Here is a 137,494-nt window from a genome sequence, read left to right on the forward strand (position 1 = left end):
GATTTACATCCCTCGGTGATTAACGCCGCGCGCGAAATAAAAACAAAAGCGCGTTGGCATTAATTATTCAGGCTTGAAACTCGAAGCTAAAAGTTAAAGCTCGAGAGCATCACCCTTTCGTTGTTGAGTGAGCTGTGGGTTGGGTGAAGTGCAGCTTGCATCCCTCCAATCGCACTCGAACGCACGCGCGTTTAATATTGACTTTTTAAATTTAAACTGATTTGGTTTTAGAAAGTTTTTTTTTTAGTTTTAGGGATTAACATAGCAAAAAATAATTATTGAATTTTTTTCAATTTTTTCATTTAAAACGCAGTTTTCCACGGTTTTTAGATACCAAAATGTTACTTTAGACACGACCGTGACTAAAGTACTTTTATTACAGGTTTTAACTCAAAATAACTAATAATAAACTTTAATATGATTAAATATTAAAATTAATATTTAATCGGACAAAGTAAATATATAATAACTACAAGAAGAGAAAAGTATCCTAGTCCCTTCGTCATAACACTTACTATCCAGCCATCAACTACTCGTAATCGTTCTGTCCCGATGTCGTCCCGTCGTTCAGAGTCTCCTACTCATAGTGTTAATATTAGTAATAGCCTGTAGTGCTTCACTCTTTACGTTTTATCCCTTACGGCGTTCACTCGCTGTAAGTACTTTTTTTTCCTGGTGGCGTGGCATATCAACTTCCGGCCGCTTGGGGTAGGTGAAAAGCTCGGCTGGCCCGAAAGATGTCCGACAAAAACTCATCGCACGCACCAATAAAACCCAAGTGTCGCTCATGGCTTTTTGATGAGCACTAAAGTTTACTCCATCAAATCAACGGAAGTCCTGCGTCCTCACGTCACATGGCAATTTAATCTCGGGATTATATTAAACTAAAATAAATTATTTTTTTTAACATACTGTATATTAAAGCTTCCGGGATTGTCGATTTTCACATTCCTTCTTAATATCTTCGTAAATCCATTACGAATTTCTGCGTCAAATCAAATCCAATTTAAGGGTGCAATATTCAGAATATCCTACAAATTTCATTTTAATTAAATCAAAAATACGAAAAATACCGGAAATACGATATTCTTAGATATTTTGTCATCAATAGGAATTAACTTCGGATGTGAAGCTAATTCCGTTGTATGCATTGGACCATTTAGTAGCCCGAACAAAATATAACTTTCCAGTTGAAAGTTTAATGTTAATTCAACAGTAAATAGTAAATTGTAAGACATTGAGATGCATCTGGCTGTAAATAATTAAAGCTAAACTTATTTACGGGCAGCGGGCTGAAGTGAAAAGAGTGTGCCAGGCGCGTAAAAAGTTAATAAAACCGTCGTAAATCTCTCCACTCCTTCGCTCGTCCTCAAATAAAACTTTAATTCGAATTGAAGTTTAGCGTTCTACAAGTTGCTCGGGCGTAATTTACCACTCGGCCGTTTAAAATCAACAAAACTGCTCGTTATTTTCATTTCAACCCTTATGCGTTGAAACTCTTTTTGCCATCGCGATCGATTTTCGTAAACAGCGTTCGTTAATTTCTCATTAAAAGTGAAATATGAAGTTGATCGCGTTTTATTCCGCGATGTTGGATTTTTTTAATTGACGATCATTACTTGCCAAGTTGATCTCGAGCACCAGACTGTTTCAAGTGGGGATGGGTTTTATTACAATTTCATTTTGGCGTCTGATTAATTATTTGCTAAGGAAATAATCGAATATAATTCTTTGAATTTAAATTTTCAGACTAAAGTACAAGTTGTACGTGTAATCGTGAAAGAATAACTTTCTTGCATGTTATGCCAAGTCAAAAGCTCGGAAAGCTCCATGAAATATGCAATTTTTTGCCATTTATGCGGCCGGAGTCGCGACTAATGCGCCCCGGCCGAAATTTACATGACAGAGAACATCATTTGGAATTCATCGCATTATGTTTGGGTCACTTCGGGCGGTAAAAAGCACAGAAAGCCCAGAAAGCTTCCACAGCGAGCTTTCACGCTCAGCCCAGACGTTTTCGACCAGACAAATTGAGTGACCAATAGACGGTTTCTATAATTCACATAGTCTGACCCCGGCACGCATATCACACAAGCGCTAACCCTCATTTACATTCATGTCAAAAAGTCTGCGAAACCTTAGCAGAGTTTTTTCAAAAACACAATCTCCACATACATCCAATACACTCAACTGTTTATCTTGTTAATTTGCAGAATTTTCATGTGATACATTCGAAATATTCTTTGATGACAAATTCTTTGAGTTGGGCGAGCATGGAAGATCACTGGAAACGGATTTTCCTTCATGCTGCTGCTGGTCGGAGTCCAGTGTGGCACAAATTGAGTGTTGGCCCATTAAAACGCGCCCCCGAGCGTCAAAAAATGTGTGTGGTACGCATACACACGCATTCGGCAAACAAGGCGAGTTTTTCCGATTTTCACCATTACAGTGGCCTCACGATAGCAGTCGTGTCGGGGTAAATGATAAATTATAACGCGTATTTTTCTCTCGGCATCAAAACCCACAAAAAAAGGTTTGGTTGATATACCATACCAACTTCAATGTACAATTAGCAAAGCTATTAATTATTAAAAGTATGGGTACCTAATATAAGTAGTTTATTTTTTTTTTTGAGAAAGCAAAAAATCAAATTTTTGTACAAATGAAATTCCGGTGAAAAAAATCGAATACATTTGTGAATTTAGCAAAATTTTGCATTTTAGTATATTGCGCAGGTGTAAGCTCCGCCCCGTGACTAAAACCCGTGTATAAAGTACTTTACTCACAGTATAAGTAAAAAAATGTATTTTTTACTCCTTAAAATTAATAAAAAGTAAAAAACGTTTTTTAAATGTGTTAAATAAAGCTTCCTTTTAATTCTTTTCTTTAAATTTATTACTTAAACTCTTTGTATAGAAAAATACCTCCCAATTTAGTTTTTTTATTTCAAAGAATCTTATATTATCTTTCAATTAACTCTGGCGAGTTTTTCCCTCTCAAATTAAATTAGATTCAACAATAATCATTATTATTTGCACGTTCCCTTGTACATATCGCTTAATCAAATATTGAAAAATCCCGTTTTCTCTATCTCACTTCTTTCCAATGGCAAAACACAAACCGAAGCCGTAAATAAATTCCCAGCTGCGCCCTGAACACACAAACACGTTGGAAATTTTTCTTCGCTGCCTACATCCTGGATGTTTGAGGTTGAAATGGCGAGCAGTAGCAAACCGAGGGTGTTCACGGGTCAGTGCACACCTCCCTCGCCGAGGACTTCTTCGCCTTCGCCGCGGCGCAGCACAAAAGCCGAAAGTAAATCTCTCCATCGCGGAGTGTTCGACGCTTGGGTCTTGGTCTCTGCAATTTGCAAAAGGTTCGACTTGTTAATTCCGTCACATTTAGAAGTGCATTTTGTTTCCATTTGCATTTTTTCTACTTAATGTTTTTATTTTGTATACTTGGTTGCCTATCTTATACAAAACATAACCTATGTTTATCGTTAACAATTCTATTTGTTGAGCCAGTAAAAGCAGTAAGTAATTATTGTGTCGCCGGCCGCACACGAGCAACCAAACCGCCTGCCGCCACCCCAAAGCAATCCAATAACGCGCTCGCTTCTTGATAGCGAAAGGATCGTTACCAATTCAAAAAGTCAAAGAAACATGAAGTCAACAACTAATTCTCCAAAGTTATTTCACAACCAAATGCATATTAAATGATTTTTTCGTTTAATATTAATTAGAATTAAGTTAACTTCGCCGTCGCTGCATCACACACCGACGCCGGTCCCAAGCCCGGACAAAGAAGGAGGGTTGTAGGGTGAGGCCAGCGACCTACCCTACGTAAAAAACATCAGTGCTCATAGAACCAGACAAGGGCCTCGGTTACGGACAGATCAACGACGACAACCCAAGCAAAGTACACGGACAAAGAGAAGATTACAAAAACATAACCTTAAAATCGCCACATGGAACATAAAATCGCTCAACAGAAGAGACCAAGAAATGGAGCAAGAATTAAGAAACCACCACATTGATATCTGCGCACTTCAAGAAACTAAGAAAAAGGGAAAAGGTCAGGCAGTAGTTGGAGATTATCTACTAGCATACAGCGGTGTAGAGAGGAACGAGCGAGCAAAAAAAAGGAGTCGCAATCATGTTTCACAAAAAGTTAGTAGATCACATTATAGACATCACGTACGTTTCAGCCAGAATAATACACGCAAAACTGCTGCTAGACAGGAAACGCACCAACATTATAAGTATTTACGCTCCAGAAAACTGCAGACCCCAAGACGTAAGAGAAGAATTCTTTAACTCACTGCAACATGTTTTAGACAGCCATAAGAACGAAGCGACTATCATCCTAGGAGACTTTAACTCAAGGATTGGCAACAGAATCATACCCGGAGTTAAGCAGAGATTCAACGAGGAAACAGAAAACGAAAATGGAACGCTGATGACTAACCTATGCACAATCAACGAACTACGAATAAATAACACATATTACGAACACAAACAACAACACAAACACACGTATTGTAACTCAAGGGGACACACATCAACAATCGACTTCATTGTGACAAACCGAGTAATTCCACCAACCAGCATATTAGATGTAAGAAGCTTAACCTCGGCAGACATAGGAAGCGATCATGCCCTCGTGATTGGGAAGCTGAGACTAATATCCCTCCAAAAGAAACAAGCAAAAACATGCGAAGAGCGCACAAAAATAAAAACAGAAGGACTAGCTGACCAAACAACCAGAGAACTATATGCAAACAGACTGAAGGAGAAAGTTACAAACAACAACATACAAGAAGGAGATAACGTTGATACGGCATGGGAAAGGCTGAAAAGCAACATACAACAGGCTGCCGAAGAAGCGCTAGGCAGGAAGATCATCAAGAAACCGAATCCTTTTGCTAAGAGAACTCCATGGTTCACCGAGGAAATCAAAATGAAATGCAAGGAAAAAAAAGCAGGCACACATTCAACACCTCACGCAAAGAACGCAAGAATCATACGAAAGTTACAAACAAATCCGCAGAGAAACGCACGAGTTAGTACGGAAGACGAAATCCGAACACTGGAGGATCTTCTCAAAACAACTAGAACATGACTTCTATGGAACCCAAAAGACAGTATGGAAGACCATAAGAAACCAGAGAAAAGAGCTCACAGAACTGGTACAAGCAAAGGGAATAGACAAAGAGACCTGGATAAACTACATCAAACATCTATACCGGGACACAAACCAGGAGAAACCTAATATCTCAGTCAACATACAACCTGATGAACCAACCATAGTAAGCATATCTGAGGTGGAAACAGAACTCGCTAAACTCAGAAACAGAAAAGCCAGTGGCCCGGACGGAATACCCAATGACCTCCTGAAATACGGCGAAGAAGTGCTCGCGGCCGAAATTACGAAACTTATCAACATCATCCTGAAGCATCAGAGAGTACCAACTGAATGGAAATTGAGCACACTAATAATGATGTTTAAGAAAGGAGATAAGCAAGAACCATCCAACTATCGAGGAATAGCTCTGCTAAACACCACCCTGAAACTAACAACTCGATTACTAGCGAACAAGATATTAGCACACACCACACTATCAGACGAACAACAGGGCTTCAGGAAAGGAAGGTCCTGTAACGACGCAATATTCATAATAAGACAGGTGAAGGAAAAAGCCGTGGAGTGGAACAAACCGGCTTTTCTTTCCTTCGTGGACCTAAGGAAAGCGTTTGACAGAGTGCAGCTCCAAGACATAACCAGCATACTCCGAAAAAGAAACATCGCATCTGATATCATCAATACTATAAGGGACATCTACAACAACAACGAACTGCAACTAGCAATAGCCGAACAACGCACAGACCCCATAAAAGTAGGAACAGGGATAAGACAAGGCGATTCCCTAAGCCCCCTGCTATTCAACTTCATCATGGAAGAGATAATTGCAAGAGTCCGACGCTGTAAAGGATACCAGATGGGGGGGAAAGAGCTGAAAGTTGTGTGCTACGCGGACGATGCCGTGCTAATTTCCGATAGCGAAGACAACCTACAACGCATGATTCACCAGTTTAACATTGCCAGCAAAGCCCTCAACATGGAGATAGCAACAGAAAAAACCAAATGCATGGTCATCGCACCACATCCAATAAGATGCAAACTTGAAGTCGATGGACAAATCGTACAACAAGTGAGCGAGTTCCGATATCTTGGTATAAACATATCCAGCAGTGGAGGAGTGGAAAGAAGTAGCAGAGCAAGTTGAAAAGGGCCTGAGAATAAAGTGTGGGATGCCTAAGGAACACGATTTGGGACAACAAACATCTAAGAACAGACGAAAGTTTCCATCTACAAGGCAGTAGTCAGGCCCATATTTACATATTACCGGCAGAAACGCGTGCAGAGACGACAACCACACAGAGAGATTGCTCACCACCGCGGAAATGAGGACACTAAGAAACATAGATGGCAAACACTGCTCGACCGGATAAAGAACGAAGATACCAGAAGAGCGCAACAACATATAGAAGACATAACACAATGGCGCAAAAGACGCAAAATCGAGTGAACGAACACATAGAACGGATGGACGAAACCAGAATAGTCCGAATAGCCAGGACAAATCGCCAAGGGGAAAGCGATCCCCGGAAGACATCCCGAAAGAGATGCGGTTTACCCAAACCCCAACTGAAGTAGAACAGGCAATATGCCTACAAAAAGAAGAAGAAGAAGAAGAAGAAGAAGCTACCCTTGTATAAAATTAACATACTATATTAGTTATCATCCGACTTGGATTTATCTCCGTGAGGTTTCACATTAACAGAAACTGCCCTTAATCCCAACACGGGATTAAATCAAACAGACGATTAATGGCCGCGCCAGGAAGGTTGTTCATGGAGTGGTGTTGTCTTCAGTAAACACTGATTTGATATCGGGCTGCGTGACGGTTTGCTTGAGCCATTGCGCTGGACGTTGATGGCGCTGCGCAGTCAAATGCCGATGGTGTTGCTAAATACTTCTTTATTTTTTGTTTACAGTCATTTTTTACAAATGTGCAGTTTGCAAATTGTTGGGGACCATTTGCGTAGTTTCGGCGATGACAGCTTGCGGTGAGTGTGGAATACGATTTCGCATTATAATTATCATATTAAGAGTTGAGTTACTATCGAGAATATTCAGCAACATCATTGTATCTGTATACACATGTTATTACACAATTATTTACACTGTGCAATTCGAGTGTAAAATAGTGTGTAGTGGCGCAGTAGTATGCAAAGTGCAATGTTTGCAATGCAACAATTCGAATGTTCTCATTATTGAGTAGTGACTAAACTTTCTATCTTAATAATATGAGTATGAATCCCTACTAATATTATAAATGCGAAAGTCCTGATGTTTGTTAAGCACTTTCTTCACGCAAAACCACTTAACCGATCATCATGAAAATTTACACATATTCTATGGTCCCCTCAATGGTTATAGGCTACTTTTATTTAATAAAAAATATTTCTAAATAAAAATAAAGAAATTGTTTAGCCAATAATACCTTGCATCTGGCTATCTGACTACTTTTGCCATCTAGCATTCCAGCAATGAAGTCAAACCTAAGTACTATAGTACCATCACACTGTATTATCATTAATTGTATTACCGACAGCTACGTCAACATCAAATCCAATTGACTACACTATGGAGACTGTACACTATACCTACAGACAATACTTTCAGCCATTTTAAACATCCCGCCATTTACTTCATTGTTACTTCTTCAGGCTACAGACGCGTACGGAAGCAACTTCATTATTTTAGATATTCGCGAGCGAAGCCGCGGGTTAAAGCTGGTATTACATGAAAAGAAATCCAAACAGAAATTGTTTTAAAATGAATTTAAATTAAAATAGTAAACGGTTAATTTCCTCCCGTGACTAAAATCCGTGATTAAAGTACTTTAGTCACGACTTTGGCCATCCGTGTTTAAAATATCACTTTCTATGTTCAAAAACCGTGAAAAATTGCTTAGAAAATGTTAAACTCTTCTAAAAACTCAAAATATCTTTGAATTTCACGGAAATCCCTCAAAATCAATGATAGAAAGCTCCAAAGCACAAAGCTCTTCTTAAGTATTATATGTACTAACATTTTGCGCATTCTGTTTCTCATACTCACAAGGTAATATTAACATGACTTGAGCGCATCTAAACTTATCCGTCTTCACTCATCAATTAATATTCTCCTAAACAAAGCTCCAAGCTCATTATGACATATGTGAATTGAAATTAATTAATTAACAATAACTGGAATAAACGAACCCAGGCATAGTCGTAAAGTCGTTTCAACTAGATGCGCTCGTTCTGTACTCTCCGCCAACTCGAACCAAACAAGTAAAAGCAATCAAGCGCCCCGATGTCCTTGTATTCCGGAGTGTACTCGTACTCGTAAATTTGTTAAAAGACCGCGTCTAGAGATTCGATTTCCGTTAATTACACGCTTGCGTAATTTTCATATCGGAATTAAACTTCAAATGCACCGACCGCCATTAAAGTTGGAGCCGGCAAGAAGCGTGACCAAGACACGCTGCTCCTGCGGCAACAGCCGAGGATGACGCGTGGCGCTGCTCGTTTTGAGTTTGTGAGTTGAGGCGCGTCATGAGAAGCAAGTGCATATCTGCAGGCCGCTAGCTCAGAGAGAGGAATGAAGCCGGAAGAAGTCGATAGCACGCGTCTCGTCCTTGTTTTCTTATTTTCTTAGTAAAGTTGCCCTCAAGTCGGCTTATAACAGGCAAGAAGTGGATAGTTTAGCACTTTGCACACTTAGTCATTTCCCATACACCGTGCAGATCCATAACACCAAAGAGAAGACGAAAACAACAAAAATAAAAAAAATAAAAAAATAATAAAACTTTTCTTCCACTTGGAATACCAACTTCTACGCTTATGACTTTATCTTTATTAAGTCTAGGGAAGTATCCAACATTGTTCTAACCTCAATTTGCAGAATTATCCGCAATGTTTAGTTTATTATATAAACATAACATCTCAGTAGGTGAATAAATATTATTTCATCATGTTTAGACGTTCATTTGTATTCATACTGCAACATATGCAGTATTTGCAATATGTCGAAGATATTTTCATTTTCACACTTTGTATGTGCAAGTAGCGCACGTAGGTTGAGCTGCAGCGTCGGTTATCCAATTAGAATTTATAACAGAGTGTATTTCAATGCAAAAGCTTCGCAGCTTGCCGTCCTGGCATATGCTACCCGCTAACGTTTTAATGCAGAAATCCTTTAAGCCCCGCCCTAATGTCACATAAGTCTGTTTAAACTTTTTCTTCGGACTTTTGCACTTTAAGCTTTCGCATTTTTTCTTTTTTGCTTGTGGTTCTATTCCGTGACACACAGTCTTTGGCACAGTTTTTGGCGTCGCTCGTTTTGTCTTTATTTCGTTATTTTGGTTTTCTCTCGTTACAGGCGGCTTTAGGCAAAAATGAAAAGGAAGATAAATGAGTCCACGCGCCGCGGAGTAAGTAAAAAGTTACGTAAAACATAAAAATTTCATCTTAAATTTATTTAGAAAGACGTACAAATTGATACCTTTTTTCTACCCAGTTCTGGTTTTTGTTTCTGTTTTGTTCTCAGCGGCGTTTGTCCATTATTTTTACTTTTTTTCAGCTGCACAGACTCGCCGCTCGGTGGATGATTGATTGCGTGGCAAGACAAACAATTACGGCAACTATAAATTTGATGTCGTTCGAGGCGGTTTAAAATGCACGCGACGCTGCAAGAAGTTTCCGAAGAAAAATGAAATGCGCCACGGGTTCTTAGTACTTTTGTCAGCTGCTGTCACAACATGTGGGATGACGATATTTAAATCTAATCGCAAACTAAACAGTTTAAATTTGTTATGAATTTAATGCACTTTTACTTAACTTTTATAAAAACTAAAGTTTTAAATCAACAAAAAGTTTTTATTTTTGTTTTTGCTTTTATTATGCAAATTTATGTAAAAAAAGCAAGGGACAAATTCAAAGCAACAGCTGATTTATTCCCAAAATGTATTTCGTTCTGTTTTAATTCAGCGTGTCGGTTTGGCACACTATTGTTGTTGCGTTTCAGTTGCAAATCGCGCATTGCGGGGCGTTGCGACGCTTGTACTTGGAATAAATTTGAATGCATAAACAAAACCCCGGTTATTATTAATTCGAATGGGTTGAAATGGAAAGCATTCGGTTGCTCTTCGTCTCCGGGAAATTTGCCGCCGCATCGCTTCATCACTACACTTTAAAACATAATACCGACAACACTATAGTATCTAGAACATTCATCTTGAGTAAATTCAGGAATTCTGTATTACTCGTAGAATTTGTGGAGATGGCGATTGGTTAAAGTGAGGTTAGCTTTCGCACGCCTAACCTCTCATTCTGGCTTTCGAACGCGGGTGGATTTGCGTTTTGGTCTTTGGAAACGGGGTTTGTCGCTGTGACTGCTCGTCGCCTATTGCTTATTTGCTTGTTTAGTTTGGAGGTGGTTTTGGGGACGACACAGGGTGAGTGTGATTTGTCCAGTCAAACTGAGTGGAACATTTGAATAAGACAAACAATAATTAAACTCAAACCAACATAACTATTTTCATAAAATATAATTATTAAAATCTTATATTTTACTGAATTTAACATAAATTTAAATGATTATGTTCATTTTTATTTAAAAACAAAATTTTTTGTGTTTTTGTTGTTTTTTGATGCGGTTTTTGAATATTTTAATTTACACTGTATAAAACGTGGTGTTGGCAACATTTACGCAAGGATGCAAGTGCATCGTAGCATCGTTAGCGTCCAGACGGAGTTTGTTTGCTCTTAGCTTTTGGTCAGGATTGAGGTTAGATCGCAGGCGGCGCGCAACCCAGACGTAGTTTACCACTAGTTAGAAGTTGTTTTGCGGCGTTTTCTTCACTGTGATTGCACACGATTTAGTTTGCTTTGTACTGGGAAGCTTATTAACTTGTTTGCGACCAATACTAGAGTGCTATTTAAGCACATCACATAAAATTCAATTCAACGTTTGCAAAATATTTTTTTTTATAAAGCACTAGCTGTTGCCCGCGACTTCGTTCCGACAGTGTTTAATAAAAATGTAATTCGTTTTTACTCTCTTGTTCTAGACATACTCGTAGTAAGAGTCAATTCTATCAATAAGATTAGCAATTTTAATTTAAAGAAATTAATTCTATAACGTTTTGTCAATAATGAACTTCTGCGCGCCATCTCGAATTCAACTATTTAACTATAACTATGATTGAATCTCAATGTCAAATTTATTCTATAGAAAGAGGCTGTTTTGAGGATTTTCCCGGCAATTATTCGGAATTTTCTCGCAGAAGCCTTCACGTTGACCGGTTTCGCTGGTGTATATATATGCTATAGAAAAGATTGACATTACAAATAAATAACTTGTTCAATAAATACTTCAATCGAAGAACATATTAGCACAACCATTCGTTCATTACGTCGACCAGCAGCTGCGCGTCGATGACATAAGCAGCGAAAATCTGTTTATCAATATTTTGACCAAATAACGCAATGAAACACAAATACGGCACATAAACGCGGAATACCTCATATTTTACGCGCTGCTGAAGCGGCATGTTGAACAAGCAAACACTGTTCAGGCGACAAACTATTGGCGGCATTCCACAGAACAGCGAGCAAATAGACCGAAGCATTCCGGCTCGCATGCAAAATATTTCGTCGAAGCTTCAACCAGTAAAATTTCATTTGAAGAACCAGTAAGTGATTGAAATTTGGTAAATATCTTCAGCAGGCCAATTTCGAAGAGACATCTCGAACGTAAAATACTGCCGTGGCATAATTATTTCTTTGCTGCACCATAGCATGCGCGAGCGCTTTCGGCAATGACACTAAGCAGCCGATAAAACATTCTCCATTGCACAAAATCGCCAAAATAAAATATTATTTGGCATAACGAACACAAAAACATATTGTTTAATAATATTTATGCATTTATTAATTTATAAATATTTATATTTATGCATAAACTTTGTCAAACAACAATATTTTAGGCCCAGAAACCAAAATATTTACGACCAGAACTGCTTTTAATGTCGTTAAACGTTTGAAAGCAATATTTAAGCTGCATTTATAACCGTAAACTCAAAATCAGTAATTTGGCTACATTGCACTGGCGCAGCATAACAGCAAAATATGTTGCTGTGACGTGAACGGAAGTACGGCGTTGGCGGCACCGTTGTCGGCGTGGTAAATTTTGACACGCCGAAATCGCGCTCTTTACTGCCGCGACGATGTTTACGCTTCGGCGGTTCATGACGGCGCGCGCTGAAATAAAACTGGGGCTTTCCGTGGCGTCTTCGATATGACCGTCGATATTTCAGCAGAAGACGGTACATTTTCAGAGAAAAATTAAGTGTCTGGCAAAATAAATCGAATTTTTATTCGCGATAACAGTAAAGTTTGGCTGCGCAGCAACAACACTGTTTTAGGCTGCAGATGGCTGATTACCTAACTGGTGGTTGCGCTGTGCGCGGTGACCGGCACGCTTTCGTGGCTTTGAAATCGGCGATGAGCATTGGCACGTGAGCCGCGCCGGTCGCAAACGCTTCGTGTGCGGCTGAAGAACAAGTGGTTATTATTGTACGTTCGGGCGTCGGGCGAAAACAGTACTGAATGTACTGAAATTCGCTGGGATTGGCACAAAATTTTGAGATTACAAAGTTAAGGTAATTGGTTTGATAACTGGACACTAGAATAATAGCAGCCTAATTTTAAACACGTAACCACAGAATTAAACCTACTTTATATACAGTGTTCCTGAAATATTTTATCACGGCCTATAGTTTGCTTTGAGCGTTTTGGGTTTTGGCGGCGGAGATGAAGTAATTCATGAAGTGGCGAGATCTGCGCGTGTTTTGCTGTGCAACGCTGATCTTCGGTTTTGGGTCGAGGATGGAGTGTTGGTTTTATGAAGCGCTTTTGTTGGGTTACGGTTCGGTGGTTGTTTGAAAGGTTTGAGGGTTGCCGAAGTTTGTCTCGGTTTGATGCGTTACGCTGCGAGCTGCACCGGCGCGCGTATTTTGCATTATGTGCTCGGCGACAGTATTGTCGCGGGCGTCACAAAATGGTTGTATCTCGTTCGGCCGGAGGCATCCCACTTTAAATGTCGTTCGTCCACGTCAGTCTTTAGAGTTTACTTTTACTATATGGCTTGCAGCGCTTTTGGACGTACCAAGTTTCAGTGTAAAAACGGACGACACTTGATAGCACATACAATGTGTTCATAGTAAAACAATCAAGAATAAAATAAACAGAAAATTCATCAAATTTCTTTTTAAATAAAATCGTATTTTGTGTTTAAAATGAATATTTTTCAAATAAATCAATAAATATTTGAATCATGCACATCAAAGTGATATAACTATTCTCATGTTACTGTTGATATAATTTTTTTCTTGATATGTTGACACTTTGTATGGACGTTTTGTGAAATAGATATTGTGTCATCTGAAAAATCCGATTTCGTTCACGCTGCCTTTTCCTTTCGCGTGGTATGAGTGGCCGCAATGCGAACCTCTTCCTTCTGCCGGATGGCAGCTGCTGGATGGCGTGTCGCACGTATTGCGACTGAAAGAACACGTCAGGAACAAAAGGACGCTCGTTACGCAGCGCGTGATGTCACTCACACACCCACACACACCAACTCAGTGTTCTATAACAACGCAACAAATTTAAAGTAGGTATAACATTCTAAAATGTCATTAAAATTTAATGCATACGCGCGGCGTATGTTAAAGTGCTTGGTTAAACAGAAATAGAACTGTTGTTTCGACTTGCCAGAAATTAGTCTAATGCAACAATCTGCTTAGCGGACGCATTCAGTCGGCTGCAACATCCTTGAGCAGAAAGCATAGTTACGCGTTGCATGACTTCCTGATGCGCGGCGCGGAGAGTTTGCAAACTGGATGAGCAGTTCGAATTACATTCCAGATCACTTTAAGCCGAGACTATGGCTCACGGTTGGTGTAATGTAATGTTTAGCATTAGGAAATGCGCGAATAAACACAATGCATGGTTTATGCTTGAAACTGCTCAAAGGTGTTCTACATTATCGAGGATATTCTTCAGACATCAATTTGTTGTTTCCATTCACGAATATGAACATTGAGGTTAGGATTATGTGTGCTATATTTAAGTATGAAACCCACAGTGCAGTAAAAGCATTTATTTTGTATTAGCTTTAACCTGCGGCTTCGCTCGAGAATATCGAAAATAATGAAGTTGCTTCCGTAAGCGCCTGTAGTCACAGTAGAAGTAACAATGCAGTAGAATGGCGGGAAGTTTAAAATGGCTGAAAGTATAGTCTATGGAAGTATAGTGTACAGTCTGACTGTAGTCCAGGTGGATTTGATGTTGACGTGACGTGGGTGGTAATACAGTGTGATAATACAGTGTGATGGTACTATAGTACTTAGGTGAGCTTCATTGCTGTAATGCTAGATGGCGTTAAAAGAGTAGTCAAATAACCAGATAGAAGGTATTATTGGCTAAACAATTTCTTTTATTTATTTAAAAAATAATTTTTTTTATTAAATAAAAAGTAGCCTATAACCATTCGGGGACCACTAAGAATATGTGTACAAATTTTCATAATGATCGGTTAAGTAGTTTTTGCGTGAAAGTGTAACAAACATCAGGACTTTTGCATTTATAATATTAGTAGGGATTTTAGTAAAGAAACACAGCTGTAACTTTAAGAAAATCACGAAATAAACTCAGTATGTTTTGAGTTTTAGTCCAAAACTAGGAAAGATCTCCTCTCGATAAAATCATAAGTTCCAACCGACGACTTATCTGTCCTATCCGCTCCCAACTCCTCGCATGGCGTCCGGGAGAATGGATCCCATTGTACCCTTTCAAACTTTGCGGTTTACCGCGTCCGGCTGGCGGTGGCTCGCTGTCAGCCGCCTCGGAACGTGACTCAATTCGGTGGACTAATGCCCGCCGACGCGGATCGATAGACTGCATTGCGCGCACGTATGAAGAGCGCAAATCGTCCTGAAGTGTGCGTGGTGTGTTTTTTTTTGCATACGATCGCCAACAATTGAAACAATAGCGCCATTGTCGAACTTGTCTATAGGGTTGGGGCTGGAAAATTCGGGACTTTTCCATTTTCAACGTTATCGCTTACGCGTTTGATGCGCATTTAGTTTCGCGCGACGAAAATCCAAATTGATACTGAACACCGCTAAATAATAATCCCAAAAGCTGTTTAGCTATTTACCAAATTGAAACAATTGGGCGATTGCATCATAATGCTGGGATATCATGCATCATAAAACCGTGCATCACGGCCTGTAATTTATTTTCATTAATTAAATTCTGTAATTATTTCATTAATCAGGAATTGGGTGAATTACACAGGTAGGAAATATAATTACATTTAATTTTATAACTTTTTTACGGTTTTGAAACACAAAAAGTTGTAAATTCAACATGGACGCCAAAGGCCGTGACTAAAGTACTTTATTCACTAGTTTTAGTCACGAGTTGAAGTTTCCATCAAAAAATTCCTATTTAAATTTATAAATTTTCCTATTTTTATTTAATTAAAAGAAATTGTGTTTCTATACTGAGCAGGAAGCTTACCCACAACTAAATCCCATAATCCTTGAGGAATTAAATGATGAATGACATTGATAAGAGTAATGCGTGTCGTGTTTTGTGTTTTAACAACTAGTACTTAGTATATTTTGTATTATCCATTTGTAAATTTTCGCTGAAGTCTTTGTCCCAAACTTTCCCACACACCTGCTTCGGTTTCCGCTAATGCGATCCGCCTACGCCTAAGTTTTGTGTTAATTCACACCGAACGCACTTGTAACTTTCATTCCATTTATTCCGCTTGCTGATGCGCGTGCCGGAAGTTTGCGGGCGTCACGAGGCGCGCATATTTTGCTAGTGTCTCTATTTCGGCTGTTATTCAATGCCTTCTCTATTTACGAGGTTTTGCTATGAATGAGACAATCATTAAGAGCCTCCACCATTCAAATATGTTCTACATGATGTCATCTTGTTTAATATGAAAGCATAGAATGTGTATTTTTTAATTGTTCTCGTTTTTGCTTTTGTTACTCCAATTTCAAACACATACATCAAAGAATCAGACAGTCAGGGATGATCGTCTGGCTCAGTAGCCTTTGAAACCGGATTGTTTTCGGTCTGACCTGTTTTTTACGGTAAGATTTCTCAAAGCTTTAATTATCTAATATTTAAAACGATTTATTTAGTAAATTACGTTTTTATCCAGTTTATTGACCTTTGGAATCAAATATACCATACTATTATTTTTCTATTGTAATTGATTTATTTTGTTGATTATATATTAATGGCTAATTGCCAAAAATTGATGAAAAATCAATGCTAATGTCGCTGTTCCTAATGTGCTTCAAAACAAGTTAATATACTTTTAAAAATTAACTCAAGTTTGATACAACACATCGAAACTTCTATCACAATCTAAATTTGTTGTGTATTCGCCTGGGTTGTTATTATATTTTCGATTATATTTCGGTCACGTTTCCCGCTTGAACGCAAGTCCAAGTTCGTCCATCTCATGCTGATCGATGGCGGACTACGCAACACGCCGTCTATTGATTTCAACTCGGTAATTCATATTTCATACACTGCGTGATAGTCTGAGATATTTTGATACGCGCAGACTTTGATATCTTGTTTGGGTTGAGCTTTGAACACCAACATCGAAGTTATTTATTATCCGATTTTATTATCCGAACTTTCCTCCTTCTGAAAAATACAATATAAATACATTTGTCTGTTGGTTTCGTTATCCTAACGAATTCAATTAAAAATACTTTGTTACAAGTTGGCAAACTTTAGTTAAGAATTATTTTAAAGTGGAATATAATTGAAAGTCTTAAAACGCTGGGCGAATTTTATCGTTTTATGTCGTTTTATGATAATTTGATATAATTCTCGGCAATAAAAGGCAATAAACCAGGAAGCGTCCTTCCTGGCGACGGGCACGCACAGCGGCTGTCGTCCTTGCGCCTTTTTTACAACTCTTCGACATTTCGATGTGCCACCCGCATTCAGACGCACTTCAAGCCGCCGCCGGTGGAAATTATTATTTCCCCCTCGACGTTTTATGATAATCGTTAACTTCTCAACATCCTCGAGCGCTGGCTGTCTTCGTAGATCATTCTCGAGATTGTTTCGAGTGTTGCAAGTAATTCTCACGCATCGAAAAATAAAACGCAGCAGAAAAAAATATTTTTGAAGAGAAAAATGACAGAAAATCCAAGGGAGAGTGTCTTTTTACACTTCAATCATATTTATTTTTTATACCGGAAGAGGAAGAGAAAAAAAACAAAGAAAAATTGAGGAAAAATATATTTTTGGAGGTTATGTATATGTATTTGTATGAATATGTAACTAAGCCAGTTATAGAAACCTTTTATTACTAAATAATTTTTGAAAAACAAATAAAAACAGAAGATTATTAAATGGTGAGAAAAAGATAACATTTAATAAATTGTCTTTTCTTGTTATATCTTGATAAAATAAGGTTATGTTTATAAGAATGTTTCAGGAAGCAAAAAAAAATTTTACTCCTTCTGTTATCTTTCGACTTTCCTATTTTTGCTTTGAACTGTTTGTATTGTATTCAATGAATGCAGGAAGAAATGCGAAGAATATTGCTTTCTAAGCGCACAAGAAATTAATTCCGAAGTGAAAAACAGGAAGCGATCCGCAGCTGACTTTATTTCCGGTTATACGACTTAGAATAACTTATTTATTTGCGTATAAGAAAACAAAATATTATTTAATATTAATAATATTTATTCAAAATTGAAAATTTGTTGCTGCTAGCATGGGTGTTTATATTTTCTGCGCTTTCCTTGTTTTCTTTTACTCTTATTAAATCACATGTGTCAAGGACAATCATCAATATTAGGCGGTGTGGTACGACGCGAGGAAGGATAATGATTTATAACTCTTTCAACCTTTTATCTTCTATTTTTCTTTTTTCGGGCGTTCGATTGACCTCGCCATCATTTTTCACCGAGTCAATGGTTATTCAATAGCGTTTACTCGACGGCTACGTGGGAGGAAACCTGTACTCGGAAGAGCGTACAACGCACGTTTCAGTAGGTATAGAAAAGCAGCACGAAATGACAATAGGTTACGAAAAAGTCACACATAAAAATAAAAAAGAGGAAAATAAGCGATTGATGAATTAAAAAATGCAAAATAATTAAAAATAACAGATAATAATTTATGAGACGCGGTAAAGGATTATATAAGGGTTTTGTACCCCCTTGGCAACCATAATATTAATTCGAGCATTTACCCTCGTTGCGGTAGTAGTCTTTGAGGAGAACAATCTCGCGCGCGGCTTTCTGGAAACGAATACAAGTGGGCTGTAGAGCGTTCAAGGTTGCGTGCTTGCTCGGCGCCTCCACCATTCCGCTACCGCCGCACTTTGCTCAACGCTTTCCGGCTCACGACCACGCGCCATTCAATTGACGCGCGAGGGCCGCGCGGGATAAACGCTCGGCCAGTCCGCAACAATGGCGCAGATTATATTGGCTTTCCGGCGCGCATATTTATGGGTGGAAATATGGAATTCTGGAATTCGTGAATATCGAAAGGATTCTCAGCCAGGCGCGCACGAGACGCGAATCCTGAATACATATTATCTTTGATTTATTGCCGCGCGCCGCGACGCTCGACGACCCTCGACGACGGCGCTGCCTATAGATTTAAAACGTATATAAAAGCCACGCCGTTGAATATTGGAATGTTCGATTTGCACGGCGTGCTCGCGCGCCGCATTGGTTTTCTTTATGTTTGCAGTTTTCATTGTTTTAATCTCGTTATCGTTGCGCGGGCTTGATGTATGTGTGGGCGCGTTGAAATCGTGGCGATTCGGCGAGCATTATGCCAAAGTGATTGTTGATAATGATTCTTTAATATCGCCGCAGGCTCGCAGTCTAATAAATTCTCACTTTGTTTAATAAATTTCTTCGGGGTGTGATTTAAGAGCGCTAATAAAAGCTCATTTTGCTTTGGAAATTATGATTTTCCAATCAGACGCGTTACAAACGCAATAAATTCCACAAAATTAAATTCATGAAACATTATTTCATGTGTGAGTAAAATAAATTTAAAAATTTTAGAAAAATGTTTGATTAATGATTTTTTTACGTTTTTTTAAAGTTTTATATAATTGTGATTATGAATCATTAAAATAGTTTAATTTTTTTTGTAGTTGCATCAAGTTGATACCGATGCAATCTTGTTCACAGCTTGCAACTTGGAGATTTCGACGTGAAAAGTTTCCTCGTAAAATACTCTAACGCCAACTATAAATCTTCACATTTCTAAAAGTTTTCTTATGCTGCACAAGGCGTCGAAAAAGTGTACAATTTTTAAGGGCCATTATTATTTCGTCTTTTTATCCTCGGTATTTACGAAAAGCGTCTGCAGAGTTTAATTTTTCAATTATGAAGTAAAATGTGCCAGCAAGTTGAGGGGTTGGTGCTCGAGGTGGTTTTGTTGCGCGTGCACATGATGGAGTGGCGCAAGTTTGGCGAGCGCTTAAAATATATATAAATTATCGAGACCCGACGCGAAAAATTTAAGTTTTTTTCCTGCTTTTCTGAATAAAGTTTTCAAAAAGTTTGCATTCAATTTCAGAGTTTCGAAAAAAATAAATTAAAATAATCAGCAAAAACGAGTGCACTTTGGGTGAGAATATTTTATAATCCTAAGTGCATAGTTTTTAATTCAGCTTTAGATAAAGCACAAATAAATCAAGACATATTAAGGAGTAATTGTTGAAAATTTACGTTTTAGTGTGGAAATAGAAAAATATTTAAATATTAATATTACATTCATTTATTTTTATTATTAATGATGATGTGTTGGTAGAGTTGATAAAATATTCATACAGAAATCAATAATTTTTAATTTAATTTTTTTTGTTAGTTAAATAAAAATATTTACCAGTATTACTCGTGCTATATGCTAAAAAATGAGTTATTGAATAAATCATAAAAATTTGTTAATCAAATGAGTGTGTGGTAGTATTGTATTTGTCAAAATTAAATTTAACTACATTTGCTTTATAACAGAAATTGATAAAAATAAAATCTATTGCAATGTAACAGGATGACAGTGTTCTTTGATGCATTGCATTCATATTGCACGCATCACATATCATTTTAAATTGAATTATCGAATTGGAGAATTACCTTTATGCCACAATTCAATAAATAATAATTTATTGAAAAGCCAGACTAATTTATTAATAAAAAATATAGGCCTAGGGATGTTATTTTATTAATACATTACTTTAATTGTGTAATACAAGTGTATCTATGTAAAAAAGTTCTCTTTTGCAAATTTAAACAAAAAGAATTGTAAAAATTATATATTTTATAATATACATATTTATAATTTAAATCTATATATATAAAAATGAATTGCTGTTCGTTAGTCTCGCTAAAACCCGAAAACGGCTGAACGGATATATCTTATCTTGGTCTTGAATTATTCGTGGAGGTCTAGGGAAGGTTTAAAAGGTTAGAAAAATTCGAATAATTGCCGGGAAAATCCCCAAAACAGCTCTTTTCTATAGAATAAAATTTGACATTGAGATTCAATCATAGTTATAGTTAAATAGTTGAATTAGAGATGGCGCGCTGAAGTGCATTATTGACATAACTTTATATAATTAATTTCTTTAAATTAAAATTGCTAATCTTATTGATAGAATTGACTCTTACTACGAGTATGTCTAGAACAAGAGAGTAAAAAACGAATTACATTTTTATTAAACACTGCCGGAACGAAGTCGCGGGCAACAGCTAGTAATTACATAAAAATAAGCTGAAATACTTTACTAGATGAAGTAATTTGTAAAAAAAGAAAAACAACAAAATATGTAAACAAAAATCTGAAAAATTATGATTGTCTCTACTCTAATTTTCTTTATTTTTGAGTGAATGTGGGTTCTGTAGTGTAGTGGTCATCACGTCTGCTTTACACGCAGAAGGTCGCCGGTTCGATCCCGGCCAGAACCATCTTAGAGAGTTCTCAGTGAGAAAAACTCTCTTTAATTTTATTTATTTAAAAATTCTAATAACTCTAAAGAACCTCCGATTTCTAAAAATATTTTTTCTCTTTTGGCACATTCATGACTTTTCCCAAAACAATTTTACTACCATCAGTTTATATTAAGAATATTTATGACCTGTTTCTGATGATATTGACCATGACCATAAAATAATACATTATTCTCTCCTCACTTTCTCATAATTTATGAATATTACCCGTATTATGCTTATGTAATATGAATGTGAGCATAATACTTATATTCTTTGTTCGTGTTGTCCACATTGATGTGCATGTTTAGTGGCGATTTATTCCATCGTTTGCTCTATAATACGCAAATAATACACAAATGGACCTCCGACCACACACCTACATCCACACTACAACGACCGAGGTTATGTTATGAATATAATAAGCTAATGCACGATTTGGTCTCCACGACGCCCCCGCGTACAGTTTAGCAATTTCGTACTGGTGAATACAAGCAAATCCATTCAATAATGACGAAAACGAGCATGAGTGAGCGTAAAAAACCACAGGGTAATTCCATTCGCTGCGCTCCAAAGCGGATTAAGTGCTCGGCTATGACTTCCTGACTTCCTCAATTCCGCTTTGTTTAACTTTCGCTTTTTTTACAGCTAAATACACAAAGGGTGAAGTAAACTAAAAGCTCGGGTAAATAAGGTGTAGTTTGCTTCATTACGATTATGCTTATAATCATGATTAAAACACACTGGCTGTTACACAAATAGAAAATTTAAAATTAATTTTCCAACAAATAGAATTACAAAAGTTAAACATTTTCACATTTGAATATTATGCGAGAAAATTGAATTTGAAATGGTAACACACTTTGTTTCGATAGACGGTTTGTACGAGTTTGGTTAAGTGAAACTCGCGCGCCGTTTACCGTCATCGACATGGGTAACAGCGAACGTTTTGTGTTCAACGTCGTTGGGCAAGCTGGAAAACCGGGAAGTTGTTCCCACCTCGGGTGCGCGCGCCCGCCTGCGATCGTTATCGTTATTATTGTTATTAGACGTTTTCGGTGAGCCGATTCCGGGGCCATTGGCGAGCGCGTTTCGTCGCACTTTGTGCAATAATTGTCATCGTTTCGGGTCGCATTACGACGCCACGCGACGCTAAAACTCAACGAGCACTTATATTTTCCCCTAAGAACTTTGTACAAGCAAATTCAAACTAATGCAAACAAATTTTGCACATAAAACAACAAATGCATGGAATTAAGCAAAATAGACTCCCAAAACTTTTATTAACAAAACAACTATCTTTATCAAATAGATTTCAAATAATTTAAGAAATTAAAATGATCAAAAATCACAAATAATAAAACGTGTTGTGATAGTTTTGAACATTAGTATAATAACAATTTCAGAATTATTGTATTCTGCATATTAATAAATAATTAAAATGCATTAGCACTAATTACACCGAATAGCCCATATAACCAGGTATAGGTATAGTAAGTACTCACGTAATCAACTAAAAACAAAAACAAAATTATAACGCGAATATTGTGCTGAATAATGTATGCGGCGTCTATTTATCATCCGGTGGCAATGTAGAATTTGTTCGCACTTAATTTCGTTAAGCAGCGACGTTTTCGGTACAAATGCGTGGGCGTGAATCCGGTTGTAAACAAATTACTCTTACCGAACGTATAGCCGCGCGCTCGCGCGCTGATTGTAATTTCTATTAGGTGCAATTAAAACTATAAGTTTATTCAGACCGTTCGCCAATCTAGCAATTTGTTCACTTGCTAAATGAGATTCAACCGAGGACGCACAAAACCAGACAAACAAATCGTCCTTTTGGACAAGTTGCAAACTGAAATGATATACAATACAATGATGATACAAATTAGTTTCGAAACAAGTTACGCTGTAAACATGTCCAAATTATCAGCAAACAAAAGATCAAAACCATACAGTCAAAAATAGCTGATATTAAACACTGGTTACTATGAGTATTAACAAAATCGTAAAAAGAAGATTTATACTATAAAGCTTTATGTAATGCGGCAGACAATGAATCTTTCCACAACAGCAAACAGCGCTAATGTTTCAGGTGCAATCCAACACCGGAAGTCTGTGTAGTAACATGATACGCTATAAAAACACTCGGAGCTGACCGCGGCTGACCAAAAAAATATATACACAACGTCTACTGATAAATAACTATCATTTAATACGCAGACGTAATCGATACAATCCCATTAACCTAACCAAATATTGATTTTTGAGGTTATAAGTAGTTTGATTGTTATTCGTTGGATTATTTTTGAATTAAATGTAGATTTAGAATTGTTAGGTTCTCTTGGGCTTTGGTGCGACGTGCGAGAGTAGGTCTCCGATTTAGCGCGACGTTTGCTGGTAGCGGTCTGAGGCAAACGGCTGCGGTGGTGGAGGCGCCGGCGTCGCGCCGACTCGACTCGGGAAACTTTCAGGTGCTCCCGAGAGGTGTACACAACGCTTATAAATCACTCGCTTTTCACCTGCAAAAAACTCGTTCGTTCCACGCCCGTCTCTCATTCTTCATCTCTTTTTGTTCGACCCAATATTACGTTTATAATACCATGATATCTTTACACTAGACTAATACTCAATAATCCTGAATGTAATATAAATATAATTTTAATTTTGTTGTTTTTCTTAGTTAATTAATTGAGTTTCTTTGAGAATTTAAGGTTTCCGGGCGAGTGTGCGTTGACAGTCTTAGATCATTGAGACGCAGCAGTAGAAGCGGCATGAGACGACACAACAAGTGCGAAGAACAATAAAACTCCCCTTTAACCTCTCAACTTTGTCATTGCCTTATTGCCACCGCGGCTCGGCTTCCACTCCAGCTTCAACTTGAACGCTCTCGGGCGAAATTCTCGGTCTTCGTGCGACTTTTCCTATTATTGCTTGAGGGTTGCGTCCTAAGTAAATATACAGGATAATAATAAACATCATTATGAACAGCATGCCGACATGACAACGTAACATGACGTTCATCCAGATGCAAACTTTTTCTGCCGAAAATTTAGCGCAAATTCCATCATACCTACTATTCGGGATATTTATTACTATCAATTGACATGGGACATTATGTGTCGCACGTCTGAATTAATTATGGTGTTCAAATATTAATCGACGTTGTCCGGTCGTAATTGGCGTTTACGAACCGGATGTAAAATGACCGCAAACGGGTCGCAACCGCTGTTTAAGGTTACACAATGATGTGGTCATCATATTGCAATATTCATACAGTGTGTATAGAAATATACAAAATTACAAAACACGTTGTAAGTATTTTTGGACTTATTTGTGAAAAACATGAGTACTTATTACAAATGTAAATTACATTTATTTGTGGTGTAAAAACACTTCAATTTCCCATGCAGGAGAGGAAATTTTTCGTAAAATAAAAGCGTGTTAAACAAGAAAACGCGGAAAACGAGAGAAGAAGCAACCAACACAAAAAGAAATCAGATATCGGGTGAACGTGGGGCGCGTGCATTTGTGTCAAAAGGTTTTCAAACTTTTTTTTTTGTGTGTTGTCGGCCACTGCCGGCAACGCTGCGCGGAAACTGCGTTCGCGAATTTAAAATCTAATTTAAAAACGTTTCGCTTCGGCTTCTTGAATGATGATAAAGCGAGAACTCGCTCGCGTTTCACATTAGAGCGGCGCGCGAAACACAAGCCAGAAGCGAAATTGCTGGAGTGAGTGGTGTGGCGGGTTGTGCGTGTGCGAAGAGGTTGTGAAGAGCGAAAGAAGGTCAAAAGACGTTTCTTTTGATATTTATCACTACACACGGCGAAACGAGGCGGTCGGTGGGTGTCATGCTTCTCTGCATGGTTTTCCTCAAGTTTTATACGAGTTTTCCACGGTTTGCCACTCGGAACGAACGATTCCGATGCTTGTGTCGCGCGTCAAACGCAACTGCGCAGTGCGGTGTCAACTAAATGGAAGTGTCACAGATTGAAGCCGAGGCATTTTATAATATTTCACTTTAAAATATTCTTTGAAATAATCATTTTATTAAACTATTAAGTAAATATAATAGCTTTCAGTCCAGAAAAATTTTTGGAGCAGTATAAAGCAAACATCCAGAAAATTCTCGGTCTTGTTATCATCTTAGTCTTGCTTTTTGTTTGATTTTTTTTTGTTCTAGTCATCGTGGCTGCAAGCTGCTAGCGGGCTTGGAGGAAAACTGGAAATCATATATTATTCCACCGGAATACCAATGATCAGGCCATGAAAACGAGCGTGAGCTTTCAGAATGTAGAAATCTAGAATTCAGCAGCCGGCCAAAATCCAATTTTTGTATTCCGCGCGCGTTGTGATAACGCAACGCAATCTGCAGACGAGTCGAGCGGATCTCCAAAGGAGCGCAATTAAAAATCGGGTTGTGTTATTTATTTCACCCTCGAGGGCCGCCAAAAACGTACAGGAACCGGACGAATATTTAAAGTCGCAGTTTTAAAGCATCGCATGTATCATAATAAATTTTCGGTAAGTTTAATCAATAATAAAATACTCAATCCATCATTATCATTCAATAGACAATAATTTGTTACCAAATTATCTAAATTGTTAGTTAGGATTATTATTAACATTAATATTGATTAATTTCTGTTTGGGAATTTAGGCAATAACAATAATTTATTTGTCATTGCTATGATAAATGAAAAAGAATAACAAACTACGCGTATTGTCAAAAAATGTAAGTTACAAGCATAAATTAATTTTTATTTTATGTTTTTATGTTTAAATTTTACGTAAACTGCCAGTATGAGTTTATAGTTTCTTGTTTTTTAAGAAAAATAAATATTTGTGTAAATAACCAGATAGTTTACGTATAAATATGGCAAATAGTAAAATTTGTTTGTTTAAAAGTTTGAAGTAAAGCACGCCAAGACAAGTTTACTCTGCGGAAATATCACACATTTTGAGTTTAAAGTTTTCCTCAACTCAACGACAAGGTACATTTACAATTAAGTGCAATTATGTGCAAAATGTTGTGTATCTATTTAATATTTACACATAGCAATATTAAAATGAGCAATTCCAACTTTATTTCATCAGATTAATGCAAAAATCAAAATTATAACGCCAAACTTTGAGAATTAAACATAATTGAGTTTTGTTGTTGTTAATTTGCTCAAAATTCTGCCAATTGTGAGCAAAATAAAGTCAGATTTCACATTTATTATTCGACAACACCTTTATCTGATTATTCAACCCTTATTTGCTTAAATAAGGGACTTTATCGAACGGCGCAAAGTTTGCTGATTAGCTGACTTTGCTGAAAGTGGAAAACTGGAACGGTGTAAAATAAACATGCGAATCAGTCTGGCGCAAATAATGAATGAGGAGATATTGACTCCGATGATTCGACGCCAGCGAAAGCTTCACAAAAATATCGTGTTGTTTTGCGAATGTCTGAAAGCGGTAAGTAATGATATTGCTAACGTAACCATGACTAGGTTTACCCATCTGAAAAATTTGTATACTTGTAGTACATGAAGTTAATTTGACTCTAATTGTCTATAATTTTCGACGCTTGTCGACTTGTTGTTGTTGCTAGCAAAGTGTGTGCGCGTAATTCAATAACGCGAAAGCGTCAGGAGTGTTCGTTTCGTGTCGTTGCGCACTTTGCACCGGCGTCAAGTGTGCGCTGATTGGATTTATTAAGGATTGCGCCCGGACTTCCGCAATTCGGTGGTACAAACCTGCCAACCACCGCCACTTAAACTATAACTCCAACTAAACTTCAGAAATTTATCAAAACTATAATTCACGTAAATTTATTCATATTAGCATTTTTTTCAACTTTTATTAACACAGGTAAAATAAAAGTAATCCAATTAGAGCTATAAAGATAATGTTGTGTTTAATCAAGATGCGAGGGTCGTAATTAACCCGATTGGTTATACCCAGGTCCTAAAAATGCTCGCCGAGGTGGAAAAATCGTTTAACGCGCGAGCGACATGGCTAAGGGTAGATTCATAAGCAGAATCTTTTCCAGAATGTAATCACTGATCGGCGCCTCCTGAGTCCCACCAGCCCAACATCTCCAACACCCACTTCCTCTAAGCATAAACGGAAAAACTAATTTACGTTCGTTTTTTTTCCTCGACATTCTTACGCTTTCACTTCCAAAATGAGAAATTCCATTCCGGCCATTTTTCCAATTGTCTTTGCATTGAAACACGGATATAATCTCGGTATACTCCACCTCCCCAACAAAATGAGGATGAAAATAAAATGTGAGGTTTTTCCTCGCTATGCTTGTGTGTGAAAATCGTTTTCTTTTTTATTTTCGCTCCTCTGATGATACTTTATTCGTTTTTCACCCTCGCGTTCAAATTAGAATATCAATTCTCGGTTATTTTATGCCGAGAAACAGCGAGTTCGATTTTAGGCTTTCAGGTAGCGGAGCTTTAGGGGTAAATTTTCGGGTTTTCGTGCGCAAAGTCTGTTAGAGTTTGAGTTGGAGTTTTCGCGGCGATGTCGAACATCAATTCCCATCACGGCAACCTTTGCTTTTCGCTTCCACCTACACTCTCTTAGTGGCGCGCGTTTGTATGGTTTGTTCTCTGGCTTAACGTACGTGTCCTTCTATTCTCAGCAAACGTTGATGTGGAGGTGGTTCGCATCCTGAACGCTTTTATTTTCTCATTCCGGTTCCCGTTTGCCTTTTACACGAATCATTCAATATCTACATCGAATACTAATACTAATACAAGTGGCCTGGATGCGTCTATTGTAAAAGTAGTTGAAAAAAATAGATAGAAACATTTTTTAATAATAAAAAATATAAACAAATACATTTGTTCTTATATAATTTAAGCACCTTTTGTCTTTTATAAGAATAATCAAATAGTGTACTAGGGGCAAATTGCAACCAATGTGAATCAATACAGACACACTTGCTACATCCGACATGCCGTGTCGAGCATTGATGAAAAGTTATGTATGGCTGGTAGGGGTTGTTATGCCGCTTAATTCGGCCGACATGTTGCGTCCGCGTCCTTGCCCGAACGAGAATGAAACCTTCGGGCGATTGTGCACGCGTTAGAGCGCGATTGGAGCGCGAACATTTGTGACTGCTCCCTCACACGACCCACACACCCTTGCGCAACCCTTGTTTGCCGCTGCCAGTGAGTGTCGGTTGCGCTTCTATTTACCTTTTGTTGCATCCATTTGAGTAGCGCACAGTGTACGCGCTGCTTCACGAAATTGAAGACGTACCGACGTGATGATGGCAATATTCATACACGTCAGTGACACGTTCTATTCATTTCAGACCTTTAAAATTTATAATAATGTAGTGTATATTACATTATAGGTAATGGGTGTTATTTTATTTGTAAGTGTATATTTTAATTGAAATTGATAACAAAAATAAGAAATTTATAGCGTTTCCTAATGCATCTCTAATCTTCATGTCCCAGCAGGTTATTTTAATGTTTATTTAGTACTTCTTTCGATCATATTGTAGTTTAAAAGATTCTTTACATAATCCACACCCTTCCAGGGCTTTAAATTCTTTGGAAATGCCCTAAAATGTCCTTCAAAAGTTACCACAATTGATAATACAACAGTTTGAATATATCGTGTGGTAAACGCCCTGTATCTGCTGAACTAATACACTTTCTCAAAGTTTCTTAACGCTATATTATAGCTTAAATGATCCTTTTTACGATTCATTTTATTTCAATCTTCTGAACCATTTGAAACTGCCCTAAAATGCGCTTCAAAAGTGAGCAATTTTATAAAAATTTCAAAACATGGGTTAGAAATCGCCCAGTATCTCCTGAATTAATTTACTTTTTTCAAGTTTCTCAACGTCATGTTATGGTCCAAAAGACCTTCTTTAAGATGCATTTTATTTCAACCCTCTAGACACTTTGGAAGTGCCCTAAAATGCCCTTCAAAAGTTGGCAATTTTTTAAAAAACTTGAAGACATGGGGTGGAAAACGCCCTGTATCTCCTGAACTAACTGGCTTTTTTGAAATTTCTCACCGTAATATTAAAGTTCGAGAGTTTATCTATACGATGCATACCCTTTTTACCCTCTAACCCCTCCAGAAGTGCCCGAAAATGCCCTGCAAAAGTTAGCAATGTTATAAAAATTTGAAAACATGGTGCGGAAAACGCCCTGTATCTCCGGAACTAACTGACTTTCTTGAAGTTTCTCACCGATATATTAAAGTTCGAGAGTTTATCTATACGATGCATGTCTTTCTAATCCTCTAACCCCTTCGGAAGTACCCTAAAATGCGGTTCAAAAATAGCTATTTTTGTCCAATAAATTTCATTTTTTGGTCAAAAAACCATGTCAAAATCGTATCAAAATTATTTTCGGTCGAAACACCGGTCCATATTATATTCTTTAAAAAAATTTTTGGTCGAAAAACAGGGTCGAACTTTTTTCTTAAAATATTTTTCAGTCGAATAACAGGTTGAACTTTCAACTTTTAAATTGTTATTATTTCGACAACACAAAAATTGTCTTTGTATTTTTGCTTCTTGAAAAATTCGCTACAAGCTTGCATAATCTTTGTAAATCGAACAAATTAAAATTGAAGAAATGATTTTGTCATAAAAAAGGCAAAACTTTTCTTCTCTGTTTTATCAAGAAATAAGAACTGAAATTTTTAAATTCTGTATTTACATAAACATTAAACAATATACAATACTGGTGTCCCCACCTAAATGTTAACGTCGGCTGACAATTCTCTTTCCTGCTTAGTCAGCCGTGCGCAGTGGTGCGGTGTGCACGTGTTTTGTTTGAGAGTCTATCTGCGTAGTTATTAATCGCGTTTCTTGAGACGTTAGTATGACTTGCAGTTATTGAATTGTCGCGCGTGGAATCGGAAATTGAGTGACTATATCCTAACATTTGTGGCTGCCGTCGGATACCATCCGCGAGCGAATTGGTATGATCATTTATTTATTCAACGGTTAATTTGTTAAAATAAGTAGCGTTTCTTACTAAAATGAAAAGTATGTTGATAGCAGAAGGACAATTAAGTGAATGACGTCAATACAAATTAGAACTAACGTATTTATTAATTTTAATATTTATTTGTTTTTATTTATTGTAGTGAAACCATCTGTTGTGAATTAAAGTGGGTCTAGCCCACGCTAGGAATTGTAGTTTTTTTATTATAACACTCGAATGCGGTCTTACTTAAAGTTCGGAATAATTTTGTTAGATGCGGAATTGAATTGTGTATCTCCCTGTATCAAAATTTATTGCGAGAAAATTCCGTAACGCGACTTATATTGATAGTTGTGTGTATACGCACTTGTACTGCTGCGCCAGGGAATTGTAGTTTTTATTGGCAACACGCAAACGCGGTCTGGCCTTAAAATGCTGAAAATGTTAGAGATGCGCGTATTACAAGGGAAGTTTTACTTTCAGGAGATTTAAGAGCTGTCTATGATTTTCTATTTTAAATAAATTGCGGCTTCTTTTAATGCTGCCACAAACAGCAATGTAATATTAAGGCTTACTCTTCATATTTCTTTGATTCCCCCGTTGCCGTTTCTTGCAGGATTGTTGTCTTTAAAACATATTCCATCTTAAGTGCGTCGAGCGTGCGGCTAAATATATAGCAGCTGTTGTGTTTGTGATGTGTTGTTGTTCTTAAAAAGAACAAAAGTAGAAACACAAATAGAAGAATCAAAATAACAATGATAAAATCACTTTGCATGAGTGGATACGTGCACCCGCTGGCATGCTAGTAGACACGGATCGAATTCCCAGGGATGGGGAGGTACTTTTTCTCAAATATAAAAAATAACAGGTGAAATTTCAGGCTGTATGTGTAAACTCAAATGAAATTATAAGAGGAATTGAAATACAAATGAAGGCGGCGGTATGAGAAGTAAGAAAGAGTAAGGGGAGAAACGGAGAAGTAGAAGAAGGAATAGCAGAGAAAAGAGTAGAAGAGTAGAAGGAGGAGATAGAAGAAAGAGCAACAGGAGTGGCTCAGATTTTTAAATTTTTTGGCACGTGTCGTTATAAGACAGTCTACGGTCGATCTCGCCGGAGGCGCTCTGGTCGATCGCCCTCTGCTTCGATCCGTCTATTGCCCCCGGCCCATCCTACAGCTACGATGTCTCTGCGCTTCATCCCCGAAATTATCAGGCATATCAACAATTTTTATGGTGGGGGATCACCCCAGAGAGAGGGAACTCCTTATAAGGACAATCCTTATAAGGTCTTGTTCAAATATTTCTAAGTTTTAGGTCGCCTCAAGAGAGGGGACACTTAAAAATATTCTTACAAGTTCTGACCTGTAGCTGAAATGAAAGAAGGAGTACACAAATCATACAGGTTACCTTAACAATTTTTATAGTGGGGATCATCCCCTGAGAGAGGGAACTCTCCTAGAGACCTGTGCCTGTAACGATAGAAGGGATACATACACAAATCATAAGAGGCACAGTCACTTTTAACATTTTTTATTGAAACATGTATACGAGTACAATGAAAACTTAGCATATATAATACTGAACAAAACATACGCCGCCATCTTGGAATCTAGTTGTACGACCAGCTTAGCCCCTCACATGCAGACAATTACCTATAACAAACAAAACATATAATATTAACAAAATTTGTATAATTTTTGCGGTAATCAGGGAAAATTATTATACAGAGTGTTTCAAAAACAATATAGTAACATTTTAAGAGAAAATACAAAGTTCAAGTAAAAAAATATATATCTAAAACGATTATTAATGTATCACACGAAATAAATATACAGGGTGTTGTAATAAGAAAATGAAAATATTTTAAAGGAAAATCCTAAATAAATAATATATATCTTGCCCAATTTTGACAAACTCAGCACGGGAAATGAATATACAGGGCAATACAAAAGGAAAATTCTAAGTTTTAAAAGGAAAACGCCTAATCACTAATAATAATTGTCTATTTTTAACTTCTAGTAGATAATAAAGAAAAGTGATGGGTTGGTTATTACATAAAATACAGTACAAGCATAATTTTATTTTTAGTCATGTGGAACAACACAAGTTCATGTAAGAACGCAGCCGACGGCACGCGACAATCTTATGCTTTTAAATTCGGACACAAACAACAAACTAAACAATGTATCGAATTCGTAATGTAAATCAACGGTAGATATTTAACCAGAGACAAAAATTATGTGTGTTGTTAAAGACCACGAGGTTGAAGTAAAAACAAGTAAAGTCATTAATGGATTTGATTTTCATATGACTGAAGAAATGCGAATACATACTTTGATACAAAATAAATCTTTGCACATTCGGCATATCCAATAAGTTGCAAAAAAATTATGCACATTGTAGGAACAATATAATACGCATATAATACAAAAGAGTATCCGACGGCTGACGGAACATCACTCACGCTTTACGTCTGCGTATGTACAATCCGTGTTTAACGAACACCGCTCATCACTCGCGCACAATCGAAGAAGCATTTAGAAATATTATGTAACTACGCGAAGAAAAATTAAGGAACTTAAGAATAAGGAAGAATAAGTGCGTGCAGCTCACCGGACGACAAAAATGAGACTGACGTGGTATGCAAGCCAACCGCGTGGCGACCTCACAAAAATTGCACGAGATAAAAACTTGTTTCTTTACACACAATGATACACTCATTGTAATAAGGCCGAACATGAATAAAATTGTATTCGTACTATGCGTGGAAACTATAATTTCAAACTTAAATTATAAAATATAAAAAATAATTTTGATACGATTTTGACACTGTTTTTGACCAAAAAATTAAATTTATTGGTCAAAAATAGCTATTTGAACCGCATTTTAGGGCACTTCTGAAGGAGTTCAGAGGGTTAGGAAGACATGCATCGTATAGATAAACTCTCAAACTTTAATTTAACGTGGAGAAACTTAAAAAAAGTCAGTTAGTTCAGGAGATACAGGGCGTTTTCCACACCATGTTTTCAAGTTTTTATAAAATTGCCAACTTTCAAACAGCAATTTAGGGCATTTTCAAAGTGTTAAGCGGATTGAAATAAAATGCATCTTAAAGAAGGTCTCTTGGACTATAACATGACGTTGAGAAACATCGAAAAAGTGAATTAGTGCAGGAGATACAGGGCGTTTTCTAACTCATGTTTGTCTAACTTCACTTTTGATGGGCATTTTAAGGCATTTTCAAAGGGTATAGAAGATTGAAATAAAATGTAACGTAAAAAGGGTAAAAACTATAATATGGCGCTGAGAAACTTGGAGAAAGTAAATTAATTAAGGAGATATAGGGCGATTTACTCACCGTGTATTCAAATTTTACTAAAATTGCAACTATTTGAATACTTTTGTAATACTAATTGATTATGTTTTGTATTTGCTCTCTATTTCGATAAATTTAGACCAAATTGCTTTGATCGTGAGCTTCTTTCCTTGCAGGCGCATCTTGAAGGCAGTTGTAGCCTTGTTGATACGCTAATTACACAACAACGTGGGCGTGACGAGCATACAGCCAACATCTTATCCTTACGTCTTCGTCTTCTTATGTTTACGTAAACTTACGTGTACGTTTTTGAAACAAATATGTGTCAAGTTTGTTTGGCTTATCTTTTTGTTTGTTACCTGATGGGTTCTTTCCCAGGTGTCCTTGTTGAGAATGAACGTGACGCATGCGACGCTACATGTTCGACATTTTATTTTCCAGCGGTGGTAAAAGTTTGTTTTATATCGTGTGTCGCGTTTTATAAAAATTTTAAATTTTCAGGTAAAGTTGATGAAACTATTTAGATATTACTCACCTAGTAATAAAATAAACTTTTCTGTGCTTTGCGACTCTTGGCATTTTGTAGTATTGGTTGGTTTACCATTTCTGTAATATAAAAAATAATAAAGTAAATTTAAATGTATTAGTTTAGTGTATGATAGAAGTGTAAGTGCATAATAAGAGGATAAAAAAGTTTGACAATATTCTGATGATTTTGTTGGAATCTTCAAAGCAAAGCTCAAAATCGGCTTAGACTTTTACGAAAATACAGTGCGTTTTTTTTGTGTACAAAATTAAGGTTTGGTTGACGTAAATTTATGCACGCATCTCAATCTGAACGACCGTAAAACATTCGTCGAGACACTGCGGTCGGATTTTGGGCGCACCGGCGCTTTGCTGCCGCCGCGAGTCCTGTTAGTCCTGCTTGTCTCCCAAGTTGGGAGAGCGGCAGCGCGCGACACGACATCCCGGTCAATCTCGACAAGCACAGCATTATTGTCTTCATTCCCCCGCCGTTGCCGGTTTTTCTTTTTCCTGTACTTCCTTATTTGCTAAACTGGCAGGAACAGATTTTTTCCACTCGCAGGACGTGTTTTATGGGTTTTATGCTCGTCGAAAGAAAAACCCAAAAACCTAATCCGACATGTTGGCCTGGATTGAATGAACCCATAACGTATTATTTAGAAGTTCTGACACACAAAAAAAAATCCGCTACACGAACTCGTCCATCTCATGTACAATGTTTTTTGCGCGTTCGTCAAAGCTTTGTTTGGAGCGAGTTGAGTTCAAATATTTTTTGTTTGCACGCCCGCGTTTTGTTTGTGTGGTTTTGTCGAGTTGTGTTGTGTTTACGCGCGATATGAAAACAGATCATCAGCGATGAGGCGCACGTACGCATCAAAAGTGACGAACAAAAGCAACAGATACGAACGCGCGCGCGCCTCGCAACCAAACTGCGTGAAGCTGATGTGGAGGCGGCGTTCGAAGAAGCTGCCTGAAAGGGTAACAATGCGACTCTGTCGACGTTTCCATAGGTACGTCGCGCAGGAGACGTAATCTAATCGGCTACTCGCTTTCACATAATAGAAAACAAATGGCCTCTGCTTTAGACTTAGTCCACGGAAGAAAAAATTATGTTGTCACAGAATATTGTACAAACAGATTTTGTACGAGCACAATGTGTCTGATTATTTTTTGAGGACGACGTTCAAAAAATAATAATAAAACATAATGAAAGAAGACATAGGTATAAGTGGTTGAAACTCATTATTACTGAAATATTTTAACAAAAGTATTAGGTTACAAGCAAATTAATCAAAATTCAAAATTCTAAATATAATTTATTTTTGTTTGTCATACCTTCCTAATTTTCTACTATACTTTATTGTTGTATGCTTCTAAATAAAACAATTAATTTGATTTTATCACGTTTTATCTCTTTAATTTCCTGGATATAAATAAAATAAAAATAAATATTATTATTATTGCATAAGTACAACAACATATGTTAAATTTCCTGCACAACCTACATTTGTAAATACGTTTTAATGTATATTTATTAACATTTTTGTAAATATCAATATTTATCTATAGGAATAATTATTTCAGCGCACCCTCAGAGCTCAGTTATTAATTAAACTTACAGCTACATATTTGTCCACCGTTGCATGTTAAAAAAACCTATTTTTTGTCCCTTGTTGTTTGTTGTCAATTTACGTCCTAACCAAGAATTATATCTCCCTAGCCATTTTTGCTTGGGGAATAGTCAACCTCGACACACGTCCCCAAAAAATAGTCGCATACCTCAAAGGATCACAAGCACGCAAAGTTTGATTGTTTTTTTTGTACACATCAAATGCAAACTTTTCCATTCACAAATTTAAATTATAAAAACAATTCGATGAGATTCTGCTGAATTTTGTATGAAATCAAATTATGCTTTATCAAAAAAGTTGTATTACAAACATTTTAATGGCAAAGGACTTTATTAAGTCTAAATTACTTCAATACTAAGAATACCTCAATTAAAATAAAAAACGATTCAAATAATATTCAATTCGTCATTTTAAGAATGTTAGCGACAGCAACATGCAAACAAAAAGTACGATATTAATATTTTTTATTTCTTGTAATTAGAATTACGAATCAAGGGTGACGTGGTCCAAAATACAAAAAAAATTATTTTTATCTTAACGAGCAAACAGACTTTAAAAAATAGTCAGAAATAAATACAAATTTTGTAGATGTTTGTATACTTAAAAATAAGTGATACGCCAATTTCTGTAGCACATAAATAATAATTTGTTGATTTTGCAATGCATCTTCGCATCTCAACAACTCAACATCTCAAAAATGAGTAAAAAAGATGAAAAGCTTGCTTGGTGAATGCGCTTTCGAGAGTGTTGCACTGCTTCCATGCTTTATCGCAAGCGATTTTATGCGCAAAATTTACGTCCCGCATGCTCCCGCTGCTGTTGTTGTTCCATACTTACACTCAAACGCAAACCTGTTACAAAGTGTGCGGAAGACAACAAGTGCGGCAAAGTGTACACAACCGCGCGCATAAAAGATGCAGACGCTTCCTTCGAATCCATCCCGCGCATTCAAAACATACAAACATTTCAACGCTGCGCCGCACTTCCTTCTTCCTCGTCCACACGCACACACACACGCACATACTTGTAAATGCCTGTATAATTTTGTATGTTTACGTTGATATGCACGTGCGTGTGTGTGTGTGCGCCTGTGTTTTTGCGTTTTTGCCGGAAACGGTTATAAATTCTTGCGCGAAACATCCTTCCACACTTCCTGCTGCCGCCGCTGTTTTTCTGTTTGTTTTGCGCGCCGGACGAATTTATCTCGAACGTTAACCGAGACGAAAGGAGTGTTCACGTCGTCACTAATAGAATTTTTTACGCGGAATGAAATGTAATATTTTTACGGTGGCGCGAGCAACGCGCCGTGGTTTGTCGCCGACGCTCTGTGCCATAGAGGAAATAAAATTTAATCAACTTGCTTAAAATTCACATTTACACGAGCATATTTAATGTAATATTTTAAAGCATAGTATAAAATATAATATAAAACACGTTGTTAATAACATCTTTATTTTATTACAAATATTTGTTTTTCTCAAAACTGCTGTGCTTGCTAATCCTTATAAAAATAACTTGTTATTTTCATGTAATTATGTTTTCCACAAACACATTTAGTCTTATAAATTTACCTGCAGCAATAAAATGTTTAATTAACTCTGTTTTTGTAAATTTATTTTTGACAAAGTAACCTATTTTGAGCATCTAATAGCTTTTCTAGATTGAATCGTCCATGAAAAATACTTCGACTTCAACGCGCTCGTCCGCAGTGATCCTTTCTAAGCACGCCGACAAATGTATTAACCTCCAAGGATGCGCGCGCAAAAGCGCCGAAAAGAAGTGGAAAGGTTTTAGTGTTAAGCGTAAATTTGCTGTGAAGATAAGCTCGCTGCAAAGCTCGCGTCGAAAGCGCTGGACTAAAGAATCATCCGCATCCGCGAAGAGCGGAAAGGAAGTGTTCGGGTTCTTTCTAAAGCGCCTGATAACCGAAACACCAGATTGACAATCTTGTCAATCACGCTTAAAAAAGAAACATAAATTCAATACTTGAATACAAGTTTAATATTTAAAATATTCCAAAATACATAAAAAATAAAGCAATTAAATTAAAACAACACTATCATATAACTCAGTTGCCTTGTACAATTAGTAAACAAATGTTATAAAAAATTGTTTGCTGAGGGTATATTAATAGTAGTTACCTTGAAACAACTAGTTTCGTGTGTTTGTTTGTTGATAACTCAGGTGTGCGTTGGCGTGCGGCAGTCAGAAATTGTTTTCGCCGCTACCAAACTGTCACTTCGATAATAACCGACGAGGGTTGACGTGCGTACTAGTTTTACCCTCTGCGGCCTAGGGGTGTGAGGCCGTGCGCCAACAGACAATGGCCGCGGGTGGATCGTTTCATACACTTTTCATGTCGTCATTATATGGTAGATTGTACCTGCACAAATCTCTGTCATGTCCGACTTTCTAACTCTGTAACAACTACAATGCTACCCCGCGTCAATTTTGGAGTTAACGAACAATACAGTAGGCTGATTTTGTCATTGCATATATAATTAATATCTACTAAATTTTGTTGGTAGTTTAATAAGCATTCTTTGTACATATTTATCAACTTTTTCTATTTTTGCCTTTAAAACGCCAGTTTTTCAATGGTTTTGAGGCATAAAATACTTTAGTCATGGGCTTTAGTCACGGGGCGGAGCTTGCGCCTGCGCATTTCTCAAATTTATTCATTTTTACACATTTTTAAACGTAAAACACATATTTAGTTCCAAAAAATAATTATTTCATTTGTAACTTTTATTTTCTGTTGCATAAGATGCAATTACAGTTAATTCAGCAAGAAGTGTAACTGGAAACTTAGTTAATGTTCGCCGAAGCTCCAACCTAACGTGCTAGCGGCGCAAATCACACTTTGTTACTATAATTCTTATATCCATTCAATTTGCCCATCCGAGTTCTCGACTTTCCACCCGCATCGTCTTCGTCATAAGCTGCTGGAACTGATGAGACGGCAGAGACTTCGTTAGTAGCTTGAGGTAAAGTAAAAGTAAGCAAAACATTCGCTGCGAACGCGCCACATTGGTCTAAGTATAGCGTCGTCCAGAATTCGTCGAGTTAAGTAGCTATACTAAACCGTGGAGCGATACAATAAAAGTCCAATTAGACGCAAATTTATCTTCTCATTTTCCGAGCAAGGTAGCTACGCTCTGTATTCATTAGACGCACCGCTTCCATTTCATTTTTCGAAAATGCTGAACAAAGCACTGCGACCGAAATTTAAATCTCAAACATTAACAGAAATAATTCTCTGCCTGCGGTCGAAACGAATGCCGAAAATAAATGGACAATTAGCCACCGGCTCAGAAATAATAAAACTCTGCACAAAAAATTACGAAATTTTAATTGAGTCTAATAAATTAATCAATACCAACTGGAGACTAAAAATATCAAAACAATTAGTGATTCAAAACATGACTGTGGTGTCTTGCCAAGTTTCCAACTATCAACAACGTTAGTTCTCATTCTCTAGTAAAGTTACGTTCGACGACAAATTAATGCACTATTCAAAATTAGGTTTACAAATTTTAAGATAGACTACTGGACGTTTGCCAAGCGTAAGTCAAGTCAAGAAGACAATAGTTAATCAGTACATTTTTTCAACAATCTAAAATTTATGTCCGCATTTCACCTGGCTTATTACGTAATATTTCTGAATTCCTGAGTGTGTAAGTCGTCCGCAAATATAATTTCGTACGCTTCTGTTCTGTACGTACGAAATTTTTCTGACGCTTTGACGTCTAGGTCGTTTCGTGCGTAACCTAAAGACTGTTCAGGTACGCGTGTCATTTCGCTCTACGGTGACGGCAGGGGCGGCCTACATTCGACATTTTATGCATACATGAATCTTTAAGTAGGGCCGCCGCACCGCCGTGCACCTTGATTAAGGAACGATATAAATGTTTAATAACCGCGTCCCATTTTATCTCATTGCTTCACGGGAGCGCGCCGTGGAAAATCTACGAAAGTGACGAACGGCGGTGGTGGTGGCGGCGTAAATGAGCAGCATCAAGCTATCAAATGAGCAGGCACGGAATGTTTATTTCCTCGGGGAGATACAGATGAAACAGGGAAGCGATGGGATGGGAGGAATGATGGCATTTTTAGGATGCTTTATTTTTTTTCTGGTTGGAATTTTTTTATTTGCAGAATTTTTTGAATTTTTAAATGCTATTTTAGGACAAGTTACATAGTAAAATAAAAATTCTACATTTCCACTGTTCTGATATTAATAGTGATCTTCAATATTAATGTATATCATAAATTGTATTATTTATTAAATTATTAATTTCTAGTTAACTTTAAGACCTTTGTTTTGAAATTTTTGTGTGTTGCCTTGTACTCAATTATTACCTCCACATCAATAATGCATCCCGCACGCGTTATAATTTACGAGCACATCGCGTGCAGAAATAGTTGTTGTAATAAACGGGCTAGTAATGAATATGTAAGCATGTTTGCGTCGCACCATCCCCAGGAGGTTTCCACCCGGTTGGCGGCTGTCTCCGCGGCGGCGACCCCTTTTCCCAGCCGCTCCCGGTCTCGCCTGGTAGCGGATTGCGCCCGACCGAGCCTAGCGCCGGACTTAATCTAAACGATACCAGTACTAATAGGACGATTTGCACGATACATTTAATCTCCTGGTTTAATTTATACAAAACTTTCGGCGCTCAACGTGCCTGAGCCGTGCTATTCTCTGCTAGGACTAGACCAGGATCCGGCGCAAGGAGGGTGCGCTATATTTACTATTCGCCAACATTTGCCAGGACAATGTCCTCGTCCCCTCGTTGCGAAGTTAAGCATTGTGCAGAAGGACCAAGCGTGTATTGTCGGTGGAAAATGCGCAAATGTTCAAATGTTGAAGTATTCAAAACGTTCGAAATGTTCAACCGGAGACTGCCCAACCTTGTCTCTTGTTAACCGTTGGGAATGGTGATAGTGGAGACAATGTGTTTTTGTGGATATTAAGTGGACGATTGGGAGTTTATTCTCATTTATTTAGTTACTGCCTATTTACAATACCAAGTAAATAAAATATTCGAAAAATAATAGTCATTTAACACTATTAGTTTTAATTGTTTTGAACCGTTTTAAAAAAACATGTTTGTTCATCACGTTTGAAGACGATTGATCGACAAACATACACAAGAAACGCTTAAAAGCATCTTGCCGAGATAAAATTGAAGACCGCTCGAAAACACGATTGACTGGGGATGATTGCAAGTTAAATAAAAAGTGTCGATGTCATTAATTCTCCTTCGCTCTGCACGAATCGTAGAATTCTTCCACATTCGGACACACGATATTTCTTTGGCTTTGGCGCTTTCTTCCGTGATAAGAACAAATGTTTGTGCGATTGAACTCACGCGCGTATAAACCGAATAAAAATAAAAACCATACAAATGATTGCTTTTTGATGGCGCGTGGGGCGTAAAAATGCCAAGCGAATCAAATTAAATTTAGTTTTGCGCGATATTTGATATTTGCTGCAATTTCACTTTAATGCTAATCTATTCAAGCGGGCTTGAGCTATGAGCTTGTGCAAGTATATAAATTAAAACGCATTAATACACCCGACGCCACCGAAAACGCTAAAAACGTGCGCGGTTCCGCAAACGCAAAACGAATTTATTTATCGATTGCGACGCGCGGAGCTCAAAGGCGCGCGTTATAAATGAGGCGCGATAAACAACTCGGGGCTCGTTTGTGATAGCGAGCGCACAATACACCTTTGCATTGCGGCTGCAGGTGGGGTACAAATGGGCTATTTGGTTACTTAAAAGGGTGGCGGCGTTACGGTGTGCCGCAAACGTTGAATTATTGCCAGACACAAACAAAAACATAAAATGAAAAGGAGTGAAATACATCAAGCCGAATAAAATGCGAATTTGAATTTTTTATTGATTTAACAAACGATTCAATCGGAGAGTAAAAAGCAAGTTGGAAAAAACCGTTAAACTAGCCCGTTTCATATAAATCGCTGCGATAGGGCACCCTCGTCACGTCCGCAATGATGGCGGAGGCGCTGGTCATTTTACTACAGCCGCGCCTCCACCAAAAAAGATATAAAACGTAGGTAATAGCGGAATCAGTTTAAAGAAATTGCCTATCATTAAATTACATTTAACATGTTAACCTTAATCTAAACAACAATATAAATAAAAATCAATCAGAACGCAAATGGAATCTAAATAATTGATTAACAATCGGCGGGCGCAGAAAATTGAAGCTTTTCGATTTCATTCGATTCGTTTCCTTTCGTTTCACGCTCATGAACTTGTTACTTATGCATGTGCGCTCGTTGTAAATCCTGATTACGGCCACTAAATTATCACGTGCGCCACATTAGACTGCCGCTCAATGCACGGTTGGTTTACCACCCAACCTCCCGAGTTCGTTCGTTTGTTTTCACTCAACAAGTGAGCGGCCTTGCCTTGCACTCACCCGCCAGATTGATCTAAAATTGATGGGCGGCAACGTGCCGCCACACTATTCACATTCACAACTACAAAATTACACAACACGCGCACGAATCTATCCGTGCGCTCCGGTATCGAAGTGTGAGTGTAAACGATGAAATATTAAATCATCGCGTGGTGGCCGATGCCCGGCGCCTCCACGCTATGCTATGCCAGCGCATGCTACATTATAAACACGTAAATTCATTATCTTATCAACGGCGGCGTATCTAACGTGTCGTTTTATGTTTTGGTTAGGTTGTTATTTTGCGCAATACGAAACGTGGAATAAACTCATTGTGCTTGATGCGACGAGTGGGTTGGTTGAATGTAGGAAAAAAAAACACACGCACACGCTTCAAATTTTAAAATGCTGCGGACGACGTCGATGGACGAAATTACAAGTACGTGTATAGTTTATGGACGCTTTTTATGATGACGGGAAGCGTCGAACGCGACTTCATCATCGACATGCAATTTGCGAGCGTGCTAAATATAAATGCTTTTTAATTTCAAAATCGATTGTGTGTTAAGTATACACATACACGCATATTTTATTATACAAAAACGTTAAAAAATTAAAATTTATAAATATAGGATCAATATTAAAGTTTCACAATATAAAAAAAAAATTTTACAGTTTAAAAATTGAAAAAAATATGTAAAAAAACAATTTTTCATGAATTTTTAAAATATTTTCAAAAATATTTGCCTACAAACAAAAAGAATTGCAAAAAATGAATATTTTACAATTTTTGTAGCTTATGTACAACAATCCTATCAATAATTACAAAACTTTCCCCTCTAGCCTCTCCCAATAATCATCCCCACGTGTAATAGTTTGCTAAACTTGTTTACGAACTGAAATTACGCGTTGAGCGTAATGAAATGTGAAGTGAAGTGAAACTGTATTTATCGAGTAATAAACCTGAACCCTCTCACTTGCGCATCACACCCATAGCGAAACCAACCAAAATAACTTTGTGCCCTTGACTGAAACTATAATTTCTCGCATAGTCTAGATCTACGCGCGCCTACGCAAATAAACGTGTTTATAGCTATGTGTATCAAATGTTTATAATAGAAGGTACGAGAATATAATTGAATATTCAATTGTAAGACTTTGCAGCATCAACACAACCTCTGGCGTCTTGGCGCGCCAAGATTTTGCACTGCGTTTGGTTCGATTGCAGACATGTGTTCGCACGCACGGTGTTTGATTGTTGGGGTTTGCGCCCGTGGGTGAATTATTAAATCTATAACGTGTTGATGTGCCACAGGGTTGGAAAGGTTGTTTATTGCGTTAGCAAGAGGCGAAAACATGTGCGTAATGTGATATTTCATTAAATTAGATTATTTTGTAACGCAATATTACAGAAATGGATTTTATTCTGGAGTTTAATTAGATTTTTAAGAAACAAAATAAATAATTTATAGAAAATAATTCATTTCTGTGGAATAGATGTAGAAATGTTTAAACTATTTTTAATGTGGAGAAATTCAAGGACTTTTTCTTGTTCTTGTTTGTTCGTGTTTTGTTCGGTGTACAGAAAGAAACGCCTAGTAGGTATCGAGGTTATTTGCACGGGCAATATTAGCTCCGGTAGCGTAAACGGCGTCGCTCCATTCAGACCGCTTTGTTATTTTTATTTGCAGCGGCATTGTGCGGACGCACAAAGCGCGCACAATAAATACGCGTTTAGAAATTAATTTACTTCTGTTTGTTGACGCGGTACAGCCAAAACCACAAGAAAGGGGTTGTAAAATTAAAGGTTGAATTGTTAAAATACATTCTTAGGAAATATTACATTATATTATATACATGGATATCATATATCCATTGGGAATGTAATTTTATTTATATTTAAGAAAGAAATTTGGAAAATTTGTGGATTTTTTAAAGAAAAAAAATTATTTAGCACAATTCCAATTTGCATTTTATTACCCCAAGAGCAGAAGATGGTGCCGACGCTGGCTGGCTGTTACAATTACACTTTATTGCAACTAATAATCGTATTTCATAATTATTACCTTACATGTGCGTGCGGTGGAATATAAAAGACGCAACAAATAAGACGCAAAGCTGCTGCCACCATTTTCACCACCTCATACCTCCATACTATTAATGGCTTAACCTTAAAGGATGGAAAACTTTTTACACTAAATTTATCAAAATAAAAACATTTGCCTCAATAAGTTTTAAGATAATGTTATATACGAGTAGGATATATTGAAACTTGTATTTTGTACTTAACCAGCAGACATCCAAAGGAATCTTGCATCAACGAGTATCCAGACATGGTGCTTAAAACTTTTCACCCAACTTTCAACTTTGGCCTTAGTTTACAGCTTGAGTTGTGTCGATAGAAGCTCAAGTATCGACATTTTTTCCAAACTTGTTATCAGATATCCTTTAATTGTATTAATTAAACTACCAGATTAAAATACTTGATCTTTCATTAAAAGATTGATTATTTAAATATAAATCAATTCAATTAAAACGTATTCTATGCAATCGCCAAATTGAATTATTAACTTGTTGATAAATGCGAATATCATTCGATCACAAATTTAATCATAGCCGCAAGCACAAATCAATCAAAATTTAAACAATGCTAATGAAACTCGGCATTACTATACACAGTCACAGACCTCATCAATATGTATAAATATATGCCGCAATAGAAATTTGCACTGAACTCCATATCAAAGTATATTGGTTGGAGAATTGTTAAAGGTTGTTTTCGGCATGTTGAAAACAAAACACGCCGTGCCTATTCCTGTGCGCGATGTGCGCGCAGTTAGTTTGCAACTGCCGTACATAAATTCTTCGGTAATTTAATTTAAAGTTAAAACGAGTTCGAGTACGCCTTTCGGAAAACTGCACATGAACTAAAGTACTTCCAACTAGATATGACACAACACATCTCCGCATAGCACGTCGTCTATTAATAAACACAATTTTCGTATCACAGATATGGGTGTAATGAAACCTTCAGTTTTTTGTTCAAGTTTTATTACATTGTCTAGTCTCATTTAGTTTGGGTTACATTGTGTTAAAATGTAATATAATATAAATGATGCTCTTAATTGCAGGTGAATTTAACGACGGCGCGTTAAACCGTCCTTTAAAAAAGTTTACAGCGCTAAAGTTTAAATATTTTAGTTTTACATTTAACCCGATTCGCATTTACATAATGCGCCAGTTTAGCTGGACGCGGCTGAAGCGCGTCGAAAAATGCACTCGCCGGCTGTGATTTTTATGCGCCATTATAAATGCAAATGGCGGCGGTCTATGACATAAAAGTGTTTGGTCTGAAAATTTTCTCACTGGAGCATAAAAATTGCAAAATCACATTAAAAGCTGCCACGCGCTACTTTAAACGGATTATCTCATCATGCACGCCACGCAGTCATTCGCCTCATCTCGCGCATCGACTTTGATCACGCGCGTAACTTTGTTACATTTTTGGTGGAAATTAATTAAATTAGTCGAGAATTATAAGGCTGATTTACTGCATCATGTAACACATCGGATGAAAGTTTATCATTATAATATTTTAACTAAAAAGTTTTGAATTAAAATGTAATTGTTGTTGAAATAACTTGTTCGATGTTTTGCCGTAGTTTATTTATGTTTTGTGCGATAAGGTTTTGTTGGAAGAGTTGTGGAGTTGTGCAGCAAGTCGCCAATGGTCGCCATTTATGTGATAATGTGTATACGGCGGTCGTTACCGAACGCAATAAATAAAAATATTCCAGCGAGTGGAACAAAAAACGGAAGCGATATATACAGATATGAAACGGAGATCAAAAAGCGCCAAGAAACTAACGGCGCCATTAAAACGCTCCTCGTAATTGACCTCTTTTCGCTGTTTTTGGTGTTCCCTCTCGCGGCTGAACCCGCCCGCCAACACCCCTTTGCAACACATTGCTGTGCGCGCGCCTCCACAATATATTATTCGCGTAAAAGTCGAAAGTTTGCAACTAAAGTCATAGCTTTGGGATTTAGAGATCATGGCGGAAATCCAGAAATAACTCAAAGAGTTGCCGAGAGAAATAACATCGCTTTAATCCAACCAGAAAACAAAAATAAAATTTAGAAATAAAAATAATTATATTTTTTGTCTAACAAAAAAATTATGAAGTTAATGACAGCATCGATTTGTTTACAAATCAAAAATAGAATTTTATGTTTGATTTGATGTCGCGCCATTGCAAATCCTTAAATTTCGATCGAAGAGTTGATGGGCCACTAAGTTTTTATGTAAATCTTCTACGCACCAACTTCCTTTTCCTACTCGCTTTCACGTTATGAGGTTAATACTCTCAAAAGTGAGTGAGACAAAAACGTTACTAAAATGAAGTCATTCTATTGCCATTTCGGTTTTACGACGTTATATTACTGCCAAATAACCGAATAACATGCATGTTTTATTTGCTGGATGCTCGACGAAAATTTCATTATGCTTTAGTATAACTACTATAGAAGAAAATAAAGTCAAGTGTCAACGTTAAAGTATTTCCATTCCTAAAAGGTGTAATATTTTAAAATTACAACTGCAAAACAAGGGGACACCCGGGTTTGAACCGGGGACCTCTCGATCTGCAGTCGAATGCTCTACCACTGAGCTATATCCCCGATGATTATTGTTTATAGATATAGTCATTTGCTATAAACAATAAAACTGTTACTAGGTTCTCAAATGATGTGAATAAATAAAAAATGCAATTTTTATCCAAGCAATTATTGATAATCGCTTTCTAGAATAAATATCGGGGATTATTTAACACTCCAAATTAATCTCTGATATAGATATTTGTGTTTTAATTATCTAAAAATTATTTTATCAATATTAATACCTATATGATAATAAATAAACATTGATAACTTTAAAGTATTTAATAATTTTCTTTAAGAGTAATTTAATTATTGATTTTTTATAGTTTGAATAGCGGAAATTTGTTGTGCAACTTCAAGCTGTACATAATGTACTTAGTACTCAAGTTAAAGTTACATTTTGAAAATTAAAATTTTTACGGGTCTGGTCTGCAGCATTAAAAACGTACATAATGTCACAGAGCACATCAAGTCGGCGCCAGCGCCGCTACCGCCGCCACGCGAAAACATTTCTATTATGTTAAAAGGCTTCTTTATTGCCACCGCCGACGTCGAGGTCGACGTTGCGACCGTGTGGGCGTACGTCGCAGTCACGGCCCGAGTCGTACTTCGTTCTTCGGCAGTAACGGCAAAGAGTTGCTGCAAACAGTTGTAAAATTTCATTTTTATCTTATTGCTTTGAGCAACAATAATAACTGCAAGCTCGTAATGTATGGAAGCGCAGTGTTGGGTATAGAACTGGTGCGTCTTCTTCTGGCGCACAAGGGCAGAACAGACAAGTCATTGGCCATCGAACACTCACCCTAGAAGTGGGTATAGTATATCTACACACATAAAGTGTATGGTGTAGGAAACATAGAAAGTCCATGAATGAATGAAGAAATAAAGGAAATGAAGATGGCCTGCAATGATATTTATGTTGCTTGCGGTTTATACAGTGTAATAAAGTAAAAAATGTTGTAAAATAGTTTGCAGGGGACACCCGGGTTTGAACCGGGGACCTCTCGATCTGCAGTCGAATGCTCTACCACTGAGCTATATCCCCGATGGATATAATCTACTTTAGTCACAGCTTCGGTAATTATAATGTCTCAAAACCGTTTTAAGTGTAGAACTAGAAAAAAATATTTTATCGTCATATTTGATACTTGATCCAGAGAGCAAAATTTTCGTATAAATTGAAATAGATTTCACATAAAACGCGACGGTGAGCGATGAGGGAATATTTCGTTTTAACGTCTCTGGCATCGCTTATAAATACAGTAAATTTACATACCAATAGTCGACTCAAAATCTACGCTATCTATCATTCACGATGTAAAAACTATTTTGTATGAAAATAAATATTGTTACGATAATAAAATTGTGTTATTGTGTTTTTAAATAATACCATTCTTCAATGATCAAACTAAAACAATGAGTAGCGTAGGTTTAGTTCGCTTTGCTGTGTGCAGGTGGCGTTGTAAACCGGATGTGGATATCCCCAAGGCGGGGCTTAGCAGAGTGTTCAGATGAGCGGAACGCCAGCGGCAAGAAAGAAATAATAAGAAGAGTGTTAATTAAGTAGAAAAATAGCCTGTCGCTGTCTCGTTGGCGACGCCAGCGGTTGTAAACCGGATGTGGATATCCCCAAAGGCGGGGCTTAGCAGAGTGTTCAGATGAGCGGAACGCCAGCGGCAAGAAAGAAATAATAAGAAGAGTGTTAATTAAGTAGAAAAATAGCCTGTCGCTGTCTCGTTGGCGACGCCAGCGATACACGCGCCGCCGCTCGACTAATGACTCGGATGGCAAAAAAAGCGCCGCGCAAAAAAAGGACTCGCACAGGCGGATGACACCCAGCGCACAACGGCTGCAACCCCGAAAAAAGCAGATTAATTACGCAGTTTTACTAGTTTTTTACGTTTTATTGGCGTACCAGTGAGTGCACTTTCATTTGCAAATAATTAAAAAACCATAAAAATAAACAATAAAAAATTAAATTATTAAAAACAGAAAATTAATCAACTCCTACCTTTACTCCAGAGGGAATAAAGTTTGATCCTGTTGAATCCTGTCAATTGCGCTAACAAATCTCAGGTAATTAAAAGATTATCTCAAAAACACACTTTCATCTCCACGTATTCTAATTAAATATGTTGTCAAATTATATTAGACAGGCGGTAATATTATGCCGGTAATTTATTCATGTCAAGTCGAGGACAAGGACAAACGGACTACAACATACACGTATATACCTGAAATGTTAAATTTTCAACCTCTAAGTTTTGCGTGGTGGGTTGAGGCGAATGACTGTGCTTTGCCTCCCGTGGCATTGTCTTGACTGATTAAAACCGGCGCGGGAGGATGCGGAACGTGGAATGTATTCAGTAGTACGAGATGGCATTGGATTGAGGCCAAACGATCTGAATGTTTAAATGGAATGAGGCTGTGTGTATGTCTGTGCTGGGGAAGGCGAAAACGCTGCCGGCGCTTGCTCGCCGCCTAGCGCTTATTGGATTTGAGGAACGATTGCGAGTTATGCGCGGAACATAAACGCGCGGCGGAGTGTATGAATGCATGCATGCAGTCTATAAACCACCCTCTTAGTTGCTTACACTGTGCAAGCGCATATTCTGCAGATGTCCACTTCGGCTTTGGTTAAGAAATTATTGGGGTGAAATAACTGTGTTTACATCCGACCAGCGAGCACACAACCGCACTAAACGGAAACGGCGCAGATAACAAATTGATATTACGTACGTATACACAATAATGTTTTTATTTACTATCGTGGAATTTGTTGTACGTAAATATGCTAATTTATTTGCGTGACAAATTAGCATTCTGCGTGTTTTTAGTCGTTCTAGTTGCTAGGTGTTTTGCAATGTTTTATGTTCGTTGCATTGTCGTATTGTGCGATGCAAACGCGACTGTACTAATCGTCGTCTTTGGAATTATAATAGTATGCAACACAATGTGGAGTGCTCGGGAAAATTCTCGCCATTAATTTTCTCGATGGTGCACTTACTAAAGAAGCAAAACAAGTGAAAAAACTGCATTATCAGAGGGCGTTTATGTTAATTTCACTCAAATAAATTTTTCTGAGATTTTTTCAGCCCAAAACAACCTTTTAAAAATAGTTTCAGGTTGATTAACATATGTTAACTTGATTAAAGATGTTTCTTAATCTATATATATAAAAATGAATTGCTGTTCGTTAGTCTCGCTAAAACTCGAAAACGGCTGAACAGATTTATCTTATCTTGGTCTTGAATTATTCGTGGAGGTCTATGGAAGGTTTAAAAGGTGAGAAAAATTCGAATAATTGCCGGGAAAATCCTCAAAACAGCTCTTTTCTATAGAATAAAATTTGACATTGAGATTCAATCATAGTTATAGTTAAATTGTTGAATTCGAGATGGCGCGCTGAAGTGCATTATTGACAAAACTTTATATAATTAATTTCTTTAAATTAAAATTGCTAATCTTATTGATAGAATTGACTCTTATTACGAGTATGTCTAGAACAAGAGAGTAAAAACGAATTACATTTTTATTAAACACTGCCGGAACGAAGAAGCGGGCAACAGCTAGTAATAGCGTGATTATACAATTAAAAGTATTTGAATTGATTTATTATTCCATGTGACTTATTGGCACATTAAATGTTTGTATTGTTTGACTTTCGAAGAGGCCTTGACGCGTATTTCGTAATCTGTGCGTGTAGCTCGCGCATTTTATGGCCGGCGGCGTGTTCGTGCGCATGGAAAATGTGTAAACCGTATTGTATGCAAAAATGCGAAACGAAAATATTAAATATTGTTTGATGTATGTGGATACGTGAAAATATGGGGCGAGGTCGATCAGAAAATGACCGAAAGAACGATGCGATTATCTACCGCCATTGTGTATTGCGTAATGTTGGTGTGTTCAGGGAAAAACTTGAACTTTTTGAGGTCGAACAAGCGGGGTTTCTCTTTGAGCTATTCATACGCAACCAAATACACATGAAATTTAAACTCGCGCATGCGCAGCACGACTAATATAGGTTATATTAATATTTTATATTTTTTTATTGGAATATTGGAAGTAAGAAAGTGAAAGCACTGCATAAATAAATAAAGTTTAATTCCGGGGTATTATTATCACATAAAATCACATAATTAGTTGATGCAAGTGAAGCACGCAAAGTAAGTGTGAGAAATTCAACTAAAGAATATATTTTTTGTTTATAAACTGAAATATATCAATATTTATCCTGTTTAAGACCAAATCTTATCATAAATATACAAAAATTAAATTTGTTTATATTTTTGTTTAACCACAAGATGCAAATCCTCTAAACTTACTCATAAATTTTCTAAATTTTGTGTGAAGCTTGATAATGTGGGATTTTTTCCAGTCTCAAAACACACAAACAGCCAATTTGAACGCGTTACGAAAGCGCAGCCTGCCAACAGCTGAGGTGGCTGAGAGCCGCGAAATAGTTGCAAAATGAAATGCCGCGTATGCGAATCGTGAATGAGAATGAATGTGAATCGCGCACAATAAAACATAATAAATTGTTCGGATCGAAACGCAGCGAAACACTCATAATACGCGATTCATGCGAGATAATAATAAAAACGCAATTATAAGTTTTTAAATTCGTATATACTCATATAAAAAGAAATAAATATCATTGTGTCGAAGATTGGAAATATTAGCGAGAAATTCGTGAAGGTTAGTTTTCATAATTCGATAAAAAATTAAAAAGAAACAATACTTTACTTAAATAAACAATAGGAGCTACAATTTTGATATAATTAATGAATGCATAAAGTAATGCATATTATAATTATTAATTAATTAATTTCTTAGTAAGTCTTTAATTTTTATGACCTTTTCAGTCGGTTTACTAATGAAGCAGAATTAAAAACACAACAAAATGTTACAAAACATTAATTAATTAAATAATTACATATATTTTTATTAAGATAATTAATAAATAGTGCTTATATTATATTTATAAACGTAAAATATTTAAAAATAGGTTAACTTTTGTTGTTTTAGATTTTTTATAATATTTTTTCATTTTTATCATTAAAATGATTGATTTTCCACGGTTTTAAGACACAAAAAGTGGTAATTTATACACGGTCATGACTAAAGTACTTTAGTCACGAGGTGGAGCTTGCTAAACGCCTGTTTAGTCACTTGTTACTTAATATACTATTGATTTTGAAGTATTTAGTTTTTTTCTAATATTTTAAAGTGAATATACGTGCAGATTATTTTAATAGTGAGATTAGTTGATTGATTGATTGATTGATTGCTTGATTGATGAAGACAATAACGAGTTAATCAGTAAATGTCTGAACCATCACTCACCAAAAAATGATTATTAAACTAAAAATTAAATAAAAACAGAAGATTTATGAAAAATATTTCTCAATATTGAAATATTTTGTTTAATTAATCGCTCTGATGGTGATGGACCGCAAAAGAAGTCTAGTGGTGGCTGAGGTCGCTTCTTGCACCGTGATGCGGCGATGGTACCCAACCGCGCCAGTCGCAATCCGCCGGTGTCGGTGATGGTCGCTCTTGTTGTTAACAACAACCAAGTTAACAGTAACTCGCGATGTGCACGCTCCACACCAACGCAAAATAAAACTCAAACAGACATCAATAAATTATTACTATTATACTAATTTAAACTAAAGTGTAAACCAAAACTAAAACCAAAAAACGCAAAATGCAAACAAAGTTGATAAAAATTCCAAGTCTAATTTTGTAATGTTCTAATTATGTCCGTGGTGCAATCTGTTCATCATCATCGTTCACATCACAAAGTATCATCGTTGTTCGGCCACGTGTGCGCGTGTTATCAGCTGCGATGCGGGCGCCATCTAGGTGGCTCACGATAGTCACCGCAATCAGTTTCTATTTCGGCGTTTATACGATTACAGCTGTTGAGGTTGATGATGACACCGGACCTGCGTCGATATTTAAAGAGCAGGTAAATTCGCGTTAATTACTTCTGGTAATTAATAAGCGATTAATTTTTGTTGCCACTGGCGTGTAACGAATAACAATGTTTCGTGTCCTCGAGAGTGTTCAAAGTGTTTTTAATTTGAGAAGATTTATGAACTCGCTTGGATTCTATTTTAGTTTTTATTTTTTATTGTCATCATCGGTGTAGCGGGCATAAAAATGAGCTCGGTTTCTAATTTTTCTGTGCGATACATAACCAGATGCGAACAATACTTGAATTCGCTGCACACACAAATCGTTTCCGTTAATTTTGTAAATTTTATTCTGGTTTTTATTGAGAGATTAATTGATATTTCGATGGAAAATATGCGGAAAATATATTTGTTTGTAAAAAAAGTAAAAATTATGTTTTTTTGCTTAAAAATCAAAGAAAATTCGTTTTAAAAACACGAAAAAAATATTTTTAAGAGAAAAATTTATAAAATTATTGTTTTACTTAATAATTAATTAATAATTCAATGTAATAAAAATGTAATAATTGTTTAAACACGTGAAAAATTGAATTTTTTGGTGGAAAATTAAAGAAAATCTTGTTTTTTACTTAAAAATCAAAGAAAAAACATTTTAAAAACACGAAAAAAATATTTTTGAGAGATAAATTTATAAAATTATTGTTTTACTTAATAATTAATTAATTTTTCAATGAAATAATTGTTTAAACACGTAAAAAATTGAATTTTTTAGTGAAAAATTACCGAAAATTCTGTTTTTTACTTAAAAATCAACGAAAAAACATTTTAAAACGCGAAAAAAATATTTTTATAGAAAAAAATGTATAAAATTATTATTTTTATTTAAAAATCAACTAAAATTTCATCAAAATAACATTTTAAACACTCAAAAAACCTAAAATTTCCTCAAAAAAACAAAAAATATTCCTAAACATCGCACAACTCGCAACTTAAATAAAATTTTTATTTTTTACATTATTACTTACTACAATAAATAAATGTTCCATTAAAATAAACTACAGCTCCCTGAATTGACAATGATTTGGCCATGATGGTCGTCCACGTCCATCCGAGCGTCCGCCGCGCCGGATGATGCTGGAAATAAATGAAATAATAATTTTCGTACCGTGCATTTATCCATTTATCTAATTGCCATTACCGAGCCGAAACGAAGGTTCGCCACCGCAATTAATAACAAATGTGAAAAACGAGATAATTATATCTCGCCAAATCGCTCTTTTGAGATGAAGAACAACATTACGCAATAGCTATGATATTTTAAGAACTTGAGAATTGAATTTCTATTGTTGAACGAATAAAACAAACAATATGCAAAGAAAAAACGAGAATTTTTACGAAACTTGTAATTTTGTGTTATTCGGTTTAATCGAACGTTAAAGGACACACAAAGTATAAGATTATTACGCCATCATCATTTAAATACACGATTATTTTCTATTTTTTAAATTAAAAGAATGTGAAACTTAAAAATTGAAAGTTTTTCCTCAGTCACGCTTTTTTACCAAATTTTTTCGGCAGAAAAAAATGTTTCACAAATTAAGAACAGGCGCGTAATTTGCATGCGCAAAAGCGCGACATCTCATAACTCATTGTTCGTTAGTTAGCGCATTTCCGTGCGGAGCGTGAAGAACTCCACAGCAATTAGTCGCGACCCGGTCGTCGCGGTGCTGTTAAGTTACGGAATTATGGCGCGCACGTGCTCACCATCGACAACAACCACAAGAAGAACACAGCGCGCGCGCGTCCTGTTCTTGTTTCCGAACGAAATTCGTTTCTTAACGCTTCTTTTAATTCCGTTTGCGTGTGTTTTGAGAACTGCATGCGGCTGGGATGGATGTGGTTTGGTTTGGTTCGGTTTGCCTTGCATGGAAGTTGTGTTTCGCAAACTCGTCAAGCCGTTACGGTGTTACACGGTTACAGCATCGCAGGATGCGCAAATCCCAAAGAATCGTCGAGAAAATGAAGATTTAGAGGAGTAGTTGGATAAAAAGGCAGGAAAATCAATTAGGGAACATGAATCACATATAAAAAATTAGGATTGAAGAAGAATTTTGCTTTAAAATATGGAAATAATAGTATATTAAGGATCTAGTGTGCTAAGTGGCACTTTAACCACGGTTACCTACTTAATACTTGCGGTATTTTTTACTTTCACTTTATTTCCACGTTTAATACCGTAGGCAAATACCCAGGCCCATACTCCACCCCGTGACTAAAGTACTTTAGTCACGCCCGTGTCTAAAATGACAATTTTTATGTGGAAAAAAAAATTCCAAACCGTTATGAATACAATTTGTTACCAATTCAAATAAAACTTCTTTTTGTGATGACACCAAATGAGTCTAATTAGTCCAATCAAAATACGTGACCCAACACGCACTCAATCTGTGCTGCTACAGGCCCACAGCGTGTGATGTTCTGGTGTTAATCGGATGGCACGAGTCGAGAGATGCCCGTGATTGAATGATTAACGAGAATGTCGAACGCTGTTCACGAATTTAGTCAGAGTCTGAACGTCGGAGAATTTAAGAGAAAGGAGCGATTTGGGTTAATCTATCACGAAGTTCAAACCATTGAAAATCGAACGCATCAGCTGGCGATGAAATTTTAAAGCGCGCGCGAGCATCGAGCGAGTTCCACACTCATAAATTATTCAATTAGTGATAGTGCACGCTGTTTGCATGCGGGCGCAAATAATTAATTACAAAACGGAGCGTGTTGCAGTTTATTGCTAATTGAGCGGTGTACGTCGGCAATTAAATTGATTTAACTATAATATCATAATCCTATGTTATAATACTCGTATATTATAACTGTGGATGTGTTGTACTCGTATGTATGTTAGTGTCACTGCTACATGAGAACTACTCAAACAATTTTAATAAATTTTGGTGAGGGATGGTTTGGACCTAGGAGAATAACATAGGGTAGTTTTTGTTGTTAAAATTTAACTTGAAGGGTGTGGAAAATAGTTTTGAAGTTTGTGAAAAGAAAAAGTTAAATAACTTCATCAGTTTTGGTTGTACGACTAAAAATAAAACGAAAACACATAGAGAATTTAATTTCCTATAAATAATGTCTTTAAAAATTTCTCTAAGACTAATACTTCGTCCAATATAACCTAAAACCATACTTCTTTAAATTAAAATTGCTAATCTTATTGATAGAATTGACTCTTATTACGAGTATGTCTAGAACAAGAGAGTAAAAACGAATTACATTTTTATTAAACACTGCCGGAACGAAGAAGCGGGCAACAGCTAGTATTTACTAAATTAGATTCACAGTATTTCTGTCAGATACGAGTAAAATAAGCAAAGATACAATTTATAAAAGAAATAAAAACATTTAAAACTTGTGGTATTGAACTGAAAATCATTTATCAAGTTAGTTAAAACTACGTAGATTTGACCAGGAAGATTAAAAAGAATTCAAAAGTAGCGTAATTAATCAACGTTCGTAATTGGAAATTCCGTTTAACATTTTTCACCGCCCGCTCGCAAACAAAACATCCCAATTTCCTCCTCCGAAAATCGGCGCCGATTGCGATCTCGCATCGAAAACTAAAATCAACGTATCATACAAAAACCACCACCGTCACTCACACCCCGATACCTTTGCCAAACATTCAGCTACATTGTTCTCCCTTGTCTATAAAATATCAACTTGATAAACGCCGTCCATAATGGATGTTTAATTAAATGTTTTCGTTTTGGATGCGTCGTGCGTTCGAACTTGAAGCAAAAAAGTATCCGGCCATCCATCATGTCCGTATCATAAAATCATCAAACTTTATTTCGCTACAATCGCTACAAATTTCCCCCCGAAACTCAATCGCATTTATTCTCAATGACATGTTGTGCGAATCCAATTTTGGGGGTGTGCACATCAACAAAGAGTTAGGTTGTGGCTGAAACTTCCTGCAAACTGGTGCGTTTGTCATGCGTTAGAAAATCAGCAAAATGTTACGTCAAACAATCACCGCACAGGTTTCAACATGCGTATTGGACACATCAATACAAACCCCAGCGTGGGGGTTTGTAAATCGGTTGGAATTACGTTTAGCGCGCGCAGCAGATAACTGCATTCAGATAAACTAAATATGCACCTAGGCGCAGTAAACATTGTTACATTGTAATGTAATGTGTAATGTCCCCGGATTACGCGTTAACATCGACCGCCAACCCTTCGACCAGACAAACTGATTTACATATATTACACGCACTACGCTTTTCTATATACTAACCATTGGCAGTTGTTTAAATTTTCACAGAAAAATATTCAAAGTTTTGTTTATGAATAAAAATAAATTTTTGCATTTTTAACTCCATAATTTGTTTTGTTATAGTTTTGACTAGTATAGAATTGTTGGAGCATAAATAGACGATTGAATGCACTCGCGTGTGTGTGTTGAGGGGGTTGCGGAATGGTCATACAGTCGCCGCCGGAAGAAGACAGGAGATGGTGCTGTTTAGTAGCTGACCCAATTTCCGGTGTCAGATAACCGGAACGGGTCACTCTGTTTTCCACTGCGGTCATTGGTCATTCGGTTTACCGAATCTATTACTGCAGCACAAAAACTCCGTCCTTTTGAAAAATAAAATTCAAAAATGTTTTTTTTTTTGTTTGCAATTGATGAAAGTTTAACAAGCAAATTTCAAGAACATCTGTCTACGGCTTGTGGCATTTGGTTCATCTTTGGTTCGGGCAACTTTGCCGCCACCGCCACCGCCCGAAATTTCGGAACGCGCTTCTCCGTTCCAAATCTATTGATTAATTTATGACTTGTTTGTTTGTTTGGGTATCTTCTAGCCGCCAACTTTTGCTCCCACTGCTCCCACGGTCGTCAGCTCTTGTTCGCTTGCTCACATATACACTACTCATAACAGGAAAACAAGTTAAACATTGCTTGAAACTCGCAAATGTTAAATATATTTAAATTGAAAATTTATCCAATTTTACCTCATCCATCAACTGGAAAAACATTTTGGAATAAAATATAAGTCTGTTATAAACATTTTGTCTTTTGAGTAAAAATTAATAGAAAAATGTAAAATTTATTTTAAAAAACGCAGTTTTCTTTTTTTACGTTTAACTAAAAATTACAAGCATACCTAACTGCTTGTTGTCGATGTCCCAACGATAGAATACCCGAAAAAAGCGCAGTATTTTGAGCATTCCGCTAAAAACGACTATTTTTCTGGCATTTCTTGCGTTCGCTGGCGCCTCTTTTCGTAAAGGCAGTAATTATAATTAGAGAATGCCTCTTGATAGACTGTGCGAAATAGAGCAATAATAGCCGCAATGTGAGTGTAGTTTTTAGTAATTTAGATTCTAATGGCGTCTAATGTGCGGTGTGTCGTGGTGTATTTGCTGCAATCGCAGTCACAGTCGGAGATGTGTTCTTCGGAATGTGAGTTTACCACCGATACAACACGTACTAATTGTAAATGCCGACATATTTTCAAATTAAATGAATGCGCCATTATGGCTGAGGAAATACGACTGAATTTATGTTGTTGAAATAATTGTAAGTGATTACTTAATAATTCTATTATGATTTTATGATTTGATAAAAAACACATATTTTTTATTTAATTAAATTTCGTAGCATAAATAAATTAATTTTAAAGTTGAGCTTAGGTTAAGTCAAAGTTGCTTAAGTTGGTTATTGTATATCATAATAAAATATTCATTCCAAGGTAGTAAAATACACCGCCGTAATGCAAAAATAATGCGCAATTATACGGTAATCAAATTGCCGGTGGTATGAGGTAAAATTAATTGAAAACTCTTGCGCGCTGCCCTTCGCTCGCCACCAACCGCCCGACGATAACAACAAAATTATAGCGCGCTGCTAAATTGGCGGCGGCGCGCGGCGCGGTTATCATAAAAATGTAATTTACGACGAGGGCGAATAAAAGCGACTTGCGCAAATATTGCCCAGCATGAGTGCGGGTTGTGGGTGGAACAGAGGGCGCTATAGTGATGCAATACCTTTGCAGGCACGACCACCAGCTGCACGTCAGCAAGGAGCTATACATAAACAAAGTCGACACCGTTTTTATTATCTTGAGGCGGTTAAAGGCACCGCCACTATTCATCGAGCCGACCACAAACTACGTAAGTGCGCACGTTGAGGATATCGTGCACTTGTAAAAACCCTCCGAATGAGGAAAAAGGAAAATTATGTTGGGAAATTGAGAAATTTATCAACGAGATGGTTTAATTTGTAAAGCCAGGATTATTTAAAGTAAATATTTTTTTAAATGTGAATATTTATATCAATATTAAATATTTGTTTATTTGACATATCTTGAAATATGCTCAAAACTTCAATAAAAACTATTTGTTCCACGTTGGAAAATTTAAAATTCATGAAACATGCCAAACTGAATCTACCAGCATGCGATCACAAAAAAAGCTTACAAACTGACTTGAATCTCACAAAACTTTTATACGTTGCAAAAAATAACATAAGTTTTATCCAAGCTAGAGAATTGTATCAAATATTTCACAAACAAATTTTATTTTTTATTTTCAAATCCGTCAGTTTAGATTATTTGTACTTGTATGATAGTTGCGATTATATCGTGTCTTATCAGCCGGCGAGCGTTGCTTCCCTGAGCGGGGGCGGTAAAACGACATAAATCAATTTCAACTTTCCTCTGTGACTCGTGCAGCACTCGTTGCGCACGTTCAATCTTCTAAGCAGCGCAACACAATAAAAAGCCAGCAGACGAAAATCAGATGTAATCATACTTACTGGCTGAAGGGCTGAAGAGCTGCGACTACAAAGCGAAAGATCTTCGACGGTAGATATCTTTTAGATATTTGTTTTCTATTCGCATTCGCGTGTTATAAAAAAGCAATTTTAGTAAGATATTTTGTGAATTGGCGGGGTTTTGCATACTGATTCTTTTATATTTTGCTTTGCGTTCTAAAGCTTTCAACAAATATTATATATTTTGCTAGAGTATACTACAAAATATTATATTCTAGAAATTGTAGGATCAAAAATGCATCTATTTCATGTTTTACTCTTTGATTTTAGTTAACAAATTTTTTTTATTTTATTTTTTGAAGTTTTGAGGTATAAAAAGTGGTATTTCACACACGGATGGCTAAAACCGTGATTAAAGTACTTTAGCCACGGGTTTTAATCACGGGGTGAAGTTTGCGCCTGCGCATTAGCCTCCATAGCAGTAAAATGCCCAAAATAAGACCACAAAACTTTTCCAACATTAAAAAATTAAATACTTAGTTTATATATGAAATAATAACCGAAACTTTCGTCGGAAATACTTTTTAATAACTCTACCGAGAGCTTTTTATATGAGTTAAACAAATGTTCACATTCCTTGCACCTCATCACGCCGACAATAACAGAAAATCGTAAAAATACTACCCGAGAATGTACCTCTCATTACCGCGACTAAGCCCACTAGCAGACTCCCGCTCGTCCTCGAACAAACTTATAAATTCGCTGCTTAGCTGCTTAGCATACGACGACTCGTTACAATGCGTCCATAAACCGTGCGCCGGCGTGCCGGTGGCTCAAACACCCCCTTCGCGTAACACATATATAAACTTTCCACTCACGGGCGCAGCAGTTTCGTGCTTCGCACGTTGCGCTCGTACTTTACGCAAATGTGTCAAACTAACGTCGGCGACATCGTGGCAAAAGCCGGTAAAACTTGCGAACGGAACACGGAAACAGGTGAAAAAACTACGCTCCGCATAATCAAGCCTTTAATTAGCTGCAAAATACCTGGGATACTTTCATTTGTCGTTTTAACTTCATGGGTGTGTTTAAGTAGAAGTAAAAAACTCGACTGTGTAGTAAGAGTTCTTCATGGAAGAACATTTTTGTGAGTTTCCGGGAAAATGTCTCAAATAAATCAAACTGGATTAAAAATTAAAGACTTAGCGTCTGTCTTGCCCGGAAATGGAAATAAAATGTATTTTTTACTGAATAAATAGTGAAACTCCTAAGAATTAAATGAGAATTATTTAAAAAATAAGAAAATGCTGTAATTGCTGTTAGAAATTGTGAAATTATTATTTTTTAAATAAAAACTTTACAATAATTTAATCATTTGTTTAATTATTATTTTGTAAAATTGTATCTTAAATATTTATTAAATATTTTATTATTTAAACATGGCATAGTATGGGGAAAAGTTTGCTTAATAATTTTTGTGTTATAAATTATGCTACAAAAGTTTTAAATTTGTAAAACTTTAGTTAGCCAAAAAAGCCACAGTTATCCGTTATCGTGGAACGTTAGATTCACAAAGTTGGCTACGCTTACAGACCGTGTAATAGCGGTTTAATCTGCGCGCGGCGCGTCATAAATTTATTAAAATGTATTAAATGAAATGATATCTGAGTTATGATCCCCGACGAATTAATGATCCGCCACGTAATTTATTTCGGCAATAGCCTCCATGTTTCGATGTTCACCCTACGTGCTTGCATGCAAAAAAGTTTAATTTTCAATCGATTGAAACAGGTTACGCTTCGTCGAGTGTAAAAGAGTAAAAAATATTTGTGATTTAAAATCAAGGTTTGTAATTAAAATAAAAGTAGCACGTTTTATACTATTTGCTTTTGAGTCAAGGAGGAAAAGATGCAAAAACGTGACTAAAAGTGATTTTTTTATGTTTTATGCCCAATTTTTAAATTACGAATAGCTTGAAAACAAAAAGAAATAGAAATTGGCGAATTATAGATTAAGAAAGACTAGGAAATTCTCTATCAGACATGAGATTAAAATCATTTAATTTCGTAAAGTAAAAGGTCAAAAAACACAACTAAAAGTGCTAAAAAGTGACATTTCACAATTTTTGCCCATTTTATTCCAACGCGAATATCTCGTAAACTAAAAGAGATATTTAAGATCTGATCGCAGCGTCTTAATCTACGGACTATTTTCTATAAGATAGAATAGCTAAAACGGAAATCTAAGAGATGAAATGAATTATTCTCGACCTCTCCTATATTCCCAATTTGAATACCTTATCTTATAAAGAATTTTCCGAAGATTTCGAATCTTCAATCCAAAATAGGGATAGTTAGGGCGGAAATCCGCTGAATTGCATCTTCAAGTACAACTCTTGCGCATTTGTAAGTGAGATTTATCAGTCGAGTACGCGACTATCTTATGTATTTGGAACACGCGGTGGACCGCAATAAATTAAAACAACGTAAATACAAACTAATATAGGACGCAGGAATTAAAACAAAAATATAATTTAATTATAAACTTACCAATGCAGAACTCATGGACTCCAAAGCACAGCAAATACTGTAAATAAAAAGAGAAACACAAGTTAAAACAAAATAATTCATACGATTTAGTAATATTATAATCACACAGCGTAAAAACAAACAATCTGTGCTGTTTACTTAAAAGTTTCTTACACCAGCACGGTGGGTCATTCTCATGATGAATATCAAATCAACATGGGGGCGATACACTTAACCGGCATTTATGGACAAAAGACGCGCAAACAGTAAATAACATTACTATAGTCAATTGATGACCGAATATAATGCGAATTTGGCAAGTAGATGTCCGGACAAACAATGCGAGTCGTGTAAAATACGCCTGGATCTACAAGAGACCGGCACGAAACTGGCTGCAAACTGTGCAAACAACAACGCGACAGTTTATGATAAGAAAGCAATCGATGCGCAAAGCCGGCGGCGCGTCGATGGCACGCGACCTTGTGTGCGAATTGTAATAGACACGTTCTTATAGCAATAAGAACTAAACTGAAATGTGCTGCATGCGACACCGCGACGAGAATCTTACCCGTAGAATCTCGCACGGTAAATGCGATAAGAAAGTTGTTTATACACAAACGCTGATAATAGATTTGTCTTCATAACGAACACAATTCTATTTTATGATATTTAGTTCATGCTAGTGCCATCTCGGAATAGAATTTACGATGCGACAGTTCACGCTAAGGCTCTGCACCAGCCGCAAGAACCCCGCAGGTAAAGCAATAGATGCACAAAGCCGGCACGCGACCTTGTGCGTGAAATGTAATAGATGCGCATAGCAGGCGGCGCGTCGATGGCACGCGATCTTGTACCCTAATTGCATGCAAATAATAAAACGTAGAACTAAACTGAAATTTAGGTAAACTGCAAACTCTTTCACTAATTAATAAAATAATAAAATTATTTGAAATAAATACGAAACAAAACATTATTTTCAACCATGTTGAAATAAATTTTAGCTCCGTCGGAACGCAATCATTGAATTAAAAGTCTCGTTATTCGCATAATAATGATAAGAATTAGAAACGTTTTGCACCGTCAATTAATTATTGGCACGCACAAAATATCGCCGGCCGTCGCCCGACGGCAACGGACTCACAAACACGTGAATAAATGAAACACGCAAAATTTATAATTAAGAAAATTACACACGCGTTAAATAGTTGATAACATATCAAACACGTTTATAAACACTAATTATCACCGACGATCAGGAAATATAACACGATTTAGTTAACTTATATCAAAGAATAACACGAGCCGAAAGTGTGGAATGTGTGCTCGCTGTTATCGCACCGATGCAACAAAACAAAATTCACTCGCTGGAATATTTCGAGATAATCCTGCATCGTCGCGCCATCTGAGGACATATAATGAACCTCACAAAAGTACTAAGTGTTTAGAACAGTATGGCGCGCATGTGTAGCAGTGCGGAATTGTCTATGTAGCAGTGAGCGGTCACGCACATAGTTAGTAACATCCGTGTGACACACGTACGCGAGAGTGTGCATGGATCACCTTGTCTAAAGGAATAGCAGTTTTGTACACAAATGCAATAAGTTAAACCTAGATTAGGTGTGATGAACAAATATATAACTGCGTTTTATAAGGTTGTTTCCAATATTAGAATATAAATGGTATTATATCAGCGTTCTTCTTACAACAATTAAATACAACTCGATAGAGAATTAAATTCTGCATCTTTAGACCCCGTTTTCAAGTTTGTACGGCGCCTCGTTTCAAAATTCTTATGCTAATTTTACTTAATGATTTTACATTAAATATTCGAGAGATATTAACTTAAAGTTAATTTTTACTAAAGTAAAAACCTCCAAAAACGGTTTAAAGAAGAAACTTAATGAGCTGCGACTGCGATTAATCAACAAGAAACTAACTTTAAAACCTGTAAACGTCGCACAACCCCGAGGCACAAAATAAGACCAGAAATAAATAGCAGAGTAAAATATGCATTAAAAACATGACGCGCCATCTATCGACACACGTAATAATGAGTAAACAGCATTTAAATGTCTGGTATTCATACTCAAACAAGGATCTCTAATATTCAGTTAATTCGTTGACAGGTAGTTGACGATTAAATGAAGCCATGAAAGAATAAATTTGACTTACCGGATCCGAATAATGATACTACATTTTCAAAACCGGCGAAGATAAAGTCCAAAGTGTGTGTGCACAATGTTCGTTTCGCGAAATCTTGACAATAACACCTTTTTTGAAATATTGAATATATAAAATGGATAAATCACGGTACAAAACTTTAGTTTAACCGCAAACTAAGTACAAACAGCGTTGTTTATATTACCAGTACACGAAAATATGAATAAAAACAGTGCGGTAATGCAATGTCAAACGAGATTGGAATGTCCGCTGACGCTTTTGGAGGGCATAAGCCGATGACCGAAACGTGCGCCATCGAAGGGCATTAGAAAATACGTACGTATCTGGAAAATCCGAAATTGATTTGACACGGACGTTCCACCTAATGCGAAAATAACCGCTCGGCCCACCTCTCTGCCCGAAGGGCGGCAGAGAGTAGTCGATGCCGTGCAGGCGTCAGGGGAGATTCGCTGTGTCGGTGAAAACGTTTAACCTCCATGGCGACCAGCATCCGCTGTGGATGACCAGCGCCGTGGGTGTAAATGTGTGTGCGTTATGGGTTGGTACGCACCTACATCATCGCACCATCAGGAATGATCATGCACACGCGCGAGCACGGTATTTGCATTTTAATATCAATTAGTGACCGACATGCCAGCATCCGCGCGTTAAACACAAAAAAATACGCTGTTTTACCACAGCAAAGTTTAAAAAACAAAATTCAATAAATTCCGATACATTTTTCGAAAGTTTTCGAGCGACGATCGAAAAAGTACGCAACTGATTAAATATTCACGAGGGGAATTTGGGCAGAAGATGTAAAATAGGGACTGTTACGGAGGTTCGAGTGGTGGCGGTTGCGGTAGGCGAGTGACAAGCTTTATAAATTAAATTAGAACGTCGCATTAACCAATAATATCGGGAATACCTCCTTGAGTGGCTGCTTCTTCTCGGCTCCTCTTGCGGCTTTCAGTTCTCAACTCATACTGACAAAGGCTTAAAAAGTCTTTGGAGAAGAATTAAAATGACAACAAAGCGAACACAAAGCAAAAAACTTTTCAAGATGTGTTTAAACTTTCACTCTGTTTATTTTCTATCAAGCCGGCTACCCTTTATTTTTTCCGTCGAGATAATTACTTTGGTAATTTATGCAAATTTAAACAATTAGTTGGTTCAGCGTAAAAAAGTCATCATTTTTAACTTAAAATAAACGCGAATAAAATTAAATATTAAAATATTTCGGATTGTTGCTGAGTATATTTGAAATTTTGCAGATTCATGCACAACCGCATTATCGCCGAGGAAATATTCCGGAACTCGCTAAAAATAACTACGGTGCTCACACCGCAGATTATCATAAGGGCAGACAAACGCTGTGTGCACTATTCCACCTCTTGTACCCTAAATACTCCTACAGCACGAGCAACGCAAATGAGTTGTACAAATATGATCCTGACCGTAGATAACCGAATGAAACTGCTGCGAGTAGGAATCCCGGCTTGGAGCACTTGTATTTCCAGTGTGCAACTCACCAAGCGAATGATAGCGTGGATGGTGCAAAAAGAATGACGCCGCAAAACAAATACAGCGCATAGTACAACCCTCCTCTGCCACCCCCAACTGCTAAAATGTGTGATTGTGTATATGTGTGAGGCAGAGAGCTGAAATTCAGTTTCGGAGCGAATACGCGAAACTATTTGCCGCATGCCGCATACTCACCGGAAAGCCAAGCGCACATTTTGAATGTTAATTTTTACAACTATTTCATGCAAGTGCCATGCTCCAGTGAAAAATGAAGTGGGGAAAAGTTTTACCACCGGGAGAATCGTTGCAGTTAACAACTCAATTAGTAGATCGCTGCAACTCTTACATGTGATTTATTGTTATGAATTTGAAGGAGCATAAAGGGTTAAATGTTGTAATAGTTAATAAAAATTAACAAAAAAACTAATTTTTCACCTTTTCAGACGGAAATTTTAGTAAATTATAGTGAAAAATACAAAATTTAAATCAAATTTAAAAAAAAAATACTTTTTTATATATAATATATATATAATTTTTATATATAAATGAATTGCTGTTCGTTAGTCTCGCTAAAACTCGAGAACGGCTGAACGGATTTATCTTATCTTAGTCTTGAATTATTCGTGGAGGTCTAGGGGAGGTTTAAAAGGTGAGAAACATTCGAATAATTGCCGGGAAAATCCTCAAAACAGCTCTTTTCTATAGAATAAAATTTGACATTGAGATTCAATCATAGTTATAGTTAAATAGTTGAATTCGAGATGGCGCGCTGAAGTGCATTATTGACAAAACTTTATATAATTAATTTCTTTAAATTAAAATTGCTAATCTTATTGATAGAATTGACTCTTACTACGAGTATGTCTATAACAAGAGAATAAAAACGAATTATATTTTTATTAAACACTGCCGGAACGAAGTCGCGGGCAACAGCTAGTTTCTAATATCTTTCTTTGATTTTGTTTATATTAATATCTAGAACATAGAGTTATTAATTTTTCATGCATTTACAATGAAATTCATCGTTCTTATGGCGAATTTTCCACCGAGAATCGAATTTATGTAAAGTGAAATCATGTTTTCGAACGATAAGCGCTTGCGATAGTGACTACGTTGTTGCTGTTATTATTATAACATCCGCGCGCATATGTAAGGACCACATAATCCCGCATGCCTCCATAACCGAGATGACAACATGAATGGAAACCGTTTTGCGCGATTATTACCTTTGCCTATACCATACGTTCCCATAACAGCTACATCCCATCAAAACACCTCAAAATATTCTCCAAAAAAACAAATTTTACTTTTTTCATCTAAAATATGGGTAATTTGATTACTATTGTTATTACTAATGAATAATAACTCATTATATGCAACATTTTATATTTCAAAGCTGATGTATTATACCAGAGGTTGTTGTTGAGATATTTCCACGATGACAAGCCGCGCTGAATGGAAGAATAGAGTCGTGTGCGTGTGTTAAAATTTTAATTAAAATTTAATATTCGTCGACTTTTGGAACGCCTCGACTGGCGCTGGCGGTATGGGGCATGGCGCACGCAAACATGCAATTTTCCTCGGTGATAACGCATGACATTAGGCGGCGTTTCCACACCAATTACACAAACGCCGGTTAGTGGATCTGCACGTAAATACACAAATACGCGCGTAAAACTCACATTTCGGGGTGCGTCCACGAGAATCAAATGTGGAAATGGGAAAATTGCTTTTATATCTTCCATTGTACATTAGTGCAACGATTCCACCCCCTATAAACTTTATGATATTTGAATATTATTCAGATTGTGATAATATTATTCGACTTAATTTTGAAAAATGTTTCCCCAGCGTGTATTTCTTAATATTTCACTAACGAACCCGTATAGAAAACTTTCGCTTTCGTTTCGCGTGCGTCTTTCATGTCGTTTCCTGTGTCAAAAGTTTTCGAGTTGTATATAGTTCACGCACGAGTTTGAATTCCTCACGCTACCTAGCACCTTCTTTTGAACATTACACTTTCGTAACTCATAAAAAAAGATTTCGACGCGTTAAAGAAAACTCCACAAATAGTTTAGCATAGTTTTGCCAACTTGGAAAAAGCTAAACATTTTCCATAAATGAAAGACTTGCAAAGTGTTCTGTAGTTGGAATTGTAACCATCAAAAGAAGCTATTCACTCATTTGTCTCATTCATTTTGTGAGCATTTCCAAGAAGAGAGGCAACTGTTAGCTAAATGTGGCTCGAATGTTTCTAAACGCGCTGTGAATGTATCCAAATGTTTGGTGGACGCTCGATATTCATTCCGACCACCGACTGAGAATGAGCAAATGAATGAAACAAGCGGGTTTTTGGTATGAGCTGCGGATGATTCAAGAATGAAAGCTTATTCTGAAGCTTCACAGACACAAAGTACTGTCATTTACATTGATGAAAATTCAAAATCATAAAAAAAAACAAATAAAAAAATATTTGCTGTGTTTTTGGACATAAAAGTTAAAGAAAACACTTCTAATACAAAATATAACTTAAAAAAGTAAATAAATTTCATTTTACAGCTGTAAAACCTGAAAAACTTAGAACCTATGTATTTATTTTTGAATGAAATTTATCCGACAAGTTTAAATTAGTTTAACATGTGCAGGACGTGCTCACAACAATGAGATTTTGTGAATTTTCCGCACAAGGCGATTAACGCATGCTCAGTCATCTTGCGCGTAATTAAATGTCCAAATTTTAATTAACTTTGGCGCGCGAGAATGCAGCATAAGCGGCTCAGAATACACCAGGTAGTAGGTATCACCCCGAAACTAACTGAACTAAACTAATCTCATATACAGTATAATTAAAATAGCAAAAAGCAGGGGGTTTAAAAACTAAATTAACGTACGTTGATGCTTCACATTTCCATTAATTTTTGTTGGCGCTTTTTTTCTGTTTGCTTGCGGCTGCTTGAGAGAGACATTGGTTAGTTTGGTGGTAGCACGTACAGGCATGATCGATTTTCACTGTTCTAATTTAATTACAAATGAAATTGAGCCCAAGTGCGCATCGTTGCGTCCCGCTGCATCGTTGCGTTTTGCGTCCGCGGCCTGCAAGCACTTACTTTGTTATGTTCGTGCGAGCACTATCCTGGTCGGGTTGTCGACGCAACACAACAGAGCCAAGGGAAATCGATGCGGCAAATCTCCACTTCCACATATGGGTACGACGTGTAGTCATGTAGTAATTGTGCTTGTAGCGGTACTGAACAACTTTGAAAAAAATATAATACAACACGATAAATAGAATTCTGTGAATTTAATTTATTTAATTTTTATGTGGCATATTATATTGTTATCTGCGGACACAATTAGGAAAATAGACACGTCGAAAAATTCAACGATGGTGACACTTTCCGGGTGGGACAAAAACGCGAATTACGCACGCAGATTTTCCGTTATAATTATGCCATTCATCCGAAAGCCCTTTGCGGGTTTTGCCCTCAAGCCGGAGTAATGTTGCGCGCCGAATTTGCCTTCGCTGTGATGTGGAAAAAAGGTCCGAGATTTTTGAAATAGATTTATTTCGCTTTATCACATTTGCGGAAGCCATTATCCCGAGCACACACGTTTATTTTTAGGGCGCAGCCACAAGTTTTCAAAAATTGCTCAAGTTTTTGCACAAAAATATCAAAAACATTTTTAAATTAAATTTTCAATTTTTTTCCCTTTTTTATCCATATATGCAACTTATAAACATTTTTTCACTAAAAACAATGTTTACAAATTTATTATTATATAATACATCATTGTTCAGCCAAGAAAAACTTTCCAACAAGTTGTAAAAGAAATGCATTCATTCAAAAACTAACCTCAAACATGATACGTAATGAAAATGCCTAACAAAAGCGCGCTTTCACCACGCTATTAAGCATGCGCACAAAATACATAATTGAAATAAATGTAAGCTCGAGTGCGAAGATAAAGCAGAATTCAGGTCGACTACCTTGGTTCCTTGGTCCCCGGCACCCACACCTACGCAATGGCAAATACAATAGGTAAGTAAATTTTACATGCGGCGCGCCAGCGACGGGAATTGTTACTAAATATTTATTAGCGCCTTTTGCGCCGTAATTCCCAGCGCTTAATAGAGATAAATTGCCGGATTGTCATTCGTTTGCGCGATATAAACGCGCGCGCACATACGAAATACCTTCACGGCTTTCACAAACGGCGAACCAGTTTCAGTCAGTTTCAGCGTGTTTCACTCCCAGATATTCCTGTTCACGTTGTGGTGGAGGAACTTCATGTTTACCTACTAAACTGAGTGTTAGCTCCTTAATTATACATTTAAATGTCCATAAACTTAATGTTTGCTCTTAAAATTTTTAATATTAAATATTCCTTAAGTAAAATTTATTTTAAAAAAAGTTTTAAATTTTTTTTTGAATTTTCTGAGTTCTCTCAGTGTTTTAAAACTTAAAACACTATATGTCGAGCTGAAAAAGCGCCCGCAAGCACGTCGCGACATTTATGGTGCATTCGAGGGGTTGGGGGTGTAAGCAAGGCAAAACAAGGAGCCGAAGAACAATTATGGTTAGTTATCGTCCCCTGCACAAAGACGCCGGCAACGCTTTGGTGCTTTTGTGCCTTTTAAAATTGAAATTTAAAGCACACGCGCCTGCGTTGCTTTATGCAACAAAGCGGCGATATATTCTCAACCTAAAACTAACACTACACGAATAATTTAAAAGCCACAATTTTACTTCTCAAATTTTTAAAAATTTTAATTATTGACGAATGTTTGTGGAATTACACAGTATTGGTTGGCTTTCCGTGGACATTTATACCGGCGTTTAATTGTCGATAACAATGATAAACTTATGGCAACCGAATGCTAATTTAATTACGGGAGCATTTACGTTATTGCCGAATCGTGGTTAATATCGGGTGGAATTTAACAGAATCGATAAACATTAACATCGTCGCTCGTGACCAAATCTTACATACCGACGGCAGTGTTGAGCATTGAACATTAAACACATTCGGAGCACGGGCGCGGCTCAATATTCGGTTGTATTAACGCATTCCTGCACCTCGTCTTTCTGCAAACAATGCGCGACTGTTTAAACTGCCGACAATTCGACAATTCGAATATTCCATTTCGGAATCTAAGCCCGCATTATATTTAGTTGTATGTTGTGTCGGATAATGCAAATTCTCGTCGAGCATAAACTTTCATCAAATACGATTCGTGTCTAGCAAGCCATAAATCATAAATTTTGGTCCTTGACAGATATCAAAAATAAATATACCATAGTAGGTATCTTATTTAAAGACATTTTTGCTCTTGACTTTGTGAATGAAGCTAAAATGAACAAAAATGTTTTACAAATGCTTATTGCCGGACAATGCATTTTTAATTGGTAGAGTAGACTTTTCTTTCTTTAATTAAAGTGAAATCAAAGTGTAATTTGCGCCAGGCTTAAATCCGCGTTGAAAAACTATCGAAATAATTAAGTAATTAGCAGAAGGCGAGCGACCATCATTCGCTGCTTTAGTCTCTTTCGACTCGTTTTGGTTCATTTCGTCGTTTTCTGAAGGATTCAATCTCGGAACAAAAAAGCCCTCGGCGCGCAAAATGGCAATCGTCTGAATTCGGCCATTTCGCTCGTCGACGCTCTGCCCCGAAACGCGTGTTTTGTCCTCAACGCTTGTAATTTCAATCAGAACCTAAATCTAAGCCGCGCTATTGTGCGCACTCGAAAGTCGAGCGCCATTTCGCGCCCGTGCAATCGTTAGCGCCGCTTCGACGCGCGTTCCGAAGCGTTTTCGTGTTTTCAATGAGCGCACGCCGAAGCGAGCCATCCACTCACTCCCGAGGCCCTTTAACGCGAAGCCTGTGTACAATCCGCGTGGGCGATAGTTGTCTGCGCCGCTAGCGTGCGCTAATTGCTTCTTTGCACTTTATAATAATGGTGTTTTGTTGTGTGTATGTGTGTGTGTACTTTGAGCATGGTCATAACACCTAGAATAATTAGATGCATTTTAGGCAATGCAAACGCCAACAATGTACATAATTAAATTTTAATTACAAAAGAAGAAAACTGCCAAAAAGTTAAAAATAACTCACAAAAAATGTAACTAAATAATTAGTTGATTTTATATTTGTCATCCGTTTTTGAAAATTGCTGAAAATGCTTCAAAAACAAATTTTTATTTATTTTTTAATTTTCAAGTAGAAAAATAATGTTTTTTCTATTATAGACCAGCATGATGTATTTAATGTTACATATTAATGATTCCCTATGAATATTCAAACCGTTTGGGCATTTAGTGACCCTTCAAAACCTCGTTTGCATTTCATTAACTTGAAATAACATATCCTTTTGCGAGAACCGTTCAAGAAAACGTTCTATCCGCGTCCGCGTTTAGAAATACAGTCACGCAATAGAAAAACCTAAATAAACACTTGACACATACTAGAATATCTGAATATTTCACCAACATAAAATAAATTTCAAATAATTATCCGGCCAGCAATAGAATCACACCAAGTGTAATTTGATTAGATGATTTCGCATACTTTATAGCATCCTCTCAACCATTAAATGAATTATTTGTAATTCCAGAACGGGTTGAGTACACCATTGAAGAGGTTTTCTGCTGGCCATTATGTTACCACGGATTTCCTCTTGCTGCGCCTGCCGGACGGAGGCGGCTGTTGTCGTCGCTTTTAAGGCCCACTTGGTCGTCCTCGGCGCACCCCTATCAAATCGTGCTGTTGGCTGAAATAAAACCAAGCCTCGACTTCGGCGGTGGCGGTGGCGGCGGTGCATAAGGGATGCGGTCTCGTGATTACCATTGAGCGCCTTTTGTGCGTCGCGAGCGCGCGACAAAACTTTCGCCTCGCTTTAGGACAATGGAACGGCGCTGGAATACGTCTTAAAACAGCGCTTCTTAATTGGATTTGCTAAGTATCTACGAGCGGGTAATTTATTTCACCGAATAGCGATTTCTTATGACATAATGCAATATGCAACAATGGATGACAAAGATTTTTAATAAAATATTTAAAATTTAGTAAATTTAAAGTAAAATTTTGTTTTATTTGTTATTAACAGTGCGCAATTTGTTACAAGCAAAGATCGGCTTTTGTTCGCTTCATAAAAGTGATAAAAACACGCATAAATCTTGCGCAATGTCATCAATTAATCTTTGCCCTTTTTCCCGCTATCAATTCTTCCTCAAGTTGCCAAATTTTTTTCCGCTCACCGGCCTCTCCGACGAAGACTGCAAAAAACGCGCTTCGTGCGGTCGCCCCAGCAGCGGGCGCGAGTCAAGTGTGTGGGTGTATAAAAAATCACTTTTCATTAACTTATCGTCGAAATAATCGACGGAAGGCAATGTTTTTCCCATTTCCAGCGCGTGCGGTCATTGAAGCGCGCAAAAACATCGATTTCCATTCAAAAGCCACGACGTTATCTTATCATAAAGTAAAAAATTGTTTAAAAAATGTTGCAATTTAAGAAAATTTACTTCTACGATGAAACAAATATTAAGAAACAGAAAAATTCCCTAAAGAAAATGTTAATGAAATTAACTCGGGTCATATTTTAGCTTGAAGCATATTTTTGCGTTGTGCAGAGACAAATGTTTAATTTTCATCCATAACCAACCTCGGCACCCTCGGGTAAAATTGATATGCCGGTTTGCGGGTATGTTGACTGTAACTAATACACGATATTGTATCATCCTGGTATTGGAAACGTCGGTGACGTCGGCAAGGCGGCGGAGGCGGCTAGCGTCGTCCAACGTCGGCGGCAATTTCCCCGCGGGTTAATATACGGGCGTTCGTCGACTCGTCGCCATCGCCAGCGTGATCTAATTAAATCCTCGTACATCGTCGCATAGTTTAAGCCGCCCACCAGCGTAATAACCCACCCACAACCCGCTTTCCTAACCGATATTTTACACACACACCTAAATACAGCAACTTCAACCCAAAATAAATTTCCTACGCGTGTTTAAATATAAATTTTTAATTTTTTGTAATGAATTCCACTGTAATGCATGCGAATATCTTGATTTATATTAATATTCGCTGCATGGTGGCAGCGCTAGCCCGGCGCCTCCACCAATTCTACGCTTTGCATTGCGCACGTCTCGAAATCGCATCATTTCAGTTCAAAACGCGCGGCAGCCAAGTCATACCGTGTTGCTACTGCTGGTATTTTCCACATGCGGCGGCAATACGTGAAAACCTCCGCGAATATGTTTTAATATTTACAAATAACGCGCGCTGCAGCTGATGCGCTTTGTGCACGCGTTTGTCAGCGATTGTGTTGTGCTTCGGATAACACAATATGTGCCATTTTCCAGCGCGCTCTGTTGCTTTCAGAATCATCAATTTTGCATTACCAGTCGGCAAGAAAGCGCGCACTTTCGACAACAAGCAAACAAGTACCGCACACAATGTTGCAAATAATATACTTATCTCACGGCGAATTTTTTTCTACCCCACACTTTACGGTTACGTTTTTATTCATTTCAGAAGTGTGGAAAATACCAAGAGAAACAAAATTATATAAATGTTTATTTTTGTATATATTTTTACGATTGAATGATAAAAAAATATTTTTAGAAAACGTTTTGGTATTTTTATTTATTTTTTTTCTATTTTTGTATTTCGGTGGTTTAGTGGGAATTTAAATCTCTTGGTATTTCTTAGTATCATCAGGAACGCTCGTTTGTATTGCGCTGAAATGAATTTCTAATGTTCAAAAGAAGCTTTCTTGCGTTACGTTTTTATTACGTACTTATTTCCAAACGTATCGACGCTCAAGGTTCCTACCTACCGCAGCAAGGCAAAAATGAGTAAAATCAATATTATTTTTATCATTCCAACCGAATTGTATCGTCTTAAAGCTTTCACCTCTCAATTCTTTGTCGTCACATCAAGCTTAATGCGAAATAAATGTGCTGATCACTTAATAAAAATGGCACTCACTTTTATATCTCACCGTATGCCATGTTATTTTTTTAATCTGTCCACAGGGTATGTTTATAAAAATGAATTATACTAGTATCTGACAATTCCATCCGAGTTGAGGTGTTGTCAATGCTACGTAAAGTGAAAAGCGTCAAAATGTACGAAAATAAACCACCCACACACAAAAACGTGAAAAGTGGATGAAAAGTGTGAAAACATGGAAACATTTTTTATGCGTAAACGACACTCTTTTCTCACCTCCTCTATGGCGTGCGCGCGTGTCTAAAAAACGAGTTTTTGTCGTGAGCTTTTGTCGCGAGCATCGCATCGGATTTGCAATTTCGACGCGTTTATTTAATTGTGCGTAAACGCTTTGCGAGACTCGATTTTGTATGTGTGTGTTTTTTGCGCCGGAATAATTTGCACCTTTTAGTGCGTCACCATTTGTTTCCATCCGCGTTGAACGACAAAATCGTGTAAAACTTTAATAGATCGCAATTTTTCTATTCCAGCGATTTTTTGCCTTGCTCCCGAATGGAAAGAAATTTTATCGATGCTGGATACCCTGTACGTTCTTGTGAATTTGTTACGCGCACAGAATTCCGGAAGAATTGTGAGAATAAGATGGAAAAAAAACGCGGGGAGAAAAGCGGGTTTTGTCCAAACGCGTCGCGTTTTGTGCGGTTGCTTTTGATTGATGCAAGACGTTTTCTTTTCGCCGTATTTTTTAGTGCTAGCCGCAGAACGACGACAACGGAAGAGAGTGAAAGATTGTTTTTCTTTGAACTTGTACTTTTTCTTCTCATTTCGTATTTGCAATTCTATACTGAAACAATTGAAAACCATTCAATAACAACACAAGTTAATTGTTTGAATATTTTTAGTGTCAAATAAAATATTTAATCAAAAAAAGAAAAATTATTTATATATCTTTGCAATAGAAGAGATTAAAATATTTTTCTGAATGATCCTGTATAATTTGATTTGATTCTGTTGATTTTTTCTGGATAGAATGAAATGAACACAAGAATACGGAGTAACTAAGTAACAAAAACATAATCCCAGGAAATAAAAGATTTTTTCCAAACGTTTTTTACGTTCTTGTTCTTTTCCTCCGTTCATTCTATCGTTTGTTCTCGAAAAAAAAGATTTTGTCGTTTTGGAACATTGAATCGAATCGAGGCGTTTAATAAACAGTCAGATGAAAGGTCTGTCAGCGAGTTCTGCAAAGAGTCTTTCGACAAGAGTCCAAAAGCGAACGCAATTCCCACACGGCCCAACGAATGAGATTAATAATTTGATATTTTCCTTTTGGTTTGCCGTATTTACTTTATCTGGTTCATTTCAAAAAGTTTATCTGGAAATTCCAAAAAGTTTAATCAAAGTTTAATCTGTTTAAATATTGCTGGAAGTGAAATGAAAAACTTGTCAAAGTATCATAATTCTTCAACAAATTGTAAACTAAATATTTGTATACTTAACAGTAAACAAACAGTGACGCTGCAATATAGGTGCATGCAATGGCCTGAGTTTATTTTATGAATCCGCAACCACTTAAAATAAATTACGCCATAACCATGTCCGCATGGCCAGCACGTGCATCGTCATCGTCTTCTTGCACTGCGCACACTATTCTCTTGGCAAGCATTGCAACATTGAATCCAAGGCCAAAATAAAAATTCCATTTTATAAAAAGTCAAATAAATATAAAAATAATTGTTTTGAGTTTTTTATTAAACTTGAATAAATAAATTTTAAAAAATTATGAATTTTGTTGCATTTGCACAAAACCTCTTTCCGCATGAAAATCAGCTTAAAAAAGAAGAGATTTATTTATAGCTGGTGCATGCCAGACGTAAAACTTTCTCGGAGCCGGGTTAGTAATGGAAAAAATTAGGACTCGAGCTTTTGAGCTTCGGACGAAATTTGCTTATGCTGCATGCACACAGTAGTTACTCCCACACACACACAGAGCAAGATAGCCAACGCATTGATCTACCACTGGTAGAGTTGGTTAGAGCTGCATAGCTGGGAGGTTTCGGGGGCATGTGCTCACAAAGAATGCAAGGCATTAGATTGTGCTGAGTTGCGTTGCATCGTATCGTATCACATTACAGCAAAGTATAGCATAAGAAGCGTCTAAAGAGGATCGAGTGAATAAAGGACTTTTCTCAAACATTGCTTTGCTTCTAGTTGAGTAATGCGTCTAGTGTTTCCGTCAATAGTGAATGCATCATGTGTGAAAAGATTTTAGATTTTTATATTGAAAAATATAAATTAAAAACTTGTTGAATGGTGAATCTTGTCGAAAATGACCAAAAATCCACTGACATGTTTTGAATAACTGAATAAATCACCGTTAACTAGTTAAAAGGATCGAATGTTGTTTGCACAACGTAAAATTCCACCCGGGTCTCCAGCGTAACATAGTTATAGTTGCCGCACGTCGGAGGCGGCTGTGTCGGGACGCAGTCGTGCGTTCAATGCTAAGATAGTGCCTTGGAGCGTCGACGGTGGCGGCGCGATGGATGGCGGACGGATATTTGAATGTGGACAATGAAGAGGAAGGAACGACCAAGGCAACGCGCGTGCTCCTTCGCTTTTCTGCTCTTTGAGTCATTGTGAACGCTGCGGGCGCGCCTTCATTAGCCCGCTCTACCGCTACGCGTCACTTAACGCCGAGCTATTAGACATCCTGTCAGTGCTGATGAAAATTGATTTCACCCTTCTGATCCTTCCATAATGTTATCTCAAGCGGCTAGCGCCCGGGAGCGTGAAGCAGCGCTAAACATGTATGAAAGCTTTTTTTTTCCTTTCCACTGCGGCGCATGAATGTTGGGCATAAATATGCGCGAGCATGAATCAAAATCAAAATCAGTGCTTTTCAGGCGTGAACGGGTATTTCATCAAACGTGACAAAACCTTATCCGCAAGTTTCGTGCGTTTAACATATTTAAAAGAAGTAATCATGTTTAAAATACTATAAGTTTTTAATGATAAAATGAACTTCAACTACTCTATATTTATGACTTGTTGACGCATTTACATTTACCATTATGCTTTATCCTCAGCGCAGCGAAATGTTTGTCCTGTGTCCGCATAAAGTAATATCGCATCATTTACATAGCCTTTGTCCCTTTTGCGGCGGCTGGCCGCCGATGTTAGATACATAAAAGCGTCGACGCTTCACACATCGTGTGTGTGCGCAAAGTTTGACCACACAATGGTACAACTTTCTCTTCGAAACAAAAACACTAACAACAACTACCACCGATAACATACTAAAACAGATATTACTAAGTTTTGTTTACTTGTTTTTGCTGTTGTAACATTCGGTGATATTTGACGTTTCAATCATTTTTCATTTGCATCGCAGACAATTAAAAATGCATCACGGCATTCACTGCCGTTCGTTTGTTTATGGAAACAAAGCACATAACAAATTGCCATGCACGAAAAAAGTTGCGACAATAAAAATGCACACGAGAGCAAAAACGCAAACCACCTCTCTCTCCTCCCAAAAAAACGCGCGCGAACAAATCCGGAGAGTTTATGATTTGTCGGTGGTCGTAAATTTATTTTCGACTAATCGCTGCAAAACGCGCGCGCATATAAAAGTTAATTATTCTCATCGAGCGCCACTGATGCAAAGTTGCACTCAACTGATGCTCGCCGTTTTAAAGCCATAAACAATTGCGTTGGTTTATTGCTGCATAAAATAAATGCTGCCTGTAAAACGCTATAAATATTTGTTATAAAAGACACTACAAATTTAAATATATGTTTAATTGCAAGTTTTTCATAATAATTTATTAAAATTTAAAGTTTTTTTCTTAAATAACGCAAAATAGTCTATTTCTGTGTATGATTTAATATGAAAATAATCGCAAAACTCAATTTGAATATCAAAAGATGACGTAAAACGCAAGTACCAACCTATATCTTTCAGTTGGCTGTATCTTTTAGTTGGTTGGTTGTAGGTGTATGATTAAGTTATGTTCCCACAAAGTTTTACTCGCGTAGCGTAAACACGTTTTAATTGCAACCTCGTCGACGTAACTAAACTATGTAAATCAAGTTTCTTCGCAAAAGAAGTTATACATTAATATTTTTGTAGATCGTTGGCTGAATATTGCTTTCATATTTTCATATTTTATGAATTAAACGTTTGCATTCGTATTTTAAGTTTGGATATTTTCGATTTGTTCAGAGAAGGCAGCGAGACGGTTCTGTTAATTAACTACCGGCGCCGGTGTGGGTGATAGAAGCGTCGGTGGCGGCGAAGGCAGTGGTGTTCGTTTCCGCACGTAATTATCTCGCCGCTTTCGAAAACGTCTACGTCTAGGGGTGAAACAAATTCAACCAACTCGATTATCATAATGCAATGCAAGCGCAGCTATAAATCAACAGGATCAAAAATAAAATTAAATGTATCAAAATGTTATAATGGCATAAATATAATAATTATGTTTTTAGTTTTTGAAATTCAAGTATTTAAATGTGTTTTTAATGATTTGTAGTAGAAATAAAAGCATTTTAAAATTTTATTTTTTGTAGAAATGGAAAAATAAATTAAACTGCGCTTTTTTCTAGCAACAATATTTTAATAACTGAATATTAAAAATGTGGTGTTGCTATCTGGCTGCTTGTTGCTGGAAAACTACGTGTCACATTTGGATTTATTAGCGGCTTTTCATGTCCTCGTATAACTCGTGACAAAATGACGTCGTGTTCCGAAGAAAAATTCAACATGTATAAAATATGCAAAAATAGAAATTACCCACATACACCTACGACATATACAGGAATATGTAAAAATTGTTAGAAAAGTAGAAACTAATAAATTAAATTTAAAAAAACCGAGCAAATATAAAATGAATTCAAAAATACAAACATTCAGCCAACAAAAACTATAAAATGCAGTTTAAAATTATAAAAAATTAAAAAATTAAAATATTTAACATAAATTATATCAACACACACTATGTTTTTACTCCTACAACAAAGCCAAACATAAAAATGGTAGAGCAAATGTCGCTTTCAACATTTTTCTGTAACTGACACATGAATTCTATGAATTTACAAATTTTAAAAAGAAAAACAAAATTTTATGATTTTATTTTTAATAGTTTAGGCATTGTTTAGGTATATACACCAAATCAAATAAATTTGATAGCAGTTTGAGGATAGTTTAGTCGAGCGATAGTAATGTGCAAGATAAATGTTTGAACCCAACTGGTATCAACTACGCAAACCACCCTTGAACCTCTGCAATGTGGGTAGAGACATAAACATGCAGAAAACCTTAAACTTTATTACAAAAGCTCCAAAGAGGCAATCGAACAAATAAACAAGTTTGACCCTCGAACCAGCGCTGATATCCACATCACACATTTAAAACAAAACCAGGACTGGACTTGTAAATTAAAAACTAAAATAATTTTTCTAAAATTTAATTTATAACCAAATACTTATATATTTTATTTATGAATTTATATTATATTATTTTATTATATTTTATGATTTTATATTAATTTATTTTAAAGACAGTCTTGGAAGTTAATTTAAATTCCAATGCTGTCGTGTAAATCTGCGGATCGTAGGATCGCAGAAATCGAGTGTCCCTGAAGTACCTAAATTTCCGGGGCGCCAGCATTTTCTACCCTCTGCTTTAGCGCGCGCGCGACTCGCGCATTGTTTAAGGGTTTCTTGGCAATTAGCCGCGGAACGGTTGCCATGCGACGTGAGGCACCGCCACCGCGCCAGAGACACGCTAAACTACGAGAATACATTATGTTACTTTACGCCGACGCACACGCCGCCACGTTTTCCACCCCCTGCACGTACCGCGGACACGAGTATAGTAATTGCTTCCGGAAATATGTTTATGGCGGTGAGGTGTTTATAAACTGTTTTATATCTGCCCAAACTCCAAACGAGATATTTATACAATGCTAACTACAACATATAAACGTAATTTCAAAACCACCCTAACAATAATTCAGATTGTTTTTCTTCCTGCACAAAGTTCAACGCAGATTTAAATAATTTTATGCACGCAAAATTAATTTTGTTATTTTTTGCATAAAATATTAACGAAATTAAAGTAAAATTATGAAAATATATGAATTGGTCTATTTAGCAGGTTATAACCGTATATTCCCATGGTGATTGTTCCGGCCGCGCACCACAGTCAGACCCAAAAACAAATTTTAGTATCATCGCCGGAACGATAAATTACTTAAAGCTCTTATATTCATTCGATTTACGCATCCTTGCATACCCGCTCTGGTCAGTCAGGCCAGCGGCCGATGGTCGTCGGCGGAGAAATAAACGTTTTACGGTTATGATGTGGAGGCGCCGGGCATCCAACGTTAGGCTAGCCACAAAACATGGCAACTTGGACTTTTATCGTCATTACAGACATTATGGGCATGCGTAATCATAATGCCTATTATTTTATCCACTAAATCTCTTAAAACTATTATTATGGCTTTATTCATACGAGTATGATTATAAATTCGATTGAAACGTAAAATCTTAGGGGTTGCAGGGTTGGTTAGTTGGGTTTAGTGTCTTGTTTGTCGCCATGTCTCTGATTACAACCATGACATGGGTTTTAAGTGAAAGGTAAGGGTAGTTAAACTAAAAATACTTTTACGGATTACGCCGAGGCGTAATTATCCTCGACGTAAATTAGGGTGTGTTGTGCGATAACTTAATTAATTAATGCTTGCCCTTATCTATGAGTTATGATTGTGTGTCGGGTAGGTGAACCTCAAATAGGGGAGTGTTACATGACCTTTGTAGTTATTATTTTATAAACTAATAGGTTTTATAATTCGATGCCCGGCGCCTCCACATATATCATAACATCAAAATAAATAAAATATCTAGAATGCAAGATGCAATAAATGGATAGTAATGGTGCAGTTGAGAGTAAAGAGGAAATTCTTTGATGTGTGCACGGATGCACTGATTCCGCTCCGATTCGGCACATTTTTCCAGACAAATCCCACTGGCATCGTGATCGAAAGCCCTGCATCCATCAAACGTCGCCACCGCCGCCTCAACCAGCCCGAACGGAAATATTTCATGATTCATGTGGTTTGTACCAACCCAAGCAACTAAGCATTAAGCATTAACGTTTCAAAAGCAAACACAACAAAAATTACAATTCGAAATAAATTGGCAATAATTTTACGTAATTTTACAAAATGTTTTATTATTATTAATTGTGACGTTTGCATTAAATTAATATTTGTCAGCAATAAAACAAATAGGTAATCATGGTTTAATTTATGTGCGAGTTATAATTAAAGGTATACCCAAACACTGTTTACTGATATAATATGGTAATTATATTTCGCTGAATGTTGACATCGAATTAAATTGCGATAATTAATAATGATTTACATTAATATTAATTTTTAACACATGACATGGAGGTAGCTAATTTAATGGATGCAAATTAAAGCGTAATGTGTATGATAATAATTTAACAGCGGTGCGCGGAGTGACGAAATATTTTAATAAAACCCAACACGCAGCCAAACAAATTCATTGAAAATTATTTATTATTAAATGCTTATAATGGTAGTTTTTATATAGAAACAATTTGATGTTTACATTTTAAAAATTTATTTAATTTTGTGTAGTTTTTAGCAAAAAAGTGGTAAAAACTGGTAAAAAACGCTTTTTAAAGTTGGATATTATCTGTTGTCAGATAAACGACAAGACTTAACTCTGTGACAAGTGACATGGGACAAAGTTTGTAATCTGTGCGGTGAACTCTGGACATTCAATAAAAAGCAGGGAAATAAACGAGAAATAAACTTCTAACGCACAATATTACCCATTTAGAATAAGTCTTAAATCGTATAAACAGGCATATGTCAAAGTTTTGCATACTTAGTGTAAGTGTACGATTAAATATAAGAAAATAAATTTTATATAAAAAAAATTATGCAAGTTTTTATCACTTTTCTCATAATATTTCTTGATCTATCATAATAATTGTAAATTTTATTTTATTTTTAAGTTTTAAGCAGTAATTTAGACTAAAATCAGCAAAAAATTATCAATAGAAAATATTTCTGAATTGCCATATTAAATGAAATATGGCGATTAACGAGATGGAGCAATTACAGCTCTGTTCCACTGGTAATAAATGCTTGCAGCTTCGTGCTCGGTGCTCAGCGCACGATGATGTGCATCAAAGAAGAAAAAAACTGAGTTTCGAAGCCGATGATCGTCGAAATCCGGTACTTCAACCATCCCGGCCACCCCCGTAGTCCACCCACCCCCAGCACCCTTTCCCTCGTAAAGTGTCGCAGTGTCGGCACGAATGGATGCACTCTGTCGCATCGATCAGTGTTCTCTGGCGATGGTGAGCGTTCCAGAAACCGATAATCTTGTTAAGTCTCCTAAGCTCTCGGCTTGTAAAAAGCTGCTCCGCGGCGTATATCAAGTGCTTATCGTGTCAACATACAATATGTCTAGTTACGCAAACTTATGGTTTATATGGTCTATATGATCTATACCCTTAACGCCATCTGGTTGTATATTTAGTTTTTTTCACAATAAATGTTGAATCAAATCTTTATCAAACTTAATAAGCCGGTATAAATTCGTTAACAGCATAAAACTATGCCTCCACAATGTGATATTAATTATGCAAGCGTTTAGCAACGTAATTAACGAGTTTAATTTCCTTCGAGGAAATTAATTCTTCGGGGACTGGGAAACTTTTTCCGCTTCGTTTTCGATACACGCACAAAACTTTCTTCTGAACTTCATTAACGCGCTCATTTCTTATAATACACACAAAAAAGGTTTTAAAATATTTAAATATATATCTTGATGCTGTCTCAATTTATTTATCAACCTGCCAGTTGCAAACCTTCGTCTGCGATAGTATAATTGATTAAATCGCAAAACTGCAACAGCTTTGAATATTCTGCTTGTCGATAGTTGCGTCCGCTGATGGCAAACAAGCGATGATTGTTTGCGCATTCCGCACAAACTATTTTCAATTTGGAGCCGCTTCTGAGCACAGACATCACAATGCTTTCAATTCAAAAACCGACAAATCAATACTATCCAAACACTCCATTCCAAATTTTTTCCTATTTTTTTTAATTTATGTAATTAAACTGGTTTATAGAAGTTGTTGAAAGATGTACTCGTAATTTGGTGTTTATTGCCTTCATAACATCGTGTTTGTATTTATGACACACTTATGTTATTCTTAATGATCTTCACGATGTTGCAGCGCTGCAGCAATCCTCTATATCCGCGAAATGCACTTCGGGCGTTAAGTACTGCACAAACTACTAGATTTAGTCGCAAAATGACCAATAAATTTAAATAAACGTCTTGGCAACACTTTCCTTCCTCACAATTCTTTTGTTTTGTGATGAAAACTGTATGTTAATTTTTGTGTTGTAGTTTTTGGTGTCAAACTTGTTAACAATCATGTTTTTGTTTGTAGTGTCATTATCGCACGTCCAATTAAAATCGATTCGTTAGCGAAACGTTTGTATTTGCTTACAATTCGTACAGCGACGTTGATACAATGACACCATGCATGTGATTTTATGCGATACGTGCTCTGCATATTTGAAAAAATTAATAAAATGTTTTTAAATTGATTTATTTTGAGATTCAAGGGTTTTATCTATAAGTAAATTAAATTTCCTAATCAAATTTAGATTATACGAGCGTCTGGATGTTATAAACACCGGTTTATTATCTCGTTGTTTTTACAACAGCTAAATTATACCATAAAATATTTTTATTTTCCTCTTAGCTATTTTTAAAAATATTTTTAGATATAAATCAAACAGAATAACAAAAATAAATAAAGCAATTATATTTTCGTCTTGAAGGTATCAACAATTCAGTTTATTTTTGTGTTGTTTTTTTAAGAATTTCAACAGGCCATGACCATGAGCATTAAATAAATACCGCGCTTTATTCTTTATTCATTCTTATTCTGTTTCTTATACAACTTCATACAAGTACATTGATCTATTTTTTTCTCCCCGAGCAAAGCAAACGCTTCAAGGTACAAACGGATTTCTTAAGTCTTTTTTTTATCCTGTGCTCCCAACTCCTTCTGCAATTCTTTCTGCTTTATAGCAGTATATAAAATGTACAAAGTTTTTATATTTCAGGCGACATCTAACACGAGCCTGAAATAAAGAAAACGAGACACGAATAAAACTGATATAGAAACCACCTTTACTAACATTAGTAACTAGTCACACATATACAAATTTTTAGTACTCGTAGGCAGAATTATACTTGTAATAATAAAAAAAAGATTTAAAATATGAGCTTTATGGTTTAAAATAAACTTTTTAAGTAGAAATAAAACAAGCTTACGTGGTTTTCAAGCGCAAAAAATAGCAAATAATTCATTATTATTTATTCTAGTACAGAACGTGCAGAGGTACGCTCGAGTCAGAAATAAATTTTCATATGAAAATATGATGAACATTTTCTACCAACGCCCGAGGGCATTTTGTTTAACCGCGCGTCGAAGAACCAGAAAACCCCAGCCGTAGATTATCATTTTCTTTAGTGAAATATATCAACCTACCTAATAAAAAAGTAAAAATAAATATGTTATACTTTTATTTTATATTTTATGAAATATTTCGCCTAAAAATATTTTAAATTTTTTCTAAAAATTTTATGTTTATTACAAAATGACTTATAAAAATCAATTTTATATCCTGAACAGTTCCTAAATGCAACCAGCTTTATCTCAATTTAATCATCCGTCCGCGTCGCACATGAGACACATCCTTGTGTCCCGATTTACAAACAATTTCGCGACTACTCGTCGCGCCACGCGAAAACGTCGAAGGAAAACAATGCGATTCGTAAATTAGGTAACAGTGCCGTCTCCGTCTAGCCGCTCATTTTGAGGGATAGCATAGAAAGGATATCGCCGCCGAGAAGAAAATCTAGCGTGGTGCTGGTAAAAGGATTTTGATGAAAAGACAACGACACGCCTCGTCGCCACGCCATTGCCAGCCAGCTGAACCCCATCCGAAACGGCTGGAACGATTGCGAGATAGATATCAGTGATGGAGGCAAACGGGGGCGGCGCGAGACGTGCGCCATTCAACCTCTATGTACAAGCGCGTTGAATGGGATTAATCTCGCTACACTAAGACGCGTTTTAATTGATTAATCCCTTGTTTAATCCGCGAAAACGGAGCAATCTTTACTGCAAATCTTTCCAATGTTATGTTGAAATCATCTTAAATATTTGATGTTTCAAAAACACTTTGAATTTTTTATTATTTGTAATTTACACGTATGATAAGCGAGAAACAACAAAAAATTCATTCAGTTCATTATCATTAACATTGAAGCCCGGGGTAAAGCGGCAAAGGAAAGTGCAGATCCTGCAGACTGCGGCGCGAAATTTTTGATGAGATGAGTGAGAGATCATAACAAATGGATAGCACGAGTCAGCACTCTAGTTATAATTACGAAGTCGTCAGGACAGCCGCAACCCTCGGGCGTAATCACCTTTTTCGCCCTCCATCTCCTCCCGCACTTCTCTTTGCTACTTGAGCTTTGGACTTTTTTCAACATTTTCTAAAATTATGTATTTTAACCTTCATTGAACACATATTTTATTTTATTTGCACATTTTGATTAAATTTCTATTAAAAAACTGTTTTTCTTAAAAAAATATTTTTGAATCTTTAAAATTGTTCCTTTGGCTTGCAAGTTAGTAAAAAAATTATAAAAGTATATGATTTATGAGCAGGCTTAGATTTCCTACAATATGCCGATAAAATTATGTATTTATGTATCGACTGATATCAATAAAAAAGCTTGGAAAAATGATGCTGCAACCCCTATCATCCCAACTTCCACCCTCTATTCATTTTTTCCGCTACCTAGCACATTATTTAAGCGCTGATAAATGGGGCGGTTTGTTAGGCGTGAAAAATCGCACGGTCTGCCTGAATAAAGTCGCCCCTCATTTCCGCGCAACAAATTCCTAGAACCAACCCTCCAGCTTCACCTCATACTCAAGAGAGGATAGTCGTCGACAACGTGCCGGTCGTGCCCGATCCGATGATTATAGACGACATCTTCGTAATTGAGTGCACTTCTTCGGGGGGCGCTCATCATCGTCGAGAGAGAGGCGCGGAGCGCATAATGCCGGCAATAAGAATGCTGATCTATGCCGAAACTTGAATAGAGCGTCAGACGAGTTCGGTTTGGCGTCGAGTGCGCGGAAGAGCCGTCGGGGGAGTCGAGTGGATGATGATGTCGATGCCCTCCAGCCACCATCGCATCCCACGAATTTAAATATTTAATGTTTATGACTCATATCTGCTGCTGACAGCTAAAAGAAAATTTGCGCAAACAAAATTAAAATTTACGTTGCGCATGCGCAATACGGACTTGTGGACCACGGAAAAACCTATGTTTACTCACAAAAATATGCGATATTTTAAAATATGTTAAAAACAAAGCATTTTACGCTATGCGATACGCAGCGTGAGCTTTTTCGTAATGTGCTTTGGCGCTTTTAGCGCTTATAAATATCTACGTCGGCCAAATAATCCGGATTAAAAACGACCTGGGGAACTTAATTAAAAAAGGCCGAAAAATAGAATTTCACTTTGGGGGTGCCCCGGAGTGAATAATTGCGTACCGCAATGCCGACTTTGGTTTTTTCTGTCCACAGCCGCGGCATGGAGCCGAATCGATAAGAAAAGGAAGAGATCCACACTTTTTTGCACCCTGGTGGAATTAAAGCAACCCCCCTAGGTTGAGTACAAAAGGCCAGCTTAGCTAGAACAATGCGCTCGCGCCGAAATCAAGCCAAACGGGAACAAACGCTCGCCGAATGAGTCAAGAGCTTTTATTTGATCATTTACTACAGGTATATGCGCTGCTAATTAACAAGAATCTCCTCAAAGCGTTAGAATATTTAATTTTTAAGATTTAAACATTTGTAAGCTATTTCCCGGTAGATTGCGTTGGCAGGTTATACATTTGATAATTAATCCACAGCAACGTTTTTAGAAATAATTTTTAATTAAAATTATACCCGGCTACCTTTCATGCAGCAAACACAATCATTCGTTTAACATATGTGCATGAAAAAAGCGTTTTAATTAAAAGCCCTCAAAGTGAAAACAATGTGAAATGTAAAATAAAAATTAAATGCAATTTAAATTTCTGATTTACAGTTATCGCACTGCTGGAATACTCGTACGTGTTATTCATATGAGCAAAGTTTTATTATTGGAGCTTTTCGCCAGCTGCGCTTTTGCAATTCGCTGCATACTGTTAACTGGCGAGAAACGCTAACTGAATCTTGGCCGAGCTTCAGTTTTACTTGCCAAGAATCGCCGTACGCGAAATAAAAACCTATCAGTGAGCTTTTATGCATTAAAAGTCTCCACCGTCTTCAGGCTCGAGTCGAAAGCTTTGAATAAATAGGTATTGCTGGGCGCGTTATTGCTTCGTGTTTCGAGGCACGTTAAGCGACGTTCGGAGAGGTAATGCATGTGGTATCATGCTCGTATTTTATGCCGTATGTCTTTATGAAACTTGAAAGTTTTAAATATTTAATTTTCTTCTTGAAGCCGAGCCAAAGTCGGAAAATGCACACTTGACGCTTCTCAGAATTGGCGACGTCGAGATAAAACTCGCGTAAGTGGTTTAGTTCTTTGAATTTTTAGTTCTAGAATAAATATTCTTATTTAAATTAGTAAAATCGTAATGGCTTAAAATATAAAATAGAGAGCACTTTATATTATAATATTAAACATGATTAAACATCTCATTCTCATAAGAAAAAATGGGCATAATATTTTCGACGATTTTAATTTTTGATATTTGAACTTTTTTCAATTTCGAATATCACGTAAACTAAAAGAGATAGAAAAGAACGAATCGCAGGATCGTAATCTACGGAGAATTCTCTATTGAACAGTGTAGTTAAATTGAGAGAAATGAAATGCAAGAGAGACAAAAAATAATTAAAGAGAAAAATGGGCGAATGGGAGTCAGCTATACATTCATCCACGTACGGTGCCCTGAACACGAGTCACATCTACCGCGGCCCTTGTACGGTGCTCTGAACACGAGTCACTTCTACCGCGGCCCTTGTACGGTGCCTTGAACTCGAGTCACTTCTACCGCTACCTTCGTACGGTACCCTAAACATGAATCACTTCTACCGCTGCCCTTGTAGCGTGGCATAAAATCATAAAAGGTCAGTAATCGTGATTAAAAAGAATCGATTTTTATATTTTACGAGTTTTCATTGATTACGAAAATCTCATATTTTGGAAACTAAAATCGATAATGAAAATTATTAATCTATGAAAAATTCAAACTGTTAAACTAGTGAATGCTGTGCCTCAGCCTAGCAAACAAGGTCACGGCAATTCATGATAAAACAACCTGCTGCCCGAACGCGTTGAGCCAGCGCAAAGATGACACGCGATTAAACTAAACTAGAATACCAGCAGAGCGAGAAGTAAGAGAATGGCAACGGCAAGACACAACAAGTTTGAACGTGTCTATTCGTACGGCAACAAAAAAGTGTAAATCGTGATCAAAACAAACACAATTCTCGTGTCGAATGCCGACGTTTACTGATAAATGTAGAAATAAACAACACAAGTCTATTTTCTGAATTTTAGACATGCTAGTGCCATCTATGCATTATTCAGATAAATTAATGATGAATTTAAATTCGCTTTATGAATTTCAAACTTCTTATGTTAAAAAAATGCCCGATTTTACATAAAATATTTAAGTGATATATAAATTTCACTAAGCTCTCTAGTAAACTTCATAAACAATAATTATTCAACAACTTCCCAGTATATAAATAAATTACAACTCTTTGCAACTTGTGTGCTGGTAGTTCTTTGAGTAGATTTTTCCCGTTAGATATGCTCACCTATTCATTTTTTGCACGCTGCGCTGTCCAAGCCGCTCGAGACGCTCAAGGGCGATTCCTCTTCATTTTCCACGCGGAGAATTACGAGCATTAAAACTTTATTTCTAATTTACCGCTAGAGTTCTTCTTAGTCGGTCGTTACGCGTTTGCGCGAGCGGGGAAACACGCGGGACGCCGCCGCCGCCATCAGCACCGCCCGCATAAACTACCTCTCGCCATGCAGGGATACTGGAGAGTGCTCTCACGTCGCGCGGCCACCGCCGGGTCCTGCGTACGTCCATTTACTCTTTTTAATTAATTAATTTCGTGACATTAGTCACAGTTTTCGTTTTCTTCTACGCGCGCGTCTAAAAGTGGGAAAACGTTCTCTCATCCCGCCAACAAAAAGTATTCTATGTCGGTGCTTTTTTCTGTTCTTAGTCCGCTTTGACTTAGCTACAGAAATTCAACTGCTTCACTCGTTGTTGTTTTTTCGGAGGGCAAACTATAGTTTTCCACCCCCCGGCGGCAGTTAGTTGTGTAGCTGCACGTCTCGTTGGCGCTCGACGACCATTCTTTTCTTCTTTTGTGTTCATTTATAACCGTATTTGCGTTCCAAGCGGAGGCAAAGTTTTCGCTCATTTCGCGGCGCGCACTTGCTTTTTCTTCGTATGGAACTTTGCACAATGACAAGAGACGACATTGAAAAGTGAAAAATTACCAGCGGCTAAAACGGAAAAGGAAAACGAGGAAAAGCAAAACTTTTTGTTAAGAAACTTAAGGAATTAAATATATAATCAAAAGTTTTCTATTTTTTTGATTTATTTTAATACAAAACTGGGTTTAATGTAAAAACTATGAAGTACTGATTAATTTTAATGCCTGTTCGTCAATAATCTGCAATATTCGACAAATCCTATAAATGGCTATCAAATTGCGCGTTGTGTTCCATTTTCGAACGCATTCATGGCATAATCGCATATAAATGTATGTTTAAATTATCACGCAACATGTAACAACCGAAATTATACGTATTTAGGTCCTTGATGATTTTCATTCCAACAAAATCAATATTACATGTCGAAATTAATTAATATTGTCAGTTTAACAGCAGTAAATATTTTTTTTTCCGCCTGTAAACAGACATATTAGTTAAACAAATATTTAACTTTTATTAAGAAAAGCCTAACGTACGAGATGAAAGTGGAAGTTGAGTTTGTGCGAAAGTTAAGCGCCGAAATTGCGTCCGCGACACCAGCGGCGAATCGAAGCGCCGCTCCCCAGCGGCCCAGCAGCTCATCCCTCGCACTTTTCGCTGGCGTCTCGCATGATGTTTTATAAGATTACACACCGTATAAGAATATTTAATATGAGCGCAAAAGTTTCGACGATATGAAAGGCAAGCGGGCGCAAAATGTGTTTGAAGTGTGCATATTACACTGCATAATAATATTTTACTTGCACCAGCGAAAGACGTTGGTTTATTGCATTGCCTTTTTGCGCACAATTTCAACTTTGTTATTATTAAAGATCTAATTACAAGTAAAATCGGATTTCATTGGTTTTTGCTTTGAAATTTATTTTTTTATTGAAAAAAATTAAAATTTAAAACTTTGATATTCTCCATGTAATACTGACCCAGATTAGTATTTATTTAGTGTTTGCCAATTCAAGTTTTTCACACTTTTTCCTGTCCATCCAATGCGATTGTAGAACATTTTTGTCTCCACAAAAACAATCTAGTCCAAGGTGGATATACTGCAGTTAAAACGTCATAAATAAAGACCGTTGGCCATCGTCCAGTTATCAGTTTCATTGCGCGCTCTCATTTGTCGACTTTTTCCAAAGAATTTCATTGCATCGCGTTGAAAATCTTCAAACTCTGCGCGAAACAAAAAGCTCCTCGCGTTCGCGCCGTGAAACGTCCAAACTTTTCGAAATTGTGAAACGCGAAACGCAGTTATATGAAAGTTGGCTCCCTGGTGTGAGCCCGAAGTGTTTGTTGGTAAAAACACGCCAACATGCCGAAAGGAAAAGAGGAAAACGCTGGTTAAAAATACTCCACAAGTGCAGTGGCGTCGAGCAAAAAGGATTTAATTATTGTTTTAGTTACGCGCGTTGTTTGTGGCGCTGCGACGCTCACAAACATGATGCATTACTTCCTTAATCACGCCGCGCTTCCGGTTTAATGCGAGCGCGAGTGGAACGCGCAAAACATGGATTTATACCGGTTATTAAGTCACTAAGTTGTAATCTTCATACAAAAATTAATTAAACGACTTTTGTATTAATAATTTAAGTATTAAATAAGATAAAATAATATTATGTATTTAAAAGTGTTGTGATTCAACAAAAGAAAAGAATCTGTAAGTTTAAGTTAAAAGATTTTAGCTGTAAATTGGCTACACAAGACTTTTTAATTTAACACCGACTTAAATGTCCTCGCTGAGGAATAAAGGCACGACGTAAAAGATAGTGGTTGTCTGAGTTCAGTAAAGAGTCCTTTGTAATGCTTGCAAGGAAGCGGAAACAAGGAATCACGGATTACACCTTGGGGCTTAATTTTATTCATCCCTAGCGTCAAGGCAATAGTGAACAAATAGTTTTCCTTGAACCCCAGCGAAATTATGTCTCTTTACAGGATAATTCCCAGAAGATATGTTTAAACAACTCTTTTACATTTCTTTGTTTCAACATTTTTATTTTTCTGCATTTTTCTTTGTTTGTTTGGGTTATCATTCAGCGTTTTATAACGGATATTCATGCCTAAATGTTTTACGTCCTTTAGGGGTGCTTTCTGACAAAATAAATTTTGTTTGTACTTGCTTTGTTTATACTTGACAGCTGGATCAACAGGATTTAGACTGATTGGAAACGCGTCCCATGTCCGCAAACAACTTATTTACATCCAGACACCTTTTTCTGACCGGGTATTGGGGATGAATACGTGAAGGGTAGCAAGACGGACACTCGTGATCACCGGTATGCGAATACCGCAGGGTTTGTGCAAAAATTTATCGCCTGCGAATATATTTAGCACACAAACCGTTCCTCGAGGTTTACAGGAGGACGAAGACATACCAAGCGTGAGAAAACTCAGCGACAGCTCGGAATTTACGTACTTGGAGTAAATTATAGTTCAAAGAATTCAAAGAAAATAAATTTGAATTTATTTTTGTTTGATTGTGAAAAATATTTGATTTTTAAACTTTTAAAGGCTATAAAAAGACTGTCGTCGTAAAAATATGCTTGTTAGGCGTGCTGACAGATAAATACCACTCAGCGCGCAATGCGGACCACTTGAGGGTGGTTCTCGATGAAATATTAAACTCGGTTGAAACGTCAATGTTTATCTTGAGGGGGCGCGTGTGTCGCGTGTGGGTGTGCGGTAACGCGATTCCGCGTTTATTGCCTTTCGAGCGCATCGTGACACATTTAATGCCGGGCTTCGTGCGATTCCACGATTGTTTCGCTCAAATCGATTCGTCAGCCAGCGTAGAAGAAAAAAATCAAAAAGCAAACATTCCTCAAAATTCCTCAAAAAAAATACACCAAAAAACCCTAAAAATTCAATTTATCATGTTAATCATTTAAACTTTCACCGTGACGATAAATTCTACATACGCAGAATTATCTGCCTCATTTGTGAGAATTTAGCAAATCTCACTTAATGATGTGCTAATTCTGCGTTGGTGAAATTAGCATAATAACGTCGAGAACGGTGCAAACAATCCGCCGCAATAAAACTACAAATTGGTTATTAAATTCGTGTTATCTTTATGCAGCAGACGCACGTTCGGCGGGCGTCTTAAGAGCGCTTTGCCAAGAATGCCGGCATCTTCAAAATGTGAAGACATTTCCAAGTGTTATTGCAAGTTTTACGGGCGTGCGCGCAAAATATTCCAATAACAACTAGCGTCTGAATGAAATTTCAACTATTTTAATTAGAGCTGTGTTAATAAAATAAAATATCCAAACCATTAAATCAACAAACACACATTTGTAAAAAATGCGTTAAAAAGCGTTCCGTTAAATTTTTCTTATTTTCCAGATGTGAGTTATGTAGAACAAGACGATATTTCATGTTCTTGCGAGATGGTGGGCTGTGAAAACAGAAAAATCTATTAAACTTGAACGAGAAAAATAAGACGACGCGGATGGTGGAAAAATAGCTCGCGCACCACCCAAACTCAATAACCAAAGTGAAGACGAGCAAATGAATTTATTGAAAACCAGCGAGCGACGACTTCGACGGCGTGGAGAAGGAGATTGGGGCAAACCGGCAACTTGTGTTTTCCGGTTTTCTTTGTTTGCCGACGATTGCCGGCGCACCGCAGAGTCGCAGTCTTAGTGCGGTCGTCATTCTCTTCGATTACTTTTATTTCGATGGGTTTTAATTGAATTTTCCGTCTCTTCGATTGACTATCCATCTAATCTTGGAACTCGTCGTACAAGCGAGCAAATCATGTGAAAGTTACACAGAAAGAATACTCAAGTGCCAAAACTAAAAAAAAATGTTTTTTTTGTCTTAAAATTAAATATTTTTCCAAATAAATCTTTCGATATACTAAAACCATTTTATGTATTTCTGTATTTATGATGACTCTGACACGTGTTGTTTTCCTTTTGTTCATTTTCTCCGTTATCCCTCCGCAGTGTTGCCTTGTTTTCCGGGTCGAGACGCGCGCCATTCGAACGTTGATAAAACCGAATTTATCATTTCTTGCATTCCGCGCTTTATTATATGCCTCATATTGTTATTAAATGGCCCACCATTTATGATTGTCGTAACTATGCTCGTCGCAGCCCGCAGAACCAAACCAAAAGTCTTTTTCTTTGCAAAACATCGCCGAAATGAGAAAAAAGCATAATATAAATATCGCGTTTTATCGGTGCTGAGGCTTCCGGTTATATCATCGTTGTTAATCAAATCCGGAACCCGATACGCATAAAAGTTAAATTAGTCGGCGTATTATAAGCAATATTAATGATATTACATAATGTGCAGCTAAAATAAAACTACAACAATAAAATATCAACAAAAATTTCTAAAAATTTCGAAAAAAAATTAAATTTATCTTTTTAACTTAAAAATACAATTTAAATTTATATTTGGCACATTTGAGGATGATTTTTGCTTTTTCGCTCGACCCCGTGACTAAAACTCGTGACTAAAGTATATTAATCACGTCTTTGGCCGCCTGTGTTTAAAATATCACTTTTTGTGCTTCAAAATCGTGGAAAACAAACGTTTTCAAGGTAAAAGTAAAAAAATCGTTTTTATGGGTATATAGGTAGGTGTAGTGTGTGAAATAATCCAATATATTTATGCAAATACAAAATTTCCTTTTCCTGTCATATACGCACAGGCTGCAAGCGAGAGAAGCATAGAATCAGCGAAGGAAACTAAGACCGACTAAAACCATATTACGTCGACGGGATGAAGCTGGCTTTGCGCCGCTCGCATCACGCAGGACGAGAGAACGGACATCGCCGAGGCTTCATTGAAAGCAATTAATTACAGGACCGCCGCATGCGTTCCGAGCTTCACTTCAACTGTAACCATACTCCAGCTACAGTGCGCTACGAAAAAATTGAAATTTTCGGAAACACTTGACTTGTAATTGAAAATAAAAATAAATTATTAACAGAACAAATAAATATAATTTTTATTTTTTGTTTTTATTTTCAAATGTGATGTAATCACCTGTAATCACCTGTATATTGTTGTTATTAATATCTTCCGCATGTGCGTAATGTCCACCATCAAGCGTCTAAAAGCGAAACGCCATAAACTCACCTCCAACCGCACATTCGTACGAGTACAACAATTTTCGTCCGCTTCCTGTCTCTTCGTCGCAGTCGGCCGGATGGTCCTGAGCGCGCCGCACTTTATTAAAACTATTTTCGTTATTTATGAAAATTAAGTTGTCGCGAAGGTCGGATTGTCCTTGCCAGAACCCTCGCAGGCAATTTTGTCCTCGCTCAACCACAACGCACACCCAGACAAGACAAAACACGAAGAGTTAGGAAATAGTATGTAATCTATACTCTGTTCAAGCTAAAAGTGTATCAATATAGTATTTATAAATAAAAAACAATTGTCGAACATTTATTTTAGTTATTTTTTGTATTTTAATATTTTTATAAAAAAAATCACAAAAAATTAATTTAAGGCGACATTTGACGTCTTACCAGAGAAAAAATTTAATTACAACTTGAATAGAGTATATTAAAAGCTACAGTCACATTTCTGAAGACAATAAATCAGCACAGCGCGGTTTCTGGTGGTGAAAATGCGGGCTAGTGCTGCCCTCATGAGTCGCCCGCTTGTATACGAGATACTTTCGCGTATCGTTCACGGTGCGCGATCGAGTAAACTAATTACGAAGAGATAAGACAGATTAACGCTCAGTTTATGCCCGAACTAAAGTATTCACAAAGCGGCAGGAAAGCACTAAAGATCTAAAGTGCCCGAATCAGAATTTGATATCATCCAATCTCTCAAGTAAAATCATTAATAATTCATTACATTCACTTTTTAATTAATAATTTTTTGCGAGATTTAATGAAGTTGCATTTTCATGTGTTGTCGCGCTGCCCGATAATTGAGAAAACGGCCGGACGAAGCGTGCAGGCGACGTAAACCGCCAATCTATTTCAACAACGCGTTCGCGCATATTGGATTTCATCAATCTTTGTTAATTATGCGCGTGCCGGTAAATGAGTCTCACTGGATATTTGCGCGTAATTACACAACTTCATAATTGCGCAAGAGGTAAATACAAATTTCAATATTAGTACAGCAAGTTAGTAAATAATTAATAAAATATTTTTTTTCTTTTTCTTTAATTTTTTGTTTAATTTAAATAAAACTGAGTGCAAGAGGCGGTCCGAAGGTGTCACTGCAAATAAACGCATCAAAGGTTTAAAATGACAGGTGATTTATTGGCAATTTCCAATCTACACATTAATTTATCTTCTTAACGTGTTAACGTGTCACGGCCGCCATGGTCAAACGTTGCGGAATGACGCAAAGCGGATGCGTACCGCCGCCTCCTGACGCCGCCCACGCCATGCCACCTCCGACACAATGACACTATGACACACGCGCGTTATTGATGGATTAACGTTTAATTTGCTTTATTTTTCACGACAAATTAAAATCGCACGCAGCGAGCAAACAAAATAAACACGCTATTAATTAAATTTTTAATTTCATACAATATTTAATTATTTTTTTGCACAGCGCTTTTCTTATTCTATAATTTCTTTTCTTTCATTTTGCGCCCGTCCACGCTTATTATTAGTCGTTTGCGAATGTAAATTTCGTGCGCTGGTATTGCAGCGTCATTTGGATCATCGAATACGTGCCGATTACGCTCTCAGCTCTTTGCTTCCAGCTCCTTCCGGGCGGGCTCAAGACGCGATGGGATTGCGGAGTCGTTGGAGCGTGCCGCTGCTAATGTAAATTCGAACGTATTACAAATACTCGCGGAGCGTGTTCTTTGGCCTTCCGTTATGCTTCGTGCCCGGGAGCCGAAAACCTTGAAGACATCGAACGCTTTCTCCAGGCTTTTTCTTTTTTTAACAAATCGCGATTGCGACCAATGGAATGTTGGAGGGTAAATTAGCGTTCATTAAAAATTCAATTTCTATTATCACTTTTTCACTTACTTCAGATTCGCACATTTTACTTTCGAAATATCAAAATATTAAAGGAGAAGGCCAATGCGCATGCGCAAGCTTCTCCCCGTGACTAAAGCCCGTGACTAAAGTACTTTTTGGTTACCCGTGGTTAAAGTAGCAGATATTATTAAATTCTGTTTTATTTTATTTAATTACAGAAATCTCTGCGTTCCAAAAACATTTTTATGAACTCATTGAAAAGCATCCATTTAACCCTTCTTAAACAAAGTGTGTGCTATTGTACTTACAACCCCTTACAGTTCCCTTTTAAGCCGGCATCTTGAAAATGACCTTTTGTTGCAACTTTTGAATGCTCGTTTCAACTGGCCGGCTTCAAGCCGAACTTCGTCCATAACTCTGATCCATTCTTATGCCTGACACTTTTGTCCGCCACTTTCTAAATTGAATGCCCGATAAATGCGCCAAGTTTGCATTGCGCGCGCGTTCCAAAATCGTATCTTTTCCGTGCGCCCTCATAACACCCTCGTATTCATCCATCCGAGCGTAATAATATCTTCGCGCTGGTGAAACATTGGGTAAGTTTTTGTGAGCGTGGTGCGCACTGCGCATATTTGACTAGAAAGACCAAGCGGGGCGGTTTTATTGCGAATGTTTTATTGATGTTGTAGTTCCGAGAGCGGCCCTTAAAGGACACTGTTTGAGTTGGAGTATGCGTGTTAAGTCTTAAAGAAAACATTTTCATATAACCTCAAATGTTTATATGAGTGTGAGTGTGAAATGTGTTTTGATTTAAAATATTTGTGTTTATCTAGTCGGAAAGTGTTTAGCATTCCATTTGAAGACTCGATTCTTAATGTTGTCGAGATTTTTTATTCTTTGGCAAAGAAGTGGAGCCAAAATGTTTGCCGTAACGTTTCCGTGCGTTTGTGCCCGCGATAAGAAGATGAAGACACTGCGGAAATCTTTTGCATCGCACACACGTTTCACCCCTGGCATGAAACCAACGCGAGGCAAGTTTCTATTACCACCCGAAGCACAACATCGCTTTTCTTAGGACTTAACTCGACTCGGCTTCGGATAAACTTTATTCTTCTTGCTTATGCCCGTTTTTACGATTAACACATGCATTAGGGGTGTGGAATAGCAGTGCCACACTGCGCCCGATATCATTACGCGAGGAAATTTCTGTGTGTCGAGTGTGAGGATGAGATGTACTTGCCGCCCTCCTTCGCTCGATTTTCCAGACGTTTCTCGCGAAGATTACCGCTGTCGCAGTCGCAGTCGTGTGCGACTTCTGATATAGCGCGCGTTGGTTTTCGGCGAAATGCACGTAGTTCCACGGCTGCTAGTGCGGATATGTGGATGTAACTTCTTTATCCGTTCATATATATAAGGATAAAGCCACTCTCACGTGAGCGCAATGTGTGCGCCTGGGCTAAGGGTGGCGGATTTAAGGTTCACTACAATGCAGTGAACTTTAAAGTATTGAACGTTTAAGGAAACATTTTTAGAAGTATAAACATTTCACTTTCGAAATATCGGAATATAAAGGATAAAAGTATGTTTTTATATCCTCCCCGTGACTAAAGCCCGTGACTAAAGTACTTTTTTGATGATCCGTGGTTAAATAGCTGGTATTATTAAATTCTGTTTTATTTTATTTTATTTTTTTTGAATTTTCTACTTTGAACTTTTCAGTTCCCGGCATTTTGTGAGTTTAACAGAAATTAATTTCCCGCATTTCACCTCGCATAAAATCGCTCGTTTTATTATTTAATATGAAAACAACATTAAATATTCAGTCGCAGTATACTGGTGCTCCGATTTTATTCCATCGCGTTCACATGCAGAGACAAAATGTTTGCAATGCAACAAGCGACGTCTCAACAATGCGCCGACGAGAAATCTCTCCTCAATCACGGAATAGTTTCGCTCTTTGAAAATGTGTGAGAATGTTGTAAAATACGCGCTGCCGGAAGCAACAAGACGCTCGACGCTTGCCGCCCCCGCACTGCCCCCTCGACGCGTGCATTTACTGCGGTTTAAACAAACACTCGGCAACGTGAGCGAAGATTTATGGGGCGACAAAAACCGCCGCCGTTCGCTAACAGTTACAGCCCGGCAGCGCCTGCAGCCGGGCGGAAGCGGAGCGCATTAAAATGCTTTAAATTAATTTAAATAAATTAAATGTTTATGTGATGCTAATAAAGCGCGAGTACTGAATAATGAACGATGCGCTCTGTTTGGAGCCATGGAGCGGATACCATTCGCTGTAGTTTGATTGTTTTCTCAGCATCTTTTCTAAAATAACTTGGATTACTATTGGAATTGTTTAATTTGCAGAAAATGAGAAGTTGTTTCATAATAAATTTATAATTATGTGTTTTTGTATGATTTTGAGACGCAAAAAGTGTTAATTTATGCACGGACGGCCAAAAGTGTGACTAAAGTACTTTAGTCACGGTCTTTAGTCACGGGGCGTTTTAAAATACAAAAATTTTAATTTTCTTTTCCTTTTCATGTACAAAATAATAATATTTAACCACTTATACCAATTCAAAAATAATTCCTAACTCTTTAGGGATTTTCCGGTTTGCAGCTATCTTATGTGGACTTTGGCACTTTTCCTTTTCATGTACAAAATAATAATATTTAACCACTTATACCAATTCAAAAATAATTCCTAACTCTTTAGGGATTTTCCGGTTTGCAGCTATCTTATGTGGACTTTGGCAGTTTGCCTGCCTACATAAGCGTTATAATTAAGACTAAGTGAGGTGTGAAGCAGTCGTAGCTGCGCGCCTTCCACTCCCCGAGGATCTCATTTGGAGCAGATAAACGCCGTGCAAGGAACACAATGTAACCGTACTCGAGAAGAGATCTTGAGGAGCTCGTCGCGGTCGCAACTATCACAAGAGGTCGTCGCCGGGTCCCTTATTCCGCATCGAATGACAAAATCGTCGCAAGATGCTTGCACCATCCATTCGTTGTCAGTGGTAACAATTGTGCATTGGCACGAGGCTTGAGACATGCTCTCTTTGAAAGGAAGCACGCAGAAAAGGAATGAAAAGTAAGTAAGAGGGTGGCGAAAGAAAAAGACGTTATCGCTTCGAGTGCCGACTCGAACTTCGACTACGAAACCAAATTATAGCGCGGGTGATTTTTTATCGGCGACTCAAAGGATCTCAGCATCAGGATCAGGGGCGATACGTGAGCCCTACTTGCTTTGTAATTGAACTAGCAGTCAATCTGAGCGTTCGGGATAACGTTGATTTGACCAATAAAAATTCACACCGCGGGTTGTAAAAATAGCAATTTTAAGTTTTTAGAATTTTCCCTCAAGTGAATTATCGATCAAGGAGCTCGCTAGCACGCAATATAATAACGAGCGATATATTTCATAAATTTCATAAAACGTACAACATAAGTGTCCCTCGAAGGTATAATCAAACCACCCGCGATGTGCACACGTCGAGAACTCCTTGCAGCTTTCGCAGCTTCCCGGCTCGCCGGTTTGCAGCCTCGTAAATCTTTTTAATGCACCAGAACAAACGATTTTCGTGGCGCACGCCCGCAACCAACGGCGGCTGGCTTGTTTGCGTTAACAAGATATTCGAAAACGCTGGCGTGCAAATATTCATTATGAACGTTTAGCGTTCAACGTCAGAATGCATCAACGCAGTTAGCATCAAGTGCTCGTTAATCATCTTGATTACACTCTACTCAACTTGATACTGGACGCATGCGCGGTGTTATTAACAAACAATTTTTATGTTTTTTTAATAAAATCCCTACTAATATTATAAATGCGAAAGTCCTGATGTTTGTTACACTTTCACGCAAAAACAACTTAACCGATCATCATGAAAATTTGTACACATATTCTTAGTGGTCCCCGAATTGTTATATGCTAGTTTTTATTTAATAAAAAAAATTATTTTTTAAATAAAATAAAGAAATTGTTTAGCCAATAATACCTCTGCATCTGGCTATTTGACTACTTTAACGCCATCTAGCATTCCAGCAATGAAGCTCAAACCTAAGTAGGGAAGGTCTTTTTTGTCTACAGACGCGGGGGTTTTTGTGTGTAGGCGGAAATTTACGGCTTTCATGTGCTGCGTCGCACTGAAGGGCCACTTACGGTTGGGAGCGGCGAGTTGCGCGGCGTAATTTCATTGTGTGTTACCGAAATGCGGGCGGCAGCACTCAGGGCCTGTAAACCGCCCCAGCTCGGACCAATTATCGACGTATTTTTTTCTGGAAAAATGTTGCTAATATACGCGTTACGATAAAAAAAACATCCTTTTAATGATTTGAGATTTGTATGCACAAAAACCGTCTTTTGAGAATTTTTATTTAATAATTAGACACTAATTGATAAGTTTTTCTTAAAATTTGTATTTTTGGCAACATTTAATTTTTAACAACTTCTAATCAACACTAAAGCAACACCGCAGACGGTGATATCCATCACGACACCCGCTGGAATAAAGCACCATAGAAAACCCATTCGGCGCTACGGCGTACATCAATCCAGCAATAAATTTTTTCCCGCCGCTCGCGATCTCAATAAAAAAAGCGCCTATGTAGCGCCAGGGCGCAGCGCTGCGCAACCACTAAAAACATGTGTTCGCCGCGCGTTCAGTCAACATGTGTATAACATATTGCCGCACGAGATATCGACACGCCCGTGCGCCCCCCGCGCACACGTAACTGAATAAATAAAGCGAACGGCGAACGCCTGCCACCGAACGATGCGTACTTACGCCGTAAGGAGGCCGCCGCCATAAAAATACCCACTTATGGTTATAAAGCATCCGCATCTATCCCGGACCGCCTCAAGGAGAGCACAGTGTGGATGTAAATGTGGATACAATAAAAAATAGTTAGGTATTGACCTAGTTCAATGTAATATTTGGGTAAAATTTGACGCAATGCAGGCGGAAACTTCAACTCGTGACTAAAACTCGTGACTAAAGTATTTTAGTCACGCCTGTGTTTAAAGTACCGCTTTTTGTGTCTTAAAACCGTGAGAAACTTCATTTTATGCTTTGTTTTGTAAATATACAAGTATATAATGAAATAAACCTATTCATTAACAAAAAAAAACATGAATTGTCGTGTTTGTGACAACGCAAACAACAAAGTAATATTTGTAGGCTTCTAAAATTCATTAATTAAAATTTATACGCTCAGGCGAATCTGTATGTGAGCGTTACATCGGATAAATGAAAAAATGTTTTCCAACATGTCTAATTTCACAAAAAAAATATCATTATTATTTTTTTATCTTTGAACAGCGTGTATAAACGTGTTTCCGGGGATGTCCACGGGCGGGTTTTCGCCTGTATAAATAAATTGGTTCAAATTGAAATTGTTAAACAATAGCGAAGCCGAGCGCCCACCTTTTGTATGTTCATTAAAATTTCAATAAAGTTTGTTTCGGTGGCGGCGAAGGGTGCACAATGCCCCGGCCGGGCACAATAGATTTTCGGCGTAAAGCTGGTGGCGGCTCGATGAACGCCGACTCATCTCGTACGGCCGCAGCCTCAGCTCGTTTCCAATAGATTCATTTAAATATCCCGTAACAAAACTATCCACTGTTACTGGCCTTCCTTTGGCTTTCACTTGAATGCGTTAGCGGATGTGGAAAGTTCAGAAATGAGGTTAGGTCAGCCGAAATGTATGCAACCATGAGTGTATGAGTGTATTTTGGGTTGGTTTTAGTTGTTTCCATGAATGCGTTGAGGAAATCTTAGTGCCGCCCAATTTAGGATCGGTTTGGTCCTTTCAACTTAAGGACAATCGCTTGATCCTTAAAGACTTTCTTAATGACAGCGCATTTGAGGGAGAATAGAATGAAATAAAATTAAATTTTTATTATAATATATAACTAGCTGTTGCCCGCGACTTCGTACCGGCAGTGTTTAATAAAAATGTAATTCGTTTTTACTCTCTTGTTCTAGACATACTCGTAGTAAGAGTCAATTCTATCAACAAGATTAGCAATTTTAATTTAAAGAAATTAATTATATAAACTTTTGTCAATAATGCACTTCAGCGCGCCATCTCGAATTCAACTATTTAACTATAACTATGATTGAATCTCAATGTCAAATTTTATTCTATAGAAAAGAGCAGTTTTGAGGATTTTCCCGGCAATTATTCGAATTTTTCTCACCTTTTAAACCTTCCCTAGACCTCCACGAATAATTCAAGACCAAGATAAGATAAATCCGTTCAGTCGTTCTCGAGTTTTAGCGAGACTAACGAACAGCAATTCATTTTCATATATATATAGGTTTTTAAAATATAATCATCTTGTCTTTTTGGTCTAAACTTGATTTTGCTTTCACGCTGACTCTACGGCTTTCACTACCCTTACAAGTGGCTAACCCTATCTATGGTAATCCGATGCAAATCCCCTTATTGAAAATATCTGCTTTCGAACGAAAATTTAGATTTTCCTGGGTTTGACACAGATTGATTGCCTTGCAACCCGAAACCAAAACCGCCTTAAACGAGGATGTGTTCAAAAAGACCCACAAAAACCTCTTTTAGAAAAATGGACGTAAAGTAGGGTTATACACGAATATTTCATATTATAAACAACTTAGAAATAAAAAAAACTTTTTTCCTTTTTCTTAGTTTTAAGGCCTACAATAAAATGTATTCAACTCCCGCTTGGAATCGTTTGATGTATTTGATATAGTTGATGTATTCCCTGAAACATTAAATAAAAAGATGTTCGACACGTTGAGGCCTTGTAGGGAAAACTTCCTGCCGATGTGTCATTGCTAGCTGCTCGTTTTGTCGCCCCGAGGGTGGGAAACACATGCAAGCCGCAGCGCGTGATGAACCTTCGCCCTGACACATTTTCGCTCGTCGTTTCTGTGGCTCTAACATGGCGCCAACTTCCGCTGATGGCGGTCGCTCTGAATATGGACGCGTTCCTCTCATGAATAACTAAGGACCGCGTTAAAAGTTATAAAACGCGATAAATTATTACAACTTTCCGCCAAACTGTGCGACGTGTGGTCAAGTCACAAAACAAAAATTAAAAACTTTGTTTTTATAAAAATAAATATTTCAACTTTATTCTTATATTCTCCATGGAATTATTTTGTACTTATATTTAATAAGGAATGATTTTTCAGCAAATTTAAAAGATGATTATCATATTCTTATTGGAAACAAATGTAAAATCAATGGATGAGCATTACTCGTCGCCATAAAATTATTCGAGCGGGCATTAGTGTGAGCTTTATCAGCGCGTGCACAATGCGATCCAACGATTTGGTCGCGCAATTGTCGCACGCGCGTTATGGATGATTAAAGTTTTACGGCGCGCCACTTTAGTGTTGTGCTCGATAATCGCGCATTCGATAAGTTTAAATTGTCACAACTGCTGCGGGCAATAATCATGTTCAATTCACATTCTTGGTCATTAATTTTATTTCCTCCTGCAAGAAGACGATATAACTATCAATTATTAAATTTCAATATTTTATTATGCGTACTTTAAACACGGATGGCTACTAAAGCACTTTAGTCACGGGTTTTAGTCACGGGTGGAGTTATTAACCTAGTTTTTGATATTTTTTCATTAATTTGAAACTTCAATATTTTATTATGGCTATTAAAATACTTTAGTTACGAGTTTTAGTCACGGATGGAGTTAATATACTATTTTTAATATTTTTTAAATTAATTTCAAACAATGACACATTGTATATAAGTTCTGGGCAAAGACAAATAAAGTGGACTGTCGTGTTAACGCAGTTTGCACTCGGCAGTCAAACGTCGAAGCGTTGGTGAATGCACGAGGATTAATTAGACCGAACGCAAATAACGTTCAGGCGACTTACAATGCCCTTGAGATATCTTACTCACGGCATTGTGGCGGAATTGATGAATATTTAAAATTAATTAACTCACCCAACAATTGGTAGTAATTAATTTCGTTTTTTGATTATGCATTCACTGACCTCAATTTTATGGTTTTGTCACAGAACAAAAAAGAAAACTTTTGACTGAATATCAGAAATTAGACCATACAGGTCTGTAAAATAAATTTTAAACTTTGAAAATATTTTTTGAAAAATTTTTAGCAAAATTTTTAATTTTTGAAAAAAATAATTTCTAGCGTTTAAAATTTCTGTAAAGTGGACAAAACGTCATTTAATGTTTGTCTAGGACAATCTATGCTAATTGTGCAAACAAAGTTTAATTATAACTAAACATCGCTTCCGAATTCCGGATTGTGTGCAGCAATTAATTAAATCTAAACTAAAAATAACTTTATATTTGCTGTGTGATTAGAAATTATAAAATACAATTTTTGAATGCGTGCATAAAATTGTACAAAGTCCAACTTGCCGCAATCTAATTAAAGAACAACATGCAGGTAATTATATTAAAATTGCATCAGAGTTGTTGTGTAAGCGCGATCTTGGCAAAGTGGGCAAAAATGAAACAATGAATAAATAATAATAAACCCGGTGCTAGCCAGCGCGTAAAAACTCGCATGTGCTTTTATTTATTTATTTATTTTTCTGACTGTGCAGCTGTAGAGCACACTTGTTATCTGAGTTGCAAATTGGAGGTTGCCATTGTGACGTTGGTAGCAGTTAGGAAAATAACCTCACCGAGGATTTTCATGCCAAGCACACCTAGTTACAAGCAAATTCTGCAAAAAAAAAATTTTTTTCGAAAAAACGAAATAAAAAGTGAAAGTTAAAAATACGATTGCAATAAACGCGAATGTCGCACGCATCGATCATAAATATTGCTTTTTTTTAATTAAATCGAAAACGAGTTCGTATTAAATCGGAAATGCAAAACTCTTAAATCATTTTTTTTTCTCGCCTCGGCGCCCAGACAAAAAAATAAACGTGTTTATATAATGTAACGCGTGTGGAAAATTGTCATGCTACGTTTTTTCTTTCTCTGAAAAAACTGATTTTTATTTTTACAAAAAAAAACAACGTTTAATTTAAAATGTAAAGGACATGTATAAATTATTTTTTAACCAGCTGGTTTGTGCATTAAAGCGTGCTGTGTCACGCAAAATAAAAAGACTCGCACCGGAAAACGCAAAGGTGCCGGCATGAATCCAATCAAACGCGCACGCCTGTCGAATGCACAGGAAACCAATGGCGGCGAGTGGAAAATATGGCGGAAGCAAAGCCGCCGCCAGCGTTAATATTTTACGCCCTCGCGGGGAAAATTGAACGATATTATTTTCGTGCGGCCGCGCGCTCGTACATAATACATAATTTACGCGCTTTGCGGATGATTATTTCTTATTGTGCGGGACGTGTGAAACAAAAATTGAAAACGCCCCACACCCACATCCACACGATTTGAAATATTTCCTACTACGTGATTCAATTTACAAGGTACACAAAATGACGATATTACACCACGTGCTACGTCCGCCATTAAACCATTTAGTGTTATCATGTATGCTGATAACATTACACTAATTTACATGATTATAAAATCAGTTTACATCAAAACGAAAAAATTAAATTTTTATTGAATTTTTATCTTTCTACGACTTTCAACTCACAAACTCTTATAGACATGTGGGCATTGGTATTTACATTAACTATTAAACCGGAAATGGTTACACTTAAGTATACCATGTTGATGAAACCACGAAACATTAAACTTTTACGCCATTGGCGAAGATATTCGCTTCCGTAAACCGAGTGGACTTGAATCGAGTTAAGTTGAAGAACCACTTTCATAATATCGGCATTGTGATGTCGTCTGTGATGCCGGAATGGTTCCGTACATAAAACTCATCGTTTAACCATCGCCCACCAATGGTTTTCCGGTTTTTAAACCGTGATAAAAACTAATTTTAAGGAAATAATAACCGGAATATTAAATAATATTAGTTTTGAGATTGTCAAGTTACATATTGTGATTCTGGGTTTTGAAGTGTGAGCATTGTTATGAAAGATTTTAATTATAATTAAACGCAGCGAATTCAATTTGATTGTAAACTAGGAGTTGATTCGTCGTAAACTTCCGCAACGCACACCCGTTTCATTTATGACACTGCTTTGTTCCGCGTTCGCGCTGAGTTAAAATTTCCATTTCGAATCCTCGCGGTTTCGTTTAAAATGCATTCCCGACTTAATTACCAGCTGCAACGCGGACATGGTTTACAATGTGCGTTGGGGGTGACATACAAACTTGTAACTTTTGAAATTTGACAATTTAACAATCAACAATCAACACATTACGAACTATTAACACTCATTAACACTAACAATGATAGTTATATAATTTTTATTAATTTTTAGCTACACCCGTGACTAAAACCCGTGACTAAAGTACTTTAATCACGATTTTAGCTATTTCTGATTAAACCGTGAAAAAACTTATTTTTATTAAAAAAATCAGGAAACCTTATCTCTTAACACATAAATAAATAAATTCTTATATTATAAGACACTAAATAATGCTTTGAATAAATAAATAAACTTCCCAAGTTTTGTGGGCGTTTTTATCGGCTTGTTTTTATGCGATTGTATGTTGAATGTCATTAATAGCCAATAAATTCCTTGCCAACGTTCATAAATACCTGCATAGCCAGCTCATCCTGCCAGTATGTCGGGTTTATGTCGCAGTCGATGCGCGCACGGTGCGACGGTTATTGAATATTGATTCGATTCGTAAATTTGCGCATTAACTCACAGCCGCCCTTCCACACGTCCTGCAGAGCCGCACATTTTGCAAACACAACATGTTTGTCTACGCGTATCACATCATCGCGCCGGCTGAAATCAATGGGTAATAAAGTTGCATTGTTAAATCGTCAAAAGTTGCCATGTTCGTGTTACAGCTTAACAATGCAGCAAGATTTAATTTTGATTTGCTTATTATCATTTGCTTCATAAACTCTTCTATTACGAGACAGCGAAATATTTTGTATTTTGAGTTTATTTGTTTGTCTTTGTTGAAAGTAAAATTTAAATTTTTTTTCTTCTGATGTGGTGAATAATGCAGACACGTGCATGAGCATCTAACTAGGTTTACGTGTCCGGATGACTTGTCGAAGAAGCAAAAGAAAAAGCATTCTTGAAACTTTTTCATTATTCAAAACACTTTGCAGCAAGTTTTCCATTCTGCGCTTCACGTTTCTGCATCTCACGTTGTGCGTCATGCAGCAAACACGAAAATTCACATTGCGGGTGCGTTTTCTTGTTTGCGTCCTAGCAACTTTTCAGTTTCTGTTGGCTTCCGTTTTGCTCTGGCGTCGATTTGAATAATAAGCAAAAGTGGCGCGACGCTTTTTTAAACACCGTGCGTGTGAGGTGAAGAGAAGTCAAGAGAATGCGCGCCATCCACCATCTTTTCAAGTGCGGGGAGGCAGAGAGCCAACTCTCGAGAACGCCTTTATCAAATCAATCTTTCGGAAAGCGGCGCAAAAGTGCTGACTGCGCCGAGCGTCCATAATGCGCACTGAAAGAACCCTTGTGCCTTGTGCATCTTCGCACCGCCGCCACAAAAGCCGAGAGGGACGGCGGGTGGTGGAAACATGTGAGCGAGATTTGAGTAGCCGGCGGCAAATCTCGCACAATAGCCGCCTTTGTCGCGACCGCCGCACCTCAGCCACGTTGTTGCGGAATATCCTAAATATTCAAGCTGTTAAATGAACATGAAAAATATACAGAGTGACAAATACACATAAATCATAATAATAAAAATATATCCACTAAAACTAAACAAAAACGATAAATATTAAAATATTTTTGCAATTTTTTAAAGTTTTTTGTAATTTTTTCAAAAATTTATTCGAATTTCTATAAAAAATCACAAAAAAATATTTTGGCATAATTTTTCAAAATCGCCCGTTATACACCCCCGCATTTTATAAGTTAAGCATATAATAGGAATACAAGCAATGGAAAACCTTGGAAGGCTGTAGCAGTAACGGCGTAACGGCCGTACAAGTACGCGATATTTTGGTGCTTATCTCTCCTAGGACGAAGGATAAATATATGAGAAAATATGTGCCGGAGGGCCTATCCGTTCTAAAGTGGCCAGCGCTCGACTGCCACCCCCTTCTAACTTCTTTATATCTCGTACACTCGAATTTTATGTCTTCTTTATCCGTTTTAATGGCGGCACTCTCATTTAAATAATAGCCTGCGCCTTTTTTTGTATTATTTTCATATCCGGGAGCTGGAATCGCCAAAACAACCTTTCAGATTAGATGGATCTAAACGTTTTCGAGGGGTAGCAAAACAAAAAAAAATTATGGATAGCTCCATGAACACAAATTAAGATGAGCAAGAAAATGAAGTCATTTTTGAGGATAACAAGACTTAAATTTGCATAAAACAAACAAGATTTTGAAGGTTCCTCTTATTATACACTTCCGGAAATGATACAAAAAGTAATTCATTACAAAATCATGAATTTAGACAAAAGTTTTGATTTTTTTTTTACTAAAATCGAAAGTTATTAACCCGTTAGTAATGTTTTCATTAGGTCAATGTGCACGGATCCGTAAAGAGCAGTTTCTGGCAAACGTCGGTGATTTTAATCACGATCAGAAAGGGTAGTTACATAACGATAATGATTGCGGCATGACCGCCACGCGTCCTGTCTTTTCGTTGCCCGCAGGTCGTCCCGACCGATACGTGCGTGAATGTCGAACGCATCCTCGCCCGTCATCCCATCATCCCTTCGCAAACGCCAAGCACGTAGAAAACTTTACACCGAACTAATTAATTACGCATATAATTTAAATATACGACCACCACTACATGTCTATGTGTGTGTGTGTGGATGAGGGTAGAAGATGGTTGGAAGAGTAGGAATGAAGGTATTAGTAGGTTGGTGAAAGTTAACGTTCCGGATGGCACCGGTTTGCATGCTTGGTGGCAGCGCGCGGTGTGGAAATGGTGGAGGCGCCGGGCGACGTTCACAACTTTTATCTGCAATATGCTCACGGCGTATTCGAACAGGAATTCACGCCCTAATAAATTATTCCCAAACTTCTAAGTACGTAATTTCGTCCCGGACGCCAAAAATTAAGACCGGATTTTTTAAATCATTTATACACTGCGTAGTTTACTCGTAAACCAAACAAATATCCATTGAATGAAAACATCATCTCAATCCAATATCAATATTTAGGAGCGTCTATGTTTTCCATAACAATAGATTACCCCCGAAATGCGGGCAGCAAACAACACGCAAAAACCGCCCCGGAAAAACGAAAAGCACCCTCGGAAAAATACCACCGCTATCAGCCGCCATCGAATTTACATCCCCTATACGCCATTGTGCCGGTGGTGTATTGTGTTGTTATTTCTTTGCGATTTTCCACTCTCCACCACTTCCACACTGCTGACACACTGGCATACATATCTGTAGCACACTCGCCCCCGGTGCTCTTCAACCCCTAAAGTACCCGGGCACAATCTAAACGCACCGAATGTTGCGAATGCGACTGAGGATGAGAAGAGGTGCAAGGAGGGGTGTAAACATGTGCGTGTGGCGGGCGCATGGATTGGGGGTGCGCTTTATTGCCATAAAGCTTTCCCAAATGGGCGCGAAATTATTCATCGCGGGCGCGTTTTAAAGCGGGCGGCGGCGTTCAGCACATCGACGAGTAACGCAAATAAAATAAACAAACATTGGCTGTGAAATTGTTATAGTCAGGAAACAAAGAAACACAAAATCAAACATTTTGGAAGAAAATTTTAAGTTTTTATCGAAAATATTTAAAATTTTGATGTTTTTCTTTTAAATAATACTTAATAATAAACTAGTGCTTCAATAATGTTCCGCTGGTATTAATAGTGGGCTTAATTAGCAAGCACATTATTAAATCAATATACAATAAGATTGCTACCGTGCAATGCCAACTCGCGCACCTTCGGCACGCTGTATTAGGTTTAATTAAGCCGCGTCGCGGCGCTCGCGATGCATTACGACTTCACGTTGAATCAGATCGTTGTCGCCGAGAGATATGAATGCATCCCGAACGGCAATAATGCACTAGTCCGCCCGGAGACGCACCGACAGTGTAACTTAATTACTCAGCGTTAATTGTCGGCCCCGGCGCGCATTATGTTGATTTAAGTTGTGTAAGCAACCGTGTAATCAAACTACAATGTCTAATTTATATATGTAATTAGAAAATAATACCATGCATATTTTATTTTCCATTTTATTGCAATTTACAACATGAGAAATAAATTTTGAAAAATTTTTCGAATAAATAACACAATTTCTTATATATTTAGTCAAAAAGGTATTTTTGCAGTCAGATTAATGTAAATTGTTATTTGTTTCATTTTCCAACCTTAATATAATTTTCTTTGGCAAAGTACATTGACCTTTTCATTTTTTCTTTCTCTAAGGATTCGTCTTTTTAAATAATAATTTTATCGACAGTGAAAAGACGCGTTGATGGAGCGTAAAAAGTAAAAAAAAGTCAAATATATTTATAAGGTGCGCCGCGCTGCTTATTGAAGAGATGAGCGCGAAACCCTTTTGGGACTCTGCGCTACCGACTGAAACCCTAAAGGCGCACCTTTGCCCCCTTCGACGTCTGTTAACCAAAACGCTTTTCTACATTTTCCGCAATTTCTACATGTGCTCAACGCTGGTGAAAAGTCTTATCTATATTGGGCGCACAGGCCTCTTCCACTGGCGGCCCAAAAAAAGCGTTATCTGCCGGTGCTAGGGACCCAAATTGCGTCTCTGATGAAACTTATATTCATACACGCCCTACGAATTGCCAACGTGTGGTTTTTTTTCTTCTTCGTCTACTTGTGGTGTGGCTCAGGTTTGCTGCGTAAATGCAGTATAGCAACAGGAATGACGCCTTGTGTCTACGTCTCCAACCCAGTCCGGGCGGGCATATATGTAGGTGCTTTATGTCAGTTGAACCGCACTCGTGCTGAACAGCTGAATATTCCGTCCCTCGAAATTACACGTATTATATCAACCGAAAAGCCCAAGCGCCGCATGAAAATACCAATTTTCTATGGGGGCGTTTATCCGCTTCTATCCCTCGCACTCCCAGATGGGTTCTTTCTTGCCAGGCGGAGGAAAATCCTTTAATTTTCGTGGCTGCGGCAAAATTTTTGATTTCGCGTCGAGTATTCGTTTCGTTTCATATTTTTGAAAGGTTTAATTTAATTTTGGCTTTGAACCGAGCGCAATTTGCTTAAAATGCTTAATTTTATTTTACACAACCCAAAGAGAACAATAGAAATTATACTAAAAACATTTTTTAAATTAATTTCTTTTTTTTTCTCTAAAAATTTGATGTTAATAATTATAATCACGCTTAGATCTGACTATGAATGATAGTTAGACATTGTTCAACATTACTTAATGCTAATAGTTTGTAGGTAATGCGAGTAACAGTAGTATTACACTGTGCATCACGTCGTTAGGATTAATGCCGACGCAAGATGCAATAACATAACAATAACGTGCATTATACATATTATAGTCGTGCGGTTGCGCCCACCCCTTTCGCGCTGTAAATACGTCGTAAACGTATCGCGTTTCCGCGACGATTCAATTCACGCCCGAGAATACGAATATGTAGCAAGTAACGGATTTCACAATGTGTCAAATCCAATACTTACTGTCCAGTTGTACAATAAATTAATATATGTTAATATTATATTAAGTATCAAGTGGAATAAAGTACTTTAGTCACGATTTTAGCCATCCGTATTTAAAGTTCAACTTTTTGTGTCGCAAAACCGTAAAAAATTATTTAAATAATTTATTTAGATGTTTCTAGTATTTTAAAACAAAAAATGAAAGGAGTTGTCTAATTATATTTTCAACCTAATTAAAGTTGTAAGTTTATACCAATTAGTAACCCCACGAAGAAAATTACATTACAGCAAGCAAAGTAAGTGAAGAAAACCGCACGGTCAAGGTTGGCATTTCGTTTGAGTTAATTAACAAAACTAAAAGCGTCGAATTCACGTCAAACTTTGCATGCTCTCCGGAGCGCGTCGACTTTTACACTAATTAGGAACTTTAATAAATATCTAGTCATCACATTTCTGGCAAATAAAGTTACTGAGGCCAAGGTTCAAAATTTTACTCTCTGGACAAATAAAACTTAGAAATTTTATTTCTGTTTTTTAATTCTCTTAACCTGTGTCACAGATAAATATTGTGATCTTGTTCCTGGTCGTAGAAAATCTAGTCTACGATGTTCCTGAGCTTACGAGACGTCTGGGACGCCTGTTATAATTATGTTATTATTCAAGTGTTATTGCAACACTTTGCGAAACTTTGCGCGCTGGAACGTGCGCGGCGGTAAATTCGCGCGGATCGTAATAGTAATTCGCAAAACTCATCATGCGACTCGGTAATTCAACGAAACTCGAAGCGCGCGAGCCCGCGAACGTTACGACCGCGCTTAATATCAACGATCTGGTAGTTTGCCACTTGTTCGTGCATAATCGTTTGTAATATGTTTTGAGCAAAATCTGCCAACCAACCAAACGAAAAAAATGTTATTTACCAAAATACAAAACAATCCTTCACATCAAAATTTGAAATTAATAAAAAATTGAACAAATTACTTTATCAACTTTAGTAAAACTGGGTCAAAGAATATAAAAGCATATTAAAAGTATATAAAAGCCTACAAATTGCTTTCAACCTTTGACTCTGCCATGAACAATGAGACGAGGTGAAACTTGCGTAAACTTTCGATATAAATTATTTCATAATAAAACGTCGACGATTAGAATTTTAATGAAATCAACTCGAGGGCAAGCCAGACAAGGTAATAACCGCGGCGCGGCGACATTAAAGCGGCTTGTAATTGCCGGCAGCGCATCCAGGTCTCCTCTTTACCGCGTTTAGAAACGTCGATTCGTTTCATTATGTCCCTGCGCAGCTGTAAAATCAAAGTAGCAGCAAGCAGCATTGAGAGCTCATCAATAAACTAAGCGCACGCGTTTTGAGCATAGTTTTAAGTTTTAACTGCTTTGACAAAAGCGGTAATAACTAAAGTTTCATCATTTTCGCATTGACTATTAATCAAAAATTGCTGGAAATTACTTAAATTATGTGATAGGCATTTATGAAAGTGGTAGGATATATTAAGTTGGTAAAACTTAATTTTACCCAACGTTAAACATTTATTTGAGTTGGAAAATCGAGTGTTTTATAAAATAATAAATATAATAATTTTTATCGACGATTTTCGATAATTAATATCTCTTAAACTAAAAAAGATAGCAACCAACGAATTGCTGATTATGAAAAATTGGAAAATTCTCTATGAGATAAAAATATAAAATAACTATATTTCTTACAGTAACGGGTTGAAAAACGCGACTAAAAGTGCTAAAAAGTGACATTTTTCAATTTTTGCTCATTTTCTTCAATCACGAATATCTCGTAAACTAAAAGAGATAATTAAGATCTGATCGCGGCGTTTTAATCTACGGACTATTCTCTATCAGATAGGATAGTTAAAACGGAAATCCGAGAGATGAAATTTTCATTCTTAAGAAAAAAATTGCCAAGGGGGGGTGCTTGATACTTTTTTTCGACGATTTTCAAAAATTAATATCTCTTAAACTAAAAGCGATAGCAACCCACCAATTGCTGATTATGAAAGATTGGAAAATTCTCTATCTGATACAAATATAAAATGACTATATTTCTTACAGTAACATCTCGAAAAATGCGACTAAAAGTGCAAAAAAGTGACATTTTTCAATTTTTGCACCTTTTTTTCAATCGCGAATATCTCGTAAACTAAAAGAGATAATTAAGATCTGATCGCGGCGTTTTAATCTACGGACTATTCTCTATCAGATAGGATAGTTAAAACGGAAATCCGAGAGATGAAATTTTCATTCTTAAGAAAAAAATTGCCAAGGGGGGGTGCTTGATACTTTTTTTCGACGATTTTCAAAAATTAATATCTCTTAAACTAAAAGCGACAGGAACCCACCAATTGCTGATTATGAAAGATTGGAAAATTCTCTATCTGATAGAAATATAAAATGACTATATTTCTTACAGTAACATGTCGAAAAATGCGACTAAAAGTGCTAAAAAGTGACATTTTTCAATTTTTGCTCATTTTCTTCAATCGCGAATATCTCGTAAACTAAAAGAGATAATTAAGATCTGATCGCGGCGTTTTAATCTACGGACTATTCTCTATCAGATAGGATAGTTAAAACGGAAATCCGAGATGCAGCCCCCGCCCGCCGGCTCTCTGGTCACCACCCAAACCGCCACGCGTTAAAACCTCCACCGGATGGCTAAAATATATGCAAAATGACTATATTTGCTACAACATGTCGAAAAAATGCGACTAAAAAATGCTAAAAGTGACATTTTTCAATTTTGCTCATTTTCCAACGCGAATAAATATCCTTCGTAAAACTAAAATATAATTTAAGATCTGATCGCGGCGTTTTACCCATGCGGATTATTCTCTACCAGATAAAGCAGTGAAAACGAAATCTACAGCTGAAATTTTCATTCTAAGAAAAATTGCCAAGGGGGTGCTTGATACTTTTTTCGACGATTTCAAAAAATTAAATATCTCTTAAACTAAAAGCGATAGCAAACTCACCAATTGCTGATTATGGTATTTGAAAATTTCTATCTTTATGCTGTGATATAAAATGACTATTTACAGTAATATGTCGAAAAATGCGAATTGCGCTAAAAAGTGACATTTTTTCTCAATTTTTTGCTCATTTTCAATCAAGTAGAACACCAAAACTGAAAGAGATATTTAAGATCTGATCGCGGTGCCTTCACCTTACGGACTATTCTATCAGATAGGATAGTTAAAACGGAAATCCGAGAGATGAAATTTATTCTTAAGAAAAATTGCTAAGGTGTTTACGTTTTTTTCGACGATTTTCAAAATTAATATCTCTTAAACTAAGCGATACAGGAACCCACCAATTGCTGATTATGAAAGATTGGAAAATTCTCTATCTGATAAATATAAAATGACTATTTACAGTAAATATGTCGAAAAATGCGACTAAAAGCGCGGCAAAAGTGACATTTTTCAATGTCGCTCATTTTCTAAATCGCGAATACCCTGCAAACTAAAAAGAGGAGAAAGGAACGAATCGCAAAGCTCCAATATATACCTCAAATGAAAATGTTTAATGCAAAATATTTAAAATATATTTTTGTTTGCTAAGATATCAAGAATACATTAAAAATAAGCAATCTGAAAATCAAATCTGCACAAGACGAAAATCGAGGTGCCTCTCTCTATATCACAATGCCTGGCACTAAAAAATGGTCCCAAAGCCTAAAAAGGGATTACGTACAAAATTGCTGAATCAGGTCATCTCCTAAGAAAGCAGCCTCCCTCATAATTGGCCCTTTGGTACCTAATATGACTACCCAAACCTAGATTCCTCAAAATGAAAATGTACTACTACTTGTAAAGACATCCGGCGTTTTAAAATGCCGGTGGACTATCCTGACCAAGGATCTAAAACCTGTGTGTGTGTGTGTGTGTGTGTGTGTGTGTTCTTCTGGCTGCCTCATACAGCAAAAGTTCGCGCATGCGCCGTGTCAGAGGCACTCCAAGACTACCTCCGTCCAGGCCTTTCACTACACCCTACCTCTTTATATCCGGCTCCTAGAAACTGGGATCCTACGACTAGTTTCTCAGGAGGAAGCGTCGATTATTTTATCCAAACTTGGGTCCAACCACTGGTAGGTTGCTTGTAGTGGACTCACCATCATATGCCCTATTGGAATGGAATTGGAATGTCTTTGATGGTCTACAGTGTTTAACGAACACTTTAAAAGCCGGAGGCGGATTATTATGACACGATACTGATTCGGATTTCATTACTATACGCGGCACGCACTCGTTTTGTCGGAAATACGGAAAAAAATTAAAACTTGACTAAATCGCACTATTGTCCTTCGATTCACCTTGACTGCAAGTCAGGAGACTTGGCCGCGAATTGATAACAGTTTAAGAGAACCGCGACGCGACCCGCACTCGATGAGTATTTCGTTACACCTCTCCAGGTCTACCGATATTAGTGTAAAATCTGCACTACCTGCAAAGTAAATAAATATTAGAGAGAAATGAGGGGGTCAGGATTAGGAGATCTATTAATTTGAATGGAACTTTTTTTGTTGCGATAATTTTTGAAAATGAAACTAAAATGTATCTTTGAATATAGGAATCCAATACAAACTAATGTAGTAAAAGTAATTTCAAAAGAATAATGAGTATATGATATTAAAGGTATGAGGAGAATAATGCTCCAGAGAAAAAAGGTCCTGAAAACAAATATTAATTAATACATAACCGGTAATCGAACGCGCCCGAATTACAAACATTTTCAACCAAAATCGAATATAAACCTGAAATACAAGCAGAAAGAACAATCAATACATATTAAAAACATTTGTGGTTTCTGAAAATAATAATAAAATAATAATTTGCGTTGGTATTACCTTCTGCCTGTTTTAACGCGCACTTCACTTCACTTCACTTCACTTTATTTTAAATAATTATTTGAATTGCAATAAAGTAGGGATATACCAAAAAAAAAAATACCTTACGTGTACTAAAGAATTTCCTGTACATTAAGAATCTTCAATCCTTTCCTTTCTACCATTTTTAGTTTGTGAGATACCCGCAGTTGAAATATTGATCGAAAATGCTTTTTTTTTTTAAATCTACAAATACACAGTATTAATATACGAATAAAGTTAAAGTGTTAAAAATATTTATATATTGCAAAGTTTTAGTTAGCGTGTCACTTTATATAAAAATCTTAAAATATTTACATTAATAAAATACATCGCGCCTAGTTCTTTTACTTATTGTATTATATTGCAACGAAGTCAAGATAGAAGAATGTGAAAAGTAAACAAACAACTGATAGCACGCGCCGATCGCGCTCACCTTGTCAATGTAACAGAGGTCAGTGTAGCCGAATTACATACGAATACAATGTATTTTAATACATGCGAAATATTTCAATATTTGTTAAAAATAGTTAAAAATAAATTTATAAGTCCGAAAGTATTAATTATGTGGAATTATACCTGTTACTGCAATTAGTACTGAGTTGCACTTGATCACTATAATATTCTGAAAATTACTTTTATTTTCAGTGATTTTATCGTTGAGCTGTACGCGACACTCGAAGTGGTAACCGACTGAGAGTCGCGTCACTGCGCGAAGCGTAATGCGCATCTCTGCCAGCGCAGTGCAAACGTTAAAATCAAAACATTCGCGTCTTGTTTTGTTTTCATACATTCGCACCGATTGAAAGACAGCCAATAACAAAAAAGACCGCATTACTGATAAGACGCCGAGTCTCACGCAGAAATGCAGTGTATTCACACAAAGATTACATCTATTCGCGTTAGTAAACAACCAGGCCATAACATACACAACGTTATGCATGCCATGTTTGGTTCCGAAATATGTATTTTTTTATTACGAACCACGAATTTGCGATTTATGAAGTATAAATTATGAGAGGTCTTACTTATTCCTACGATCGATATTGAGTTGCACTTGATACCACTAATTTGCTATGAATTTGTTTAATTTTCGGCATTTTTTGGTGCAGAGACGCCTGTCGCACTGATCGCTGCAGAACTGAAAGACTAAATGACCGTTGAACGCTCGCTGCGCTCGAATGCAAGGTCGCAAAAACCTGCGCACACGATGCGCAGACGAATTGTTTTAAAAGATTCAAAATTTTGAATTCCTGATACTATTTTCGTCTGATTCTCTCGCAGTGCAGTGTTCTGAAGGTTTCACTTCACCCCGTGACTAAAATCCGTGATCAAAGTACTTTACTCACGGTCCACGGTCGGCCAGTGTTTAAAATATCACTTTATGTGCCTTAAAACCGTGAAAAACTGACATTTTAAAGCTGAAAATAAAAAAAATTGTTTTATATGATAAAAAGATGATTTTGATATTTTATTTGTAAACTAAGTTTTATAGAGCTTTACATGATTTATCTAAACCTGGCTAACCAAAAGATTTATTGCTCCTTAGATGTTTTTTTGCAGGTTTTGTAGTAAGTATCCCCCGTGTTGGTAGTTTTTGTGATGCAAATTGAGATAAAAAACGATGAAAGTAACCCATAAAAAAGCACTGCACGCCGACACGGAGTCGAAACGCGAGGCAATCGGCGGGCACCTGCAATGAATAGCCAAGGGTTGGTTTTTGTCACCACCAAACTCAATCATCTGTCATACAGTTATTTCAGGGTTGTTATAAATGATTCTAGCGTATTAATGGTTTTCATCAAATATTATTAAAAATAAAAGAAAAATAAAAAGTAAAAAATTAAATAAATTAAAGTTTAAAGTCCCAAACATATTTTTGTTAGCAATTGTAAGAAAAGCCCATCAGATATGACATTTTAAAGCATTGTACAATAAAATTCCAAGCTCCAACATAGAGAGGACAATAACGTTTGTGTTTTAAGCTAGAATTTAGCCCTTTGCCTTTAAAGTTACACCTAGGTGTTGGTGTTGTGGGTATTGGGCATTTTGAGCGTTTGTGTAAAGATGGAATTGTAGTTTAAGAGGTTTGCCGAAGGTCTCTCCCATGTGTGCGGGCTAAAAATATCGCGCATATCGATAGGTGTACACGTGCGGAGGCGCCGGTGCTCGCACCACTCTCGGATTGCCTATTTACTTCCAATACGTGCGCGGATTTTGGAACTACCACAATAAAATCCAAGGTCCTTGCGAGCGCGCCAGCCGCCGCCCCTAATGCGAACAAAGTCGAGTGCTCGCTTCTTTTATTATTTTACCATCGCGCCCACGGCACGTCACTATCTATAAAGTGTTAAACGAAGTGTTACCAGCAAAACAAGGTCGAAGTTTAGTACCGGAGAGTAAAAAAATATAGAATGCAATCTTAAAATAACATTTGTGCCCACAATTTAGAAATAATTTCATAAAATCTAAGTTTTTTGTTGTTAGAAAATATTAAAATTAGCAATTTTAAGCAAATTTTGCCTAAAAAAATCAAATTTTGACGGATTTTGTTAATTTTTTAATGAAAAAAACAATAAAACATACTTTTATTGATGCTATAAATTATAAAAGTTGCTAAAATATTTAAATTATGAATTTAAACATATAGAATAATAATAAATATATTTTATTAAGTTTTGTTTAATTTTCTTGAAGCCTTAAAAAAACTAAGATTAAATTTCTTGGCGGTTTAATTTATGCTGTTGACATTCCTCATTTATTAACTTCTGTTTGCGTCGTTTATTTTCTTCCGAATGTTTTTCCCGGCACCGCGAGCCGCTCTTCGGTTGCCGCGTTTTTCTTTACTTTCCGCAGCAGCTTAGGTCCTTGATACGTATCGATTTTCGCGACTTTGCGCAGCTCGCGGCGAAGAAGCGCCCAAGCGCGTGTGTCAATCGAATAAACCTACGTATTTTCTTTTGCAATAAGTAAATACGAATGTTCAGCAATAATAAATTTTACTTCCGCGCAAAATAAAACAAGCGCACATAAACCCGACCACCGCCAGCAGGAATGGCGCAAAAAAGCGCGTGTAGCGACAAACATTGCGCGAACAAATAGTATCAGGGTGTAATCAAACTCAAAGCAAAACAGTGCCACCAAAACAAATCAAATATTTCTTCTTCTTAAAGATTTAATACAAAAATAATCAAAAAAACTAAAAACTAAAATAAATATTTTAATTTTATTTGTATCTCAATATAATAAAGGAAAATAAAATAAAAATTTATTTAATTTGTTTTGATTTCAATGTTTGAGTACCTCTGGTTTTAGAATAGCAGCAAACTGTAAAACACTATGACACTATAAAGCAGCAGGAAATGTTGATCATCGCGCACTTCACACATCGCGTGCACATAAAATCATCCGACGCGTTGCGGCCGTAACAAAACCTGCAGCCTGCACGCCTGGCCCCGGACCAACACTACTACCTGCATGCCTTGCAGTGGAATCGTTATCATCTTTATTTACGAGCAACAAAATCCGAACGTAAATACACACAAAATACACACCGGTTTATTTTGGTCATTCAAAACTAAAACAATAAACTTTGCCATTGCAAAATCAAATTTTTACGATGTTATAACAACAAATTACAGATTATATCATTTATATAATAAGAAAAATTGATATTTTGCTTTTATTTTTAATAAAAAAATTATTTTTCCATTTTTAATTTTAATTTTAATTTTAATTTTAATTTTAAAAATAATTCTACTAGTTTTTCAACTTTTTATATTTTTACTATCACATTGTAAACGTTTACTTAATAAACCTAAGTAGATACAAGAAGCTTTCTGGTACGCTCATAGATTGGCGAGTCTAGACTAAAGCAATTTGGCGCAATGAAAAAGCAGCGCACTGTGGATGAACTGAATGGTCGCTAAGTGCGGCCAATCAAATCAGAAGAACCCGCAAGAGTCTGGAGAAGGTTATCCCGTAGATTCCGGCAACGAAGCAACGAAATCATCGTTGTCGCCGTGCGCATTCTATCGCAGTGCAAAATAAAAAGCTGCGAGTTCAACCGAGAGAAAGAAGCAACATCTTTGGATCGACGCCGCACGCGACGTGAAAGCATGAAAGGAATTTCGCGCACACAGACGCATACTAATTCGATTGACTTTTGATAAAACTAATTTACTGGATGCTTTAATAATATCTGTACTTAAATATCAAAGTATAAGCAAAAAAAATTCAATTTTATTTCCACCCTGGCGCAATTTTAATTTGTTTAGCTTTTAAATTTGTTATAAAAGCTTTTTTAGATTTAATTATTTTTTATACATTTACCTTTAAAATGCCAGTTTTAGTCACGGTTTTGGGTACTTTAGTCACGGGTTTAGCCACCCGTGAGTAAAGTATCACTTTTTGTGTCTTAAAACAGTAGAAAAACTTGCGTTTTAAAAAAAAATAAATTATTTTGTTAATTTTCTTCATTTATCGTAAATATTTCAGCAAATAAAACAAATTTTGCATTTTGTAATAAACTTGACTCTTTATTATTAAAATGTTTATTTTATTTTTATTTCAGGACGTATCGTTAAGTACGCTACGTGTTGCATGTTCATTTTGATCCTGATTTGGGCATGACGTGCATAAAACTGTCTTAAACCGGCCCGCGCAAAATTACCAGCGGAAATGAGGTGTTGAGGGCCATTTACATGGCGACCCAGCTTTACTGCGTCTCGCATTTTTAGTCCTTGCGTTGCTTTTTTCACTCGCTCGCAGTACTTTACATACCTGTCCTCCAGCGTTCCAACGCCCGCTTTCCGCCACTCTATTACAAATTCTCATTTTTAATTAGCATGCTCGACGCTGTCGTAAGTCCTCGCAAACTGTGCGAAATGTTATAGCAAAATGTTACCGTTTGCAGTGCGCTGCAAAAAAAGAAAACAAGAGGGAAGAGAAAAAAACGTGGCGCGCGTTGTAAGAAGCGAGAAATCATAAACTCTCGGCGTAATAGAGAGCGCGATGCGGACGTGCGCGGACTTTTTTTAATTAAAAAAATTACGAGGAATGCAAGAAAATGTGTCGAGAAGTGTCGACACGGACGTGTTCCTCAGCCCGCAATTTAGCATACCTTCCAGGACAAGAGGTGAAATGATTTTTATGCTTGGTGATTAAAAATTTAATTAATGAGTAAAATCGTGTTCTGGAAATTATTACTACAATTATTATGTATTGCCACCTGCACCAGAAACCTTTTAAAACATTTTGTATCAAAAGATAAATGATAAAAATGTCATAATTTAATATTTTTTAGTTAAACCTTTAGTTTTAGTAATTAAATAGATTTTTATGTTAAAATAACAAAAAATATTGATAAATTTTTGTTTAAAAATAAAATTTGAAGCCCAATATAAATAAAAACAGATAAATTGTCGTGTATAAAAGATATTGCGAAAGTGATGGCATTTGTCTCGGTTTCAGATGCGAACAAATCTGTGCGCTGCATGCTGCGGCAATATATATTTTCATAAAACTATTTGCAAGCAAAACACACGCCATTATGAATTGTCTAGACGCGCCAACCGAAGCAAATATGCGCGCACGGGCCAAAACCGTGTTTACCAAAGGGATTTGCCACTTTTCTAGAAAGGTATTACTAATATCTACATATTTATAAGGACTAAAAATAACTCCAGGCTTAAATTGCGCAAAAAATCACTTTCTGATATTTAGTGCTTGAGATTTGATAAATTTCGCAAACATTTTAAACCATATTAATTTTCTGCCCGCAAGAGCGCGGGTGTTGAATATTCATGAGCGTGACGTAATGAAAAAAGGAATATTTGCATAACTTACGCGAGCAAGAATAAAACCAGTCTAGACTCGCAACCCCTGTGATGTTTACATATTGATCAACATTTATTTTTAGTTAATAAGTTTAGAAATTTGGATTTTGTGCATTATTTTAGTTAAAATTTAAAAAAATCTAAAAATTTTATTTTTGACGATTTCTGCATTAGAAAAACTTATAAATTATTTTTAAAAAATTTTTGTATAAAAAATAAACTAATAAACAAATTAGTTGGCTTAAAAATTGAAAAAAAGCTAATTTTTTCGGTTTATAAAAAATTAAATCATAAAAACTGGTAGGTAGTGTAAAATGTGTAGTTGAATATAAAACACTATAGTAAAAATGCATGAAATACTTTTACGATGTGAATTTGGAATGCTGGCTTTGTTATATATGACTAAAAAAAACTCTCGCTGGCACACAGAAGAATACGGTGCATGCATTTATTACGAAAACGTATTGCATTTTGATGATTCCACGCTTGCACAAATCAATTCGAGTCGTCTTTTTGCGCGCGCATAAATCTCTCTCAATAAATTTTCAACAAAAGTCGTCTCGACATTGTTTGCACAATTTATGATCGTACCAAATCCAAACAAACTGGAATCTATAGTTTTTAAACTACAGATGCACTGGATTAAAATATATTCGCGCGCGCGCTTTTAGTGTTATTAAAAGTGTGTGTGTTTAGATCGCAATTTTTGTGCGAGCCGGCCGTGTGGAGAAATAAAACGCGGCAATAAGCGGTGATATTAATAATACACAGCACATTAATTTCGTTTTATTTTTACGAGGAGCGAACGCACGGCTGTGGACGTTTTTACGGCGGTGGCCATTAGACGACCAGCGAAAAGGGAGCAATAGTCGTATAGTGGTGGCCGCAATGGCCGAAATGGGCAATCGCAATGCTCGCCGAACGCGAAAAACAAGCGTTTTGATCTTCGGAATGAAACGGAGCGTGTCCATACGGAAGGTCAAAGACAGCAAAAAATACAAACAAATATACTCTTTACACCATGTCTTACTTGACCCAGAAGAGCTTACTTCTACTATTTGCTTCAAAGTTTTATTCAATGTCATTACAACTCTTGTGTTTTAAAACTTTTTGTATTGACAATTGACAAAATGCATGAAAAGTATTTTTTTGTGTTAAATTTTCTATTTTTTCTCAAAAATTACTGGCAGAAAACAACCCGTGACTAAAACCCGTGACTAAAGTCACTTTAGTTACGTCTGTGCTTAAAGTAACACTTTTTACGTCTCAATACCGTGGAAAAAACGTGTAAAAGTAGAAAAACGTAATTTTTATTTAAATTTCCTTCGTAATTCATCAAATTTTGGCAACTTTTTGTATTGACAATTAACAATATGCATGAGAAGTATTTTTTTGTGTTAAATTTTCTATTTTTTCTCAAAAATTACTGGCAGAAAACAACCCGTGACTAAAACCCGTGACTAAAGTCACTTTAGTCACATCTGTGTTTAAAGTAACACTTTTTACGTCTCAAAACCATGGAAAAACCGTGTAAAAGTAAAAAAAAAACATTATTTTTATTTTTATTTCCTTTGTAATTCATCAAGTTTTGGCATCTGACTTAAACAAACATATCAATCAAAACAAAAACAATGAAACAAATTACCAGTAGCGTTGAACATCGTACAGTAAGTAAACTCCTAAGGAGTCTAGCACCAACCCCAAGCAAATTACTCCATCGTACAAAACAACTAGTTAAGTTTGATTCTTGGTTGCGAATTAAATCGAACAATATACCCAAATCACAATTCGCCTGATTTCACTCATTAATTAATTTCTCATTTCGACGTCTTATTGTTACTTTTGCATACGCAGCGTCTAATTAATCCGCTTACACATTAATTAGTTCAACTCAAAGGTGTAACGCTGTGACTCGGCATTAATCCACAAATGTGATTTTCACACTTGATCGATTTCCACGAATGCAAAACTAACGAATAATTTTGTATTGAATGGAAGTGGTGATGAAATGTTGATTTCTGAATTCAACACGGAAATGTCACCCAACGCAAAGTGTTTGCAAGTGGTTGCAAATGGAATATGTAAATGCGGTGTCGATATAATTGAAACGCGTTTTATTTTCTAATTAACGCGCTGCGAAAGGATGATCAACAACGCGCACGTGGCTGCGCGACCGCACGCCATTAATGCTAATCATTCGGAGCTCCGAATTCGTACCTATTTCGCGAGTGAGGAGGAGAGTTTTGCATTGTGAACGGAAACGCGCATAGTGCCCTGGCTAATCGAGAACGTATTTAATTAATTAAAGTGATTAAAAGCATTTTGTGCCTGTTATACTGTGCATCGATTTCTTGTAATTAAATCCGGGAATAATTCACGATTTATTTCTACTTTTCCCTCTTAGGAAACAAAAGATTCTCACCTGAAACATTTTTAGAAAATTACATTTATTTCCTTTAGAATTTACGAGTTTTGTAGTAATAATTAAGTTTACCTCAAAATGGTTTTCGGTTTCTTAGTTTTGCAAAGCAGGGTATTAAAGTTCGCGGTCAATTTTACAGTATGCGGTCTTAGTACATACACGACTTTGGCGAGTCACCGAGTGCTGAGGGTTCTAAGGAGTCTTGCTTTGGTCTGGTCGAGCCTGCGGTAGTCTAAGAGCCTTCGCCCATTTCGCATCGGTACGACGAGATCGAAACTTTGCGCCCGCGCCCGCATAAGAAACCACTTTGCATTTTCGTGAAATGCGTGCATCAAATATTAATGGAACTTATTTCCCAAGTTACCTTCAGATATTAAGGGCATGAAAAAACGCATTTAACATCTGGGAAACAAATAATTGCAAAGTTAACTAAAACTCACAAAAAGCTCTCTTTGTTTAATATGATTTAAAAATGTATTTAAATGAAAAATTTTGTGAGATTTATTTAGATTTGTTTCATTTGTAGCTAAAAGCTATTTATAGACTAGGAAAAGTATTTTGGGTTTGATGCCCCTTCGGGCGAGGGTTTCCAAGTCAGCTGAAGCTGGTGGTTCACAAGGCCACAACACATTGCGATAATTTAACAGGCTCAAGATGCATGGCGCAACGACGCAGCAACGTTTTAACCGTTCGGCCTGACGCGCATTTATCATGGCCGCCATGGCGTTTATTCCCCACGCTGCAATCCAACCGACATCGGGCATAGCAGGAATAAATCCCATTTTACCTTTTTGCTTTCAACCCGAAAAACCCAAAACCTAAAAACAGCAACAAGAAGCTAAACCAATCCTGTAACAGAAAAAAATAACAAATCTACAAAGCATTGTTTTCGTTTTCGAGGATTTTTTTCCATGCTTGTTACTTTGTGCTTATTACTCGGTTGCTTTGTTGATCTGATGCTGTTACGCTGCAATTGTTACAAGGCGGACGTCACGTGCGTCGGATACGACACAACGCGAACGTGATCCACGATAAGCTCGTACCGAAATGCGATAGCTTATCGATGTATTTTGATGTTTGTTATATGAGGCCCAGCGCCTCCACCAAAGCACCCTTGCGCTTACAAGCAACGAACGCATCGTCGGACAATAATAATATTTGAGCCGGGGATTTGTTTTGCTTCTACCTCAATTGCAAACAATACACAAACAAATAAATTGTTATATTATGTTGTAACACTCGGTTTTTGTGCCTAAAATTAGTTGTAATATTTAAATTAAGGCCCATTTTGGGGGTCATCTTGCGCCGGTGTTTAATTGCCCACCACTTGGAATAATACTCGGCCATTCATTAGATAACAAATCATGTTAACACCGTTTCGGGTTGGTGCCGCCGCCGCTGCCGGCACCACCGCCACGACATGTTTATTCATAGGCGCGTGTCGCGCCTTATGCCGCTGACGGTTATTTGCTCATTCATTGCGGTATTAGCATTAAAACACGAATCCGGTTATCATAATACAAGCTGACACCCCTCGGGAGGGTACTAATTATCAATAGATTATTAACATTATTGATTGCATCTGCCAACACACAACACACTTGTAGTATGAGATGCTATTTCCAGTAAGCACGCTTCGGAGAGATGCAAGTGCTGTGCGGATCTGTGCGAGATAAGGGATGGTGCTGGATGGTTGAAGGTGACGCCTACAATCTGCCACTTGCCACGCATCGCGAGTGCATAATATGATTCTGCTTAGCAGACGTTTTGCTGACGTGATGTTCTTGCGGGAGATGCATTTTCATTAATTTGTAATTAATTTTAACGGAAAATGTGCTCTTGTGTGGTTCAGGCAGGGAAATTCGCAACCCGTGGCTAAAACCCGTGACTAAAGTACTTTTTGTGTATTTAAACCGTGAAAAAAATGGTGTTTTAAAGCTGGGAGTAAAAAAATTTATTTTTTATTAAACTGATTAGTTACAGATGAAATTAAAATGATTTATTGTATATTAATTGATTTTTAATTAGAAAAGACAACGATTCTTGTTTTTAACGGTGGTTATTCAGCTATAAAAATAAATATTGATCCCGTTAGAAAATTTTACTGAGAAGATTTGTTTTCATGAAATACGCGAATGGAATAAGTATTCAAGTCGTGTGTAGGAAAAGCTCAGGAAAGCCGTTCCATAAAAAGACCAAACTTATTGGAATGGAATAATCTGATAAGATTTGTGTGATCTAGGTGTACAAAGAGACGCAACAATTTTATCTCTTCTCTATACTAAACTAAAACTCAACTAAAAAATATTTAAAACTTATTTTGCAATACCTGGTCAATAATTTATTGTATTAAATATATTATAATATCTTGAAGGTAAATCCTGAGGCTTCCGAAACTTCCGCAACACCTAAAAAAGTGGAATTGGGATCTGAAAGACATAAAGCTGTCGCTAGCAAGTTTTATTTTCTACGTGTCGCCGTCAGAGAAGATAATATTGCGAAGAGTGACCGCTGTCCGGGGAGTTTTAAGACTTTGCCAAAGTCGACATTGTCACGTAGACAACTTCCTCGTGTCGTCGAAGCGCCGCCAACGTGCGAAATATAGATAAAAACCGAAAAGCGTAAAAAACGCCCGCTTCAAAGTAGTGAAGAGCAAAAAAAACTTCTGCAGCTAATTTATTGCCAATTTCGGTACTGAACACTCATAAAAACTTTTCAGGGTTGAATGAGGGCCTTCAGGGTGTGATTCAAATATAAAATAATAAATTCGGAACAAAATTGAATAGTTTCCAATAAAATAAAATTAAAAATTAACTTTTTAAGAAACTTTTTAAATTTAATATAAAAATCTTATAGATTAACTAAATTTAAACATACCATAGGGGTGTATTTAACCCTCCTGTTTCTTCCCACCCCAAAGTCATATATCGGTACGTTTAATTTCAGTTATTAGAGACACTTTCGCCCGCGAATTCAATTTATTATCAGCCTCGGCACGTTGGAGATCGTCGCCCCGTCGGGAAGTCGCTGGATGTCGCCCCGTCTGCTACCAAAGCCCAACGATTGACGTCCTGCGGTAATTTCGGCTGCGCCGCTGCCGGTGTGTCCCTGACAGTAAATGAACCAGAACGTGCGCGCCGACGCCGCTGCCGCCACACGGACGCTTTTATTAAACCGAGAGCCTCCAACGCCCCGGAAAATGCATAAAGCGGAACAATTTTCTCCGGAGCGTTGCGGGCGTCGAGTCGCACCTTATATGCGAACTATAATCGCGAAACGCAACCTCGATGCCAACCAAGATGGAGATCTATGCATAGGCGGAGGAAAATTGCGCAAACTGTATGAAAATAAAATATACTGAGGCGTGAAACAAATTTTGTAAAAATTACTTTATCAAAATGTTAAAAATGTAAACATTACAAGAAAAATTATTAAATTTTTGACGAATTTTTGATAAATAACTAAAAATAGTGTTGATATTAATTTTTCATCAATATATGATCACTTTATGTCATCTAGATGCCAAAAAGTACTTTAGTCACGGGTTTTAGTCACGGGGCGAAGCTTGTGCATGCGTATTTGCCTACAGTGCAGCATAAAACCATAAATTGTGTGTAGTTAAATATATATAACACTCTGTATATGAAAATATTTGAGAATGTATGAGAATGTAAGAGAATTGAGAGAATTGCACTCCTGGGCACTATTAGAAAAACGATGCGTGCCTATAACCCACAGCTTAAACCTACCCTTAAATGTTCAAACTATTCCTGCTTGAGAACAAATTTTTAAACATGAAATTTTCCCATTTTCTATTTTTTCAAACTACAAAAGTAATTTTAACCTTTTTCAAAAAAAAATATTAAGAATCGGTAACGGTGAGTATTTTCAGTGTAGACAGTTCTAATTCAGTTCCACTTTACTGTTTCTTTTTAAAATTGGCGCATTCCATGTGAAAGAATCGGTGGCGGTTGAGAATGTTGAAATGGCCGGGTAGAGTCGATAACGAAGGCTCGGTCTATCAGTCTCGACATGTATTTATGCGGCTGTTTTTCGGCCGCGACCGGCGGGTAATTGGTTTCCATGTTTCCCCGGAGTTGTTGTTCCCGACGGGACTACACGCGCTCCCGACCGCCCGACAGACCGCAAAACTCTGACCGCCGACCCTTATTTCGATTCCCGGCGGTGAGATAACACTTTTTCTTCCGGGCCTGCACCTGCACAGACTGACATCACCGAGCAAGCGCGCAGTGACGTACTGGAATCTACTGCGTAGGTAGAGGGGGAAATCATAACCTTATTTTTATACTAGTAGTTGAAATTAATATTAATATTATATGTGTTGAAATATACCCTTATTGAATAGAAGGTTGAACCCATACTCATTTAGCAATAGGTTGATTGTTGCGGTGATAACGTAATCAAACCGAGGCTTTTGTTCGCAATTATTCAACGAATTGATATTTGCGCATGATTAACGACTGCGCCATTATGCATATTGTTTGCATTCATCCCTTGCTAATAGAAAACATAATTGACATCGATTCACAATTACAAATACATTTAATGGACCACTACATGTTCATACAATTTGATAACTCAACAATTCGGTTCTATATTTATTTATAATTAAATAAAAACTACAAAAACTACCAAAAGTTTCATCCCGTGACTAAAACCCATGATTAAAGTACTTTAGTCACGCCCGTGTCTAAAGTACAATTTTTGTCTCTCAAAATCAATCACAAAAACTATCAAAAGTTTCTCCCCGTGACTAAAAACCCGTGATTAAAGTACTTTAGTCACACCCGTGTCTAAAGTACAATTTTAATGTATCAAAACCGTGGAAAAAAGTAAAAATAATTATAAAATCGATTTAATCTCCAGAAAACAAAATAATTTGGTAGTCTGAATTAATGAGCGCTTTAATTTGAAATTAATTATAGTGATACTGATTGTTATTGTCGATTTTATCGACAATGAAATTCTGATTAAGCGCGGATGTAAAACGGCACGAGTGTGAGTCATGGGTGCATAGGACTGGTGAAGGGTATGGCCCGCTGCAATTTGCGAGTGATTTAATGCCGAACGCATTATGCTGGCGTCAATAACTAATACATAACGTCGTGGTGGAGGCGCGCAGTTCGCGTGGTTTTAATGAGGGAGTGTGAGGCTGGCAGCGAGTGTGTTCTGCATATTGCAGCAGCTTGCTCAAGCGGGCGCTATTAGTCCATTATGTAATCGTCTATAACTCATATTCGATTAGCTCTCGGTGGATGTGGACGCGCAAATGTGCATCCTGGTGTCATCTGCATACAATGCTCAACTAAGCTCAACAAAATCCTTACTTAGAAGAAAAAAAAATTAATTTTTTTTCTCTTGGGTTTATTTATGTACTAGCTTCGCTAGCGAATATCTAAAATAATATAGTTGCTTCCGTACGCGTCTGTAGTCACAGAAGAAGTAACAATGAAGTAGAATGGCGGGAAGTTTAAAATGGCTGAAAGTATAGTCTATGGAAGTATAGTGTACAGTCTCCATAGTGTAGTCAATTGGATTTGATGTTGACGTAGCTGTCGGTAATACAGTGTGATAATACAGTGTGATGGTACTATAGTACTTAGGTTTGTGCTTCATTGCTGCAATGCTAGATGACGTTAAAGTAGTCAAATAGCCGGATGTAGAGGTATAATTGGCTAAACAATTTCTTTATTTTATTTAAAAAATAATTTTTTTTTATTAAATAAAATGTAGCCTATAACCATTCGGGGACCACTAAGAATATGTGTACAAATTTTCATGATGATCGGTTAGGTAGTTTTTGCGTCAAAGTGTAACAAACCTCAGGACTTTCGCATTTATAATATTAGTAGGGATATTAGCAGTTTTTATGAGAAATAATAAGAAAAAATGTTATTTTATGTTAAGAATTAATTGTTACGTTAATAAATTGAAAGGTTGGAAATCCGGGTGAGTCCAGTTCCGGAGCAGACAACGCTGATACAACCTCAACCGAATCCACCGGCAGGCACCCCCTAATTGATAGATCCCCACGTGACCGAGTCCAATGCCATTAACTGCACCGGAGATGGCACGCGTAATGAATTATGCACGAACGTGTGCGCCCCGGTGCGTTCACCTCACCGGCACGTTACCGTCGCTCACCTCAGGGACTTGACAAAACGCTCCATGTCTACCTCTAGTTCTAGTTCTAGATCCTAAACTTCCTAGCTTCCAATCAGGTTATAACTAAGAACACGTATTTACTGATAAAAATAAAAATAAGAATTAAATCTTAATAAAATAAAATTGTTGTTTTTAAAATATAACCTAAGAAATATTTTTGGTTGCCGTTTTTGGTTGACTAAAAGTAAGAAGAGAGTAGTAAGAAGAACAGTACGATCCGGATCAGACCGGCAATAACTTCTTGTTTGATTCCTCCATCCCGACCTTATCACCGCTGCCAACCGCCACCGCCGCCGCCGCATTCAAGACAAATCACTTCCTTAAGAGCCCGACTCTAGGGTAAGAATGAGTAGGGATGGCTCAATGTTCTTGTAAATGGACAACGCGACAATGAGTGCAATGTATAAAAGACCCGGAGAATCTTTTCTACAATGTGCTTTGTGTTTATTTTTTTACATTTTTTTTTAAATTTTTGTTCGTGTTTTTAAAAGTACTGGGGTTTGTACTCGTACTTTACTTTGATGTTGATAATTAAAATGAACAAGACTAATCTTAGCTTAAAATTTCAGAAATTTTCCTTGTTTCCAACTTAAATGTTTTAATTCTTGTGAAAATTTAGGATAAATTAATTTATTTTTGTATTGGTTTTATTATTATGCATTTTTTAAATATTTTTTATCATTTTTGGCAATTTTCGAAATTTACAGCTGCTGGGAGACAAAAATACTATGTCAAATGTCGTGTTAACATGTCAATTAGCTCATTACTTGAAGGCATGACATGAGAACAAGTTTTAATACAATAGAATTAGCAAATTCAAAAAAACTTGATTATAACTTGAATATTTTCAGAAAAAATATGACCAAACCTTAAATCTGACTCGTTTTAATTATCAAATAAACTTTTTTTTAATTTTTATTAATTTTCTGTGTCCAGAAATGTCAAAAGAAATAATTTTACAAAAAAAACTGAAATTTTTCTCAATTTATAACTTCTATCCACAATAATTCCACCAAAAATAAAATACAAATATCATTAAATTTATTCATATTCAATATTCTTGCTTTCCTGGCAAATAAAATTAGATACACTTGCGACATCATCCGCCCGTCTTATGTTGTGCACATCCTGCATTTCCTTTGCGTGCCTTACCGCTTTACGGCCGCATGTGAAGAGTTGCAGGTGTGCGCACATTGATCCATCTCCTCCTGTGTGTATATATATGTATATGTTTGTATTGTACGTAATATACCAGCGGCTTTTAGTGCCGAGATAAATTTTTTGCGCCGAATTTCAATATCATCGCAAGCACGCCGTGAAGCACGGGTGTGTGCCCTTTCGCTGACTGTGTGGTGCCGAAGATGTGCACCGCGCACGTTTTCTACTATTTTTATATGCATGGAATTCGGTCGTTCGATACACGATGCGAATGAACGGGCGAACGCTCCAGCGAATTGCTATCGACGGCGTACAAAGAGTCAAAAAGGGTGCAAGGGAGCATGAGACGCCAGACTCGAAAGTGTTTCGACTGTTTTTCAATTTTTAGCTGCTTGTGTTTTCATTTTATTTTATTTTATTTTATTTTATTCGATTTTTATTAAGCAGTGAATTTTTTATTGAATAGAAACACGTTTTTTTTTTTAATTTACTGCACGGGGGGAATTAATTAAAGTTATTTCATTAAAGTTTTATTATTTATAAATAAAACTAAAAACAAACAATCGACAATAACAATCAGTATCACTATAATTAATTTCAAATTAAAAAATTAATAATTTTTACTTTTTTCACGGTTTTGAAAGACAAAAATTGTACTTTAGACACGGGTGTGACTAAAGTATTTTAATCACGGGTTTTAGTCACGGGGTGAAACTTTTTGTAGTTTTTGTAATTTTTATTTAATTATAAATAAATATAGAACACATTTTTATGTCTATAAAACATAATTAACACTATTTTATTATTAAAAATTTAATTTTTTTATTTTTCAAATTTTTTATTCTTAAAATTTTTGTTTGGTTATAAAAATAACCTTCTTATCAGCAAATGTCAACCTTATTTCCTTAAAAATGTAAATATATCGAAACACGTGAGCGTCAGCCAGCCGCTGCCCGGGTCTGCGCCGGTAGCTTTTTATTTTTCCATTTTCCGCGCGAAATTTCGCCTGCCGCGCGCGAGCTGCGCCAGCACTTCGTAGAGGCCGTCCGAAACGGCGTCGTCAGCGAAAGTTTCGCGCGATACGACGCCCGGTTATAACATCTGCAACGATCTACCCCGAGCTATTCGTTTTCGCCGAGCTTTTCATATGAATACCGACTGTTGGAGCAAGCCGCCACCGCGCTTACATTAAACGCGCAAAAAAAGCTCAATACTAAACGTTTTACCATCTATGTTTTGCATATTTCCAGAAAAGTGTGTCTCTACAATGAAATTTCCAGCGATAAGTGCTAAGAAATTTGCACTATGTCAAGATTAACATTATTAATGTGTGTATTATACTTTTTTGCATTTTTTGGCGAGCTGGGGAAAACGTAGGTAATCAATTTTTAAATTAGCCTGCGGCCGTGGCCGTTCAGGGATCGCGAAGATTTATCCAGGCGCAATACCGAAATCCTTTCGCGTTCCACCAGCAAAGCGGAGCTCTGCGGAGCAGCCCTCGACCGCTCGACGATTACCCGGGTAATGAAAGAAGCTTTAAAAATCATTATCGCGGATTCGGAAGATCTATTCCCGGTGTGCCCGCGTGTCCGCACTTTCTTCGGACTAAAACGCGCGCTTTTGAAACGGGTTTTTCTCGAGTCGCATTTCTCTGGGTACGAATTGCGCTAATGGAATAAGACGTTCACGGTCGGAATACTCCGAATACTCTACTTCATTGACAGGCTAATTTACACTATGCCAATCTGAATTTAATTCAGAATTTTAACAAAAAAAAATTTTTTTTTCTACAAAAATTTTAAAATTAAAAATTTAAGAATAAAAAGCTAATAAAATAATTTAATGCATTTTGTACGTTTTCCATCGGTTAATTCACTTGTAAAAGAAAAGTTTTGTGCAAGTCGGTGCCAGTTGCAGTTAGGGTGCGCCATGGTAATTAGCAAGACGATGCGCGGAAGGAAAAGGGATGCACCGCATGGTAATGACCTTTTTCGTCCGGTGGGGCAACCTTCTCCTTTTCATTGCCAAGGCGTCGACCGCCTCCACCCCCATCGACCGACGTTATTAATGAAGCCGTTACAGTTATAAAATGGCTTTATCTGATACAAGCGTACTCGTTGCAGCGCTAATTTACTTTCTCACCGCTCGGGGGTGGAAATCGCGTGCGAGCTAATCAGGCAAATCGAGCAAACAAGAACTGAATGAAGGGGAATGAAAGCAAATGCTGTTAATGGAGTAAATATTAAATTATTTATTTTCCTTTAAACGTTTAAACATTTTAAGTTTTAAAAACTGATTTTTTAAATTTTCTGTGAGATTATTTAATAAATGATGGTATTGTTTGCATAAACTTGTAAAAATATTGAAAAGCAGTCAATCAAACCACAGCGCGCTCCGTTGGCGTGATTGCCAAATGATGAATATGGAAATTTCTTTTCTGCGTTTCTGTCCGCGCTCAATTTTTTCCAACCGACCGGAGGGTGCCGCGTGATTTATACGCGTGTATTGAACGCCGTCTCCGACCGCGCGTAATCTGCATAATATTTATATAACGCTTTGACAGCCGCGCGCCGATTTTAATATCGTGCCGCGTCGAGGTGGACGACATGGGGTTGTTTTGTTTAGCTTCGCTCATGCCGTGTTCTCCCCATTCAGTACCGCTACTGGAGTGTTTGAGTTGGAGTTTGAGTTCGAGTTCCAGTTCGGATGTGAATGAACAGGTCAAACAGGGGCGCACAGGTTTGTTTATGTCCCGCATCCTTGGCATTCATGTAAGTTCCATTAATCGCGCCTTCCGTTGACACTGATAGATGGCAGCTCCATCTACCAAGTTGTATGGGCGAGAGCAACGCGGAGATCTTTTGTCAGTAGTCAGGTAGTGAGGTTAGGACCTCGATTTAACGTATTCTAATACACTGGATTCAATTGTGTGGTATTTCTAAGGCAGATTTAATATTTTCTGCTCTTGTGGTTTGTTTGATGTAAGACAATATTAAATTTTGAGTTAGGATTGATATAAGTTTATTTATTTTAGGTTATGTAGGATGTATGAAGAATGTAGGATGTTGGATGTTGTTCGATGTCGATTTATCATTCTTCAACAAGCATTGTTTTATCTACGTCGAACGCCGGGAAGATTGCAACGCGTTCAGAATAAATCTTTGTACTCAAACTACTTCAACTACTCAAACTATGCACGTTGGAGAATACAAGAAGAAAAATTCTTGAAAATAAAAAAATTACAAAAAATTCATTTTATGCGCATGCGCAGTAAATCAACACTAAAATGGAATAAAAATTTTAAATTTTGTGCTGTACGTGTGCTTGTTTTGTTTTTCTGGTCGATTTCTTGCCTTGCTTTGTTAATTTTCATTTTCCACTTGGTGATTCTGAATTTACAAAAGTTTGGCGCTCGGCAGGACCTCTGCGGTGCGGGCTGAAGCTGCCCGTAGTGTCGGAATCCTCTTGAAGTCCGAAATAAATGGCTTTTTAAACATTCAGCGATAAGGGGCCGAGCGCTTCGCGCGTCGCGGCTAAAAAATTTATTGCGAAACACTCGGAAGAATTTATTACGGAACCATTAATTTTCGGCGCCGCCAGTGCGCCCGACTCATAATTAATGACGTTTTAATAATTGCGAATTTAATAAGGCGTCTTCCAAGCAAATATTTACTAAAACATCAGCGCGTATGCCATCTGTGAGTATTTCTATATATTAAATGTAATATGTTGCAACAAATTGAACATTTATGACATAAGCCAGCTTCATTAGTTGATATCATAGTTGGTAATACCCAATACTCAGATTGCTAGCAGCGGTTCGTTTGTCTATTTGTCCGTTTGTTCGTTTCCGCATCAGAAAACAACGTTGGCGGCTGTTTGCGGAGGCGGCGCGCGGGCAGCGGCGAGTATAACAAGAGCATTTGTTGACTTCGGGCGACAGCCATCCTGCGGAGCGTCGAATGATGAGGTTGTGCAGCGTCCGCGAGTTACGACCGGCGTTGAATAGCACCGAATGGGGCATGAACGGCAGCACTGCAATGCGGCGGCGGCGAGCAGCGGTTTGCTCTCGTCGGAATCACACCCGCGGTCATTACGCGCACACTCTCAGCACAGCAAACGAGCCAATGACTTTAAACAGTTATAGTTTTGCAATTAAAACACACAAATCTTAAAAATTTACTT

General features: G+C 37.0%; 1 long non-coding RNA gene and 3 other non-coding genes across 6 annotated transcripts; 1 reads left to right on the top strand and 3 right to left on the bottom strand.

Moving 5' to 3' along the window:
* Positions 1 to 21,090: 21,090 nt before the first annotated feature.
* TRNAV-UAC (transfer RNA valine (anticodon UAC)) lies at positions 21,091 to 21,163 on the top strand. Its single transcript has one exon. It is a non-coding gene; the product is annotated as a tRNA-Val (tRNA).
* A 10,501-nt stretch (positions 21,164 to 31,664) lies between these two features.
* LOC135791623 (uncharacterized) lies at positions 31,665 to 118,842 on the bottom strand. Of its 3 annotated transcripts, none has more exons than XR_010548093.1 (4): positions 118,735 to 118,842; positions 117,797 to 117,913; positions 34,002 to 34,072; positions 31,665 to 31,802 (listed from the first exon to the last, which is right to left on the bottom strand). It is a non-coding gene; the product is annotated as an uncharacterized lncRNA (long non-coding RNA). The 3 variants fall into 3 exon arrangements; XR_010548091.1 differs by lacking the exon at positions 118,735 to 118,842 and adding an exon at positions 118,286 to 118,391; XR_010548092.1 differs by lacking the exon at positions 118,735 to 118,842 and adding an exon at positions 118,286 to 118,391 and having other exon boundaries at positions 117,792 to 117,913.
* On the bottom strand, positions 46,660 to 46,731 carry TRNAC-GCA (transfer RNA cysteine (anticodon GCA)). The gene has a single exon. It is a non-coding gene; the product is annotated as a tRNA-Cys (tRNA).
* TRNAC-GCA (transfer RNA cysteine (anticodon GCA)) lies at positions 47,684 to 47,755 on the bottom strand. The gene has a single exon. It is a non-coding gene; the product is annotated as a tRNA-Cys (tRNA).
* Positions 118,843 to 137,494: the final 18,652 nt, after the last annotated feature.

This window comes from Atheta coriaria, unplaced genomic scaffold, assembly GCF_025399875.1.
Source record: "Atheta coriaria isolate IRGN ID8LTWV9N9 unplaced genomic scaffold, Caltech_Dcor_3.1 hic_scaffold_5_pilon, whole genome shotgun sequence".
NCBI classification, from domain to species: Eukaryota; Metazoa; Arthropoda; class Insecta; order Coleoptera; family Staphylinidae; genus Dalotia; species Dalotia coriaria.